Below are 144,179 nucleotides of genomic sequence, written 5' to 3'. Positions count from 1 at the left end.
TCTGGATAAGGTTGGATTATATTTGGTTTCTTTAACAATGTCAACAACTTTCACAGGAAGCTCACTTGTGATAGTCATCAACAAAATCTCCACAGTTCCTGTGTCTAAACTTTCCTTTTTCTTCTGAGGTAATCTTGAAAAGGCATGAGAATTGCCATGTTCTGCAGATTTTCAGTACTGAATATCTAGGATCCAGAATAGTTAACAAAGGTTTGAGATTTGCAAGCAGGAAGAACATTTGGCCATATAAATATTTGTGAATTTGTTCTTAAATCAAAGCTAATGTTTCAGTTTTGATTTGGCTATAGCTTTTCCCAAAAGAGCTTAATGTTTTCATTACAAAGGATATAGGCCTCTGTTCTCCATTTTCTATATGTGATATCACAGCTCCCTCTCTATACCGGTATCATCATGAGCCAGTTGTCACCATTTGCTGATATTGACTGAGGAATACTTTGCACTTTACAGAGTAGTCTTATCATTCTATAACTCCTGAAGTGGTTGTATGTGGATTGTCAAGGGGTTAGCCTGGGCAATCAGGTGGCCAAGGACAGATGGAATCTGCAAAGTTTAGAGTAAGGCTTTCTCTCATTTTTCCTTGTACAAACTGCTATTATGAGAGTATTCTTCTTTTATTTAACATTAAGCAACACTTTCAGGCAACAGACCAGAGCTGTTATGATAAATCAGTGACTTCTAGAAGTAACAATATAATGATGAATACAATCATCACATCTGGAAAGAGTCATTCCAAAGCTTGCCTTTCCAAGTGAAGAAACATAATGTCTGGTGTCTCGTTCATTTTTCTACCCTAGCGTGTAAAATTGGTACATTTTCAATAGATTTATTATTTAGACCAATAAATAGGCTTTGAGTCTTAGATCATATGGGTTATGGTAAAGAAAAAATTAGTATTGTGAAAATGATATACACAAATACTCAAATTGTTGTGTTAACTGGCAGTCTGTTTAGAAGGTGGATTTTAATGGCCAAGGATCTCAAATAGTGATGTCCACTTTCATCCCTGCTATTTGCAGTTTCCATTGCAGCACGAGGAATATACCAACCTAATAAGATTACTGTTCCTTCTGTATTGTACCCTTCAACTTGTAATGTGAGAAATACAACATAAACAAGGACTCCTTATGTTAGTATAAGGTGTAAGAACAAGAGGTCACAATAAGATGTTTTGGAGCAACCATGGCCAAACCCCATATAACTTCTTCTTCTTCTTCTTTTGGCTGCTCCCATTAGGGGTTGCCATAGCGGATCATCTTGTTCCATATCATCTTGTCTTCTGCATCTTGCTCTGTCACCTCCATCACCTGCATGTCCTCTCTCATCACATCCCTAAACCTTTTCTTAGGCTTTCCTCTTTTCCTCTTACCAGGTAGCTCTTTAACAACCTTTTCCCAATATACTTAGCATCTCTCCTCTGCACATGTCCAAACCGATACAATCTTGCATCTCTGACTTTGTCTCCCAACCGTCCAACTTGAGCTGACCCTCTAATGTACTCATTTCTAATCCTATCCATCCTCGTCACACCCAGTGCAAATCTTAGCATCTTTAACTCTGCCAACTCCAGCTCTGTCTCCTGCTTTCTGGTCAGTGCCACTGTCTCCAACCCATATAACATAGCTGATCTCACTACTGTCCTGTAGACCTTCCCTTTTGGCAAAACCCATATAACTGATTTCACAAAAATGAACAAAACCCAATTTCTAGCATTGAAGTAACATCGTATCAAATGGGAGTCCAAGATTAAGCTGACTCAAAGATGGCAGAGTTTAAGTCATCAATCTTCTAGAACGCCAAGGGAGAAAAACACAAGACATTATCACACAGCGCCAACCCCTGGAGTGGCAGAGAAACACCACCACCAGCGCCCTTAAATTGTCCCGTAGGTGCACACGCATGACAAAAGTTATAAAAAAGGTTCAGAGTGAGGCTAGAACCTAAACTCTAATTTCATCCTCAAATCCAAAACACAAAACAAACAACTGGCAACTGACAAACTGTCTTCCACAGATGCGGTGATTGCGCCTCAGGACACTCTTCAGCGTGTCATCCCGTTGGGGAGAGTCCAAAAAGAGTTTAGAAACCTTACAATATGCACAGTCCTGACAGTGACTATTCCATCAGCCTCATGACAACCAAATTAAAGATAACACAGGCTAAGAGTCGACAGGTTGCATGGTGAGTCACATATCAGTCTCCTTGTCTTACAGTCCAAAATCCTTAACCCAGATTAGGAATAGAAACCCCATCTTGCACTCTCTCTTGGTCTCTGAGCTTTAAAAGGTCTACATTTCCACTTAAATGAAGGGATCGCCACAGAGTGTGTTAGTAATGCCTGCACTGTTGCCACTCGTGATGCACATTCTTTCAACTTCAACATCTCAATTTAGCTCTCCTGTAATAAATAGGGGGTTTTCTAGGCTTTGGACACTAGCTCTTTCCTTGTTTCTGCTTATTTTTTAAACAGCTTTGGCATAGCTAACAAGATAACATCTGATCCCATGAACACAAGGACCCAGGCGGAAGTGCAACAAATCACAAAACAACAGTTGGAGCTGCATCATGCCAACCAGCAGGCTCACTTTTCAGAGTCTAGCCCAAGGAGAACAGCCAAAGGTGACTGCTGCCTTATATCACAATGCAACGTCAAGCCAACACAAGTCAACACCAAACTTGGCAAAAAGGGTGACACTGAAGGCCTCTATGTAATACTTGAGAGAACCACAGCCAGATACAGACAGCTTGCTGTTATTTTTTTGGTGAGTTTATTGTCTGGCTTAACTTTTTTTTTTCCTTTTTTTGATATTTTTGCTATTTTTTAATTGTTCTTTTTCATTATTATGTCATTTTTATTAATATTGTTATGTTTAAATACTATTTAATATTTATGTATTGTGTATCTAAGTTGTTTTCTTTTATTCCTTGTATTCTGTGGGTGGAACCCTGAGTGGCGAGTCCACCCTGACATCACTGTCATATGCCCTTATATTCAGGTGAAGGAGTTGGCCCCAGCAGAAGCCACAATGAAATTGTAGAGTATTGTTCATTGTGGGAGTACATTTTGGATTTATTTGGCTTTTGACTATTTTTTACTTTGTCTTTGAGTTTGATTATTGGATTTTGATTTTGACTCTTTAGCCTTGGGTTGACTTTTTAGGAGTAGTGACTGAACAGATCTTATGAAATTTACAAGTCTCTCCAACCAGGTTGGTTCATAGAGATAAGCTCTGTACCTCAACAGGGATGACCAAACAACAGAATGACAATGACAATCCAAAATGCTGGAACCTTCTACTGCTTCCTGTACAAGTGAGAACATCTTGTGCTATAAGTGGGTATAACTGGGACACACTGTGCCTCTTTATCTATAACTGTATAACCACTGGACTGAAGCCTTGGCAAACAACTGTGGTGCTGTGTATGTTCTCCTTTATTCTTCTTTATCTAACCTCTGATATGAGACTGTATGGGAAACTAGTTGCAGTGTTTTTCACACATAGGCATGCTGAAGGAGATCCTAACAGATTTCAGGACACCACTAATGTTACAGATTTTCAAAGAAACTGGCAAATTAATTAGAGAATTTAAAACCATCAGTCTATCATCCTCAGTGTGATAGAGTGGTTGTAAATATTACTCAAATCTTAACATAGATGTTAAGCAAATGAGTCGCTGCAGACTAAAAGGTCTGCAATCAACTTTTATCTTGTTTACTTATCGAGATATGCTATAAAGATGGACTGGCTCCTTGTCTTTTGAGCTGTTGAATGAGGAAAAACCCATGGAAATCATGGACTGGGAGGAGTAGATACATGCCAAGACCCAGACTTGGACTACATTGCTTAACTTGAAGACCTGTGGCTCCTAATGTATAAATACTTGGACAATGTGCATCAGATTCAGTTCTGGCTGTGTAGCTGTGGAACTCGATTTATGAGTTTATTCCTTGGGACCAGCTAATGGAATTAATTCCCACTTCTCGCTCCTTTTTGATAGTAACAATAGAAATATTTGGTGGAGCATGTGATCCTGCAACCTTATAAAGGCTCAAAAAGCAAAGAAAAACCCTTTGACTTGATTTTGAACCACAACTAACATCAATACAAAAGCAACATTTGCCAAGAGCAATACATCAAGGGATTAGGGTTAAGGGTAGGGTTAGGGTTGTGGATACTATCCCTGGACTAACAAACCTGGGGCCTCATGTATAAATGGTGCGTACGCACAAAATTGTTGTGTACACCCATTTTCATGCTCATGTTGAGATGTATAAAAACTAAACTTGGCATAACGGTACACACATTTTCATGGCAGCCTCAGACCAAGCATATGCATGTTTCTGCCTTGGTTTTATAAATGGGCTGCACCCAGCATCAAAGCAGTGTTACTGTTTTTGTGTGGTTTCCCTTTCCATTTTAGATTTGCATCCATGGCAAGTGCTTTATCAAATACACAGAAATTAACTGCATATTATTTACAAATTTAAGACACTTGATTGTAATCAATCTGTAACAATATAATGGTGCACGGAATGACCAAACTATTCCAACTACCATGTTGCTTTAGTGTTGTTAGAAGATATCGCAAATAGAAGAATTAGAAGAGATCATGCATTTAGAGATCATACTGATTTCTTGTCCCACAATGATGACTGGCTTCTAAGTCTGTGTAGATTTCCAAGAGCAATTCTATTGGAGGTCTGTGTTGAATGCGGCCAACTTTACAAAGGCAGACTTTGAGGAATTGAGCTCCACCTGTTCCTTTTTCAAATTCTGTCCACCTTTGGGTTTTTAGACACAGGAGCTTTTCAACGTGAACTGGCTGACTGGGTATTATCCGCTTGTCATCCAGATATATAAGATTTTCTTACACTGTGATTGAAAAGGCCAACATCAAAGCGCAATTTGCAGCAACGAGCAGTCGACTACATGCACCTTGAATCTTCAGAAAATTAAATTGCTTATGTAAATAGAAAGCATTTCTACTCTGTTAATTTGCAAGTTATGTGATGCAAAACTGGGTCTCATTAATGTTGTGGCGAGATGGCTTGGCTCAACTCATGATTCATTCATTCCGACAAAGAGTAGTGTTAGGAACAAACTTGTGTGTTGTGTGTGATGGCTGGCTTCTCGGTAAGATAAGATATTTAATATAAGGTCAAAATTGTAAGTGATCTGTATGATGTAACCATATAATATGGTTACTTAGGTGACAGCGGGTATGGCTTCTGTCCCTGTTCACCAACTCAGTGACTGAACAAGAGCAACTTTATAATGACCTCCACTATCAGGCTTGGGCAGTGGTAGAACACACTATGGGGTAGCTTAAGAGCAGTTGGGACTGTCTAGATAAGACCAGTCGAGTGCTGCCCTATAGTCCACAGAAAGTGTGTCGCATTGTGCAATGCATGTATCGTGCTGCATAATGTGGCACACAATCATGGCTTGCCCATACCTGAATAGATGCGGTGTGATGAACCTGACAGTGATCAATGATCAGCCAAATTAGAGTAATTCACAGAATGTAAAGCAGGTAATCAGATGCAGCATTTATTTTTTAACCATTTCATTTGATTTATGGTCAATATCAAGTAGTATAGTGTCAGAAGGGGACCTTGTTTTTCGATTTCCTGGATAATCCAGTTACTGATTGTGTCAAGGTTGTTTGTGTAGGTATTTGCTGTCTTGCAAAGGAGTCACTGCTTTGAAGTCTAGCCTTGGAGGATGTCTGTATTTACCTGAAATTAACATGTTTGACAATATTGATTTCTAATCAGCAGATCTGTACTCATTAATGGTTGGTAATAATACATTTTGTTAACTTGTGTTTTCATTAATTGTTAAACCCAGGAAATTTAGATGTGCCATTGATTAAACTGATTGTCCAGGACTGACAACAGCAGGGACTGGAAAAGATTTAAAACTCCTGGGCAGTAGAAGGCAGAGAGGACAGTCCACAGAAAACGCTGCCAAGACACTTGGACAGAGCACAGGGGCTTGCAGGCAGACAAGGGTACCTGGCTGGCATGACGTGAGGCACAAGGACGGCAACACTTCCAGGGAGGAAGAGACAGCTCCACAAAGAGACGCCGGATGTGGGTTCAGCGAGAGAGGGAATCCGCATGAAAGGACCAAGCGAAGCTGACAGACGAGAAATGAGGTGTGCCTAGGTCACAGCAACACAAGGAGCCCAGAGTGGAAGAAAAAGGAACAACAAAGAGACGCTGACAGGGATTCAACGATTTGACACAACTTCTGTAGGGGAACGAGTGTCCAGTGAACAGAGTGCATCCGTGGACAGTTGAACAATTAAGTGTTGGGGTAATACAGTGCACCAACTGGACTCTGCACCACTAAAGGTTGTATCCTCCAATTCTTGTTTTTAACGGACTTTTAGAGTGTGGACTGTGTATTTTCCTCTTAAAAAACAGGAAATTAATTCCTGATATGTTTAGGTTTTGTTAGGTTCGTTTATCTTTTTAATGTACCTTATATTGTCTTGTGTAATAGAACTTACTGTTGCTTTTTTCTGAAATTACTGTTGTGTCTTTCATTGTGTGTTTACTCACCGCCCAATTTAAAGAAACCTGTGTGCTATTATTGGTAAATTTCAGGAGTTCCCAGTCTCTTAATAAAACTGGGTGGCGTAGTCGGATATTTTAATGGTGACAAAGTTAGATTACCTGTAAGTGTGACCAGACACCTGTTACAATAGTGTCACACACATCAGCATGAGAAGCAGCTAAAGGGCCTGAATGAGAGTAATTTTATGGCAGAGTAGGGGGTAGAGGAGTGCACTAACTCATTCTCTCACTTCTCTGTACACCAGTTATGGGAAATTCTGCCTGGCTCCGAAGACGTCATTTCCAGTTTCTGGCTTCAATGACGTCACTTCCGGTTCCGGGCCCAATGATGATGTCACTTTCGACTCCCTGGCCCAATGACACCTCTTCCAGTTCCGGCCCAATCGATGACGTCACTTCCTCCGCTCTCCTTTAAAGCCGCCATCTTTGTGCCAGCAAATCAGTTCTGTCTTGGACTCAAACCATTTAAACTAATTTTGCAACCAGGAAACAATATATGGGTGGCTACCACAAACCTTTTTATGACACTATGAGTCTATTATTGTGAAAAAAGTATTTAAATTCTTTAATTAAATTCTCTACATCTTTTACAGCTTCAACTATTGCATTTTGTGACTCCAGAACAGCGTACATCAGCACATGGCCAGATGATGATTTCCAAGGCAGGGGTGTGTGCACAGCCAGCGCTCGCAGATGTGCTTGGTACAGCAGCACCATCACCGCCTGGAATCGCAAACCTGGCATGGGGGTCACCTTTTGTAATGCTGTCTGAAACAGAATAAACAGTAATTCCGCATCTGCTACCTGTTTGTTTATCTTATTAAATCTGCAAATTATTTACATGAGTATAGATGATGGTAAGCAAAAAAAAGAAAATCAAAACTCATCTTCACCTGTGGTGATGTCGGAAACCCCCTCACCCCCTGGTAAAATGCTGCTCAAATGGTGTGAACCCCAGAATTCTGCTACCTCCTCCAGTGGTGTTGACACTCAGACAGTGGGCTGCGACTTACCTTTTCACATTGACTTTGATATCTGGCAACTACTTTTTTACTTCGGGCACTGTGTGACCTTCTCAACTTGAACTTTTGAGATGCTTATATCACTGCTTAAGCCACTAAACAGTATGTTTTTCCTTGCTTCCACTTCACTGAGCAGGACCACCATTTCACATTCGTTGAAATTCTTTGTTTTTACAAGTGCTTTTGCGATTGTCACTGAACAGAAGGGGCTGCATATTCATTTGCATATTCAAATATATGAAATTTGGGGAGAAGTTGGGGTGAGGCAATAGGCATGTGCATGTGCGTTAAAAATCACATTGCTTGGGATTTATAAAGGGAAAGTGCACATAACTTTACTTACGCCCAGTTTTATGCATCTGAATTTTTTTATGTGTTCGCACATTTTTATTTTATTTTCTTTAGTGTGAATTCTATGCAAGGTGTTATACATGAGGCCCCTGATCTCTCAACATATCTGCACGAGATCTGAGGAGTAGTCTTGCACATATCCTAGATATCTTGGGGCAGACATACCCCACACTAAAATATACATACCAGGTCAGTTTACAGGTGCAGAGGAAACAGAGCACCACACAATTATAAAAATTCCACATGAGCAGTGCCTATGCCTGGATAGGAGCCATGAAGAAGCCGTAAAGAAGCAGTAATCAGTGTGCCACAACACAAAACTTTGTTTAGAGAAACAGTTCAAATATTGTCTGGAACAGTGACGTATTTGCAGTGATAAAAGCTACATTCAAAAATGTTATATTGGCTTCCAGAATCCCTGAGCACCAGCAACATTTTCATTTTGTTCTTGCAGCCTACCTAAAACCCTGGGGACATCACATATTTGATAATACCATGGGATTATCCAGCAGTAACAGCATTTTGCATGGGGGTCCCGTCATCACTTTCCTTATTACTGGGAAAAAACATTTATTGCACTCCCAAGTGTCTTTTACTTAATGATGATGATAAATCAGAAGTGAGCTTAGTTATCTGGCATCTCTGCAGCTAACAAGATGATTATCCTATGCAACCTGGAAGCAGTAGGTACTTCTGTTTATAGCTACTGCTCAGACAGAAATGTCCATTGCCTAGGTTCACGTTGCCTTGCAGAGAACTATCCATGGCTGATGTGAAATGGCAGAGACAGTTTGACTGCTCCTGGCTTCTTAAGGGAATTTGTTGCCACCTACAGGATTCTTTGAAGCCAATTTTGTTCAGAAATGGCTTTGTGGTCACAATAGGGAGGGGTGCTAGGGGAGAAGGACCTTTAATGTGAGGTTATCAGTAAGTGGAAGAGGAAACAGAATTGGTGGGTTGAAGAAACCTCTTTTATTTAAATTCTTTTTTGCATAGCTTATGTAGAACTAATTACAGGGGTCTGAGCTACCTTAAAAGCTTACATATTGTAACCTTTTTAGTTAGCCAATAAAAGCTGTCAATAAAAGTAGTCATTTTGTTTGACTTCTCATTGCATTCATAACTTATGTGCATTTAAAATAAATAAATGAAAATATAATCATAAAATATTACATATTTGAAGAGGTTATGATAAATGATAAATATAAGGTGAAAAATCTGATTTCTTTGAGGAGGATTTGAGAATTCCCATATCAAGTGAATGCAGCATTAGTTTGTCTTGCCATTAGTGACAATGGAGGAGTCTAATGAACATTTACCAGTTAAAGCTAGCAATAACAAATAATTCAATTAAAATTGAATCCAGGGTTGTACAACTGGCAAATTTAACACTGAGTTCAGGGGTCAACCAAAGCTGAAGATTATCACTCAAAAGGAAGTCACAGGCCACCTTTCAGCACTACATCACAAGTGAGCCACACCCTGTTAGCCATTACTTTAAAGTGAGGCAAACATAGTTAGCAGGTAATTGTTGTGGTGACATGTCAACTGATACACCTCCAAATGCCTGCAATGACATGGAAAGCTTCAGCATGACCGCACTCCTTGTTGTTCCTGTTACCAAGACTATCTCAAGTCTGAGAGTGATCTTAGCAATATATTGTAGGAACTTAAGTTGCCTCCCCAAGTCTACCATTGAATGCCTGTGTTGTGTCGAGCAGTTCTGATGATGTTTCTGCTCCTGTCTTCTCTAAAGGTCTGATGAAGCAAATGAATGTCTTAGGGGTATAGAACTTCTTCATGTGGTCACTACTGATGGTCTCCATAACTGTCTTAAGTATTTTGTCATGCTGTCAGAGATATTGGTCTTACCACAAAGCCTTTGGACAGCAGCTTGAAATGTACCTGAGAGTCTCCTTTCCATAGTAAAGGATGCAATCTGGTTTCTCTTTCATGCCCCAGCAGTGCAGGTTGGACAGGCTTGGGGGGACATCATATACTGTCTAGATCCACAACTTGATGCAGTGTGGTTCCATCTGCCAGAGGTCAGTTCACAAGGTCTGTCTCTCTGAAACTTGATCCCATGTGGTCTAGGTACTTTGCTGTCTCATTCCTCCTGCTTTACATGGAACTTTCCTCCTCAACCACAGTTCTCACATCCTCCTAGACCAGGTTCTGCCCCTCCTTTCCTTGTGCCTTGTCATATCAAGGAGTTTTAAAGTTTCCTAGTCCCGCACGTCCTTTGGCTGCTATTTCCACCAGGTCCCTACTCCACAGTGGTGACTCTGTCTGCTCCACTGTTGTCTCCACTCTAAACGTTCAGCAATCTACCCCTTCTCCCTTAACTTTAGGTCTCTTGACTCTTGATACTGTAGCACCTCCCTTACACATGCAATCTGAAAGTCCTCCTTGGCTGATTTCAAGGGGAGCCTCAGTTGTTCCAGAAGAAGGAAAACATAATCATCTCAAGTAGCAATTTACTCTCCTCTCAAGGTTTGTGATGGAGGAAATAGGGAACACATATAGGAGAAATGGCCTGACTTATCAACCTCTTTCAGCCTCCCCTTCAGCTCCTTGCAGGGGTTCTTAATCGATGCCATGTCTCTAAGGCTCCAATCAAAGAACTTTCTAAAGCTTTGCACAGGCTTCTCAGAGATGGTGGGGATTGGCGAGCTGGAACTGGGACAACAGAATTTGTCTATAACTCTGCCTTCCTCAGGACCAATAGATTTTTATTCTTCTGAACTTGGCAAACCACCTCACTGTTTAGTGAGGAAACATCTGCAGACAGTGTTCAGTGGGACAGATGCACTGTCTTTCTCTGTTCTTCATTTCCCCCATCTTTTCAGTTTAATTTCTCTAATTTTATTTTTTTTAACCTTCTTACAGTATATTTTATTCAGATCACTGTGTAATGCAAAGGGAAGGTGAGGTCATGGCACAATAAACCACCATAATACCCGTGTGTCATTTCTCCCAGTCACACACCAGCAGTTTAAATGGATTGGGGAGTATGGAAAGCATAATTGTGCAAGACGGGTAAAAAGCTGCAGATTGTTGTGAGGTTCAATGGCAGCAGAGTATGTGGATCATTCCAAAGGTGGATTAGGGCAGATAAGAACCTGATCCTCAAAAATAATTTATTTATTAACTATTCCTTGGTAAAGGGAGTTATTTAGTAATTTACTTACATGAAAAATTATCCATGTTTTGTTAAATTAGTGAATTTAGTTGCAAGTAATCTGAAGCATGTCTCTTAGTGCTTCGAATATCTCAGATTATACAGCAAAATAAACTCCTCATTCACCTAATTTACTCGATTGACACAAAATATTAGGACTGTGATGCTGTTAAAATATCTATGTGTCTATATTAAAGCAATTTTCACACCTGTTCTTTCTTCACCCATCCATTTTCTAGATTGCTTAATATGATGGGGGCTATGACCTTATACTTCATTTGTACCAAAATAGGAGGGTGGCATCTCCACACCCAGAGTAAACATCAAAAAAGTACAAAAAAGCAAGAGTTTATTATAGACTATCACGCACGCGCGCATGGGGAGCAGTTTAAGGACCCGACACGCACCGCGACAAGTTGTGCCAGGGGACATCAGCAGCGTACTAACCTCTCTCTCTTTATTTCCTCAGAAAGAATGAGGCTCTGCAGCCGTAATACCGCCTGGACGATCCAAAGAGCCGCAACACTTCCGGGTTCCTTTCTTCCCTCTGGTCCCCATGTGATGATGTCAACTACCCATCCTACATCACGATTTTCCCAGCATCCCACTGTTTCATTTCCGGTCCATCCCCGTAAATTGTCCATCTTCCCCTCCTTCTATGTCTTTGAGTTATTTTGGAACTATTGACCTAACGCTTTTGTTACAGTATATGGGGCTAAAAACCCCAAACCTCTATACGTCTGTGTTTATTTCTTACAAGACACACAAGGGGGTATGCACACAGGGGAGAATATAAAAGTACAATATAAAAACATAATGAAACCATAACATGGCTGTCTTACTTGGCCTGGCTGTCTGGGTGTCAACCACCTGTCTTTCTGGTGGGGAAGCTCAACCAGTTGCCCACCTATCAAAAGCCATGAAAAGACTCCTTTATCTCACCTTTTATCTCTCTCTCTTTTTAACCAGGCTTAAAACAATAGACCCAAATCACCTTATGACTCGAGGCTCTATGGGCCGTCACGTTTGAGGTGGCTTTAAAATACTGTCTGTGATCACTTCTGACCATCAATTCTTGAGTCAAGAGCCATCCTGCATTATCTACAGCAACACCAGACTCACAACGCCTCAGCACCTCTGAGCCATCAGTAGCCTTTTAAGAGGTGGAGGTCTCATTTAAAAAATATGAGTAGAATGATCCTAAACCTGAATATATAGTTATCATCTATAACGTCTGACAAATGGTTTAAAAATATTCATATGCCCAAATAAGTGTCCCTACATCCTTCTTAGTCATGGTTTATTTATAAATTACAAATCAGTGTAAATTTGTTTGCATTTGAACAAGAGAAAACCCATCAATGCTAAGAGAAAGCTCTCACATATAAATATTTGGTAGGATATGATGCCATATAAATGGAAAGAAGTCACCCTTGATTAATGAAACATGCATGTCAAGTTCAGAGCAATTTTCTCTCCAAATGACACAGACATTCGGATACAGAGGCACTCCGATTAATGGGAAATCAAAAGACATTGCTTAGCAGGCTATGACTGTGGTGGTCAATAAAGAAGGTGACTGGTTAGGTGGTATTTGGAATAAGAAGACACAAACAGTTGGTCTTCATTGTAGTCCACAGAAAAATCAATATAAGTTATTTTAGCATTGTATATGGTTTTATTTAAATGGAATTAAAGCATCGTTTGATTGCCTGCTCTCAAAATTCTTTCTCCATTGTCCTTCTCCATCAATATAATAATTTGGTTGTATGTGTTTCTTTAGATTTTAAAGCTTTTACACTGAACCTATTGTATTAGTGCTTTTATTTGTTTGTTTGTTTTTTTTCCTTTTGTATAAATTTTGCACCATCCTGTCTGCAATAAAAAAGTACGGACTGGTGCACACATATGAAGAATACCTTGTATGTATACTTTTAAATTTGCATAGATGTCAAAATGTCATGCTATGTCATTGTCTAACTCGCTTAATGAAGGCCTGGGTCATGGGTGGTGCTGAAACCTGTCCCATCTAGCATAGGGTGCAAGGCAAGAACAAACCCTGGACAGGGCATCCCAGGGTGAACATACAAACAAACACAAACTAGGGCCAATGTAACAAGGCCACTTCACCTAAACTGCAAGCCTTTGAACAGTGGGAGAAACCTGGAGTAGCCACAAGAAACCCAGGCAGACACGAGGAGAACATGCAAATTTCGCACAGGGAGGACAGAAGACGTGACCCCTGGTTGCCTTACTGCGAGCCAGCAGGCATCAGAATATTTTCATGTCAATATCAGCTTTTATAAATCTCAATTTGTATCTTGATTTTCATGTAAAATGAAATCCACAGAGTTCAAGATCATATCTCTCTATTATAATGAAAAAATCCTGGGACAAGACGTGACTTTTTCAGAGAGATACTTTCATATTCTGCGAGACAAGAAATTTAACCACGCCCAGGGCCAGAAATAAAAGACAAAGAGTAGATGACAAAGTAGAACGTCGTAAAGAATTCATTGGTGCGATACACATGCAGAGCAGGTTAGTAGACAAGGAAAGTACTAAAATTCGAAAGTCTCAAAAAAATGATAGTAAAGTTCGCAATAGCGCAAACAAATGGAATTTATTACTCTGTGAAATAACAGAACAGTGAAAAGAGATCGAATGTATTGATCGGATTTAAACTTTAAGCTGGAGACTTGTAGATGGTCTAATTCATGTTGCCATCAGAGAAAAGTAGTGTTTCTTTCCAATGAAGAGGCGTATCCGCGAGAATTAAAAGTTTTGTTGTTTGGTGAAAGTGAAATCCACATACGCGAGCGGCAGAGACGTGAAGTGGCTGGCATGTAGCGCAGGCCAGGGGGGTTGGCAAGTAAAGCGTGCAGGGGGCACCCTAGTCTTATCATATAATCATTTTATAAATGACCAATCCTTGAATGCCTCAATGCCCAATCCCCTAACTCTAGAAAGTACCAATTTCAGGCCAGTCCTCTCCTCTCTGAACTCTCCCTTGAATTGACAAATTGGCTCCAGTTTTCTTAGCTGGAGGTAACATACTACCACTTGTCAGCCTGAAGATCCTGCTGCCAGTCTTCTTTGGCCTCACTTACTACTTAAATAGATGGTTGGGTACCTCTGCTAGGTTGCCTGCCTACCACAGTACTGACATTTTATGTTTCGACCTACAGTAGGTTACAAATCTGTCTCCCATACTGGTGACCTACCTGCATCTGACCTTCCAGGGCATACAGTACATAAAATGTTAAATGCATGCTGGAAATTCCTTTGACCTTGTCCTGTGCCAAACTATCTAAACATACATTTGTTAAATTGATTTAAAATAGCTCCATATGCTAAAAGGGCTTGGCATATTAATATTGAAAATGATAAAATAGTACCATCTAATGGTTATATGGAAAATTGCTCTACACCTTCAGTCTAATACAATAATTTATTTTGTTACTATTGGAACTACACAGTCATTATTTTTCTGATTTGTCATTATCAGGTGGGCCTGTATAATTAAAATTGCCATCTAGACACACAAATTTTGCCTTTTCAAAAAATGTTGTCATTTTCCTATCATTATTAGATTAAGCATAACATAGTGGCCTGGTGGTTAGTGCTGCTGCCATAAGCCTTTTGAGTTCAGATCCCAGCTTGGCTGTTGTCTGTGTTCTGCATGCTTGTTCTCCTCATATCTGTCTGGATTTTCTGTCCCCAGGTAGTTTGTTTCCTTTCGCATCCAAAAGACAGAACATCTACAGTTGTCTGTCAGACCATTTAACACAGGTCTTTGGATTGCACCTCATTAAGTGCTAGGATTAGATGCACATCAGTAATATGCATGGTGAACTGTTGTCTATATCTGTAAATTCCATAAATATTATAACCATCCATGCACTATTGATCTAATTTCCAGTCTCAATTAATCCAATTATAGTCATGGTTGCCCAGTGCTACACTGGGCATGAGGAAGGAATCCACCCTGACTGAGAGCCAATTTTATTATTACCATTTTCATAAAATATCAACAGAGAACTTTAAAAGCAGAAAAATTAAATGATTTGCTGAGAGTCGGTCTAAGTTAGTGAAGAGGCCTAAATTTGAATAGTTCAGCTAGAAAGCTATTGCTTTTTATCTAATTGTTTACAATAGTGTCTTTTAAACATTTTGAATAACAGTGCTTCCCAGATCACTCTAATGTCAAAATCCACTAATACTTTCATGTATTACATTGCATTCTTTCACACAGTACTTAAGGTTTCTTATTGAGGCTTCTTGAAATGTTCACCTCCTGTCTGCCTGTATCTTTTGGACCACTTCCTCTGTTTATGACTTTACCCTTATGAAGTCCGTTAAACAGTATGAACAAAGTCCTGCAAGACTCAGGCCAGGCCACCATATGAGTAGAGAGAGACCGTGAAAGAGAGGGGGGGAGACGGACAGGTATGAAAGGCATTATGCGAAATAGGTAGATAGATAGATGTTAGACACAAAATGACGCTCATGAAGTGATTTGTAGTTTTTAATTGGAAATTATGATGATATTCATAGTTTTCTGATATTACAGCTAAGGCTTCACCACAAAGATAATAAAAATATTCAAAGTAGTAGTAGTAGTAGGGGGAGAAGAAGAAGAAGAAGAAGAAGAAGAAGAAGAAGAAGAAGAAGAAGGAAAATATAATAAGGTAGAATAATACACTAAGCTTCATGCAATTGTTGCCACTTTACAAAAGCATCAAGATCAATACAGTTTGCATTCATGACCACCTGTGTGTTGATACTGTGATATCACTTGTGATTCCTTGTGTGCCTTGAGCATGGGAAAGGCGCTATATAAATAAAATGTATTATTATTATTATTATTATGCAAGCTCATCCATACTTATGATCTCTATGAGCAATTTCATGAATGCAGCTTGCAGTACCTGTTGTGGAGTGGAGGGAAAATTAGACAGAGGAACTATATAAGAACAGACAGAGCAGGCTCTTTTTCCTTAGGAAACTGTGTTCCTTAATGTGGGAATCAACATCCTTCACATCGTCTATAACTCTGTGATGGCCAGTGTGATCTTCTATGCTGTGGTGTGCTTAGCTGGTAAAATCACTTCAACAGAGGCCCACTGAATCAAGAAACTAACTTAAAGGACAAGGTTAGTTATGAAACACACTCTGGACCCCCTGGGTGTAGTAAAGAAGGAGAGAATAAAAACAAAACTGAGAGCCATTATGAACAATGTTGCACATCCTCTCTCTGACACTCTAACACTGTGGACTTTCAGCCAGCGAATTATTCAACAGAAGTGTGTCAAGAAACGTTATGGGGTCTTTATACCAAGAGCAATATGTCTGTATAATGCCTTGCTGGGACTGTGATTGCCACTGCTTTCTTTCTAAATTGTCTTTATTTTTAATCTATCTATCTATCTATCTATCTATCTATCTATCTATCTATCTATCTATCTATCTATCTATCTATCTATCTATCTATCTATCTATCTATCTATCTATCTATCTATCTATCTATCTATCTATCTATCTATCTATCTATCTATCTATCTATCTATCTATCTATCTATCTAATGTCACACATACGCAATTAGGAAGCAGCCATCACGACCAAAGATGAGTGATACTTCGCGAGGTAGAGGGTTGGTTATGTGAGCTGATGTCTTTTTCTTTTTGCCGACAGAAATAAAGAAGAATAAGAATGAAGCTACCTTACTTCCGGGTTCACAAAATAGCCGCAACAACACCACACACAACTTCCGTGATGTCACTTCCAGTTCCTGTACAGAGACATCACTTCCGGCCAGCTCTGACGACATCACTTCCATCGCTGCCACAATGACGTCAAGTCCGGCCATTCCAGATGAGTTCATTTCCACCATGTAATTTCCTTCCACCATTTTATCTATAAAAACGCCTTAGACAGAATGTACGATGTCTTCTGTGATCTATTTTGATTCACTTGACCACATTTTTTTTCATCTTTGTCTGTCGGACAATATACAACTCTTTTTGAGTTTTCTTGCAAGTTATTTTATCACACTATCTATCTATCTATCTATCTATCTATCTATCTATCTATCTATCTATCTATCTATCTATCTATCTATCTATCTATCTATCTATCTATCTATCTATCTATCTATCTATCTATCTATCTATCTATATTCTCCATATTACCTCTTATGCTGTAAGGATGTTCAAAATTTGGTACAAAAATCTAGAAATGGTTGGTTGTGACATACACAGATGATCATTATGCAAAGATGCATGTTCCCCATGGCTTTCACTTTCATTTCAGCTGACTGCACATGGCCTTTCCGCTTAGATGAAGTGATTGTGTGACCATAAGATTTATTACTAATAATATTCTCTCTCTGCCAAATCAATATTTTTTATGAGCTTGTTGTTGAGTGTTTCCAGTGAATGCGTGTGCTGAACTCTGTTTGCACGCCATCTTCTGGCACCTTCTGGCGAGTTAGGACAGCTCCCCTAAATCAAGATGAAGTTAGGAGTAGTTTCCTAAATTATGAACATTGATAAAATACTATTAAGTGTAGGACCACATTTGTGTCACTGAGATTTTGGGCCAGTAAGGACCTTTATCCTACTTTGAGATGGTTGATATAAACAGGCCTTGAAGGTTCTTCTCACTGTGCCTAATTTAGAGCACACAGTATTGCTCATGCGCACAGTTCAGAGCTACAATTAGATACAACAGTCAGATCAAGCATTTTGGGAGACCTTCAGAATTTGTATTACATATATGTGTGGGTTCTCCCCTCCTTTCCTTTGTGTCTGCTACATTGGTAATCCATACTGAATTCTGAGGAAGATTTCTTATTAGGGCGGTGCAGTGGTAGCGCTGCTGCCTCACAGTAAGGAGACCTGGGTTCGCTTCCCGGGTCCTCCCTGCGTGGAGTTTGCATGTTCTCCCCATGTCTGCATGGGTTTCCTCCCACAGTCCAAAGACATGCAGGGTAGGTGCATTAGCGATCATAAATTGTGCTTTGTGTGAGTGTGCGCGCCCTGCGGTGGGCTGGCGCCCTGCCCGGGGTTTGTTTACTGCTTTGTGCCCTGTGTTGGCTGGGATTGGCTCCAGCAGACCCCTGTGACCCTGTAGTTAGGATATAGTGGGTTGGATAATGGATGGATTTCTTATTATTAAAGTCTCACACATATCTATATGAGACAATCTATGCAGTGCTATGAAAAGGTGCATGGAGGGATCAGACAGCAAACATGGAATTTGCAGAGAGTGACTTCACGGCAGCTGCATCAACATGCTTTAAAGTTAAAGTATAAACCTTCAGTTCCCCACTTCAGAAAAACACTTGTGGCTTGAAGTCCAATGTTGCAGGTTTAATTAGCAATTGTAAATAATGATGTAGAATACCCGTTAATCAAGCACTTTACTGTCACAATTCTAGATAGCAGTCAGCAATGAAAAATTCTGTCCGTTACTCCATCCATTTTCCTTTTCAGATATAGTGTGTAAGAGCCGATCCTTGAAGTACTGGGTACAAAGCAGGAACCAATCAATGATGTGGCACGAGTCCATCCTAGGGCACACTTACCTTATCAGGTCAATTTGCAGTCACTAATGAATCTAAACAGACATCTTTGGAATAGAAGAAGGACTTGTGGACCCATTTAGACACTGGGTGTTGAAAAGGTAATATAGTAGTCTAATTCTCACAACATGCAAATTCTAGAAAGGCAGCTATCTGACTGGAACTTGAACCCAGGTTCAGCCTTTAGGAAAGTGAAAAGCATTAGACATGGTGTCAAAGAGGGGCATTTGAGCAACAAAACAGTTCTCATCAACAGAGCTTCATTTGCAGCAGGGTTAGCTTGGGACCTGTTTGAATGTAAATTGGGCAGCTACCTGCTTCTGTAAGTCCTTCTGATCTGAGATGTCAGAGAAAGTCCAGCAAAAGACGTTCTGAGCCAATGCAGCAGCTGGCTGAGTGTGCCACACAGGAGGTTAAGCCCGAGTGATGTTTGTGCTCGGCACTCTGCCCTGCCACCCGAGCTGTTTGACCAGCAGGCCCACTGTTGGTGTGAGCCTTTGATCTCCCACAGCTGGACCACACACATCTTTGAGTGGACAGAGTTCATTTTCAAGCTCTGATCAATCCAGGATCAAATGTATTACTAAAGGCCAGGACTTAAGTGGCTTACCCTCACCACTTTTCACTTCACTTGTCCAAACCACCTAAATAAAGTTGACATTGGACACAAGGAGCTAAGGAGAACATTTCATGCGTAAGTATAACTTCACACTCTGAACATTTGGCTCCTTCTTTAGTCTTTGCTACTCCATTTTGGTTTCCATTGTTTTCCATGTTTTGGATGGGACCCTGCTGCGTGGAAACTTCTCCTGAACTATAATAAACATAGGCTTGTTTCTGATGAAAAAAATCAGAAAGACACAAAAACTTCTCTATTTCACCACTCCATGCCACTTTAAAATTGCTGGGGTCTGACACAAGAGTGTTAAGCCATGTGCATGCAGAAGTCTCCATGACAGTGCTTCTGTTTACTGGCCGCACTCTATTTTTAAGTTCACATGGTATGTGGCACTCCAGTGACAGCTGCAAGAGTGCAGTCAGACCCTGGTGCTCAGGCGCAGACGCTGTGTCAGAAGGCACAGGGGCAAAATAATGAGCAGGAAGACATTGAAACGCTCAAGAGACTGACTGGCATCCAGTGAAGAAAACAACAATGGATAAGCAATAGAAAGACAAGAAGTTATCAAAAGCAGGTAACTCCAGGAAGCAGGGCACTTAAATGCTAATACTGTAGTACTCGCAGAAATAATGAGGTTAACATGGCTCTGCTGACATTTAGGAGCGGAGAATTCCCTCTTCTTCAGCCTCCTCTGCCTTCCACCGATGCGCATTTCAGCTCAATGTGAATTTTAACTAGGGAACTGGGCCTTGAGTTCCAGATCTGATCGATATTTATTTTTCATATTTTTCTCCAGTCACTTACACTTTCATGTGTTATTCCCTAACATTTTCAGAGGTGTCATTCACACGCATGTTCATATGGCTATACCTGTATCAAATTCTTTTTCTGTGCTATTTGGCCTGTCCTCACAAAAGCAACGTTTAATTTATGCTTTGCATGTTCAATAAAAAAGCTGAAGAAAGAATGGTTTTGAATGGCACACCTGGCTCCTACATAGCCCCCTACATGTTTATGTATTGGTGGCAAAATCAAACTTTAAGTTGAATCTGTTGTAAAAAAGACATCAAATAATTGATTAATTGGAAGCAAATCCGATGAACAACATTGTTAAAAAATTGAACCACTCTTTACTACTAGCATCACTATTCATGCTGCACTCCAGCTGAGCCCATCCCAGACCTTTACTATGCACTGTGGCGGATGGCTGGAGCCCATGCCCGGCCGGGATGCCCCTTCTGTACATATTCCGGGGAAACAACCATGGGCAACACAACATCTTCCCCTGAATGCTTGGTGGCGGCTCCCCTGGGTTGCATCGGGGCCACAGGCATGGGATTTTGGGACTCAGCCCTGTTGGGCTTCGTGGCCACCACCAGGGGGAGCTGCACGACTTCCTGAGTCCATATGGGTGTATCTTCTGCCACACCCTGAAGTGCAGCCAGATGCAGGTCATCAAACACCTGGCGCGCTTCCAGGTGGGCTATAAAGGGAGCCAACAACCACCACTCGGACAGCCAGAGTTGGGAGGAGGGAGACAAGGCTGCCGGGAGGAGTGGAGGAAAGGAGAAGAATAGATTTGTGTTTGCTTTTATGTTGTGCTTGTGGGTACGGGGAAGACGTAGCCTACAGATGAAGAAAATAAAAGTTTATTTATTTTACGTGTGCCTTCGGTGTCAGTCTGTGTTGGGTCGATGCTCATATTGCACCTTTTTATCATTGCAGTCTAAGGTAAACTGATCTCTTTCTTGCATACCAAACAAAGTACCTACTATAGTATCATTATAGTTTTCTGGACCAAATCAGGGATGGAGGTTGAAGATCCATCCACCCCTGAATCCAACAATCCATCCATCATCTGTTCATTTCATCCATTACATTGTCTAAAGGTCATACAACAGGACATATCTTGGCAACACTGAATAGGTCAGGAGTAACTGTGTGCAGAATTCCAGTTCATCATTGGGCATGTATGCACTGACGACAGGCCGATATAGAATCACAAATTAGCCACACATGAATATGGAGAGAGTGCACACTCTACAGAGCCATGGCTGTCAGGTCCTGATGCAATTAATGCCACCACTCTAGAACTGTTCTTATTATTACAGGTATGAATGTCATATTTTACGATAGACTGGCACCATGTCCAGGGCTGTTTCCCTCCTTATGACCACTGCTACCAGGATAGGCTCCAGCTTTAGCAAAACAGAACATGCAGGCTCGTGGTGCAACGGGTAGTAACACTGTCACCTCATGTATTTAGTTTCCTGGGTTGTTGCTTATGTGGAATTTATATGTTCATCCTGTGTCCATGTGAGCTTACCTTCACATACGCTGGATTTCCTTGCACATTCCCAACAACATGGTGGTTAGCTTGACTGGTGACTTCATATTGAGTGTGTGAGGGGTCCCTGTGATGACCTGTTTTCTGCTTTGGTTAAATGGTTTGACTATGATATGCTACTACAACAAAATGGAATTACTCCATTACTGTGCCCAGAAAAAATATCAAATTTTACAGTTTGTGTAAGACAACCTAAATCTGGACTTGTTTTATGTTAAACCCACTAACTAAAAGTGTTTGGATCTTTTTTCATGACTAGGGGGCTCTGCCCGCTGCTCTCTTCGTTCGCCCACCCCAGGGTTTTAATCCGGATATACAATTTAAAGAGATTGTTATTTTCATGGGAATTGTTACATACTCTTTCGATTCTATGTTGCATCGCTTCTCCGTGATCATAAATATACACCTGACCGAATTGTGGTTTCTTCGAAATTAAACTTGTTGTAGCTTTAATTGTTGCGGGACCACAGATTCTCATAGCGTATGGTCCATTTTTGTGTAAATCTACGTTTTGAGCATTGAATGATGCAAACGCAAAAAGATTATTGTAGACTCGGATATTTTGCCTGTAGTGTTTGTGGATTTCACTTTCACCAAACAATAAATCTTTTAATTCTCTTGGATACGTCTCTTCATTGAGAGGCAACACTACTTTTCCCTGATGGCAACACGAATTTGATGATCTACAAGTCTCTGACTTAAACGTTAAAGCCTTACAATATCTACATACTTCTGACATACTGTATCACTTACTGTATATCCATATATTCAATCTCTTTTTGTTGTTCCGTTATTTCACCGTGTAATAATTTCCATTTGTTTTTGCTAATGTGATCTTTACTTTTTTTTTTGATACTTTCGAATTCTACTGCTTTCATAATCTCTAACCTGCTCTGCATGTGTATCATACCCACATTTTTGAACGTCTTTATTAAGTCTTTTATTTCTGACCCCAATTGGATCTACGAGGTTTTCAATTCCTCTTGGTCCGGGCTGATTATTACTTTCCTTATTTTCAGAATTTGCACATAGCTGCTCTTTCTTCTTCGCTTAGTCGTTGACGTGCCATCTAGAACGTATTAAATTTTTAAGAGCTGGGAGCACATGAAGTGTGTCTGCCAAAAGCATTCCAACAACTGAGAGGTTAGATGTCCATGAACTTGTTTTAAATTGTTTGTAAGTAGGGCATGACATGCAAAAGTCACCTCTCACGGGTCTTGCTTCCAAAGGTTGTAAAGTCTAGTCTCGCGGGACGTCAAAGTGTCTTTCCGAGAAGATCACATCTCGACCCAACATTTTTTTATTATAATAGAGAGATGTAAACATTTTCAATTCTTTTTGAACTATTTAACACAAAAGCCTTATGGATGACACTCCATGACATTGTGAGAGGCTCAGACGATTTAGGAGAGCCTCAGTGTAGAGTTGCTGTTCCTTATGATTGAGAGGAGCCAGTTGGGGTGGTCTGCACATGTCATAAGGATGTACCCTGCACGGCTTCCCCTACAGCTGCTCCGGGCACATCCCTCTGAATGGAGACCCTGCAGCAGACCCAAGACGCACTGGAGGAGTTATATCTCTTGGCTGAATTCCCCAGGAAGAGCTGGAATCTATAGCTGGAAACAGGGAAGTCTGGACTGACCTGCTTGGCCTGCTATCATCGTGACCAGAGAAGTCGCCAGCTTCAGCACTTATTAGCGGCTTAGCACTCCCTTCTCTGATAATTTCATTACTTTAGCAATACGTAAGCGTAAGATGGAAAAACGGTGGTGGATCTTCCATAGAGTTTTCATGCTCTCATCCATGCATTTCAGAACACATAATGGGAAGAAGAAGAAGAGCTGGGATCTTGAAGAAGCTGGAAGCTTGAGATCAGGAGCTAAAGCCCTGGAAACCACCCACTAGCAACACCACTGGCTACAACACTCTTGAGGAAAAGGTATTGAGAAGTTGAGATAAGATGAGAGTATTTGCTCATAGTAACCACTGGCATTTTTCATTTTAACCAACTGTAGTTGGTTTGTGTTTGTTTATCAACAGTGCAGAAAAAGCTTTGTCTATGTTATGCATAACGCTTGCAATAATTGTATGCCAAACACAATGCTATTGCTACTGTATGGTGTAAGGCAATATGATCAGAATTATGTTTATACTTAAAAATGTGTACAGAAGGTCAACAGTGCATGGCCACAGATTGAGTTAAGTGCAAGGAAAAAAGCAAGATGGGGTCATAAAAGCAAATGAATGTAGTAAGGAGGCTTTGGGGGGTTAGGCGCTTGCACTGATACTGCATGTTGCCACACCCACCACACAACAAACCATCTCAGGATCCCAAATTAGGACCCAAGTGCAGCCGGTGACATCTCAGAACCGCAGTAGTTTGAATGGAAAAGAACAGTGTGAGGTGTTTTACAGTGGGTGGAGTGCCAATCATTAACACCAGACTCGAAATTTTCCTTTACAAGTTGGAGGACCCGCATGCAGGGCTGGATGCAGGTTAATGTCATACCCAGGATGGAGTGATTGCAGGCTAAAGGCCTTGCTCAAAGGCCAACAGAGTGGAACCAACAAGGAAACTTTGTGTTATTTCTTTTTCTCTGGTAGATAGTATCAGACATTCCTCAGTCTCTGGTGGGAGACAAGCCACTTCAAGCCTGGTGGGCGAGAGACAAAGGAATAAATTCAGCACGCAGAAAACATTGGCAGCATGTTGTTGCTATAGAGGTCAATGGTTATAGCTTAACCAAAACAACCACCTCCTTCCTTGGCCACCCTTCTCAGCTGCTGCCCCAGACGTCCATGGATTTTTCCATTTGATTCCAGCTGCCTACACATTCACAGCCATGACTGTGACTAACACAGCTCACTTGAGGTCAGAGGTAACAACATTTGCACTCAAGTTCCTCAACTCCAAGAGCAATTTTCAGACATAATCTTTCTTCAAGCTCACCAGTAGCCATGCACCTGGGCTATTGACTTTAAGCAAAGGAGAAGGTCTCATAAGTGCTGCTGTAGAAGTACCTGATCCTCCAGCTCCCAAGCCATGCTACCCAGGCCAGAGTTATAGCCAACTCTCCCACATAACTCTGCACCTCTGGACAGCCCACAGACACCTGAGTAGTGTATGTTTGGTTGATGCAACTTCTACTATTTCTTCTTGAACTTGTTTGCACTTAAGTGCCTCTGTCCAGCCATATTGCTAGCTGTATGGTGGTGGAAACGTCTTTTATTAAGTGTTCAGACTCACAATACTGAACTATGTATTAACAGATACTTCAAGCAATTAGAAACAGAATCGCATGGCTCAGTTGGAATGTCATAAATTTTAGCACTGACTCAACAGCCAGCAATCAGGACACCCGGACTATTATAAGCTTTTTTACAACACAAAAGACGCTGACAGAGAGGTGCGAAGGAATTTAAGGTGGGCCAGGATTACGAGTTTTTTCGTAGGCTTTCTGGAATTCTAGTGTTAAGGTAGAATGTAAACCAAAGCAGAAGACTAAAAAAGAGGGTCTGCATTTCTAAAACAGTTTCAACATGCTTTAAGTAAGGTTACTAATCTACTAAAATTCTTTCTTTTGTAATAGGTGGATGTTTAGTACAAACTTTACAATACTTTTACATGAAGGAAATGTATTTGTCTATAAAATCTTTATCTAAAGTACTGTACATTACATATGCTGATCACCACTGATGGAATATTTACTTTTAGTCATGGGCCTAATTACAGTCTAAATATGTTGGCTATAATCTTTATTTGGAGTTAATTCTGAGTCAGTAACAAACTGTAAGTAAGAAATGCCCCTGTTAAGAGTTTATGGATGAAAATCAGAATAGTAGTAGAAGAATTAAGCCAACATTTGAAGATCACAATACCATGGCCTGGTTAGTGTGCTAAAAGTCAACTGTGCAATTTTATTTCTGTATGCTGGCGTATAAAAAAGAAAATGCCGGCCAATTAAGGTAGGGAAAGTGTTTTTAAAAGTTCAGGCCGCTCTCCAAAAATTGTACAAACTATTCAAAAAAGTCTTGACTTTAGAGGTAGAAGTCCAGCTCTTTAGGCAGAACCTTAAAGTACGCAGCCCATTTTAGATTACAAGCTCCTTTTGCTAAACAGCCAGACACAATTCAATTGTGATATTTTTATTTGATAAATTATTTCAATCTCCTCTACCAGAAAAGGAACTTCTCTTGCATTTTTTTCTACAGTATTTGACATGGAGAATTTCAGAGCATGCCAAACAATCACAAGAAGCTTGCTGACATGTTCCTGTCATTTTGTATTTGGGGTGAACAGCGGTGTCAGAAAAGGTTTAAGGTTAAGGAGGCCGTGATATGTGACAGTTTATGCTTTTGACAGTGCCGGAGGCTGGCAGCGCTGATACAGATGGGGACAGTTCTGCTTCACCGCATTTATTAATGACTGTTAGTGACACTGGTGGAAGACTAAACGAGCCTGGGAGCTGCTTTCACGACCTCAGCACCGTCATTTTGTCCACTTGAATCACTATTATATGCTTTATATCCTAGCATGAAATCTGAAAATAATTCCAATGACTAAATTTCAACCAAACCACTGAGAGGTGGATCATTTCAAATTTTCCTGCCCTGCATTTTTTCCTATTGTCTGTTAAGGAACATTTTAATTTAGTACATTTAGCTCCTAAGACATTTGCTTGAAAATGCACATGCACAGAGAAAAACATTACTTTTTACTTTAGTGACAGATAAATTTAGCAAAATCTTAATTTTTTTTTTTTTTTACTTTACATGCAAACATTCTCAAATTCATAAAAAAACACTTTTAAATTTACTAAATTCAATTTGGGGTGGTGGAAGCCGGAGCTGATCCTGGCATTACTGGGCACAAAGGAGAAAACTAACACACAGTCGCCCTGCCTCTGAAACTTCTGTCTGTTGGTCATGCAGCCCACAACAGTTTGTTCTAACTCTTGTATGAACTGAAGGCCATGCTTATAGAGGTGAAAATACTCAGCCTACAGTGCCATTATGCTGCTGGGTGCAAACTTCTCCAAATAATATGGATGAAGCGTAATTACTGAAACATGGGGCTGAAGTCTTCAAGAACTGGTGAGAAGGATTTGCTGCTGTTTTGATATTTGTGATGAAAGCAGTCTAATAGTTTCCTCCCACAGTTCAAAGACATGCAGGTTGGGTGCAGTGGTGATCCTAAATTGTCCCTAGTGTGTGCTTGGTGTGTGGGTGTGTGTGTCCTGCGGTGGGCTGGCGCCCTGCCCGGGGTTTGTTCCTGTCTTGCACCCTGTGCTGGCTGGGACTGGCTCCAGCAGACCCCTCGTGACACTGTAGTTAAGATCTAGCGGGTTGGACAATGACTGACAGACTGACTGGCAATCTAATAAAGCTCTAAGTAAGTGATAAACTCTACTTCTCCACATTAAGGGTAGGTTGTTTCTGGAAAAGAGTTGTGAAAGCATGTGAGGAGTTCATTATGGAATATGGCATCTTGATTGTGTAGCACAGCACCACAGAGTAAAACAGCCACTCCAACGATGTTCATGAAAATGCCTGAAATCAGTTTCTGACAAACACTTGGTGCCTAGCTAAGACCAAAGGGCGAGTTTATGCACTTGGATATATAAAAATGTGTTCCAAATGCAGTGGAAAGGAACCTACACTTATACTTGGGTCAAGACGGTTGAACTGTGAAAATTAGTGGTAACCTCCTTTTCTCTACAGGATGATCACTTATGTTGTGTCAACTGATTGCTTGACTGCCTACAAACAGCTTTCATGACAGGGTTCCAAATCCATGGTGAGACATTAACTGGGTTGATGAACAATTGTGTAAGAGGAGTAGCATGACTAAAGCACATAGGACCAAAACATGTCAACAAAAATGCTCAAGGAAAAGAGTGCAGTGACAATTTCATGCAAAACAAGCCAGCTCACATTCAAGGTGTCCCCTTTTCTTTTCTGCCAGGTATTCACATTTCATGATTAACAGAAAGCATCCAAAAATGTATTCTCAGAAGCAGTGCTAGTGGGCTGTCATTTTCCACTGTGGACAGCAGAGACAGAGTAAAGTGCAGGAATTGAATTTACTGGGCACTTACAAAACGTACGAAAAGATCTGCCAGCACAATAAAATGTTATTAGCTTTATGTTGTGTGCTTTGTGATTACTGCTTTGGGAGAGTTTGTAGATACATCCACTCCAGAGCTAGAAGTGTCCATATCAAGATATGTCCATCTTAATTGCTACCGGCAACATTTAATTAACAGTATACTGACTTTTAGAAAGAGATTGTGCATATTGTGCTGCCTTAAAGTGCACATTAACCCTTTATTTCCCTAGTTTTGTGTTTTGTCTGCATTTGTGAAACTTGTTTCTCCTCACATTATAAGCTTTGTTTAGCAACATGTTCTTTTTCATGTTTATTATTTATCATTCCAGTAAGTAAAACTATGCTTTCAGTAAAATCACAATTTACAACAGGCTTATATTGTAGATCATAATAGAAAGGGAGGAATCGAAGCATTACGCACATCTGAATCTGTTCCTCGGAGAGTCGTAGTCAGGGCGGCTGATGGAACAGTCCTTACGGATGACACTGCAGTTGTGACCCGCTGGGCTGACTACTTTGAGCAGTTGTTTAAAGCTGATTCTCCAGCTGGGACGTTGGATATCTCTGGGTCCACGGTTCTTGAGGCTGATCCTCCAATTGGCTGTGAACCACCCAATCTCACGGAGATTGCACAGGTGGTGAACCAGCTGAGGGGAGGAAAGGCTGCAGGGATCTGTGGTATCCGGGGTGACCTTCTCCAGGCTGGTGGTAAGGTTGCCCCCCTGGCATTGCAAGCAATCTTTGTTTCCATTTGGGAGACTGGCATCATCCCAACTGACTGGAAAACGGGACTTGTTGTCCCTATCTGGAAAGGGAAGGGTGATCGACTGAATTGCAACAACTACAGGGGGATAACACTGCTCTCGGTGCCGGGTAAGGTCCTTGTTAGGGTTGTCCTCAATAGGATCCATGATCACTTGCTCACCTACCAGCGACCGGAGCAGTCTGGTTTTACGCCTAAGAAGTCTACCATCGACCGCATCCTGTCACTGAGGGTTCTCATGGAGCGCAAACACGAATATCGGCAGAGTTTCTTTGCACCCTTTGTTGATTTTCATAAAGCGTTCGACTCAGTTGATCGAGCTGCCCTGTGGGATATCCTGAGGGTTCGCGGGATCCCCTCGAGGTTGCTGGATATCATGGCCGGCCTGTACACTGGTACTGTGAGTGCTGTACAGAGTGGAGGCAGAACCTCTGCATTTTTCCCAGTTGATTCTGGGGTTCGTCAGGGGTGTGTTCTTGCTCCTACTCTGTTCAATGTTTGTATGGACTGGATGTTGGGCAAGGTCGTGGGGTCCAGCGGCTGTGGGGCATCTGTTGGTGAATAAAGATTCACGGATCTTGACTTTGCTGACGATGCTGTAACCTTCCCGGAGTCAATGGCGGATCTGATGAGGACTCTCAAGAGACTAAGTGAGGAGTCTGAGTGGCTGGGCTTGCGAGTGTCCTGGATAAAAACCAAGACCCAGGCCTTTAATGACCTCTTGGGCACAGCCATCAGCAGTGTGTCTGTCTGCAGAGAGAGTGTCGACCTTGTCAAGACGTTTACTTACCTTGGCAGTGACATTCGTGTCTCTGGTGACTCTTCCTATGAAGTCAGTAGATGGATTGGGAGAGCATGGGGGGGGGTCATGAGGTCACTGGAAAGGTGTGTGTGGTGCTCCCGATATCTATGCAAAAGGAATAAGGTCCAAGTCTTTAGAGTCCAGGGGCCTCATGTATAACGCCGTGCGTAGAACTCACACTATAACATGGCGTAAGCACAAAAGCGGGATTGTGCGTACACACAGAAAAATCCAGATGCAGGAATTTGTGCGCACGCAAAATTTCACATTCTTCCACTACATAAATTCCGATCAGCGTGAAAAGTAACGCACGTGCAGGCGCCTTCTGTCCCGCCCCAACTCCTCCCAGAATTACGCCTCTTTGAATATGCAAATCAATATGAATAGCCTTCTGTGAAAAGACACTGGGAAAAGCACGGGGGGAAATATAAGAATTTCAGCGAATACCAAGTGGAGGCAAAGGAAAACGTACTATTTGTTGGTTTAAACAGTGGTATAATCAACAAAAGAAAGTTGATCGAGTGACAGAGTGTCGGAGAAACTTGAAGGCTCAAATTCACAAAGTCGCACAGTGCCCAAAATAAAAAAGAAATCACTTATCAAAGTCGCCGTGAAAAGGCGACTCGCAGTGGACCGTCTGAGTGTCATATGAAAGCTTATTAGGGTACAGACAAAAAAAATAGGCACACAGTGGGAAAAAAGCACAAAATGTCAACTTTAATCTCGAAATTTCCACTTTAATCACGTAGTTTATTTTGCCATTAAAGTAGAACATCATAAACTTCATCTTAAAATCGTTTATTTTACTAGTTTCTCAAGTAGCACGTTAAATGCTTTGTTCTGTATTTGATCTTCTTGATGTGCTCTATGTGTGTGAATCACTACGTGCTTCCGTTCTTTCTCTTTCTCCGACAGGACACAGAATCCTTTACATTCGTGATATTACAGCTCTCTGAATAATTAAAATACTGAGATGTATATGTGATATCTTTTTCATGATGATAGGAATGAAAGCATGTTATTAAACATGGAAACACGGTGGCGCAGTGATTGTTCATATCTCACGCAAGAGGCTTGCTGCGCCATGCGCGACCTTCGATTAAATAATTTATCACACCAGTACTGTCTCTTTCAAACGTACTAACCTCCAATTCCTGTCCTAACTTTTCTTTCTCCAAATGCCCAATCGCCACACAATCAGCTCTGTAATAGACGTTAAGCCATTTGTAAGCTTAGAACGCCGATTCTTCAAAACTTTTAAGGAACATTGAAATAACTTCGTAGTACATGTTTAATTATTCTATCCATCTATCTTTCCAGTGTCGCGTCAGTGCAAGAATACAACGCAATGCAGGAACAATCCCTGAACTAGCTAGCGCTGCGGCACCGTGTCCTCACATGTTTAATTATTAACAATACAGATTATATCAACATATTTTGCTGCATTTCATCTTAAAAATGATATCATCATATGTAAATACACGCTTCATAAAGTGGCGTAGGTTGTGCAATATTATAACTGTAGTGCAAGTTTACAGTGAGGTAATTGTACTTATAAGTACAAACAGTTCTACAAGGAGCACTTGATGGACTGATTGAGTGCGTTTATAGTTCTTGGGATGAAACTTTTTCTAAACCGCGAAGTCCGTACTGAGAAGTCTCTAAAGCGTTTTGCTGTGGCTCAGGCAGCGTCTGCTTCATGCTGTATACCGATAATTCTCTTTCCAATCAGCTGCTGCTGTGAGTCCCCACTCAGATACAGTGATATAAATACTCCGAGTGGTGCAGTGAGAGTAATATGGAAAAAGATGATCTGCTGTGGCAACCCTTAACGGGAGCAGCTGAAAGAAGAAGATGCAGTGAGAGTAACAACGCTAAAGCAGTTATGGTATTTGGAATACTATGGCTATTTCCTGGACCATTATATTGCTGCAGGTTAATTACAATCAGAAGCATTACACTAATAAACAATATGCAGTTAGTTTCAGTGTATTTATTCTTTAAGTAAGAAAGGGTGATCACACAGGAACAGTAGCACTGCTTTGACGCTGGGTGCCGCCAGTCTGCAAAACCGAGCGGAGAAATTGCGTACGCCAAGGTATGAGTTACCGTGGAAATATGCGTGGCTTTACGCCAAGTTTAGGTTTTATACATCGCAATTTGAGCGTGGAAAGGTTCGTACGCAACATTTCTGTGCATACGCACCGTTTATACATGAGGCCCCTGGTGCTTCCTGCCTTGCTATATGGTTACGAGACATGGACGCTAACCAGTGACCTGAGACAAAGACTGGACTCCTTTGGTACTGTGTCTCTCCGGAAAATCCTTGGGTACTGTTGGTTTGACTTTGTGTCGAATGAGTGGTTGCTCATGGAGTCCCGAATGAGGCACATTACCAGCATTGTGAGGAAGCGTCAGTTACAGCCCTACGGCCATGTGGCGCGTTTCCCACGAGGGTGATCCAGCTGGTAAGATCCTCATTGTTGGGGACCCGAGTGGCGGGACCAGGCCAAGGGGCCGCCCATGTAACACCTGGCTGTGGCAGATAGAGGGTCATTTTCGGAGGGTGGGACTAGACCGCGTGTCTGCCTGGGGGTTCCCAACAGGGATCCCGAGTTGTTTAGTCATTTAGTGGGTGCGGCAACGCACTGTACCAGTGCATGCTCCCCAACTTGACTTGAACTTGACTTGCATATGTAATGGACAAATTCTAAGTGAGGAGTTATAGCTTACCTTACATGTTTAAACATTATTGAGTATATTTGCTGCTCTGTGTTTCTGTTGATGTGCTACAGGACAGACTCTTACTGTAACGCTAAAGAAATCTGGCACAGTATTTATATGACTGTTGTCATTGTGTGACTCAATAAAAGCTGATGCACAACAGTGGTGAGGCCATTTAGGGCACTGAAAACAACTAGCCACTCTGTGCCATGAAAGACACATAGATAGATACTTTATTAATCCCAAGGGGAAATTCACAAGAAGATGAGAAGGATGTTCAGACTAAAAATCATTGAATATGCCAGCACCTTTAATAGACCAAAGTCTGGGAGATTTTATTGCAGTAACAATCCCAGCACCTCTGTCCTGACCTTGCTGTACTCTTGGCACACTCGAGAAACATGTTTTCCAGTTCCACAGCAAAAGCTTAACAACAGCTTCAGTTAAAAGAAACAAACATTTATGTTTCATGTAAACCCGGTCAAATTTAAAGTGTGACTTGCCCAAGCTTACAATGTAGATATAATGACAAGCAGAGGAGTGTGCAACAAAAGCAACAGCCCTTTTGGACCTAATATGGTAGCTTTGCAGTGGGCTCTTGTGGAGCTGGACGGGTACACATACACCTCGTTTGCCTGTCTGATTGTGTATTCTTTCCATTGGGACGTACATCTCTCTTCATCCAACTTTAAAGTGCAGTTTGATAACATTTGACTGGAGAATTAGCTCCTGGCTGAAGAGTCTCGTCTTAATCCTGCTACTTAGATGTTTTGATCTGTTGTTTGGATGACTCATGTATGGCTTTTTCACTGTAAGAAACACTCCAGGTCAATAATACCAGTATGTGCTGGTGTGAACAGATTGAAGATGACAGGATATTAGGCAATTGTATGTCAAGTCATAAAAATGAATTATGTTATCTGACAACATCTGCAGCTAGTGTGTGCATGCCAGAAGTGAAGGGAAGTCTGGTAGACAGACGGGTGTATCCCAGCAAAAAATTAGGAAGGGTATTTCTTTCTTGAAGACTGTTGAATGTGAATAATGACATCCTTTACATCTTTCACTACTCTGATGGCCAATGTGATTTTCTAAGCTGCAGTGTGCTGGGCTGGTAACACCAAATTAGTAAAGTAATTAAAAAGGCAAGCTCAGTTATGGGGCACCCTCTGGACCACCTGGAGGTCATAGTGAAGGAGAGAATGAAAACAAAACTAAGCGACATTAACAGCAATGCTGCACATCCTCTCTAACACTGAGGACCTTCAGCCAACGAATCATTCAGCCAAAGTGTGTCAAGCAACGCCATGGAGGCTCCTTTATACCAACAGCAGTATGTCTGCATAAGGCCTTACTGTGACTCTGGCACCCGAAAGTCAGAAGTTTTCGTTCTTTCTTTTTTCTGCTCAGACCACAGTGTGCGCGTGTTTATTTTTTATTTATTTATTTAATGAGCTTCTGTAAAAAGACACATTCCTCTCTGGGGACAAATTGAGCTCCACTTACCAATCTATGATCATGTGACACTTTCAAATCACAGGTTTTATATACTTCTGCTGCCTGTAGGTGGATGCTCATTAGAAATAGAATTTGAGTTCTTCAGTACACACTGCTCAACAAAGCAACCCACAGACATCACAAACCATCTGCAAGAATCCACCAGTGGCATAGAATCAGAAAGCTGGCAGTAGCTGCACAGTGGGACACGAGGGAATGATTCTGGTGCATTTTCCTCCTTCCAAGTCATTCTCCACCAGACCGAGGAGTGTTTTTGTTTCATCTCTTCACATCCTGTGATTCTCTATTAATTGCAAGTTACCGGGATAGCTCAAAGGGTTCATGGCTGCCTGGAGAACAGCATTTAGAACTGCAATTGGCTTCTTCTGCGGCGAAGTTTCCTACAGCATCTGTAGTTGAGTCCTCCCTGCGTGGAGTGTGCATGATCTCCCAGTGTCTGCGTGGGTTTCCTCCCACAGTCCAAAGACATGCAGGTTAGGTGCTTTGGCGATTCTAAATTGTCCCTAGTGTGTGCTTGGTGTTTGTGCCCTGCGGTGGGCTGGCGCCCTGCCCGGGGTTTGTTTCCTGTCTTGCACCCTGTGCTGGCTGGGATTGGCTCCAGCAGACCCCTGTGACCCTCTAGTTAGGATACAGCAGGTTGGATAATGGATGGATGGATCTGTGGTTGAGCTGCACACTTCTTTGAACAGTAGCCATGGTCATTGCTGGTACTAAGGGTCGATCCACTTTCCAACTTTAAAAGAATGTGACAGATTACATGCCAAGTTTGATTAGTTAACTCAGCAAAACTACGAGACCACTTTGCACTACTTTATAACCTACATTATAATCTTGTATTACAGCAGTAAATTATTATGTTGTCGAAATAAGAGTGTACTCTTTGGGATCTACTTAGAGCAACCTCCATCTATCTGTAGTAGAATTGTAGGCAAACATCAAAATAAATACACAACAACATGTAACATTATAAGCGGTTCACACATTAATTTTAGAACATGATCACAAGTTAGGAAGGTTTCAGGAAACAATCGCTAATTAACCAATGATCTTAAGTATGAGATAATGAAGTTCTTTGCGTTACAAAGCTTTTCGGAAAACAAATCCACTCCTGTTCTCATTATGAGAATATCAACATCAGTTTGCTTCTGTTGTAAAACTCATACACCCAAACCAGTTGTTTTTACACCAGTTCTTCAACAAGCAAGCATTTTCCTTTCTGTTGTGCTTCAGAATCATGCAAGTTTCTACAGATAAACTCACCCAAATGATCCTGTTTATCAGATTGTCCTCTTGCTCTCCTAATTTGTATGTTGAACAACAACCACTGTCGAACCTCTCTGACAACAACTGGAGTATAATCTCAAACAAATAGTTTTCCTAAATGCATCCCAAAGAAAGTAGAAACAAATTAATGCAGAAATAAACTTGACAATTAACTACAATGTAATGCTAACTCAGCATGTACTCCTCTGTCCATTACCTGCTAAATCGCAGCTGTAGGAAGTCTTTCTTAGCAGCATAAAGATAACAGAGGAACAACCCATGATATGCCGTCATTTTCAATATGATTTTCTCATTTCTGTTTCCAACTGTGCAGTCCATACCAGTCTACACGTACCACATGTACACAGTACGCAAAATGTTGCCGTAAACCTTCTTTAATATGCTAATAAAATACATTGAGGAGAATTTACAGTGTATGCCAGAGAGACGGGTGGCAGACACAAAAACAGGTGGAGTACAAGAAAATGTGTAGAACTGAATCAATGAAGCAAATGCGGAATCTGGAACACCTGTATTATATCAAGAATGACCAAGTAAAGAATTTTCAGCTGAAATGTTAAGTGTGTACTATCAGTATAGCTGTGAAACATTAGAAGTCAAACTATTTAGAATCTGCAGGTGTTTATTAATCAAGCTCTACAAAGAATACTGAATATAAGATAGGCAGAGACAACAATGAGCAGCTTCTCGTGTAGGCAAATGTAGAAAGTAGAGAAGTACAAACTAGGAGAAGGAACTGGAGGTGGATGGGGCACAAGTAGCCAAAGAACGCTCAAGCAGTCAAAAAGAAAGTTTGATGGGAGTCTGCATGGATTACGCTGCAGAGAGGAGAACAAAAATGAGTGGGAGGACAGCAGAAAAAGAGGCAGCAAAACTAGGAGAGATGTGGAGTGAATTCAAGGCACTGGACAAGATGTGTGTTCTTTCTTAGAGACACTGTGCCTCACCTTGGAGCAAAAACGACAAACATGATTGCTGGAGATAGCATTCAGCACTTCATACACCAACATTCAACAGTTAAAATGTTTCTGCAGACGTACAAAGCTTAACTTCTGAATGAAGGAGACAAATACTTTGTGCCAGTCACATTTCTCACAAGGTCTAATGACACAAATTAACTCAAGATATTACTAGTTTATAAAGCAGCAACATATTGTTGAGTAAATGTTAACTCTTATGCACTTATGTTTGGGTTTAGTTAGCAAGATTGTTACTAAGATGTTATTATTATTATATTTATTTATATATAAATACTAGCGGGGCAAAGCCCCAGTTGTGGCCAGTTTGCTGCACAAGTTGTGAAGAGGGGGGCTGAACGCACCCCAAGGAGACGCGGTCGCTCCTCCGAAACCCCCTCTTAAACTGTGATACAATGGGAAACAAATAGCTTTTTTTTTTGTTACCTCCTCTTTGCTCGATCAGCTGCTCGTTTGCTGCTGCTGTTGTCGTGCTGTGTGATCTGCATCTCGTGCGGCGCTTCAAACATTTAAAAGCCTGTACAGAAGTTGTCCTATTCTTTGTCTTTTATTTCTGGCCGAGGGCGTGGTTAAATGTCTTGGCACAAATTCTCGTTTCGCAGGACGTGAGTTTTTGATATTTTTTAGTTTATAATTTAAAAAATGGAATAAGAATCTGAAAATCTAACAACATCACATTAAAGTTTGATAAATTCCGAAAAGAATGATACCAAACATATATATGTAGGTTTAAAAATAAGCCGGATTTAAAGTGGAACAAAAAACGTGATACAAAAATGTCACATAAAAACATTGCCAAAATCACTGCATTTTTAGGCTTAGGATTTTTTTTATATATATATTATATATTATTATATTATATATTATTATTGCTATTTTTGTTATTATTACTAAGGTGTTATTACTGCCGAGAAGTGTAGGACCCTTAAAACCTTAAAGGGTCTTACCAAAGCTCATCAAGCAATCCACTCCTCATCTTCAGTAGCTGGCGTTTGTATAACAATCCTATATACGGTTTGAATCATCTCCTGTTAACTTATTTTATGGATAACCTCACCCTGCCACATGGAATCATTAGGACAGAACACATATAAAAAATGAGACTCATGAGCATGACAGAACATAAAACAAATGCTGGGGAACTGATATTTTTAGACACGATTTTATACAGGAAATTTTGTTGACACTTTGATAATATTAAGAATATAAACACAGCTATGTTTTCTTCAGATTGGGAAAAAATAGTAAAATCTGAAACATTATTGGCCGATTTTTGCAAAAATTAAATAGCTGCAGAATTTGCTTTTCAGGCTTATAAAATTTGATCTGTCAAATAATAAACAGTACCTGAGCCACAAACTTAAGAGTCTGGAACTGCATGGTGTCCTCTAACAGCTGAAAGACTGAACAGCATACTGCTAAAACCCCAAGAGTAGCTTAAAATGGAACCCAATATCAACATTTATATATAAATAAAATACACAGAAGGGACTTAATACACATAATGGGTTATTTAAATTTGTATAAAAAGCACAAGAGGTAACAGACATAAATTCAGACAATTAAAGAACAGACTTCTTTTTTTGCGGGCATGTTTTTCTGAAATCCTTCTCATTTGATTCAGCAACATAAATGAACCTCAAAGTTAAAAACATAAAATACAAATAAAAACAAAATCTGAAATGTTAATTCAATTGAATGTGGTACAATTACAGTATAAAGACAGGATTCAAAAGAAACTGGTTATTTAATTTTGACCGTAATATGCAAAGGTGAAAACAAATGAATTGCAGGATATTCAGGAAATGTTCTTTAAGAAAAAGAACATAATTAAAATAAAATACTCAGATGTCTCTTTCTTAAACAGAAAAAAAAAATTCAAAATTAAAATTATCCTAAAGCAGCACATTTCATAATCCTAAATGATCTTTCATAATCCTTTATACATAATTAGTAGTAACATTGTTGGGGAGCTGTATTTCATATTGTTAATCCTACACTCTTCATGTGTTCAAATGCTTCTGATTCTATCACAAAAATACTAAAACCGACAAGCACTTAGCATCCATGTTATCTTGCTACTGTGAAGTATAAATCTGATGGCATGTGTGTTAACATAAAAACCTGGCAAAACATCAAATAAGATGAATGAGAAACTTACAAGCCACCTACAGTTATCGCTTCATACTGTAACTGAGTAATTTAAATTAATCCAAATGTGTAAAACCATGACCATTGAAGATGACAAAATTGTTTTAATTATAATAAAAAAAAATCTGGGGCGGGTCCTGCATACGACTGCACTTTGCACTGGCCCTTTTGGTCACAAGTAACAAGCTTTTGAGGAAACAAACTTTACTGATTGCCACAGACTCCTCTTATCTCCTGCTAATATGTTGGCCACATGTGTAGGTAGATACCAGGCTGAGGATAACAGACTTAGTTCTTCTTTGTGCCTGGGTACTTGTTAAAAAGGTTGATGCTACTTTTGGATCCGGTTAAGGAAGATTCTTGTCTAACTTTGTTCAGGGTCGTCTTTTTGATAGCTGCTGGAGAGATTTTCTCTTGGTCAGCCAAGAACTGAAGTTCCCTAAGGAAAAAAATTGAAATGGAAATTCTGTAATGAAATACTGACGCTATACAAAAAGCTACCACATTACAACTAGAGATCCTGCAGGTTCAACAGCTTCAACAGGAATTCATCCCACAAAAATAAATGTTTGTAATGAAATGATGCATCTTCTGAATACCAGCAACAAGTAAAACAATTCACTCTTCCCTGTGAGCTAGAGACCATGGGCTAGCACTCGGAGTTGGATTGGCTTCACATACATTTCATTATACTATGTACCTTCAGGTATGTCAGACTGTAATTTGTTTAAAGCCTCCATGAAGAACGGATGGCTTGCAATGCAGCTTAAAAAAAAATACAAGCAATTATATATTATCATGTGCATCCCATTTACAAACCACTACAACAGATTCAAAATGTATTTTTGCATTTGTACAGAACATTTTCTACAATGATAAACCAACCCTTACAGGGAAATTACGTAGAACAAGATGTCAACCATGATTAGTAGCAGAACAACCATTGAGATGGTCTTGGGCGGAAAGATGTGATCTTAAACTGTAACCATAAATATTCAACTGACTGACATATTCTCTCCTCTGGTCAAGAGTTGCTTTCCTCTTTGCCTTTACCCAAAAGTTACATTTTGCCCCTAGGTTTCCTTCAAGTAAATTAATATCTGGCAGAATTCTATTTGAAAATAATCCCTAAAAGTTATAATGTCCATGTCTCTTCTCTACTTTTTATGGTTCATTGGTATGGCTCACTTCTACTCTGTGCTGACCAAACAATCCAATCCAAATGCTATCAGAGCTGTTTTGTTAGCACAATATTAGGCAGATGGCTTTAATGTTGTGGGTGACTGGTGCAGTGTACATACATGATACTGTTAGTCTAATATATTAATCCTGCAACTTGAGTTTGGTAGGAAACAATTCTAAGATTCCACTTTTGGTTGAGGCGGTCTGTAAGGCAATAGTTGTTGTTACAGAATTATAACATACACGGCCTACTGGTGGGTTTAAAGGCTACACAATTCAAAAAAGACACAATGTGCAGCAAATTTAGGACTTGAAGTGAATGCTAATTCAAATCTATTCCTAGTCAAGACCCCTGTTTGAGTTAATGTGTAAGTGCACCTACACCATGTCTTGCCTTTTGGGCTGCATGGGGTGCAAGCGACACTCCATCATCTGGTGGACAAGCTGCTATGGCCCCATACTGCCTACAGTGGCACCTATCTGGATGACGTGGTCATCTATTCCAACATCTGGGAAGAACATGTGAGCCATGTTTTGGTCGTATCGTAATCAATTCACAAATACAGCCTCCGTATTAATCAAAACAAAAAAAATGCTATTTCAGACTTACTGAGGCTAAGCTTTAAGGCTGTGCGGTGGGTCATGCTATGGGTCAAACTGCAGTCCTCTAAAGCTGCTGCCATTTTTTTGCACAAATAAAACAAAGGCAAGTCCAACGTTTTTGGAAATAGCAGAATATCACTCATGCTTCATGGTTTGGTTCTCAGAAGGAGCTATGCCTTTAATTTAACTTGGAAATGGGCCCCAAATGCAGTGGTGTGGACTCCAAATGTTGAGGCACTGTTCTCTGAGCTAAAGAAGGCTCTTACATCAGAACCGGTATGAATTGCTCCGGACCTTTATTTACCTTTTTCCTCCAGGCCGACATCTCCAACGAAGACCTGAAAGCAGTGTTTAGTTAGGTGGCTGATGGAGTGACGCATCTCAGCTGGAAACCATTGGACCAGGAGAGGGGGTATTCAGCTATTGATTGGAAAACCCTTGCCATTAAGTGGGCAGTCACACAGCTTAAGTATTATGTCCTGGGTCAGGAATTTACCTTGGTGACTGACCACACTCCTTTACAGTGGCTTGCCACCCACAAAAAAAAACAAATGTAGGGTCACACGGTGATTCCTCAACCTTCAGCCTTACTGTTTCAAGGTCTCTGACTGCCAAGGTGTACTCGATGCCAATGTCCTTTCTTGGGTCCACAAATTCTTGGTTAGATCTGCTCACCCCCACCTTAGCTGAGCTAGAGGAAGCCATGTAAGGCATAAGCGCTTTGGAGTTATCTTAAAACACCTGCAGTGACAAAAGGGGTTGTCCCCAACATTCCTTTGTTGTACCCATGATCTCTTTTCACAGTGTGCTTCCATATATACTAATATACCATCCATCCATTTTATAAACCCATTTGTCCAAAACAGGGTCAAGAAGCTGCAGTCTATCCCAACAAGCACTGCACACAAGGCAGGAAAAATTAACTGACAGGGAGACAGTGCATTTCAAGGTGAAAACACACAAACAACCAGTTATTCAAAATTCAAGGATGACTAAAGACCTCCCAGACATAATCTCCTATAGTGGCTCTCTCAGTCTGCTTAAGAAGTAAAAAAATGAACACTCTGAGCAGCATGGAAGTCAACTGTTAAGTACTGTTGCCTAAAAACATGGCCGATTGTAGTTTTGGTGGAGTTTGTACATGTTGCCTGTGCTGCTTTGACAGCCTCTGAAAGTTTACGCAGTTTATGTGACAGGGATTTACATTTTCAGCTTTTATTTTTCGGTTTATATGGTTGTACTCCTAGAAACTGACCGCTGGCACTACACTAAACTACCCCTTAAACCATCTGCCACATACCCACTCCAGCCCTTCAAGAAAAAAATAAAACCAAATTAATTTTAATAAATTAACGAATGGACCGACATGCATCCTATTACAAATTCCCTTTCCAGAGACAAATGTGAACAACCTCTCCAGACATACTATCATATTAAAATAACAAGTCAGTTTACTCCCGCTGTCATCATCCATTCTTCATTAAATTCTTGATCAACTCAATCCAGCCTCAGTTTTTTAAGGGGGTGGGAAGGCTTCAGTATACCCTGGCATTTTATAGCAAAAGGAAGAAACCTGCCCTGAACAGGGAACTTGTCCATTTTAGTGAAAACTTGTGCTCAGGCCAATAAAGATTAGCAATGAACCAAACCTGCATGACTGAGATGAGGGATAAAAAGTGAAACAACAAAAGAATGTGTAAACTAGACACAGACAATGACCAGTACCTGGAGCTTTGAGGTGCCATAGCTAACCACTGTGCTGAACCCCTCAGAAACAAAGGTGAATTTAAAAAGACATAACATTTAGAGCGTCATAAAGATTGAGACCACAAATTCAAGCGATCCTCTGGACTTGTGTTACCTGTGTACCTTCACTAGCTGTAACCTTGATCTTGGACATACAAATTCAATAATCCATCTCCTATTACTCTGCTCTAAGCAATTTCTAAATTGTGTGATTTAGGCTTTTGTACTACATCAGACTAAAGCTTTACCTTAAACTGCATTTAATCTGAAAATGTAAAAGCACTTCAATGATTTTTTAACTTATACCGGGTATATGAAACACCATTTGAACTGCAGAAGGCTGCCCCTTTGAAATGTTTACATGTTTACAGGATTAGACATGAAGACTTAGAACTATGCAGAAAGTCTGGTTTCAGGAACAAAAAGCAGGACGATGGAGCATATGGAATTGTTTACTGGGGAAATGGTGTAAATATTTCAAATAGGATGATTGAAGTAGGAGGTATACCACTCTGCTACTCCTAGAAATAGAACGCTGGCACTACACCGGGCTACCCCTTAAACCATCTGCCACATACACAGTCCAGCCCTTTAAAACATTTAAAAAAATCATTTTAGTGCGTAATTAATCTACTAAAGTCTCCATACCTTCAAATTTGAGTTTTGTCTTGCTGGATGTTATCATGCAAAGCCTTTTGACCCTCTCTCTGAATCCAGCCACCTGGACTAATCTATATAGATAAAACTTCAGCCTCAGACAAGAAAAATGGACAAGTTCCTATTGTACCAGGAACTCTTCTTTGATGATGTTGATGTACTGCACTCACTGTTGTCTCTTTTAAAAGTTTGAAAAAAAAAAAGTTGAAAAGTTGCTTTAAAAGTCAAGCTAAGTGTATTCTTTCGCTAATATTCATATTTGAAGTGTATGTGGGTGTTATACTGTTTAATACTGGTTATTGTGCGCACATTTCATTTTTATTCTCTTTGAGGAAATGATGCTTAAACAAGTCAGCAGCACTACAGTATCAGCTGGCTGAGTACAGTGCAAGAAAATGCTAACTTCGAAGCAATTTGTTCATGAAGTTGTAAGACTGGCCCAGAATGAGACTGATGGCCTGGCTCACAGCATTACATTAAACTGTGAGTGATGGATATTTGGACATCGACCCACATGTAAGATAACAAAAAGACTTTATGCAGTGATACCTGTTTTTTCACAATTATATCCATGGATATTCATTTTTAGCATAGTTCAAAAACTGTGTTTAAGCATTATGTTCACTTTGTCATTTAATCCTTTACATAAAAAAAACAGAACAGAAAACAAATTATCCAGCCACAGGGGATGCACAAACCAGTCTGTTTCTTCGTACCAGTCCAAAGCCCGGATAAATGGGGAAGGTTACGTCAGGAAGGGCATCCGGTGTAAAATTTTCCCAGATCAACATGTGGACAACGGAAAGAGGAGAGGAGGAAGGTAAAGAGAGTGGAACTGTGGGTAGGAACTTTGAATGTTGGCAGTATGACTGGTAAGGGGAGACACTTAGCCGATATGATGGAGAGAAGGAAGGTTGATATATTGTGCACTCAAGAGACTAAATGGAAGGGCAGTAAGGCCAGGTGAATCGGAGGTGGATTCAAATTGTTCTACCATGGTGTGGATGGGAAGAGAAATGGGGTAAGGGTTATTCTGAAGGAACAGTATTTCAAGAGTGTTTTGGAGGTGAAAAGAGTATCAGGCAGAGTAATGATTATGAAGGTGGAAAGTGGAGGTGTGACGATGAATATTGTTTGTGCATATGCCCCGCAAGATGGGTGTACGATGGATGAGAATGAAGATTTCTGGAATGAGTTGGATGAAGTGATGGACAGTGTTCCCAAAGGACAGATAGTGGTGAGTAGGTATGGTGTCAAGGAGAGGAATGAAGAAGGTCAGATGACAGTGGATTTTTCCAAAAGGATGGACATGGCTGTGGTGAATATGTATTTTAAGAAGAGGGAGGAACATAGGTTTATGTACAAGAGTGGAGGATGATGCACACAGGTAGATTATATCCTATGCAGAAGAGTCAATCTGAAGGAGATTAAAGACTGCAAAGTGGTGGCAAGGGAAAGTGTAGGATGGTGGTCTGTAGGATGACTTTGGAGATCAAGAACAGGAGGAGAGTGAGGGCAGAGCCAAGGATCAAATAGTGGAAGTTGAAAAAGGAAGACTGCAAGGTTGAGTTTAGGGAGGAGGTAAGACAGCACTGGATGGCAGTGAAGAATTACCAGACAGCTGGGCAACTACAGCAGAAGTAGTAAGGGTGACAGCAAGAAGGGTGCTTGGCGTGACATCTAGAAAGAGGAAGGAGGAAAAGGAAACCTGGTGGTGGAATGGGGAAATACAGGAGAGTATACAGAGGAAGAGGATGGCAAGGACAAAGTGGGATAGTCAGAGAGATGCAAAAAGTAGACAAGAGATAAGGCACAAGGTAAAGAGAGGGGTGACAAAGGCTAAAGAAAAGGTGTATGATGAGTTGTATGAGAGGTTGGACACTAAGGAGGGAGAAAAGGACCTGTACCGATTGGCTAGACAGAGGGACCGAGCTGGGAAAGATGTGCAGCAGGTTAGGGTAATAAAGGATAAAGATGGAAACATACTCACAAGCGAGGAGAGTGTGTTGAGCAGATGGAAAGAGTACTTTGAAAGGCTGATGAATGAAGAACATTAGAACACTCTAGACGAGAACAGGCCATTCAGCCCAACAAAGCTCGCCAGTCCTATCCACTTATTTCTTTCAAAAAAACATCAAGTCGAGTTTTGAAAGTCCTCAACGTCTTAGTGTCTACCACATTACTTGGTAGCTTATTCCAAGTGCCTATTGTTCTTTGTGTAAAGAAAAACTTCCTAATGTTTGTGCGAAATTTACCCTTAACAAGTTTCCAACTGTGTCCCCATGATGTTGATGAACTCATTTTAAAATAACAGTCTCGATCCACTGTACTAATTCCCTTCATAATTTTAAACACTTCAATCATGTCACCTCTTAATCTTCTTTTGCTTAAACTGTATAGGCTCAGCTGTTTTAATCTTTCCTCATAATTCAACCCCTGTAGCCCTGGAATTGGCCTAGTCACTCTTCTCTGGACCTTTTCTAGTGCTGCTATGTCCTTTTTGTAGCCTGGAGACCAAAACTGCACACAGTACTCCAGATGAGGCCTCACTAGTGCATTATAAAGGTTGAACAGAACCTCCTTGGACTTGTACTCCACACATCGTGCTATATAACCTAACATTCTGTTAGCCTTCTTAGTGGCTTCTGAACACTGTCGGGAAGACGATAGCTTAGAGTCCACTATGACTCCTAAATCCTTCTCATAAGGTGTACTCTCGATTTTCCAACCACCCATTGTGTATTCAAATCTAAAATTTTTACTTCCCATGTGTAATACTTTACATTTACTGACATTAAAATTTTATCTGCCACAAATTTACCCAAGCCTGTATGCTATCCAAGTCCTTCTGTAATGATATAACGGATTCCAAATTATCTACTAATCCACCTATCTTGGTATCATCTGCAAACTTAACCAGCTTGTTACTTATATTTCTATCTAAATCATTTATATACATATTAAAAATAGCAGCGGCCTAACACTGACCCCTGTGGAACACCACTCTTAACACTGGCCAGTTCTGATGAGGTTCCTCGCATCATCACCCTCTACTTCCTGTGTCTGAGCCAATCCTGCACCCATCTAAAAACCTCACCCTGAACTCCCACTTCTTTTAATTTGATGCCCAACCTCTCATGTGGCACCTTATCAAATGCTTTCTGAAAGTCAAGATAAATAATATCATATGTTCCACTTTGATCGTATCCTTTTGTTGCCTCCTCATAGAATTCCAGCATGTTAGTAAAACATGACCTCCCTTTCTGAACCCATGGTGACTGTTCACAATAACTCCTGTCCTTGCCAGGCGTTGCTCAATCTTATCCTTAATAATTCCTTCCATTAATTTTCCTGTGATGCATGTTAAGTTTACTGGCCTATAGTTGCTTGGATCTGCCCTGTCACCCTTTTTATATAATGGGATGATATTTGCCATTTTCCAGTCCTTCGGAATCTCTCCAGTGCGCAGTGACTTCCTAAAAATATGTGTCAAGGATTTATATATGTACTCACTAGCCTCCTTAAGAACACGAGGATAAATATTATCTGGTCCTGGTTATTTGTTTGATTTCATCTTATTTAATCTGAGCAGCACTTCTCCCTCTACAATTTCCAAATCCCTCAGTACCTCCTTAGTAGTCGCGTTTACCTCAGGGAGGTTATCCACTTGGTCACTTGTGAACACCTCAGAAAAATGTTTAGGGCATTTGCTATTTCACTGTCTGTATCATTTAACTGTCTGTATCATTTCTGATTCACTTGATCTCATCCTTGAGAAAGAGAGAAGGTTGAATTATATGGCAATAGTGAATCAGGAAGTGCAACAGATTAGAAAGGAGGAAGTAAGGACAACTATGAAGAGGATGAAGAATGGAAAGGCTGTTGGTCCAGATGACATACCTGTGGAAGCATGGAGATGTTTAGGAGAGATGATAGTGGAGTTTTTAACCAAATTATTTAATGGAATCTTTGAAAGTGAGAGCATGCCTGAGGAGTAGAGAAGAAGTGTACTGGTGCCGAATTTTATGAATAAGGGGAATGTGCAGAGCTGTAGTAACTATAAGGGGATAAAATTGATGAGCCACAGCATGAAGTTATGGGAAAGAGTAGTGGAAGCTAGGTTAAGAATGGGGCGATGATTAGTGAGCAGCAGTATGGTTTCATGCCAAGAAAGAGCACCACAGACTCAATGTTTGCTCTGAGGGTGTTGATGGAGAAGTATAGGGAAGGCCAGAAGGAGCTGCATTGCATCTTTGTGGACCTGGAGAAAGCATATGACAGGGTGCCTCGAGAGGAGTTGTGGTATTGTATGAGGAAGTCGGGAGTTGCAGAGAAGTACGTAAGAGTTGTACAGGATATGTACGAGGGAAGGGTGACAGTGGTGAGGTGTAACGGATGCATTCAAGTTGGAGGTGGGATTACATCAGGGATCGGTTCTGAGCCCTTTCTTATTTGCAATGGTGATGGACAGGTTGACAGACGAGATTAGACAGGAGTCCCCATGGACTATGATGTTTGCCGATGACATTGTGATCTGTAGTGAGAGTAGGGAGCAGGTTGAGAAGACCTTGGAGAAGTGGTGATATGCTCTAGAGAGGAGAGGAATGAAGGTCAGTAGGAACAAGACAGAATACATGTGTGTAAATGACAGGAAGATCAGTGGAATGGTGAGGATGCAGGGAGTAGAATTGGCAAAGGTGGATGAGTTTAAATACTTGGGATCAATAATACAGAGTACCAGGGATTGTGGAAGTGAGGTGAAAAAGAGAGTGCAGGCAGGGTGGAATGGGTGGAGAAGAGTATCAGGAGTAATTTGTGACAGACGGGTATCAGCAAGAGTAAAAGGGAAGGTCTACAGGATGGCAGTGAGACCAGGTAAGTTATATGGGTTGGAGACGGTGGCACTGACCAGAAAGCAGGAGACAGAGCTGGAGGTAGCAGAGTTAGAGATGCTAAGATTTACACTGGGTGTGATGAGAATGGACAGGATTAAAAATTAGTGCATTAGAGGGTCAGCTCAAGTTGGATGGTTGGGAGACAAAGTCAGAGAGGCGGTATTGCGTTGGTTTGGACATGTGCAGAGGAGAGATGCTGAGTATATTGGGAGAAGGATGCTAAGAATAGAGCTGCCAGGTAAGAGGAAAAGAGGAAGGCCTAAGAGAAGGTTTATGGATGTGGTGAGAGAAGACATACAGGTGATGGGTATGACAGAGCAAGATGTAGAGGACAGGAAGATATGGAACAAGATGATCCGCTGTGGCAACCCCTAACGGGAGCAGTAGAAAGAAGAAGAAAAAGAAGAAGACACACAGTAGATCTGTGAAACAGTTAAGTGCAGCAGGGCAATTGGAAATTTGAGGTCAGCTCAGCAATTAATAAGCTATGAAATGAATTGCTTTTGCTCTTCTCATATATCCAGGACAGGAAATAACCCCAATTGAATACAAAATATATTTAAATTCTTTGCATTAAAAAGTGCTTCTCTGACACTGGCACTCTAGTTTGAGTAAAAACTCTCATCACTCACTCCTAATGGCAACTGGTTCCTTTACATGTTGTGTTTGGCCGACTGTGTTGAAGGAACTGGCATAACTTTATTTTTATTCCTCCACAGTTTTTACTCTCTTAGTCGCCTATATGATGGGAGCACATGAATAAGTATTTAGTTTCTTTCTACGTCATTTATCTCAGCTATAGTGATCCACTATTGCAACAGCTCATTCTACACAAAGATGTTCAATAACTTCCCCCTGTCCCCAACAATGCCCAAATAATGTTCTGATGCTTAATGAATTTCATATCCTTGTATATACTGTATATTAACAGTACTTCTTACCATACTTTTTAAAGATGTCCTAATTTCCCAAGAGACTCCATTCTTCCTCATACACTTCCAATCTCAAACCATATTATTCATGTTTGACATACACGTGACAACATCCATCCATCCATCCATCCATTTTCCAACCTGCTGAATCCAAACACAGGGTCACGGGGGTCTGCTGGAGCCAATCCCAGCCAACACAGGGCACAAGGCAGGAACCAATCCCAGGCAGGGTGCCAACCCACCGCAGGACACACACACAAACACACCCACACACCAAGCACACACTAGGGCCAATTTAGAATCACCAATCCACCTAACCTGCATGTCTTTGGACTGTGGGAGGAAACCGGAGCGCCCGGAGGAAACCCACGCAGACACGGGGAGAACATGCAAACTCCACGCAGGGAGGACCCGGGAGGTGAACCCAGGTCCCCAGGTCTCCCAACTGCGAGGCAGCAGTGCTACCCACTGCGCCACCGTGCCGCCCCACGTGACAACAATTGTAACAAAATAAAAATATTTCAAGAATTAGTGGCCACTAAATAATCTTGTAGCTGCTACTGAGTTGGCAAGGTAGGATTCAGCATGATTCAAATACATAGCAAAAGAAATTTCTCAAACTTTATTAGACTGTTTTAAAAGTTTAGTGAAAATTTAAAAAGGAACAAGGGACAAAAATTCAGAAAAAGTTATAACACACGGAGAATAAAAGGCAAGAAAAAGGAAAAAAAGGGGTTCTTTTCTGTTTCACTACAATCTTAGCTTTCTCATGTTAAAGTACAGTTACTTTCTAACTTACAGGCTGTGTTATTTCTCAATAGCAAACTTACATTGGCTTCACTTAGCACATTCTGTACGTACATCACATACGATCTGAAATCATCTGCCCACCATGCCTTACCAAATGCAAGGCAGATCATACACTGGAACTAGTCTATAGTCAGAATGACAACAAAGTATTAAAGTATTCCATTTTCAATTTAGCTTGTGGGGGTTATAATAGAGCCTCCTGTAGACAATGCACTAATATATAGGCAAACATTTTAACATAACCTAACTAACTAACAAATGGCTGTTACAAATATAATTAAAAGGATATATCAAATCTGAACTGTAAGGCAGAACTATTTCACATGAAGGTCAAGCATAAGACATTTCACATAAGCAAGAACCTGATAGAATATCATGGTTACAGAGGGACACAGGGAGAAGGGCATTTAGGGAACTATCATTCACTGAACTCATTTTTTATACAGTTGAATGAGATAATAAAAAAGACCTGCTAACAGACCCTGGTCATGTCTTTCTGTCTATCACAATTGTTTAACATCTTACTGCTGTCTTGCTGGATTTAATTCAGTGCTTTACAACTTTGGTGCTTATTATGAAGGAATGAAGTAACAGATGTCAGGTATATTTATATTAAAACAAATATTAAGGACAGGCAAGAAAACAAATAGATCTGTTGAAGACCACAAATTCTTTCTGATAATTTATTTTAAACTGAAATAAAATGGTCATTTGAACATCAAGGTTAATGAAATGCAGGAATCTAACATGTCAGATACAACCAAAATATTTGATACATTACACACCTGGTCCTGATGCAGGAGGCCTCCACAGCATTGATAAGAAGACTGCGAAAACCCCCACTTTCCATGACATGCAGGGCATGGATGGTAGCACCACCTGGAGAACACACATTGTCCTTCAACTGGCCAGGATGTTGCTCAGAATCCAGCAACATCTTTGCTGCTCCCTGCATTACAAAGACAGCAAATAAGAAAGTGTGGTCAGATGAGATAATGTCCTATACTGAAGCCAGTTTCATCACATTTCTCTATCCAATGATTTCTGATATTTATGCATTGAAAAGGCAAAACTAGGAAACATCACTACCCACACTGATGAATCTTTACATTTGTCTCCACCTATCTTAATTTACTAGTTATTTTCCACTACTGTACTCGACAGCTTGCAATAAAGGTTTCCAAGCAATCAATCTACAGTACCTTGATATTACATAACACCTTCAGGGTACTCACTAAGCACGGTTTACAAAGCAAAGCAGACTATAATTATTCTAGAAGTAAAACATTAAATCTTAAAATGCAACTAAACCCCAGTGGGTGATTACTCTTTTCTAGAAAATGCCAGCAAATGCTCAGTGCAATAGTGACCATTATGAGTAACAGTTTGTCAAGACTAATTATATTCTTTGTTTAAACCCATTTTAGCTAGCTTAGTCCAAAACAGATTTGCAGAATTTCAAAATTACAGAGATATACATAATTTTAAAAACTTAAAAAAAAAAAAATAACATAAAATAAACACTTCAACAGAATGATTATAGTGACAAGTTCAAGGTACACTGGGTGGGGGCTGGAGTTGCATGCAGATGTTGTAGGTAAATTTGCATGGAAAGTAGCATGGAAGAGCAACATAGTCAGGTATTTAAATCAGAAAGTATACTTTATGTTCTTGATTGTAACCTGAAGGAAATTATTGGGCATCTGCTGAATAGGCTTTTAACCATACTAACATACATTTGCCAAGTGAGTAAATATAACTGGGGTGAGATTGACAGTATTTGTGTGCTACCTATTCTGACTACCAGAATTTACTAACAGTCTAAGTGTGAAAATTTGACAGTACTAGCAACACTGATGGTAGGAATGCTTTTACAAAAGAGGAAACCGATCAGGGAGGCACATGGTAAAATGAACACAGGAGTACTGGTGAACTGAGTGGCAGTGGGTCACAACACCAATGTCAAGACTCCATGTCCTACAAATTTTGCTGCCCTCAATGAATGACCTAGTAACACCTCAGATAGATGCTAGTTCTACATGTGGGTTTTCACCTGGACTACTTGTGTCACAATAAATATTTTAAATAATCTTTCTTTCTTTCTTTCTTTTAGTACACGAAGCGGAAGTGAAAGCAGACAATGGCCAACAGTGAGATACAGCACATTGTTGAAAAACTCCAGGCCCTCGACAATCAGATCCAGAAACTCCTGTCCAGACGGAGGCAGCTGAGGGAACTGAAGGCTCATCTACTGAATGAGTCCTTCCAGACTTCTGAGATCAATGCAGAAAATCACAATTCAGCCACCTTGACTCCACACTGTGCCGCTAACTTTCAGGGCCAAGTGAGTTTTATCCCCATGCCTCGTTTAAGACTAGATCACCTCCATCTTCCCAGGCAAGCATCTCCACCCAGAACCGGGTTTGACCCTCTTTGCTCCCCCACTGTGCTGGCAACACCAGGTGATGTATTTGTGATTGTGCAAGGCCTAAACATTTCTTGCCCTAATCAGAAATCTTTTGTTTCTTGTTTTCCCGGTGCTCGTGTTCGAGATGTTATGAGAAGAGCGCTGACAGTCTTTGAGAGGAACAAGAACAGTGCAGTGGGACCCATCATAATACATGCCAGGGTAAACAATGTTAGATACCAACAGTCAGAGATTCTTAAGGTGGACTTTGCAGCACTTAAGCCACAAAGGAGAGGACCCCAGCTGCGAGAATCTTCATCTTGGGTCCCTGACCTCTGGTTAGAAGATCAAATGAGTACTATAGTCGTCTGCTGTCATTAAACATCTGGGTGAAAGGCTTCTGCAAGAGACAAAACGTCAGGTTCATCGACAACTGGGATCTCTTCTGGGAGAGGCCGCGTTTCTTCAGGCAGTATGATCTGCATCCTAATGGATTTGGTGCCCATGTCCTCTCCGAAAACATCTCTAAGGTATTTTGTCTCTCTTGACTACAGTGTATCCGGAAAGTATTCACAGTGCGTCACTTTTTCCACATTTTGTTATGTTACAACCTTATTCCAAAATGGATTAAATTCATTTTTATCCTCAAAATTCTACACACAACACCCCATAATGACAACGTGAAAAAAGTTTACTTGAGGTTTTTGCAAATTTATTAAAAATAAAAAACTGAGAAATCACATGTACATAAGTATTCACAGCCTTTGCTCAATACTTTGTCGATGCACCTTTGGCAGCAATTACAGCCTCAAGTCTTTCTGAATATGATGCCACAAGCTTGGCACACCTATCCTTGGCCAGTTTCGCCCATTCCTCTTTGCAGCACCTCTCAAGCTCCATCAGGTTGGATGGGAAGCGTCAGTGCAGAGCCATTTTAAGATCTCTCCAGAGATGTTCAATCGGATTCAAGTCTGGGCTCTGGCTGGGCCACTCAAGGACATTCACAGAGTTGTCCTGAAGCCACTCCTTTGATATCTTGGCTGTGTGCTTAGGGTCGTTGTCCTGCTGAAAGATGAACCGCCGCCCCAGTCTGAGGTCAAGAGTCCTCTGGAGCAGGTTTTCATCCAGGATGTCTCTGTACATTGCTGCAGTCATCTTTCCCTTTATCCTGACTAGTCTCCCAGTCCCTGCCGCTGAAAAACATCCCCACAGCATGATGCTGCCACCACCATGCTTCACTGTAGGGATGGTATTGGCCTGGTGATCACTCAGTTTAGATGGTCGGCCAGCTCTAGGAAGAGTCCTGGTGGTTTCAAATTTCTTCCACTTACGGATGATGAAGGCCACTGTGCTCATTGGGACCTTCAAAGCAGCAGAAATATTTCTGTAACCTTCCCCACATTTTTTTTTGTTCTTTATTTCGCCTTATACAATTTCTTGTATTAGGAATTTGTTAGTTTTCGCATACCCCTTGGGGTCAGAGCTAGGGATGGGAATTGATAAGATTTTCACGATTCCGATTCCATTTTCGATTCTGTTTAACAATTCGATTCTTTATCGATTCTCCTATCGATTCTTATTTTTAAAAAAGGTGAACACACAGGTCGATTAGCTTAGAACTTTGTTTTATATCTTATCTTTGAACAAGATAGAAATTTAGGAGTAGCATGACCTTACAAACCCAACAGTGAGATCTTAAGAGATCCACAGCCTACGGCTCCTCGATGGGGTGCCACGGGGTCCCCAGAAAAAAATTTGTAAAAGTAAAATAATAATAAAATAAATATTCTTCTGTAGCAATAACAAAGTATAACATGAATTATTCTGTGGCAATTACACAAGAATGTCCAGTAACATTTACAATCTCCTTTTTTAAAAGTATATATGAGCTGAGCACTCAAAAATAAAACTACATCAGCCAGCAACACATACAATCAACTCAAGTCCAATGGAACTGTGCACTGTGCAATTCTGCAACTATCAACTATTTTGACAGCTACATCCATGTTGGTCGCATTATCAACAGTGGCTGCCACAACCTTGCCTTTGATACCATACTCCTCCAAGATCTCATCAATCTCCTCTGCTACAGCTGTCCCTATCTGTGCCTGGTACACTGGTTTGGTTTTGAGGACTTTTTCTTGAGCCTGGCCATTCCTGACCTAATGCAGCGTTACTGTGAGGTAATGATCTTGACTAAAACTTGTCCATCCATCTGCAGTGATGGCTGCCTTCAACACGTTTCAGCTCAGAAATCAGATTTGCCTTTTTAACCACATACCAAACAGGGATCAAGTGGTTGGTTAAACTGTCTCTGTTTGGGGCTTTGTACTTAGGGTTCAGAGTCTTTGTCTTTTCTCTAAAAGATATATACAGTAATCCCTCCTCCATCGCGGGGGTTGCGTTCCAGAGCCACCCGCGAAATAAGAAAATCCGCGAAGTAGAAACCATATGTTTATATGGTTATTTTTATATTGTCATGCTTGTGTCACAGATTTGCGCAGAAACACAGGAGGTTGTAGAGAGACAGGAACGTTATTCAAACACTGCAAACAAACATTTGTTTCTTTTTCAAAAGTTTAAACTGTGCTCCATGACAAGACAGAGATGACAGTTCTGTCTCACAATTAAAAGAATGCAAACATATCTTCCTCTTCAAAGGAAACAGAGAGGAATGCAAACAAATCAATAGGGCTGTTTGTTTTTAAGTATGCGAAGCACCTCCGGTACAAAGCTGTTGAAGGCGGCAGCTCACACCCCCTCCGTCAGGAGCAGAGAGAGAGAGAGAGACAGAGAAAAACAAAGTCAAAAATCAATACGTGCCCTTTGAGCTTTTAAGTATGTGAAGCACCGTGCAGCATACTTAAAAGCTGCACACAGAAGGTAGCAACGTGAAGATAATCTTTTAGCATTTTTAGACGAGCGTCCGTATCGTCTAGGTGTACGAACAGCCCCCCTGCTCACACCCCCTACGTCAGGATCACAGATAGTCAGCGCAAGAGAGAGAGAAAGAAAAGTAAGTTGGGTAGCTTCTCAGCCATCTGCCAATAGCGTCCCTTGTATGAAATCAACTGGGCAAACCAACTGAGGAAGCATGTACCAGAAATTAAAAGACCCATTGTCCTCAGAAATCCGCGAACCAGCAAATATCCGCGATATATATTTAAATATGCTTACATATAAAATCCGCGATAGAGTGAAGCCGCGAAAGGCGAAGCGCGATATAGCAAGAGATCACTGTAAATGGAAACTGATGAAACATCTGGTAAGAGGAGAACATGCAACTTTGACATTCCCTGACTTAGCCTACAATTAAACACATTCACTTACCGAAAATTGGGGCCATCTACTGTGGCAAATGGGTGCAAGCCTTTTACCACAAACTTAGTCACTGCTCGGTGACATTCGTCTATCCTGGCCTGTGTCATTTTATTTTTTCCCACCTCTGTGAAAGGAGAAGCTACCGGTAGACTGCAGCGAGAACTGCCAGCATCTGAGACAGCCAGACTCTGTCTGTCTCTCTCGTCATGGTCATCTAAATGCAATGCACAGTAATAACAGGTTTTGCAATAAGGCAAATCGCGCTAACATAATATGCAATGTTAGTTGATTAGTTACCTGCCGTATTAACAGGAGAGGACGTGCAAACGTTACTGCTGATGCTGGGTTGAATTTTAAAGTTCGGAGCGGATCAAAAACACGACATTCATTTAAGGTTATCGCGTGTTTTGTGAGCAAATGCTTTTGCATATTCGTAGTGTTTCCTCCCTTTGATGAAATATCTACTTTGCAAGTATTGCAAGTTGCCCTGTTGTCATCCTTTCTCGTAAAGTATAACCAAACTTTTGAGCATTTGTGCCGCTTAGGCGCCATGTTTCCTGCTGGGTAAATGACGCTACGCAACGTGGTGACGTCATTCAAGGCGACTGGAATCGATAGGGGAATCATTTGCAAAAATGGCAAACAATTCCAAGGAATTGAAACAGTGGGAACCGGTTCTCAACAAGAACCGGTTTTCGATTCCCATCCCTAGTCAGAGCGCAGGGTCAGCCATTGTACAGCGCCCCTGGAACAATTACAGGTTAAGGGTCTTGCTCAAGGGCCCAGCAGAGTAGGATCTCTTTTGGCAGTGACGGGGATTCGAACAGGCAACCTTCGAGATACCAGCACAGATCCTTAGCCTCAGAGCCACCACTCCGCCCTAATTTGTGCCTCGAGACAATCCTGTCTCTGAGGTCTACAGACAATTCCTTTGACTTCATGCTTGGTTTGTGCTCTGGCATGAACTGACAACTGTGGGACCTTATATAGACAGGTGTGTGCCTTTCCAAATCATGTCCAGTCAACTGAATTTACTACAGGTGGACTCCAATTAAGCTGCAGAAACATCTCAAGGATGATCAGGAGAAACAGGATGCACCTGAGCTCAATTTTGAGCTTCATGGCAAAGGCTGTGAATACTTTTGTACATGTGCTTTCTCAAATTTTTTTATTTTTAATAAATTTGCAAAAACCTCAAGTAAACTTTTTTCACATTGTCATTATGGGGTGTTTGTAGAATTCTGAGGAAAAAAATGAATTTAATCCATTTTGGAATAAGGCTGTAACATAACAAAATGTGGAAAAAGTGATGCGCTGTGAATACTTTCCGGATGCATTGTATGTACTCTTAATTCTAATTCTTTCCATAATGCCTTGCTAGGACATGATCACTCTATAGTGAACTCTTCTTCAAAAGTCCTCTAGATGTGCACTTTATTAAAACTATAAATTAAATAAGAAATCCACAAAAAGCGGCACTAATACGAATAACTTATTTACCATTTTGAACAGCCGTAATGCTCCAACAATTCAGTTCTGCACTTCAGAGACCTTAAATATGGCGTTATTAAAATGTCAGACCATTAACCAAGATGTTTTCCATCAACGATCTTATTAATGACAGGAAAATCAATTTTATTGCATTAAGTGAAACTTTGCTTAGATCTGATGTTGCACTTGTTTTAATCAAATCTGCACCTCCAAATTACAGCTTTACTCATGCGGATCGCCAAGGTAAGAAAGGTGGCGGTTTAGCAAATATTTACTCGAGCTTGTTAAAGTGTAAAGATGTCAGCTTTGGTACACTCAAGTCTTTTGAGCATCTTACCATTGTTATTCATCGATTTTTTCAGTCTCTAGTATTGTCCTTGTATAGACCTCCTAAATATAATGCATCTTTCTTTGAGGAATTCTCAGATTTAGTGTCAATTATAATTACCAGCTATTACAGGTTCCTAATAGATGGTGCCTTTAATTTTCATATCAATAATCAGTGTGACCCAAAAGCAAAATAATTCATGAACCTCCTGCACTCCTTTCATCTGAGCCAGAACATTAGTCAGCCAACACACAAAGGAGGGCACATGCTGGATTTAGTGATTCCTAAAGAATTAAAAGTTGATGTGAGAAAGATCATGGATATCAGTTTATCAGACCATTTTCTCTTACTATTTAATATAGAAATACTGATAGATAAAATTAATGAGAAGCATACAGTTAAAAACGCTTCTTTGATTCATCTGCAGCTTCAAAGTTTACAAACATTTAAAGCAACCAGTCCATTTGTAATGCTTACTACAATAGTAAGGTGGAAAATGTTAAAGTGAGAGCTGCCGTTGACATAGTCGCTTCTGAAAATACAGTTAAAAAATCCTCCAGCACTGTTACACCATGGAAGACCCAAAGAGTGTGATTTAAAGAAAGCATGCCGGAGAGCTAAGTGTAAATGAAGAAAAACTACATTGATTATCCACTATGAGATATTTAAGGCTAAAATAACAGAATACAACAACATAGCCTGTCTTGAGAGGTGGTCCTATTTCTCTAAAATTATAAATAATAATGCTAGTAATCCGAGAGTTTTATTCTCTACTATTGATTGTTTGCTAAACTCAGGTCACTCAATGGAATGCCTCTGAAAAACTTCCAGTGAAACTTGTGAGGCTTTTTCTAGATTTTTTAATCACAAAATTAATGATATCAGAAATAATATAGTACATCCCCCTAATAGTGATCCTCTTAAACCCCGGTATTCCATTTTAAGAAAACTAAATTCTTTCACCAGGATAGATTTACTCGATTTATATAAAATAATTGCTTAACTGAGAGACCCTCCACCTGTATCCTTGACCCAATACCAACAAGTTTTTTTTTTTTTTCAAAGAAGTATCTGATGTACTAACTAACTGACAATGTTCTTGACATAGTAAATTCATCATTAGATACAAGGGGTCTTCCCAGACTGTCTCAAGACTGCTGTTGTTAAACCCCTGCTCAAGAAAAATAATCTCGACTTCTCTGTTTTTGAAAATTTCAGACCTATTTCTAACCTGCCTTTCTTAAGTAAAATCTTAGAAAAGGCACACATTATGCAACTAAATGATCACTTGAATAAACATGCTGTTCTGGACAAGTTTCAGTCAGGTTTTTGAACAAATCACAGTACAGAAACTGCACTCGTTAAAATAGTAAATGACTTGCAGGTTAATGCAGACAGAGGCTGTGTTTATCTGTTTTCATCCTCTTAGATCTGAGTGCCGCATTTGATACCATTGATCACAATATTGTTATAAATCGCCATAGTCAGTGGCTGGGCCTCTCTGGTAATGACTTAAATTGGTTTGAGTCTTACTTGACAGGTAGAAAATTCTTTGTTAGTTGTGGTAATTATACTTCAAAGACACATGATATTCTATATGGTGTCTCACAAGGATCTATCCTGGGTCCACTGCTCTTTTCGATCTACATGCTTCCATTAGGTCAGATTATCTCAAGGCATAATGTGAGCTACCACAGCTATGCTGACGACACACAACTGTATTTATCAATAGAGCCAGATGACCCCGACTCTACATTGGTTACCCGTGTCATTTAGAATTGACTTTAAAATACTGTTTACGGTTTACAAAGCCTTAAATAATCTCACTCCATCCTATATCTCGGAATGCCTTTCACCTTACACTCCAAATCGTAACCTTAGATCTTCAAATGTGTGTCTGCTTAGAATTCCAAGAACGAAACTTAAAAGATGTGATGAGGCAGCCTTCTGTTGTTATGCACCTAAAATCTGGAATAGTTTACCGACAGAAATTCGTCAAGCTAATACGGTGGAGCACTGCTAAAAACTATTAATTTAACATGGCTGTCTCATAGCTTCATTTTAGTGTAACTCTGATATTCTATTAATGCATTTTATTATCTTTTTTTTTTTCATGGCTCCAAAATCCGTACTAACCCCTACTTTCTCTGCTGTTCTCTTTCGGTTTTCTTTGGTGGCAATCTGCGCCACCACTACCTGATCAAAACAGGATGCAGTCCCTACATTGATGGATTGAAGGCCAGAGGTCCACATGTCCATCATTGTCAAATTCTTCCATGTGAAGCCTGAAATCCATGAGGACTGATTGAGATCATTGATGTTAGGTAGAATGCCTAGAGGGGGCTGAGCAGTCTCATGGCCTTGGAACCCCTGCAGATTTTTTTTTTTTTTCTGTCCTCCCTGGCCATCGGACCTTATTTTATTCTTTGTTAATTAGTATTGCCTAATTTTATATATACAGTATATATTTTTTCTTTTTTTCTTTCTTCATCTTGTAAAGCACTTTGAGCTACATCATTTGTAGGAAAACGTGCTATACAAATAAATGTTGTTGCTGTTGTACCTAACAGCAAGACGGTTTGCACTCATATGAAAAGAGAAGCAAGCATTACATCAGGCAAGTGGAAATGATGAGTTTTATACATTCTTGTTCATCATGGAGTCACAGAATGGCAACATGTTGTATGTTTGTGGGAAAGGCAAAAGAATTTCCCTGCACTTTGTACATATGGCACCACTACTACTTAGAAGCACTAAATCATATGGTCTATGGCTCTCTCTCTATCCTCAAAAAACGTACAGGTTAGGTTAATTAATGACTCTAAACTGTCTCTGTGTGAACATGAGCATGGGTTTGCATGTGAGTGGGCCCTGTGATGAACTGGTGCCCTGTGCAGGGCTGCCCCCTGCCTTGAAACAACTACTGTTAGGACAGACTCAACACCCCCATAACCCTACTGTGGTCAGCTGGGACTAAGAACATTATTTTTCAGAATAAGTAAGTCAATAAATTGTATAAAGATATTAAAAATGTATAAATTTAAAATGTAATTGTTTTGATAGAATACACATAAATCTGAATTTGATATTTGCTTTGCTTAAAAATAGTGCAGAAAACATGACCTAAACATAAAGTAACATTCACAAACTTACTTAATGAAACTCAGGGTCATTTGGAGAATGAAATCATGACTTAAATAGATCAAAAATAAAACACAACTTAGCCTAATGGCCAAGACTAAAGCAAGAGCAGCAGGAAGAACTGGTGTAAACATCTCCAAAGAAACACTAAATCAGGATCTGCGCTGGACGGCTTCTGGAAGTCAGTTGAAAGTGGATAAATACTTGTCGTATCCGCTATATTAAGTGTTAATAAATAAGTTAGATAAAACATTCAGCTTTTTACCTTTTGCAGCAATAAAAGACGCTGCCATTAGTACAATATTCCTTAACAGAAAAAAATATTAATTTCTTTACAAAGACTAGATTTCTCAATAAAATGAAAAATGCTACACTCTCTCAGTCTTGCATTACTAACCAGTAGGGCTTGGGCTCCCAATCTGACTGCTAGTCGCCTTGGTAATCCCATTTTCACTCCACCATCTGCCAAAGCATCCAGTGCTGTAAATGCCTAAGAGGAAAAAAAGGGATCATGAAAGCACGATAAAAACAGAATATTTAATATTTTAAATTATACACAAAATATACATACAAAAATACATACACACATCAATACATCATACTTCAGCTTATGTCTACTTTGTGAAGTTTGTGTAAGAGAGGATAAAATGCTCTAGAAAACACCTTAATAGACCCAGGATGAATCCTAATGGAGGAAAACAGTAAGTAAAATCTAATATACTTGAAAAAGTGAACCATATACCTTCAGGTTGCTGGTACAAAAAACCCAATTAAGGCAGGAAACCAAAGTTAAAGGCCATTGAGAAATTACAGTGGTGTGAAAAACTATTTGCCCCCTTCCTGATTTCTTATTCTTTTGCATGTTTGTCACACAAAATGTTTCTGATCATCAAACACATTTAACCATTAGTCAAATATAACACAAGTAAACACAAAATGCAGTTTTTAAATGATGGTGTTTATTATTTAGGGAGAAAAAAAATCCAAACCTACATGGCCCTGTGTAAAAAAGTAATTGCCCCCTTGTTAAAAAATAACCTAACTGTGGTGTATCACACCTGAGTTCAATTTCCGTAGCCACCCCCAGGCCTGATTACTGCCACACCTGTTTCAATCAAGAAATCACTTAAATAGGAGCTGCCTGACACAGAGAAGTAGACCAAAAGCATCTCAAAAGCTAGACATCATGCCAAGATCCAAAGAAATTCAGGAACAAATGAGAACAGAAGTAATTGAGATCTATCAGTCTGGTAAAGGTTATAAAGCCATTTCTAAAGCTTTGGGACTCCAGCGAACCACAGTGAGAGCCATTATCCACAAAAGGCAAAAACATGGAACAGTGGTGAACCTTCCCAGGAGTGGCCGGCCGACCAAAATTACCCCAAGAGCGCAGAGACGACTCATTCGAGAGGTCACAAAAGACCCCAGGACAACGTCTAAAGAACTGCAGGCCTCACTTGCCTCAATTAAGGTCAGTGTTCACGACTCCACCATAAGAAAGAGACTGGGCAAAAACGGCCTGCATGGCAGATTTCCAAGACGCAAACCACTGTTAAGCAAAAAGAACATTAGCGCTCGTCTCAATTTTGCTAAGAAACATCTCAATGATTGCCAAGACTTTTGGGAAAATACCTTGTGGACTGATGAGACAAAAGTTGAACTTTTTGGAAGGCAAATGTCCCGTTACATCTGGCGTAAAAGGAACACAGCATTTCAGAAAAAGAACATCATACCAACAGTAAAATATGGTGGTGGTAGTGTGATGGTCTGGGGTTGGTTTGCTGCTTCAGGACCTGGAAGGCTTGCTGTGATAGATGGAACCATGAATTCTACTGTCTACCAAAAAATCCTGAAGGAGAATGTCCGGCCATCTGTTCGTCAACTCAAGCTGAAGCGATCTTGGGTGCTGCAACAGGACAATGACCCAAAACACACCAGCAAATCCACCTCTGAATGGCTGAAGAAAAACAAAATGAAGACTTTGGAGTGGCCTAGTCAAAGTCCTGACCTGAATCCAATTGAGATGCTATGGCATGACCTTAAAAAGGCAGTTCATGCTAGAAAACCCTCAAATAAAGCTGAATTACAACAATTTTGCAAAGATGAGTGGGCCAAAATTCCTCCAGAGCGCTGTAAAAGACTCATTGCAAGTTATCGCAAACGCTTGATTGCAGTTATTGCTGCTAAGGGTGGCCCAACCAGTTATTAGGTTCAGGGGGCAATTACTTTTTCACACAGGGCCATGTAGGTTTGGATTTTTTTTTCTCCCTAAATAATAAAAACCACCATTTAAAAACTGCATTTTGTGTTTACTTGTGTTATATTTGACTAATGGTTAAATGTGTTTGATGATCAGAAACATTTTGTGCGACAAACATGCAAAAGAATAAGAAATCAGGAAGGGGGCAAATAGTTTTTCACACCACTGTATCTGCTACAGTTGAAAAAGTCCAAAGTAGGAGTAGGGAAACAACAATAAGGTGAAATTAAAGTTACTGCCACTGCGGGTAGAAAAGGGATAACTAATAATGTGTGGAAATGTTGAAAGCAGCAATAAACAAAGAAGAAAAGACAAAGCTGAAACAGTAAAACTGACTGTCTTTGATTAGAGAAACCTCTGGAACTCTGATGAAAGCTCATGTTAAAAATAAATAAATAAATAATTCATTTTTAAACTTGTTACCAAAATTCACAGACACAATACATTTTTGAAACAAATATACTGTTTGTTAGCATGTGAAAAAATCAATTATAGTTTTAAACCAACCAGCATCTTGATAAACTTTTTTCCTTACACTGCAACATTTTGACTGTTGTATCTGCTTCCTGTCACTTATAGTAATGAATCAGCTTACACAAAAAGAGTGAAAATACACATTGTAGCATAAAGAACATTTTATCTTTGTATTTTTAATTCTCTTCAAAATGTTATCATGTTTTTTCAACACGTTTGAGTGATGCTTATCAAACATGAACCTGCCAGGGGACAATTGGCTTCAGTTCTGGCAAGATTGACATTCTTAACAAAACAAAATAATAATTTTAAAGGCTGTCTTTAAAATTACCTCCATTTTTTAAATAAACGGAACTCAAAATGTTAAAGTCGTTCTATATTAGAGTAGTTATAAACTGTATGGTACATGTGTTGCTCTGCCTCTCCATCTCATTCAGTCCAACAACATTAGTGATTTTAGTTTTGGTAAACTTGTTGGGTGTACCATTATTTTTAGAACATATTTACAAATTGCCATATTACTGCACAATAATATTTACAAGATAAATGTTAATTATTCATAAATTTATCCATATCTAATTCTTTTTAGTGTTCATTAATTAAAGTGGAAAGCCTTTGCTTTAAGTTTTCTAAAGTTATTATCAAACCACACAATAAAAATGTATTGTTATACACTTAAAAATTTAAGACTGAAAAAATGGTAGTATTTCAAAACATTTCAATACCTAGAGGTGGTAAATCACAAAAAAAAAAAAAAGACGACACAGGTCATGTGATGTTTGATCATGCACTAGTCAACAGTTGCTTTGATTAACACGTTTACTATTACCCAGATTACGATGTGTGTCTGCTGTTAGCATAGACCTACGGTCACGCACTGGCATTGGGCTTGTACTAGTGGAGAGACACAGACTAGATGGTACAACATTTTGTGGGACCTTGGCTTAAGAAAAGTTTAGGAACTTCTGATTTAGAATAAACAATGTCTTATGTCTGTTTTTACCTGCATAACTATCAATCTTTAATTTAATATTGTTTTTTGTATCAGTAAGGTGCTGCTGGAGTATGTGAATTTCCCCTTGGGATTAATAAAGTATCTATCTATCTATCTATCTATCAATTTTAAAACAAAAATAGTCTTTGCAGACTACTGTATGCTCCTGCACATTTTGCAGGTGCTACATAATCTCACAGAGAAATGAATGTATAAATACAACACTAAACTAAAAATGTGTCTAAATCTGTATTTGATGAAAAGCTTGGTATGGCAACTTGCTGCTGAATTTTCAATAGTTTAATATATTAATACTCAAAAACACTTCAACAGCAGATGGCTCAACAGCAAATTGGCGGACTCTTGGTCAGCCAGATGTAAATTAAAATAATTCAGAAATATCAGGCAATTATGTTACCATTCAAATAGTACGGACCAAATTAATAAATCTATTGCTCAGTTAATTCTGCCTATCTTTTGTTTCAGTTTTACTTAAATACCTTTTAAACGTATATAAACACATCACTGACATACTGCAGCATTACTTTCTAGGACTTAATTCAATTCAGAGTCAAAGGGAGCTGGCAACATAGACTATAAGGAAAGGATCAATCGGAAATGCAGCGCCAGTATATGAACATCATTACACACAAACAATTTTTTAAGCAATAGTAATAAAAATTGTGCTGCTATGCCGTCTTACTTTGTAGTAACCACCACCCCATGTATTAAAGACAATATCAGTAAACAGTATGTAAGCAAAACCTACACTGTAACTACTGTACACAACACTTACATATGCAGGTCCACTGCCACTCAGCCCAGTGACAGCATCAATCAAATCTTCCTCTACCTCTGTGCAAAAGCCAACACTGGCCATTAGCTGCTCTAGAAGCTTCCCATCTTCCACTTCTGCATGAGTTCCTGTGGCATATACTGTAGCACCTTCTCGAACCACCACTGGTGTGTTAGTCATACAGCGCATCACCTTTGGTTCAGGGTGGCAAGCTGACAATTTCTGTGAAAAAGACAGAATTAGGAAATTCAAAATAATCTCGTTACATGTGGAGTTTAAAATAAAATATCCTACTTTAATTTACATAACAGAGTTCCAAAGACATGTACATAATGATGTTGTAAACTTAAACTAAAAAGAGAAATATACTATTTAAATTGTGATTAAATCACACAAACTCAAAATTCAATTTATATAAAATGAAATAATTATGTTTTTTAAACCTGTTTATCTACTTATATTTGCACTTGGCTCAATTAATGTACTACCTTTTGTCATTTTTTTATTTTAATATATTTCATGTTTTCTCATTTAACTAGGAAATATGCCAAAAACTGAAAAGAACATGAAGAACTTATTTAAACCTAAAACATACCAACTACATTGCTTTGTAAATGCAAAGTCACTCAGTCATTTTCCAACCCGCTACATCCTAACGCAGGGTCACAGGGGTCTGCTGGAGCCAATCTCAGCCAGCACAGGGCGCAAGGCAGGAACAAATCCCGGTCAGGGCACCAGCCCACCGCAGGGTACACACACACACACCAAGTACAAACTAGGGACAATTTAGGATCACCAATGCACCTAACCTGCATGTCTTTGGACTGTGGGAGGAAACTGGAGCACCCGGAGGAAACCCACACAGACACGGGGAGAACATGCAAACTCCACGCAGGGCGTAAATGCAAAGTATAGGACTTAAAAGCAGCATTTGCACTGATAGATAGATAGATACAACACAACAAATTAAGAATGGACTTCTACATCTATCTATTATATAGTTTTACTGTCAAATAATGCAAAGAGTATGCGACACGTGTTTCGCCCTTATTTGGGCTCATCCGGCATACACGCTCCACTGCACCCCTCGTGGGGATTGAACCTCGGACGTCAGCGTCAGAGGAGAAGCCCCTTTATGCTGCACCACGTCCGAGGTTCAATCCCCGTGCAGTGGAGTATGTATGCCTGATGAGCCCAAATAAGGGCGAAACATGTGTCGCATACTCTTTGCATTATTTGACAGTAAAACTATATAACATTCTACGATCTGCTTCTCACAACTGAGAGGGCGTGGCGGACGTTTGCCGACTTGCAGACCAACCACATGCATTACCTGGTAGGTAACCACCCATACAATCAGATCGTGTTTCAGACTATGAATGCTATGAATTATATTATATATATATATATATATATATATATATATATATATATATATATATATATACATATATATATATATATATAGTGGCACCCGGACGGGGCCCATGCCCGGCCGGGATGCCCAGGAGGACCGGAGGAGGGCTTGTGCCTCCTCCAGACCACGAGGGGGTGACCACCCTGGTTGCTTTGGGGGCCACGGGTACAGGGCTTAGAAGCTCACTGCCAGGGGGCATCCCCGTGCCTGATGGACCCCAGCACTTCTGCCAGTGCTGGGGGGAAGAAGAGAGAGAACACCCAGAGTGCTTCCGGGGAGACAGCCGGCACTTCCGCCACACTGGGGCGTGTCGGGTGGAAGATTGCCGGTGCACACCTGGAGCACATCCGGGTAGGGATAAAAGGGGCCGCCTCCCTTCATTCAAGGCTGGAATCAGGTTGTAGAGGAAGAGGTCCGGAAGGAGAGATAAGGCGGCGGTCTGAAGGAAAGGCATTGTGGTATTGGCCTGGACTTTGGGGGATTCTGTGGGTTGTGTGGCACAATAACTTTGTAAATAGTGTAAATAAACGTGTGTTGGGTGACAAAACGATGTCTGTCTGTCTGTCTGTGTCCGGGCTGTTCCCCACATTATATATATATATATATATATATATATATATATATATATATATAAAATCCAATGTCTGTCTGTCTGTCTGTCCACTTTTCACGAGAGAATTACTTAACAGATTTAGATTGTTTTTTTTCTATAATTTGCTTGAACATTCTGGTTGATTTTGTGACTTGTCTCATTGCGTTAAGTATCATTGTACGCTTGTGGTAACAAATTATTTGCGCAAATCTGAAAGAGCGGCTGCAGGCCGAGGAGAGGGGAAGTGGGGCCCTCCTCAACAATGCGCCAGTCTCCATTCGAGTCGGTCTACCTGCCACCACAAGTTGGAGTGTACCTTGCCTCCATTTAGCTAGTGATACCTGTTTGTTCAACAGACATTATCATCTACAGATTGTTAAGGAGTAAATTTTGACGTTTTTGACAGAGAGATCAGAGCTGCATGTGTTTTAGAGGGTAGGTGCTGATTGCCAGAGATATCATGGCCACGTGCTTTTCTCCTCAAGTGGGGGACACTCTCCCGTCAGAGCCGAACACAATCAGATACAGTTCCAACGTTTGACGTTGGAGTGTACTTACCTTCTGCTTCGCCAGAATTACATTTTATAAATTTCTTTATTGATTTTTTTTTTTTTTTTTTTTTTTTTAAAGTTTGACCTATTTCACTACTACATGGGCAGAGCCGTGGGGGACAGCTAGTATTGTGTATTTAGAGTGTCAATTAACCCAGAAGTTTTTTGATGTTTTCTTCAACTGACGTCTAATGTATGTTTATTGAAAAACTATGAAATCAAGCGTTCAGGTATAATTTTTAAACGGATTTAATAAAAAAAGAAAACAAGAGAGGTAATTTAAATACAGTGCCCTAAATCCATCTGAAAACATGACAGAAAACTCTTCTGAGGAAGACATTTTTCTCTATTCATTAAAATTCTTAGTACATCATTTTGATCCTTTTCAAACAGATACAGCAAAATTTCAAAATATATCGGTAGTACAAAACTTAGATATAAAAAAGAAACTTCTGTAGCTGGAAATCTGAATGCAAGTTTGATAGAATTAATTTTTACTTTACTGAGAGTTCATGTAAATGTTCCCTTTCTGACACTAGCTGAACATTTTTAACCTCACCTTCTCAATAGAACTGATAGTAACACCAGCAGCACATGAAACAACCAGGTGTCGATCCTCAATGTCAGGACCAATCTCATCAAGGACAAAGGGAATGATATGAGGCTTGACAGCAAGAAACAAGACATCACTGTTTTTCACGGTTTCCTTGTTGCTTGTGGTGAAATTCACACCAAGTTTCTGTAAAAAAAAAATAAAAAAAAATTAAACCATAAGTTAAAAAAAAGAAGAAAAAAAAACTAAAAAAAGCTGTCAGTTATTAGCTAAATTAAAAAATGTTAAAGATTGGAATATCAACACAGAGAAGGAGAAACACCATTCCTTAATACAGTACATATAGCAGTAACAAATCTAATAATTTAGTCAAAGCCAATAACATAAAGCCATTTAAGGAGAGATTTTGAATTTCTGTGTAACAATTGAAGCTGCTTGTTTTGCTTCTTCTGAATGTCTTTATGTTTTGCGGTGACTGTTTTGGTTTACCATAATGCCAGAAAGGTCTGAGTGGGAGTTTTGTTTGGCAATTAACATAAAACAGTTCTTGGTGGATGACCTTTGGACTATATAGCAGTCTTTTTAAAACCTGCAGCAAAGTGTGTGTGGCAGTGGGGATCTTCAACAGCTGCCTGGATCATATCTGCATAAATTCTTGTGTGGAGGGTCCTATCAACAATTTGTGCCAAAAGTGCATTTCCATCACTTCTGAGTAAAGGGAACATTGTAGAAATGGTGTTTGCCAAAAATCATATGGTTTAGAACCCCAAAGCATTGATGAAAGAGCACTAATCTACTCCTATTTCAGAAAGGCTTTGGACACAGTTGTGCTGGGTTTTTTTTTGAATTTGTGAACTTTATTTTGGAGGGGGTTATTAAGTTGCTTTATGCAAATATTCTGTATTTCTTTAAGGCCGTAACACTAATATTTTACAGTACATTTATTGAAACAGTCAATACATTTTTGCTTCTGTTATAACTTTAAATGGTACATTATTTCCTCGTCTGGAAAAACAAGTAGGAAATAGTGCTGGAACCTTATAAATGCTACAGTAATTAAAGTAAGAATGCAATGTCCATAGGCACAAGTCACATTATTATCTCTTCTTTTCTGCCAAAGACAACATCCTTTTCCTCTCAACTCCACCAGCACTGGCAAGTGGCAAGCATTTCAAACTGCATTTAGGGTTCATTCAGGACTTTTCCCCAAATTTGGTTCTGGTATCAAAGGACAAAGATGAAGGTGGCCTCTGGTTTTCCTACAACCCTGGATATCCCCTCTTAAAAGTCCAGGCACTCTGCTTTGGTTTTCCTGCCACCAACTGCTCTTGAAAACATGTTGGGCTTCACTAAAAGCTCCCAACTTAATCTCTACCACCCCCAGCCATTAGCCCTTCCCCTAGGCAACAACTAGGACCCATGTTTAATCACTTGTGACAATACGTATTGGTTTACATGCATTTCAGATTAGTATCATGCTTAAATGGGCTGTGTTTCCACGGAGAGAAACAAAAACTACCAGAAGCACATTCAAACAAAAGTGGCATATATCTACTGGTCAATCTAAATACATGACAGGTCATTATAATGAGAGGCACACCAAACAGAGTATTTCATACCTAACTCCAATGACTGATTTTAACTATTTAATACAGCTGATCTAAATTTACTTGTGAACTTCAGGTCGCATCCCATTAACCAATCCTACCTGGAAAACTCAAAACTGAGCCTTTAGGCCATTCAAACAAAGACAGTAAGCTTCAATATTTTAAGTACTGAAACAGCATTGTGTGGTTTTGGGTTATGCCACATCCGAAAACACAGTTTTTCTAGGAAAATAATCCTCAGATCCACATGATTATCGTTGTCATGCAACCCTTCAATTTCAGCATTTAAAAAGGCAGACTATTCACTATATCTACGTAATATTAGGGCAACTGTCTAAAGATCAAAACATCCTGTTAAAATGCCTTAGATTTGAAATTTCTTCAAGTAAGCTGCTGTAATAATTTTATTTACTACTAGCAGACGGAAAGAGGAACTTTATTGTACTCAATTTTTAACCTAACACTTCAGTTCAAGGTTGGCTAATCCACAAGAAACCACAAGCCTACTTTTCTCCAAAGCCCAAGCTACCCAGCTCAGAAAGCCAATCTGGACACTAACAATGGGCTATGACTTGCTCACTTCCTTCACCTACAGTGTTCTAATATGCTAAAGGTGGGTTCTGTTAAAGGCCAACTGTGATTGTGGGAATGCTGTGCTCAGATACTTAAGCAACCCCCTGCATTAGTGGTGGAATCATGTCAGAGTATCACAATGGAGTGCAAACTCAGGAGACAGTATATAGCAGTCTGTCTAGATGGAAAGAGGAATTTAGTGGTGGTGCCTTGGCTGTTTAAAAGTTTACAGTGCAAAAGAAATTATGCACTAAAATGAGAGAAGTAAAAAGTGCAAATGAAGAGAGCAAGTCAAGTTAAAGAATTGTTTTATTGTTTCATTTACCACAATACAGCAAGGAAAGGATATTAGCTGATCTTGTTTTCATATGATAAAGGCATTTACAGTATATCATTGTCCATTAGACTGTTTTTAGAATAAAATACTACAGAAAAAAAAATGCTAGATATAAATAGTGATGAGTGAACCTTGTTGATTTCACATTGCCTCAAGTTTCGCAAAATGACAGAAATGTTTGTGAACTTTGCCGAACTTGGTGACATGTATTGAAATCAATAGGGAAGGAGAAACTACTGAAGAGTGGAAATTTAATGGTGCAATGGTCTTTTCAGTGTCCCTGAAACCTAGGGAAATATCAGCTACCTAGGCTGAACCGATCATTGTGGCAAAAAATATGACCTGCACTATGAGGCAGCATGTTAAACACTGTACCATGATGCCTCCCGTTTTAAAATTAATAGAATTAAATATCAGAACAGTAAATTTTCTTGCAGACAGGAATTATGGATTTGCTAGCTTTCTCCACACAGATTCAACAGGTAAGCACCTCTCTTGATTCAAAAAGTACAGTTTGGTTCTCTTTTCCCCATGTTCACTGACATTGTTACCAAATAAGCATAGCAAATGGATTCTTCACTCTTTCCTGTTCATTACAGTTGCATAGCACTCTGGGTAATACTATTAAAGGGATAGGCTGCATTACATATAGGTCGTACACAAATCTACATTAAAAAAAAAAAAACACATTATCTTAGACACAAATACCCCCAACACATTTCCAGATTCCTTCTACGTGCGTGTTTTGTGTTTAAATGTATTTGTAACTTTGCAGCTAATTTTTAGGGCACTACCTGATTTTATATACTTGGGGGCAGGGGAAAGTGACGGCAAGGGGCCTTTTCACCACTACTGATCAAGGGGAACAGTCCCCGCCGTGCTTAATGAAACGTTCCGAGTATCCATGAAACGAAATGATTAAGGGAAAACTACCCTACACAAAGGTACTGAAGCAATCAAATCTCACGCTGAAATCAAAAATAAGAAATACTGCGCTGCATTAAATGACCAAGTATCATTGTGCTGCATTATTAAAAGTATTGTCAAGCTTTGTTAAGAAGCTAAGTCACCCAGAGGTCTATGTGTGTCTTAATCTGGCCTTGTCTGGGGGGCCATCCCTTCCAACATTGGTTGCTACAGCTCTTACGTCACACTGGCCTCACAAACTATCATGGGGCACGGGAAAAAGGAAAAAAAAAAGTTTGTCTAAGCTAGAAAATATTCAGGAAAATATTGGTAAAAAAATATCCCTTCCAAAGACTGAACGCAGCATTTTTGCTATGAAAAACGCTTTTGCCAATTAACACTAAGGATGTCAAAAGTACTGATACTTTCAGTACCAGCTGATACTAATGTTCAAAAAACATAACAGTTCTATCTTTTTTCAGTATTGGTAGTCACAAATGAGATCCAGTACGGGACTCATGCTTGACTGCAAGAAGACAAATTACTCCAGAAGGCAAAGTAACACGTAAGAAAAACGTAATAAGAACTACATATAAAAAATGGCTCACGGTGATGAGGATACACCACTGCGTCACCACGGGTCAAAAAGAAAAACAGAAGTCATGTCTTGAAATATTTGGTCTTCAAGGCTGGAGATCTTCAGAGCGTAACTGCAGTAATCATGCTTATTATTACAAAAAAAAAAAAAAAAAAAAAAAAGCCAACACACAAACACAGACCTTTATTACCACTTTTGTCCCATCAGTTCCCAGCAGGTCCAGATGGAGTATCGCCACGACTGCTGAAGGCCTGTGCGCTGGAGCTGGGGAGTCCTCTACAGCGCATCTTCAACCTGAGCCTGAAACAGGGGAGAGTCCCGAGGCTTTGGAAAACATCTTGTATCACCCCAGTCCCAAACGTATCACGTCCTAGTGAGCTGAATGACTTCAGGCCTGTCGCTCTGACGTCACATGTGATGAAGACCATGGAGCAGCTGCTGCTTCACCACCCGAGGCCACAAGTCCACCACGCCCTCAACCCTCTGCAGTTCGCATACCAGGAGAAGGTGGGAGCGGAGGATGCCATCATCTACATGCTACACCGATCCCTCTCCCACATGGACAGAGGCAGTGGTGCTGTAAGAATTATGTTTCTAGACTTCTCTAGCACCTTCAACACCATCCAACCTCTGCTCCTTAGGGACAAGCTGACAGAGATGGGAGTAGATTCATACCTGGTGGCATGGGTCGTGGACTATCTTACAAACAGACCTCAGTATGTGCGTCTCGGGAACTGAAGGTCTGACATTGTGGTCAGCAACACATGAGCGCCGCAGGGGACTGTACTTTCTCTGGTCCTGTTCAGACTATATACATCGGACTTCCAATACAACTCGGAGTCCTGCCATGTGCAAAAGTTCACTGACAACACTGCTATCGTGGGCTGCATCAGGAGTGGGCAGGAGGAGGAGTATAGGGACCTAATCAATGACTTTGTTAAATGGTGCGACTCAAACCACCTACACCTGAACACCAGCAAAACCAAGGAACTGGTAGTGGATTTTAGGAGACCCAGGCCCCTCCTGGACCCCGTGATTATCAGAGGAAACTGTGTGCAGAGGGTGCAGACCTATAAATACCTGGGAGTGCAGCTGGATGATAAATTGGACTGGACTGCCAATACTGATTCTCTGTGCAAGAGAGGACAGAGCCGGCTGTACTTCCTTAAAAGACTGGCATCCTTCAACTTCTGCAATAAGATGCTGCAGATGTTCTATCAGACGGTTGCGGCGAGTGCCCTCTTCTACGCGGTGGTGTGCTGGGGAGGCAGCATTAAGAAGAAGGACACCTCACGCCTGGACAGACTGGTGAGGAAGGCAGGCTCTATAGTAGGCATGGAGCTGGACAGTTTAACATCTGTGGCAGAGCGAAGGGCGCTCAGCAGGCTCCTATCAATTATGGAGAATCCACTGCATCCACTAAACAGTATCATCTCTAGACAGAGGAGCAGCTTCAGCGACAGACTGCTGTCACTGTCCTGCTCCACTGACAGATTGAGGAGATCGTTCCTCCCCCAAACTATGCGACTCTTCAATTCCACCCGGGGGGGTAAACGTTAACATTATTCAAAGTTATTGTCTGTTTTTACTGCATTTTTATTACTCTTTAATTTAATATTGTTTTTTTGTATCAGTATGCTGCTGCTGGAGTATGTAAATTTCCCCTTGGGATTAATAAAGTATCTATCCATCAATTTTCCAACCCGCTGAATCCGAACACAGGGTCACGGGGGTCTGCTGGAGTCAATCCCAGCCAACACAGGGCACAAGGCAGAAACCAATCCTGGGCAGGGCGCCAACCCACCGCAGATCTATCTCTCTATCTATCTAAAAGGCTCCATTCATGCTTTACGAGTGCAATGACGTGACTGATCAGAAGTAAGTTTTACCTGTTCAGCTTTTACAATATTGTGGCACTACAAGAGACAAAATGATGACATAATGAAATTGCTTTTTAAATAACATCCTATACAGACACTAGAAATAAACAGAAGCTAAACATTCATTCTCTGCATGTCCACAGATGTGCATTTAAGCATTAATTCATTTTCTAAATAGTCTGTACTGTTTGTCGTTGCAAGGGAAACTTTGCATGCACCATGCATTGTGCATACAGGACTGGCTGAGGCAAGTTTAAGTGGTTATTTGTGTTGCCTACACTGGTGATAAATTGAGCTGCTCCATTTGTTATACCAAAATTAAATTTATTTAGTACTTTGAAGACAAAGCAGTACATGCTACTTTGTTTTTTCCCAGTAGGCCTCACCAGGTGTAAGCACAGAGCGGCATGACAACTCTTAAACAAAATGCAAAAACAGATTACAGTATACCACTAAGTCAATATAGAATTATCACACACAAGGATACAGAAATGTTAACATACATCAAAACAAAGTAGAAACTAATTAACATACATGAAAAACAACAATATCTGTCCATTTGCAAATTGCAGAACCACATCCAGATTGAAGAAAAGGAGTCAGACAAGTCAGACCCAGTAGTTTACTGCGATAATAGTTTGGTAACAGTTATTGTTGCTGCTGTGGCAGTGTGGCATAGTTTTTGGCAGGCAGTGCGGTGTAAAGGTTAACACTTTGGACATCTGTCCTTAAGGTTGTGGGATCAAATCCTGCTGCTGACACTGTGTGACCACGAGCAGTTCATTTAACCTGTATTTGCTCCAATTGCAAAAACAAAAGAAATGGAAGCATTTGCCATTGAATGGGATTTCCCTTTTTGCCTTGGTATAGAAAGGTATAGAGCAGGGGTCTCCAACTCCAGTCCTGGAGAGCTACTGTGGCTGCAAGTTTTCATTCTAACTCTTTTCTTAATTAGTGACCAGGACTGGAGTTGGAGACCCCTGGTATAGAGTATTGTGAAATTTCTCTGGTATTGAATGCTAAAATCAAAGTATCATGACATCCCTCCCTCCAGGTAATACTAGGGGGCTCCGCCCCCTGCTCGCTTCGCTTGCCAACCCCTGGTCTTGGGTAACCCGAAATAGATTTGAAAGATTATTGTCTGTCTTGGTAATTGTTACATATGTATCATGTTCACCGTCACGACATCTGTAGGTCTATGTAATATATGTAAATGACAATAGCAGTGTAATTGTTATGTTATGTAAGTATAGAATGTCTTTGAGTTTGCGCAGATCTATGTATGAGATATATTGGAGTGTAAAGGTGCAGATGACGTACAAAGGATATCTTCATACACCACATTTGTAGTAAAGATGGCGTGTTGTCCTTGAATGAGTTTTCCTTGGTATGGAGTTATTATAATCTTGACGTTAATGTCACATGCATGCCGAACTCTTGAGAAGGCCACATAAAGTTGTCCATGTCTAAATACAGGCTCAGAGAGGTAAAGGCCGACTCTGTGCATGGTCTGTCCTTGGGATTTGTTGATTAGGTATACGTTGTTTACTGTTAGTAATATGGATAATTGCACTTACTGTTAAAATGACCTATTTCCATTAGTTGAACTCTTTCGTTTCTGAGCCGTGGCTCCTTCGCTTGCGATGCATAGGCGCATGCACCTTCCGTACTATCTCATGTTCGACTATACTGTGTTTTGTGGACGTTTGGGGACTCCGTACTTTCTCTGGTTTGACTGTGGGGCGGGACGCGTGGCTCCTTCGCTTGCGGTGTATAGGCGCATGCACCCTCCGTACTATCTTGGGTTTGACTATGCTGTGTTTTGTGGACGTTTGGGGACTCCGTACTTTCTCTGGTTTGACTGTGGGGCGGGACACCAAGGCCTGTTCTGTTTGTGTTTTCTGTGAGTACTTATAGTATTGTATTACTGTAATGTGATTCACAAATGCTGTGGAGTCCGGAACGTTGGGGCTTCTGTACTATCTCGGGTTTTTGCTTGCGGTGCTTTCGAAGCGTGTTGTAGGCGCCTGCACCTTCCATACTATGTCGGGTTTGACTATGGTGTGTAGTGTGGACGTGTAGGGTTCTGTACTCTCTTGAGAGGGCTACATACAGTTGTCCATGTGTAAACTCTGTGTTATTTGAGAACCGCGTTGTAGGCGCCTGCGTTCATTGTTTTCATCCAGGCGGGCTCGTGTTTGTATCTCCGTCAGTCGAGCTCTTTCTTTCTGGAGCCATGCCTGTTTTGCTTGCGGCATTTCAGACGCGTTGTAGGCACCTGCGTTCATTGATTCTATCCAGGCGGGCTCGTGGTTTACCATTCTCGGTTAGCCTGTGTTTTCTGTGGTTGTACTGTTAATATTGTATTACTGTAATGTGCTTAATATTGTATTACTGTAATGTGATTCACATATGTTGTGGTGTCCGGATCTGTGGGGTTTCTGTACTATCTCGTGTTTATGCTTGTGGTGTGTTAGAAGCGTTGTTGCTTCATTTCTTATTTACGTTAGTTGAGCTCTTTCGTTTTTGAGCCGTGACTCCTTCGTTTGCGGTGGATCAGACTTCGCTTGCAGTTTATGAGACGCGTGCTGTAGGCGCCTGCGCACTGTGTCTCCTGGGTCCATCGGCGTGTACCTGCGTCTGTGCCTTCCGGTTTACCATTCTCGGTTAGTAATATGGATACAAAAAGCAACACACTTTAATAACATGAGTTGTTTAGACCTTGTTTTAAACATCTGATAGTCCATTAGAAAGTCTCCCCAAAATGAAGGGCAGTGTATCAAAGGTGTGATAAAAGTTCTATCACTCGCACTCACCAAAAACTGAAAATAATTTCTTTCAATGGGCATGATAAAACAAGGTGCATGCTGCATGTCTTTCTAATAAACTGAGTAAGCAATACTTTACACTGCATGGAAAAAAAACAAGGTAAAGCCACAACTATTAATAATTCAAATTAAGATAAATTCTCCATTTAAAAGTGACTTAATCGCTAATAATGAATCAAATACTAAAATCTAACAACAATCCAATCCCAATATTTCAACAATTTCTACAGACGTTTAGAAAAACCACAGTAATACAAATATATTATATTATGATATGGGGCAGACATCATATATGGAACGTGACTACTTTCCATTACATGTAATTGAATGCACAGTACTTTGGGTTCTTTTTTCATCTCATTTAACTCCATTCTAAATGGTTATAAAGAGGGAATATAACCTTACAGTCACCTTTAACATATAGCCAGTGTTTACATATGTTTATATAAATGTCAAATTTAGCATTTATTATATCTTCTCTAGTTTATATAACAAGATATCTCAAAAAATGTATATCCTATAGTAAAATTTGTTTACTAGTTCAAATAAACACAGTAATGTAAACATTTAACTTGCAATAACAATAGATGGAGATTAATAAATGTCAATAGATTTTACAAAAAGAAAAAACTGTAAAAAAAAAAAACTGCAAAACTGTAACACTACCATTTTAGCTTATTTCCCTATAAAAGATAAAGAAAAGGTCTATTTTCTGATTTTTCAGTGTGATGTAAAACTGGATTTGAGTGCACATTTCAGGAGAAGAGAAGTTAATGGTTGTTAGTGTGCTTTGCAACTAAAGGGGTGTTTTAAGGTTAAGACAACCTAGACACATAGTTTATAATGTGCTGCTACTTAATGACAAATTCATATCACCTTTATTATTTTTCTGCTTGCAACCAGGAACTGGGAAGAACAAGGCTAAGGCAGATTCCACTTTGTTTTCAATATGTTCTTTTTTTTTTTACAAAGTATCCCGGAACCGTGAAATTTTTTATTAAAACCCACAACCCACCACACATCCCAGTAACACTTTTGCATATGTCAGTACAAGACCAGTAAATCTTACGCATCTCCAAGTAATTTTACCAGCATATCAAAAGCTCTTAATATGCCACACTGCATGGAAATGAATAAGCACTTTACTAATGCTTCGATAGAGCAAAAGAAACTTTTGTTAAGGTCTTGTTACATTAAAGTATATGAATAAGCACTTTACTAATGCTTCGATAGAGCAAAAGAAACTTTCGTTAAGGTCTTGTTACATTAAAGTATATGAGTAACTGATGCGTTTTTGCAATACCCAAACTAAAGTGTTACCAAAAAAGCAGCTAGTAGTTGACAATTGTCTCACTCTGCAGCTATTATTACAAATTGTAACCACCTGGTAAGTCTTTAGATCTTTTGTGAAAGTTTACACATGACCTGTGCTTTCTTAACAAGGTCTGACAACTGCAGAGTATTAACATTTACATTTCTACCCTCTCACTTGCTGTTTTACAGTTGTCACTTCCAGGAGGACAGATGTGCACTTATGCTGCACTGATTTAATGCAAAGGTTTAAGTAAAAGTGTACAAAAATCCTTTTGTCTAAAACTGAGGGGACGTCATTCCCCTTTGCACCTTGTGGCTCTGGGCCTGGTATGAACAAGAGACGAGTAAACTGATGACACCGAATATTCAGTGTCAGTATCATAACAGAATTCCTATAAAACTAAAATACAAATATAATACACAAACTTTAAATAAAATAATGGTTATGAACAAAAAAATCCTATATGTTTACAGGGACTAAAAGAACATAAAAACCCCTGAAATGCTGGACTGGGGTTATTACAAAATCTAAAATTAAACAACATGAAAATGAAATTGCTTAAAACCTCTATATTATATAATGTAAATAGTGTACACATTTCAAGTGTTTCCTTTTGCTCTGACAAATATATACTTAACCAGTGCAATTGCTGAAATAAAAAAGAAAACTGTGACATTGTTAAATTTGTAAACAATGAACAACTTTAAAGATCCATCCATCCATCCATTTTCCAACCCGCTGAATCCAAACACAGGGTCACGGGGGTCTGCTGGAGCCAATCCCAGCCAACACAGGGCACAAGGCAGGAAACAATCCTGGGCAGGGTGCCAACCCACCGCAGGGCACACACAAACACATCCACACACCAAGCACACACTAGGGCCAATTTAGAATCGCCAATCCACCTAACCTGCATGTCTTTGGACTGTGGGAGGAAACCGGAGTGCCCGGAGGAAACCCACGCAGACACGGGGAGAACAGGCAAACTCCACACAGGGAGGACCCGGGAAGCGAACCCGGGTCCCCAGATCACCCAACTGCGAGGCAGCAGCGCTACCCACTGCGCCACCGTGCCGCCCACTTTAAAGATCTTCTCCTTTAAAAGCAATGAAAATAAACAAACAAGACTAAAACATAAATGAAGAAAAGGATTACAAAACAGACTACTGACAGATCACAAGCACCACCACCACATCAAGGACCGTCACCTACATGTGGTGGTGCAGCTTGTGCGCCTTAGTGATGCTCAGAGCTTGGGTTGTCTCCCACAGCAAACAGGTTTGGACTGAAAGGTCAGACAAAGAACGGTTCACACTGACCCTCATAAAAATACAAATTAAAAACCAGTGTACCCTGTCCAGAATGGGGTTACTATGACCCACTTCTGGAGCCAGGCCTGGAGGTAGGGTTTGCTGGTGTGCACCTGGTGGTTGGACAACTCACACAACCCAGCCAGGCTTAACCCAAGCAAGTGATGTGGAGGCATCTTGTGGGCACAACACTTTTAAGATGAAGGTCGGATGAGTGGCAGGCAAAAGCGGGAAGAACCTAGATGGACTGGACCTTGGCAATGGAGACTGGCTTTGGGAACTTGGAACGTTACCTCTCTGGAAAGGAAGGAGCCTGAGCTAGTGAGGGAGATGGAAAAGTGCAAGCTATACAGTAATCCCTCGCTATATCGTGCTTCGCCTTTCGCGGCTTCACTCCATCGCGGATTTTATATGTAAGCATATTTAAATATATATCGCGGATTTTTTCGCTGCTTCACGGGTTTCTGCGGACAATGGGTCTTTTAATTTCTGGTACATGCTTCCTCAGTTGGTTTGCCCAGTTGATTTCATACAAGGGACGCTATTGGCAGATGGCTGAGAAGCTACCCAGCTTACTTTTCTCTTTCTCTTGCGCTGACTTTCTCTGATCCTGACGTAGGGGGATTGAGCAGGGGGGCTGTTCGCACACCTAGACGATACGGACGCTCGTCTAAAAATGCTGAAAGATTATCTTCACGTTGCTATCTTTTGTGCAGCTGCTTCCTGAAACGACATGCTGCACGGTGCTTCGCATACTTAAAAGCTCGAAGGGCACGTATTGATTTTGGATTGAAAAACAAACTGTCTCTCTCTATCTCTCTCTCTCTTTGTCTGCTCCTGACGGAGGGGGTGTGAGCTGCCGCCTTCAACAGCTTTGTGCCGCGGTGCTTCGTATACTTAAAAGCCAAACAGCCCTATTGATTTGTTTGCATTTTTTCTCTATCTCTGTGACAGTCACTGCTCCTGACACGCACTCCTTTGAAGAGGAAGATATGTTTGCATTCTTTTAATTGTGAGACGGAACTGTCATCTCTGTCTTGTCATGGAGCACAGTTTAAACTTTTGAAAAAGAGACAAATGTTTGTTTGCAGTGTTTGAATAACGTTCCTGTCTCTCTACAACCTCCTGTGTTTCTGCGCAAATCTGTGACCCAAGCATGACAATATAAAAATAACCATATAAACATATGGTTTCTACTTCGCGGATTTTCTTATTTCGCGGGTGGCTCTGGAACGCAACCCCCGCGATGGAGGAGGGATTACTGTATTTATTTGGTATCATCTTCACAAATAGCATTGGTTCTGCAACCAAACCTCTTGATTGGGAGTGATCTCTCTCTCCTACTTGTGTGTTGCCATGTATGAAAGACCTCAGGCAGGTGTGGGAATACTTACAATCCCCAAGCTGAGGGCTGTGCATTTGAAGTTTTCTTCCGTCAACAAGAGGGTTGCCTCAATGCAACTTTCAGTATGTACCAAACAGCTGTTCAAAGTATTCAGCCTTCTTAGAGAGGGTGGGTGATGTGCTTGAAAGGTCTGCTGCAACAGTTGATGTGGACGCAAAAGGTTGAGTATGGGAGGAGAAAGACTACTGGATGGCCTTGAGATTGTTCTGGCAAATTGTTCCCCTCCTCAGCCGTTGAAGGCATGACCTTGCAAAGCCTGTGCTAAGCAAGGATGAAGAGGTGTGCACTTCTTCTGAGGAAATTGTAATGCAGTGGAAGGGACACTTTGAGGAACTCCTTGACACAGTGGACATGTCCTCCTACCAGGAGATGGTGTTGAATATGTCCTAAGTGTGTGTAAGAGTGTGTGTAAGTGTGTGTGTGTGTGAGAGAGAGAGAGAGTTAGTTGAGGAAGGTGCTTAAGTCTGTACGGTGGTCCGAAGACCCTGTGATGGCAAGGCTGATGGATTTGGATGAAATCCAACTAGATTGAAAGTGCTGGATATTGTTGGGATAGCATGGCTAATAAGTCTATTCAATGTTGCATTGAAGGCAGGTAACACACCCTTGGAAAGGCAGACTGGCATGGTGGTCCCTATATTTAAAAAAGGGGACAAGAAGGTGTGTTCCAAATATGGAAGGAATCACACTCCTCTGTCTCCCAGGCTAGGAAAGGCCGCCGGAGTGAAGAATCTGTCCACTGGTGGAGTCAAAGATACAGGAGGAACAATGTAGATTTATTCCAGTTTGTTATACTGGAACATGTGAAAGAAAAAAATAAGACTCAGGGGTCACATAGTCATTTAGGATAAAGTGTTTTGATATGCGTTCCATATTAACATATAGCACTCATCTTAAAGAAATAGCATACAGAGTTATAGCATACACTGTCTGGCACAGACACAGTGGTATCTGTTAATTAGCAACCTGCTTGCATACCATTGGTAATTTTAAGAATACTATTTCACAATTGGTTGAAACCTATCCAAAACAATCATACACCTATTAGTCTCACAGCTGCTTTGTTCCCCATAACCATATGCATGCACGCCTCGCTGCTACTGTGCACAACTGTGTGTGAATAAGAGGAGTCTCTTATCCAGCAAGTTTACATTGATATATTTTTCAAAAGGGTGGTTCGGAATTGGGTCCCTCATAGAGTTCTGATCGCACTAATAAAACAGAGAATGAGGTGCTTGAAAACTACCATTTACCTTTTTTTTTTTGTAATTCCCTCAGTCCATGCACATCCCTGCTCTGCCACACTCCGAGGCATCAGGCGCTTTGATGACTGGGGCCTCACATTCAGCCCTTCGTTCATCATTCTGACACCCACGTAACCAGTCTACCCTCGAAAGTCACCACTTTGGACACACTACAACTGCATTTTCATACATATATACATATATTTTTGTTCGAAGAGATGTATATGGCCCTTGGTGGTCCGAGCTACATCTAACATGTCTATTAAAAATCAAATCAACCCCTTTGGAGTTCTTATCATGCTTACTGAGACCGAGGTGTTTGAAAACTACAATTTACTTCCACTACCGAAATTAACAAAATGCTAGTACAGTTTAAAAAATTGGGGTTTTGGATCCTTTTTCAGTGCTGGTGTAATATCCAATTTTAGTACACAGGTGATAATTTGTAGCACATTCATTTATATCTATATTAACATCTGCAACAAACAGTTCGCACTTGACTACATTTAAAAACCACACAAAACACAACACAAGGGTGTAAAGAATGCATAATGCAGACCACATTTGGAGTTGGTCAGAAACAGCCATTGAATTTAACATGAGTGGAAATGCAATTATACTTAAAAAAAAAAAAAAAAAAAAAAGTGCTAGCAGCACACCCTACACATCCCAATTACAGCAAAATAAGCATTTTTTAAATAAGTGTACATCCTTTTTCTAGGAATGATATTGTGAAAAGTGAAGAGAAATTAATACAAGCAGCTGAAAGTTCAAAAAGAATTAAGTTATAATTTCCTCCAGGAAATTATTAGGCACTGGTCTTGCATTTTCCAGCAAGAGGCCAGGAGATCTTAGCAGCTGAAGAATTCACTAAAATCAGTTCTTATTAGAGGATGAAAAGGAAAAGGAGTATGATGAAATAAAATTAAGAAGTAAAAAACAAAGAAAAAAGAATAAGGAATAAAGACTTCCAAAATGAGCAAAAGAGATGTGGAAATAGAGGTCCACAAAGATGTGGCACGAAGGCAAGACCAAAAAATATGAAAAATGGCGTCAGGCACTTAGTGCATATTACGAACTGGGTCAGGGGATAATCCCATTAAACATCGTTTTAAAAGAGTTGTATAAATACTATGCACGATTTAACATTGAATAAACTAGTGATGGGAATTTTTGAAGCGGTTTTTTCACTTCTTTAAAGACTGTATCCCAGTTTGAGGCAGAAGAGGAGTGCTGATCCGAATCCGACTTAACTGACATAGCAACATGCCAGAGATGTGTGTATACAGCACTAAGACAGTCTTTAATTGAAAATTGGTTGTAACAAAATTTTAAAAATAAATCAGATAAGTTGAAGGATGATAGACAAATTTTGCATTCTTTTAGGACTGACCTTAAGTGAAAGTAAATGAAAAAAGTGCAGGAATGTAGTGACAATTTAGAGGAAAAATGGAAGAATGAAAGAAGCCAGCGCTCATGATACTATCACATACTGTCGTCAAGCTATAATACTAAAGTTTATTATGGAAAGCAGTATGGCATGTCACATTTTTCTTGTGGGGTCAGTTTCCATTCTAATTATATTTTAGTACCCATGGTGTGCTGTGCTGTGTAGATAAACACGAACGGACAATGATGACACATTTTAATGGCAAATATAGAACACCGTGTATACTCGCGGATAAGTCAGAGCTTGATTTTACCATATAATTTCCGGTATTTTATAATGCCGGTCATATAAGTCAAATGGGGAAAACTCACACTATTGATCCATGAAATTATGATATGCTAACACCCACCTGAGAGAGTAACCACAGAGCACGCTGCCTTTTTTTTTGTATGTATTGTGCCTACGTGACCACACAGTAATACCCGAACTATTCTGAAGCGACGTTTGCACTGTTTTGTGTATCTCACACCCTCGTACACCTTTATCATAAGAAGAAAATATGAAGCTGGTTTCAAATTAAAAGTCGTTGAAGTGGTGAAATAAATTGGTAACTGCGCAGCTGCACCAAAATTCAATGCATCTGAGAAACTGATGTAAGATTGGAGGAGGAAAGAAGATGTTAAAAAAAAAAAGTAAATGTCGCATTTTTAAACGGCGTATAAGTCGGGTCTGATTTTATGATAGATTTTTTGGTTTTCAAGACCCGACTACATGAGTATATACGGTATATCCCTATATAATTTACATATGAAGCATACGTTAAAGTGGGGTCGTTGAGAAAATTAACAGTCATCATGGAACACATGTAACCAGTTTTGAATACTGATAAGCGGGCTGCAATAAAATGGTCCAAGGACTGGATTGGGTATGCGAGCCTTGAGTTTGACACCCCGGACTTAAGTACTTAGTAAAAATTGATGACCCAATTCCTATTGGCTTTGTTTCCGGATGTATTTATCAATCTGAAAAAAATGTGAAAACAGAACTATTATTGAGGTGAATTTAAGAAATGTGTTTTAATATAAAATGCTAACATTAATAGTCAAATATACTGTATAAATGTTGTAGGAGTCAACCTATTCAGCAAAAGTGTATATACATCATAGCACTCTTTTAAGAACTAAAGAAATTCGTGGGCTCCATCCTAAAAGCTATGAGAGTGCGAGTCTTGCCACGGGTACATAAGTACACATACAGGAAAGATAGAGTGATTCAGGCCATGGAGTATGACAACTTTCCTGAGTGAAGAGCTTACAGTGGTGTGAAGGAGCCCTGGTGTTGGACAAACATTTCAGAAAAGGATTTCTCTGGAAAGTGGGCCAGAACCTATATTGGGAGACAGCCAGAGAAAAAGCACTGTTGTGACTTACACCCAGCTCCTAAATTTTTAAAAAAAAAATCATCTTACAATACAACAAATTACACTGTCTCTCATGTGCCTGTGCCTACTCAAATTCTACAGTCACACTGGAATCATCCAATCAAAGCTCTAGAAAAGAATGCACAAATGACTAGAAGTTGTGGTAATTATAATTCAAAGACACATGATATCCTATATGGTGTTCCACAAGGCTCTATCCTGGCTCCGCTGCTCTTCTCAATCTACATGCTTCCATTAGGTCAGATTATCTCAGGGCACAATGTGAGCTACCACAGCTATGCTGATGACACACAGCTGTATTTATCAATTGCACCTGATGACCCCGAATCTCTTGATTCACTAACACAATGTCTAACTTGTATCTCAGAATGGATGAATAGTAACTTTCTCAAATTAAATAAAGAGAAAACCGAAATCTTAGTGATTGGCAATAATGGATACAATTAAGCTATTAGAAATAAACTGGATGCATTAGGATTAAAAGTCAAAACGGAGGCAAAAAGCTTAGGGGTAACTGTTGACTGTAATCTAAATTTTAGATCGCATATTTAGATCACTAGGACAGCATTTTTTCACTTAAAAAACATAGCAAAAGTTAGACCTCTTATATCATTGAAAGATGTGGAGAAAGTAGTTCACGCGTTTGTTTTCAGTCGACTAGATTATTGTAACGTACTCCTCTCAGGACTACCCAAAATAGACATAAATCGTTTGCAACTAGTGCAGAATGCAGCTGCTAGAATCCTTACCAGGAAAAGAAAATCCGAGCACATCTCTCCAGTTTTGATGTCACTACCGTGGTTACGTGTGTCATTCAGGATTGACTTTAAAATTCTGCTTATGGTTTATAAAGCCTTAAATAATCTCGCTCCATCTTATATATCGGAATGTCTGACACCTTATATTCCAAATCGCAACCTCAGATCCTCAACTGAGTGTCTCCTTAGAATTCCAAGAGCTAAACTTAAAAGAAGTGGTGAGGCGGCCTTCTGCTGTTATGCACCTAAAATCTGGAATAGCCTGCCAGTAGGAATTCGCCAGGCTAATACAGTGGAGCACTTTAAAAAACTACTGAAAACACATTACTTTAACATGGCCTTCTCATAACTTCACTGTAATTTAAATCCTGATACTCTGTATATCCAATTCATTATAATAACTATTCATGGTGGCTCTAAAATTTGTACTAACCCCTACTCTCTCTTCTGTTTCCTTTTCCGGTGTCCTTTTCTACCCAAAGCACCATGATGTTCCAACAAAGATGGATGGATTAAAAACTAGAAGTCTGTATGACCATCAGCATCAAGTGACTCCGTGAGAACCCTAACTACAAAGGGGACTATTTCATTTATGTTAGGTAGAATGCCCAGAGGGGACTGGGCGGTCTCGTGGCCTGTAACCCCTACAGATTTTATTTTTTTCTTCAGCTTTCTGGAGTTTTTTGTTGTTTTTTCTGTCCACTCTGGCCATCAGACCTTATTCCTTTTCTATGTTAACTAAAGTTGTCTTAATTTTCTTATTTTGTCTTTTATTTTTCTTTTCTTCATTATGTAAAGCACTTTCAGCTACTTTTTGTATGAAAATGTGCTATATAAATAAATGTTGTTGTTGTTGTTGTAGAATAAAATCAGCACAGGATCGTTTTTATTACATTCCAACAAATACAATATTCTGTTTTTATGTCTAGCATGGTTATTGTTCAAGGAAATTGAAACATCAGTGTGAAAAAAGTAGACTTACTCTGAGCCCAGTCACTGTAGGGAGATCAGTATCAGGGGAACTTGCAGTAATCTTGTGAGCAGCCAGCACCCCTTTAAAAATAAAAAATAACAAAAGAAATACCAATAAATAAATCTTTTTCTTTCCCCAAGCCAAAAACATCACATGTATTTCAATAAGAATGTACTGTGAGGCTGTCTTTTCAGTTACTTACTTACGTTATCAAATGCTACTATTATCAATTGTTTAATTTGATGCACAAATTGTCCATTTGGTCTGGTATAACAATGCACACCCGATCTCCTCTTTAGATAGAGTCACCCGTTTTCGCTGCTTCTTTTTGGTGTCCCTCGTCAAACTCACCACTCTTAGAGTTGAAGTGTTTTCCTGGGATAAAGTAGCTGTGGTCACTACAACAATGGCTTGGTTTACCGACTCTAGCCAATCTTTTCAGGGCTTTGTTTTCTTGAGGTGCATTGATTTAACATTATTTCTACTCATCCATAGCCCACCACACAAAGTTATAAACCTCATTCACATGGTCCGAGCGGGTACAAGAATTTAAGGGCAGAGTGGTGGCTCTGAGGCTAAGGATCTGCGCTGGTATCCCGAAGGTTGCCGGTTCGAATCCCCATCACTGCCAAAAGAGATCCTACTCTGCTGGACCCTTGAGCAAGGCCCTTAACCTTCAGTTGCTCCAGGGGCGCTGTACAATGGCTGACCCTGTGCTCTGACCCCAAGGGGTATGCGAAAACTAACAAATTCCTAATACAAGAAATTGTATAAGGCAAAATAAAGAACAAAAAAAAAAAAGTCACTACCAAGCTGCTGTTGCAAGACAACTCAATAGGCTGATAAGACCAATTTTCTTTTGACCTTTATTTTGCTATTTTTATCATCGTTTGTTTTTTTTGACCATTGATTTACATGTTTGATCTACTTTTAAATTTTTCTACCTAAAGCTAGCAACCAGTCAAACAGGACAAGTGTCTGTGCATCTTTTATTAAGATGGATAAACTAAATATACTTAACTAGTACTTTTTAATATCCTTTTGGGCATAAATAAAATATAATCTCAGCCTGATTTTTCTCAGTCAAGCAGTTACTAAATGTATTCTAAATGTATTCAGCATTAACATTTCCAGAGCATCATCATTTGGCATGTATTTGTAAAAATAAAATGCACTGCATTTTTCATTCCAACAACTGGTGCATCACAAACATTAGCACTGCTGTTACAAATCCCATACCAAATGGCATATAACAAAGACATGGTAACTGGACAGACACACTGGTAGACACTTGCCCTTTTATTAAGGTGGATTGCTAGGGGGAAAAGAAAACCTGGAAAAATTATGAAATTTGCCAGTTCTTTGTTGTCTATTGCTGCAATTTTTTCTAGAAGACAACACACACATTAATTCCTTATTTGGCAAGACAACCTATCCCGAGTCAGGAGTATCAAAACATTCTGAATGGTATGATGGAGTAGTGCTTGGCTCTCAGTTGCAAAACTGCGCAGGACTGTTCCAAAGATCCCTTTTGCTTTACCTTCAAGCACTACATGGTTCTCCAACAGTCCATAAATACGCAGCAAGAATGAAAATAAATACAGCAACAGTGCTCATTGTGAGGAATCTCTGTGGAGGAGGATCTGGGTTTCAACAAGCTTGACAATAAATACATTTAAAACAACCAAGGGAAAAAATAGCATATATTTAACATTTCCTACAAAATGTACCATAAATAATATGAGCATTTTATATCCACGAGTGGATCATTCTTCTTACAATTTCACTTGCCAATTTCTTCATCAATGTTTAATCACTTTGCTAAAATGGTGGCATGGTGGATAGTCTTGTTCACTTATGTATGCCATGTTCTAGGTTCCAATTCCACACCCCAGTTGCTGTCCAATTGGAGTTTACACCAGGAGAGTTCAGTTAACTAGTTATTCCAAATGTGCCCTTTGTGAGCATACAGCGTATGTGCCTCTTCACATAAATGGGTCCTGTGATAGAATGGAACTCTGCACAGGGTTGTTTCCCTGTCCAGCACCCACTGCTGCTGTCGTAAACTGAGACCCTGTAATTTCAGATTATTTAATCATTTACTTAATATTGGTTGTTAAACTCTAATGTTTGAAAGTGTATGAAAAACTGTTAATTGGCTGGTGGCTACTTACAAATACTACCCTTAAAAATGAAAGTAGACAACACTTAATATTCATTAAAATGAGTATAGACAAAGCATAAACTGTAACATACTTAAATTTATTAGAGGTGAGTCCTCTAAATAAACAAGCAGATAAGCCAATGGCAGAAACTGGCCTCCAATTAAGAAACTGTTTATATTTAAAACAATTTCTCTTGCTGAAGCTTTTTATGAAAGGCTGACATCACATAACTTCTAGTAAGAGAGAATGTCAAATTTAATGACTGCAGTTGCTATCTCTCATTGCAGGGAGTGACCGATTATACTATTTCATCAAGACTTTTCATCATGGCTCCAAATTTTGTATTGCACCACATAAGTGGAAGAAGCTTGTATTACAGTTAGCTCTCTTTTTAAAATTATGAAGTGATGCACAGACTGGGAATCCTACTTCCTCTTAATTGGCAAGCTATTGATAACATTTATTTTACATCTCCCCTTTCACTTCCAAAAATTGATTTTGAAATGATAAAAAAGTAGTGTTGAAAAGCACTACACAATAAAAGCATCCAAAGTGGACAAACACTATACATTTTTTGTGGTGTTTTTCTGTTGTAATTACCAATGCAAGTTAACCTGTCCTAGCATGGGGACAGTTTCAGCTAACCTGTTGTTTTCTATATTTAGCATTAGAGCACTCTGTACCTACAGATGTCTGTATATTTTAATATGGAGTAAACTCAGTAAATTGGCTGTAATCTTAAGTTTACTTAGCTCAGACAACGTATGCAATGACCTTTATATGGTTGACCTGAAGACATGACCTGCCGTGCACTCCTGGTGCATTATGGGAATGATTGCCATGGAAACAACCATACGATTCTCCCCAAAATGGTGGCAAAAATGGTAGTAAACTCTAAACTTTTCAGGGAAATTACTGATCACAAAATATGTAGCACTACAGAATTCCTTTTGTCTGTAAACCTATATTAGGAAATCAAACTGAATTTTACCTCCAGTAGGAGATGCCAAAAAAAAAAAAGAATAAAATGTGCCATCATAACTGTTTCGACCTGTTCTTTTCCCTTTTTGCAACATTTCCGCTTATTCATTCGTCCATCCACACAACTGGTGAATGGTGCCATTGTGCTGATGGCTTTCACGTGGCAGCCACACTTGTCTGCACTGAGCAAGAAAAATTCTGGGTGCCTCAACATAGCAAAGTTGCTCCACCATTAGAATTAACAGACAACAAAAGGTTGATTTTTCTATATCATCATCAAATTTTAATCCATCCATCCATCCATCATCCAACCTGCTATATCCTAACTACAGGGTCACGGGGGTCTGCTGGAGCCAATCCCAGCCAACACAGGGTGCAAGGCAGGAAACAAAACCCGGGCAGGGCGCCAGCCCACTGCAGCAAATTTTAATCACACCCATCAAAACATTTTGAGATTTTGGGTTATTTAGCTTTTCTATTGCAGGGTTTTTTTTTTATACTCCTAAATACTGATGTATCAAAGTGTCCTTTCTTAGATACCTACTGCTCGAGATTTACAATTATGTCAGATTTCTGGAAAGAACAGGAAAGTGTTTTTTTGTTAAGTACGTAATGGAGTCTGTTAACTTACATTTTATATATAATTAGAGAGACAGAGATATTAAGTTACTGAAATGAAATGCAAAACAGAATTTAATGTGGTTTTAACTTAAAGTTCAAATTGTTAGTCAGGAAAAAAAAAAAACGCACACTAATTTAGTCTCATAGTCGTGGCATCTATGGTGTGCTGTCGTATTCCTTTGACACATCGTGCAGTTTTCCATTAATGCAAATCTCAAGGCTGCACCTAAACCGGATATACTCCTCGGATCTGAAGCGCCAGCTACAAGCAAACATTGTGCCATATCGTATAACCACATTTTTTCCCTTTTTTTTGATGGCTTGGATTAATTTTCTTTTCTGTATTTCACTAGTCAGAGAACTATGAAATCAGGTAAGGTTGCTTCTGGTACAAATTTCAGCAGAGTGGGAAAACTACAGAAGTTTGCGTTGCCATTTTGTTATTGTTTTGGTAAATGGAAGACAGTTTACCCATAGACTATTCCTTCTTGGTAGAAAAAAAACGGAAGGGTGAAAAGGGCTATTTGTACTTGCTTTGTTGTGTATTTTATATATGTTTTTATGTTATAATAATTAACAGACATTTGGGCCCTGCAACATCTCAAATAACTGAACATGTAGAAAAAGTCTCTTGTTTACCATATATGCTCGTGGATAAGTTCTCCCACATATAAGTCGGACTTGATTTTACTGTATAATTTCTGGTATTTTATAATGTCGGTCGTATAAGTCAAATGCAGTAAACTCACGCTAATGCCCACCTGAGAGAGTAACCACGGAGCACACGGCCTTTTTTTTCTATGTGGGTGCAGCAGTGTGCTGTATCAACGTGTGCTCCTAACCTCTCTCTCTCTCTCTCTCTCTCTCTCTCTCTCTATTGTACCTACGTAACAACACTGTAATACCTGAACTATTCCGAAGCAACGTTTGCACCGTTTATAGTGTTTTTTGTATCTCACACCCTCAAACACCTTTATCGTAAGAGCATCCCTTATCTACGATGGAGCGTTCGATCAGAAGAAAATATGAAGCTGGTTTTAAATTAAATGTCATTACAGTAATGAAAGAAATAAGTAACTGCGCTGCTGCAACAAAATCCAATGCGTTTGAGAAACTGGTGCGAGATAGGAGGAGGCAAGAAGATGTAAAAATGTGTTGCATTTTTGAACGGGCGTATAAGTCGGGGTCTGATTTTATGACCGATTTTTTTGGGTTTCAAGACCTGACTTATACGTGAGTATACACGGTATATTAAAAAAGTTGTGTCTGCATTATTCAGCCTTGACTATTCACCTCCACACCACTCGGCCAATCATTACTCTTACTGCGCACATTTTCTCTCCATACCACCATGTGACACTCAGTGCTGACTTGCCCTTCAACACAGTTGGTTAGAATGCCAAGGCAGAAAAGCAAATTATCTATTCGAGAATGTTGAATTTTAGATTGCGATAGAAAAACTGTGGCAAGAGCTGATAATGAATGACAAAAAAAAGAAAATGAACAAAAAATTGCTGCATATAATAAAAATCAGGAACAAAGAGAATTGTGCAATAAACAAAAAAAGAGAAAAATATCCTGCACAATATCCATATTACTAACCGAGAATGCTAAACCGGATGGACGCAGGGACATCCGGCCATGGGCCGTAGCCGCAAAAAGACGTACTGCGCAGGCGCAAAAAGAGTCCGCGAGAGGCGGATGAGGAGCCGCGAGAGGGGGACAAAAGAGGCCGCGAGAGGCGGATGAGGGGCCACGAGAGGCGGACAAGACCACAGAAAAAAGGAGTGAGCACAGAAAAAAGACAAAAAAGGAGAAATGAGGCGCAACGAGCACCGAAAAAAGGAAAAGGCACATAAAAAAGTAGTCAAACGCAGGCAAAGCACGAAACACATTGCACACGAAACTAGACACAAAAAAAAAAAAAAAAAAAAAGAGGCTCGTGCTCAACAGCAAGGCACCCCCTCCACAGGCCCCTTGACGGGACACACACCAAGAGGGGGATTCAACAAGCCCATGGAACACAAAAAAAAGAACACAAAACCACCCCACAGACCCTACAAGCAAGTGACGGGACACACAGAAAGAGGGGGATTCAACAAGACACAGGAACACAAAAAGAAAGAAAGACGCTCGCGCAACAACAATCCTCAACCCCCCCCCCCACACACACACACACATCCATAAGAAGTGACACCCAAAGCCACATATTCTAAAGTAAACGTCAACACCTTCACACTAGACAGCATAGGTGTCAGCATAGGTGGATCTCCTTACAATAAAGCACTATTAACCGTTCAACTGCAGAAAAGGAAACATATTAACAGTGACTGCGATCCTCCTTATTACTTATCCATATTTCGCATGCTGAGAAAGAAACAAGTCATGAATACACGGTCACGGGTACAAAACGAAAAGGAAAGGATAACAGGAACAAACACACGAAAACGAAAGAAACAACAAAATAGACGGCTATGCAGCATAGGTGGATCTCATTACAATAAGGCACTATTAACCGTTCAACCGCAGAAAAGGCTCCATATTAACAGTGAGTGCAATACTCCTTATTACTTATCCATATTTCTAAAAGAAAAAATGTCTCGACTCCAAAAACGCAAAGCTCAACTAAAGCTTCTAACTAACGATGTACTTAAAAGTAAAAACTTTATGAACTGCATTAGATCCTACAATAGTTCATTTGCTTTTGCATCTACCGGAGTAAATATCAGGCCACCAAAAGGCAATGGCCCATACTGCTTTCCCATATGTGCACAAATACTGCATCGCATTGGAACAGTGCACCCTGAAACAAATCAACAACGCAAATATGCACAAATCTACATCCTAGATCCATATGACGCAATCTATCAATCAAAGTGCTGCATCACAACAGGCACGGATTCAAAACGAAACACCTACCATCTCAGACATACGTTAACGGCAAGGAAGGCTACAACGGGCTTCTCACACAGCACAGGCAAATCGATTACAGCTCCAAAACAACACGTCCCAAATACTACACATACAACAACGCGCCTCTCAAACGGCACAAGCAAAACATACACCAGGAAAATTCATTGGGATTAATGAATGTCATTTGCAATCATTGTCATTCACTTAACTTCCCTGAAGAAACAACTGGCAATACAAGTTATACATTTACACGTTGTTGTCAAAAGGGTCAAATTAGACTGCCTCCTTTACATTCATATACTGAATATCTACAGAAGCTTATAACTGACGATGTACCTGAAAGTGAAATCTTTAGCAACTACATTAGATCCTACAAATCGGTATCCACTATGAACATTAACGGTGGCACTGCACGTGACATCCGTCTTGAAAAAATGTTAATTATTGATGAATGTACAATGGCATGAAGTCACTTACTCAATACCATTCATAAACTTCTACAAACGTTTATGAATAATAATATTCGATTTGGAGGAAAGGTACTTTTATGAGGAGGAGATTTTAGACAGTGCTTAGCTATTCTTCCAGATGCCATGCACTCACCTATTGTTCAGTGCACCTTAAAATACGCAGACAATTGGCATTGCTTTCAAAAGATACAGTTAGTAAAAAAGATACGATGTCCAGAACCAGATCATAACAATTGCTTATTACAACTGAGAGATGGTACACTCACCAATATAGATGGACTTCAGCCACATATTATTACAATTCCTCAAGCCTTTATCTGCGACGACTTAGTTACAGAGAGATTTGGAACAGCAATCTCATTAGACCAAATGCCCCTTTTAACACAACGCACTATATTATGTCCAAAAAATATTAATGGAAAACATAAATACCCAAGTCATTCCATTACTTCCTGGAGAGACACAACTCTTTCTAAGCTCTGACAAACTTGACTCTGATCACAACAATAACCATCTTCATTGACATTACAAGTTCGGACCTGAAATTACCTTTTACACTTAAACGGCGTGTGCAAAGAAATTTTCAAATAACCCTTTACACTGTGCCACACACTTTATTGTTTGCTTTCTATTTGCATCATCTACACCTTCACACTATTCTATATCTCATTCATACATCACGCTCTTTGTCATTCCCAACACCAGGGGTTGGCGAGCGAAGCGAGCAGGGGGCGGAGCCCCCTAGTATGAACAGAAATGCAAAAAAGCAACGTTTATAGAATGCAAGTTAGAGGATAAATTAGTTCATAATATTGTTTTTGACGAGGTGTTAATGTAATTTTTTATTTACTTCTTATTATGTTTTACTTTTTTACTATATTTATTATTCATTGGTATTTAAAATAGACAGTTGTAGTAAAATACTCGAGTAACTGATTTTCTATCTACAATTTAACTAAGGACCAAACGGTCTTCCTCCCATGCCCCACAGACTCTTCTGTTTACCACCTCTTTAAATACAATTGCTTTCTCTACGCTCTTTGTCTCAACGCCCTTAGAGCAGCTCAGCAGGAAGATAGCAGGTGCCCAGCACCCGCCCCGGGGGTTGGCAAGTGAAGCAAGCAGGGGGCAGAGCTATTATTGTTATTGTTTTAACTATTTTTAGGATACTGTAGATTTCCCATGTTCACACAGGCAGAAATGAACATAAATATTACTTGAAATATTTCCAGCTGAAAGCAGTATAACCAACTTTTAAAATCTGTGTTTGACGTACTGTAGCAGGAGAAAATCAATCAGTTTAAATTGCCATTATAACTATACACTCAGATTTCAAGTTCATCTCGCACCATATTTTTGGGAGACTGCAAAACAGAAATGATCCACTTACTGCTTTCATACAAAATAAAAGGAAGTTCATAAACATATTAAAACCATAAAACAAATATGAAGGCTTTCAAGGTATGCAATACAAGAGTTAGACCAAACGTTCCAACAGAAATTATAGTGAGTTTTACCATACTGTTAACAGAAAGTTAGAGTTTTTAAGAGTGCAAGAGGTTTAACTACCTGTTGAAAATGGCTTCTGTGCTCAAGCACTGGCTCTGCTGTTATTGTATACATTCCTCCTCGGGCAGACGTGGAGTCAGCGAGTGACATCATCCATTCTGCTGTTGCTAAGTTACAAACGCAGCACCCTGAGGCGCTTGTGCTAATCGCTGGAGACTTTAACCATGTGACGCTGGACAAAACATTACCTGCATTCTCCCAGTATGTGCACTGTAACACCCGGGGAAATAAGACTATTGATTTACTTTATGCAAACGTTAAAGACGCATACAGCGCCACCCCGCTGCCTGCGCTTGGGAAAGCAGATCATAACCTGGTTCTGCTTCAGCCTCACTACAAACCAAAAGTTAGAGTCCTACCTGTAACCACACGATCATTCAGGAAGTGGACTCCGGAGGCTGAGAATACTCTGAGAGAATGTTTTGGAACTACAGACTGGGATATCCTGCAGGGATCTCATAGTGAGAACATTGAGGAAGTTGTTGACTGCACTACTGACTACATCAACTTCTGTATGGACATTGTAGTTCCAGTAAGAACTGTACGCTGCTATGCTAACAACAAGCCATGGATTACAAGTGACATCAAGGGCCTTTTGAATCAGAAGAAAAGGGCTTTTAAAGACGGTGATCAGCATGAGCTCAAGCGCGTGCAGAAGGAACTCCGAGTCCAACTCAGGGCGGCGAAGGAGCAGTACAGGAGAAAGCTGGAGCAGAACTTGCAGAATAACAGCATGAAGGAAGTGTGGGATGGAATGAAGATCATCACTGGCTGCAGCTCGAAGCGGGGTACCACCATTGAGAGAGACGTGAAGAGAGCAAACCAAATGAACAACTTTTTTAACAGGTTTGACCACCCTAACCCACTCTCACTCTCACCTCGGAGTACTGCACCCTCCACACATCCTTCTGCTGATACCAGCATAGGAAAGACATCCCCACCCATAATTACAACAGCGCAAGTGAGCAGAGAGCTGAGGAGACTTCGTGCCAGCAAAGCAGCGGGTCCAGATGGAGTATCGCCACGACTGCTGAAGGTCTGTGCATCGGAGCTGGGGGGTCCTCTAGAGCGCATCTTCAACCTGAGCCTGGAACAGGGGAGAGTCCCGAGGCTTTGGAAAACATCTTGTATCACCCCAGTCCCAAAGGTATCACGTCCTAGTGAGCTGAATGACTTTCGGCCTGTTGCTCTGACATCACATGTGATGAAGACCATGGAGAGGCTGCTGCTTCACCACCTTAGGCCACAGGTTCAACACGCCCTTGACCCTCTGCAGTTTGCATATCAGGAGAAGGTGGGAGCGGAAGATGCCATCATCTATATGCTACACCGATCCCTCTCTCACTTGGACAGAGGCAGTGGTGCTGTAAGAATTATGTTTCTAGACTTCTCTAGCGCCTTCAACACAATCCAACCTCTGCTCCTTAGGGACAAGCTGACAGAGATGGGATTAGATTCATACCTAGTGGCATGGATCGTGGACTATCTTAAAGACAGACCTCAGTATGTGCGTCTTGGGAACTGCACGTCTCACATTGTGGTCAGCAACACAGGAGCGCCACAAGGGACTGTACTTTCTCCGGTCCTGTTCAGCCTATATACATCGGACTTCCAATACAACTCGGAGTCCTGCCATGTGCAAAAGTTCGCTGATGACACTGCTATCGTGGGCTGCATCAGGAATGGGCTGGAGGAGGAGTATAGGGACCTAATCAATGACTTTGTTAAATGGTGCGACTCAAACCACCTACACCTGAACACCAGCAAAACCAAGGAGCTGGTGGTGGATTTTAGGAGGCCCAGACCCCTCATAGATCCAGTGATCATCAAAGGTGACTGTGTGCAGAGGGTGCAGACCTATAAATATCTGGGAGTGCAGCTGGATGATAAATTAGACTGGACTGCCAATACTGATGCGCTGTGCAAGAAAGGACAAAGCCGGTTATACTTCCTTAGAAGGCTGGTGTCCTTCAACATCTGCAATAAGATGCTGCAGATGTTCTATCAAACAGTTGTGGCGAGCGCCCTCTTCTACGCAGTGGTGTGCTGGGGAGGCAGCATTAAGAGGAAAGATGCCTCACGCCTGGACAAACTGGTGAGGAAGGCAGGCTCTATTGTTGGCATGGAGCTGGACAGTTTAACATCTGTGGCAGAGCGAAGGGCGCTCAGCAGGCTCCTATCAATTATGGAGAATCCACTGCATCCACTAAATAGTATCATCTCCAGACAGAAGAGCAGCTTCAGCGACAGACTGCTGTCACTGTCCTGCTCCACAGACAGATTGAGGAGATCGTTCCTCCCCCAAACTATGCGACTCTTTAATTCCACCCGGGGGGGTAAACGTTAATATTTAACATTATACATAGTTATTGTCTGTTTTTTCACCTGTATTATTATCATTCTTTAATTTAATATTATTTATTGTATCAGTATGCTGCTGCTGAAGAATGTGAATTTCCCATTGGGATTAATAAAGTATCTATCTATCTATCTATGACATACAGATTAGGTTCAGTATTTTCTAGCATGCTAGAAAGTTTTGGAATCAAACAAACTGAGAAACATGACACTTCATTAAAAAGAATTACCAGATGCCAATTTGAATCATATCAGGACCCAACTTGTGCCAAGTGGGAAAAAACAAGAAGTACAGTGCCCATGACCTGAAAATGGATCATGAAAAGGCAATTTAACAACACAACCTAGGAACACTGTTGTCTGTCACGACCTGCATATTTTTGTTAGTGCCAGCATATATGGACTTTGTTTTGCATCTTTTTGCCCTTTTCTTTAATGACTGTTTATATATTTATTATAATTTTGACACTGTCAAACTGGCATTTTTTGGTCAGTTTTCCTTATCACCGCCATTTAGTGTTGATCTTTACACAACTGCGGCCATGGCATTTGCTGTTGCTATACTTTGACAGTCATATTACTGTCATTAGAGGTGGCAGCACTCATTACTTAAAGACTACCAGTTTAAAACATCACCTGTAGGAGATCTTATATATTATTATAGTGAATATTAAACAAGGTATATTGGCATTTTGCAGACAGTAAAGTTCATCCAGAGAGATGGTTTGAAAATCATTGTGGAGTCTTGAATATTATTCCGAGACACTCCAGCATGATGAATTATTTTTTTAGTCCAATGTGGCTTGGTGTGAACAAGTATGTATGTATGAGGAGGTGCACACAGTGATAAAACAGCAGTATATATATATGGTTTCTGTCCTGCCCTGCACCTGATGCAGTGTTGAATGGCTTCAGCTTCCTAAGATCATGTAATAGTAAAAAATCTGTAGAAATATACATTCATTCTGTAACTTTGTACTTTTTAATTTTCTACTTTTTCATCTTTGTAATAAAAGCTTGATCACAAAAAATAATAGATCATTAAATTGTTGATTCTTCATAATTATACACATAAGCTAAACAGCTGAAAGCTTTAATAGCTTGTTTTATGTCAATGTGTACTAATAGGGCCTCCATGCCTAATAATGAAGAATTTTTATATAGAATAGCAACAAATTTTGAAGTAATAAAGTAATGAAAGAAACATCTTCCAAACACTAACCTACAACTGCTTATCGAGACATTTTTAATATAAATTTAAAATTTCTAAATAGCACTTTTCCAGACATATAAGAGTATGTGACTAGACAACACTAAACATTAATACAATGCTTACTTTGATACACACATTATAACTAAAGGGTCCAAAAAGAACACTTAGCTGGGGAATATGATAATAAATGTTTAAAGATTTTAAACATAGTGACTGCAAGTCACTGCAATGTTGCCTACCTACTATGTAAATTGGCAACCAAAGGGACCAAACCATCAGGACATCTTGAGGGTGAACACTGAGGACAACCCAATTAATCTCCCAGTTTAACTTCATCCATCCTAAACAGTCCATCTTTTCAGGCTCTCATTCTGTCTACTATCACTAAAAAAAGAGACGTACACTATATGGACAAAAGTATTGGGACACACCTCTTAATTCTTGAATTCAGTTGTTTCAATCAGACCCATTGGCACAGGTGTATAAAATCAAACACCTAGCCATGCAGTCTCCATTTAGATAGATAGATAGATAGATAGATAGATAGATAGATAGATAGATAGATAGATAGATAGATAGATAGATAGATAGATAGATAGACGTTATTAATTCACATTCTTCAGCAGCAGCATACTGATACAATAAATATTAAATTAAAGAATGATAATAATGCAGGTGAAAAAACAGACAATAACTATGTATAATGTTAAATATTAACGTTTACCCCCCCCCCCACCCCCGGCTGGAATTAAAGAGTCGCATAGTTTGGGGGAGGAACGATCTCCTCAATCTGTCAGTTAAACAGGACAGTGACAGCAGTCTGTTGCTGAAGCTGCTCTTCTGTCTGGAGATGATACTATTAAGTGGATGCAGTGGATTCTCCATAATTGATAGGAGCCTGCTGAGCGCCCTTCGCTCTGCCACAGATGTTAAACTGTCCAGCTCCATGCCAACAATAGAGCCTGCCTTCCTCACCAGTTTGTCCAGGCGTGAGGCATCTTTCCTCTTAATGCTGCCTCCCCAGCACACCACTGCGTAGAAGAGGGCGCTCGCCACAACTGTTTGATAGAACATCTGCAGCATCTTATTGCAGATGTTGAAGGACACCAGCCTTCTAAGGAAGTATAACCGGCTCTGTCCTTTCTTGCACAGCGCATCAGTATTGGCAGTCCAGTCTAATTTATCATCCAGCTGCACTCCCAGATATTTATAGGTCTGCACCATCTGCACACAGTCACCTTTGATGATCACTGGGTCTATGAGGGGTCTGTGCCTCCTAAAATCCACCACCAGCTCCTTGGTTTTGCTGGTGTTCAGGTGTAGGTGGTTTGAGTTGCACCATTTAACAAAGTCATTGATTAGGTCCCTATACTCCTCCTCCAGCCCATTCCTGATGCAGCCCACGATAGCAGTGTCATCAGCGAACTTTTGCACATGGCAGGACTCCGAGTTGTATTGGAAGTCCGATGTATATAGGCTGAACAGGACCGGAGAAAGTACAGTCCCCTGTGGCGCTCCTGTGTTGCTGACCACAATGTGAGACGTGCAGTTCCCAAGACGCACATACTGAGGTCTGTCTTTAAGATAGTCCACGATCCATGCCACTAGGTATGAATCTAATCCCATCTCTGTCAGCTTGTCCCTAAGGAGCAGAGGTTGGATTGTGTTGAAGGCGCTAGAGAAGTCTAGAAACATAATTCTTACAGCACCACTGACTCTGTCCAAGTGAGAGAGGGATCGGTGTAGCATATAGATGATGGCATCTTCCGCTCCCACCTTCTCCTGATATGCAAACTGCATATACAAACACTTGTGAAATAAAATGGGTCATTATGAAGAGCTCAGTAACTTAAGGCAAGGTACTGTAATAGGATGCCACCTTTGCAATAACATGGTTTGTGTATTCCACGGTCAACTGTAATTGGTATTATTGGAAAGTGGAAGAGTTTAAGAACAACAGCAACTCAGCCACGAAGCAGAAGACCACATAAAGTCACTGAGTAGGGTCAACAACTGCTAAGGTGCATGGTATGTAAAAGTTGGCAAGGAACTGTTGATTCCATAGCTGAAGAGTTCCAAATTTCCACTGGCATTAATATAAGCTCAAAAACTTTATGCAATGGCTTTCCATGGCCAAACAGCTGCATCCAAGCCTCACATCACCAAGTCCAATGCTAAGTGTCGGATGGAGAGGTAGAAATGGGTTCTATGGAGTAACAAATCATGCTTCTCTGTTTGGCAGTCAGATGGGTGAGTCTGGGTTTGGTGCATACGGGGAGAATGTTACCTGCCTGACTGCAATGTGCCAACTGTAACGTTTGGTGGAGGAGAGATAATGGTGTGGGGCTGTTTTTTCAGGGTTTGGGCTAGGCCCCTTACTTCTAGTGAAGGACAATCTTAATGCTTCAACATACCAAGACATTTTGGACAACGCTATGTTTCCAACTTTGTGGAAACAGTTGGGGGAAGGCCCTTTTCTATTCCAGCATGACTGTGCCCCAGTGCACAAAGAAAGGTCCATAAAGACATGGTTGGATGAGTTTGGGGACTGTCCCACACAGAGCCCTGACCCTCAACCCATTATACACCTTTGGGATGAACTGGAATGGAGATTGTGAGCCAGGATTTCTCATCCAAGCTCAGTGCCTGACCTCGTAACTGCTCTACAGAATGAATGGGCACAAATTCCCACAGAAACACTCCAAAGTCTTGTGGAAAATCTTCCAAGAAGATTGGAAACCATTATAGCTGCAAGTTGGTCAATTCCGCATTAACGTCTAATGACACTTCATTCAAATACATAAAGTCTCTGTTGGTGTAATGGTCAGGCGTCCCAATACCTTTGTCCATATAGTTTATCGCAGTATGTTTCTCCTCGCCTCACAACTTCTCTCACTTCAACAATCCATTCTCTCCACTTGATGAATGCCACCACTTTTGTTCATGTTCTACTTCTACTGGCAATCTTTAATTCCCATGTATAATAGAACTTCTGACATACCGCACACGCATTTCCCCTTCAGTAACTGAAAGACTCATTTAAATGGTCTCAAGAGCTTCCAAAATTTTGTCCATAAACCTTACTATGACTGCCAAGTACATTACTTTTGCCTCATTCAGCATATCACCTAGAAATAACTTCATTATTTTCACTATCCAAGTTTACACTTAATACACCTAACACTCTTGGGAAATGTTATACTCAAAAAACTTGTTCAACTACAAGTTCAACTTATTGTTTCACCTCTGTGCCAGCTTCCTATGCACTGAATGGAGCTCCCTATATGCTGTGCAGTATCAATATCTTCTTCTAAGCTCTTGTCTCTTCCTGCTCAACCAGCACTTCTTTGCTAAATTCACCATCAGGTCATTCACTTCACTTTCAATCTTTACATTTCAATTACTCCTACCTCTGTTATTCTTTCAATTTCATCATAAGTACAAGGTCATTCAATACAAATAACTTGCTTAATCATTTAACTGTCTGTGCGAAAAGCTTGCGTACGCCAGAACATCCACAATCCATTAAGTGCGTCAATTTTCACTTTTATAATGATTAATCTTCTACTTTACACAATAATGCACTATGACATCTGGAATATCCACAAAGTTAAAGCTGCAACACACAGAAGGGTAGTGTATATTTTTTGTTTCCATCATTTCATATATTCTATATTTTTTGTTTCCATCATTTCATATATTCTAACTAAGGCTTACATGGTGAAACTTTTAAGGGAGACTTTACTCTTTACTTTACTAGAGTACACTGTATTCTAAAACCAGGTACCCTTCAACAATTCCTGTCCGTGCCCGCTCGCAGATGCCCATCTTAGCCTTCACACGGCCCTTCTAATTGCCGCTTACTGGCACACTTAAGCGTCCATTGCTCACTGGTGCGTAGAATGATCTCCTGCATGCTACCGTTTACACGTGCCCCTAAAAAATCCCTGCCGATCCTCGGTCGACCCCACATTCTGTATCCAATAGCTGCCATTTCAAGTGATTCATACCTGCCGCAGTAAAGCCCCTTGCCAGGGCATGGGCAAGCTGACCCGCTCCTATAAAGCCGACGCTCATCCTGTTATAAACAAAAGACCTCCTTCTTGATCTTGAAAACCGACCTAAAGGCAAACATAAATAAATAAATACATAAATACATGCATACATACACACATTTTAGAAGCTACAGACAGAAGTAAAACGCAGCCAAGTCGCCAACACTCTGAAAGATACAATTTATAGCGGGACTCCCATCCGCACCAAAGCACGTGTTTAATAACTTTGGAACAATACGATTATTGAATCCTATTGAATGTTGTGATTTTTTTAGAACGAAACACGCACCTCGTAAAGAGCGACCTTCTGCTCAGTCTTGTAATCTCTATATTCGCAGAATACCGGATCAATTTCACGCTGTCAACGTGGCTTCCTCCGGCTCTAAACAGCAGAGTTTCCGGAGTAATGACGAAAATGTTGATTGTCACCCAAATGAACCAATGAACTCATAGCGACGGTTATACTCGCCAATCACAAATGTCGAAGATTTTTTTTCCTTTTTCATTTGAGATGTGGGTTGGGAGGAATTGTAAGCCTAGAGAGTGTTGCATCATGCTTGAGCAATTCGTGGCAAAAGAAAACTAAGTAGCATTATGAACGTTGTGATCGGTCATCCTAAATGAGCTATCTTAGTATCACAACTAACACCAAAGACATCGTCTTTATCGCAGACTGAAGTAAATGTTTAGTGAGTGAAGCACACGTGCATGCCGATTGTTTCCTCTTGTACAGCTCTGCTCTTCGTATCTGCAAATTATCATGCCAGCCTTTAATTATATAGAGCCGGAGCGTCTGGAAGGTAAACAAGGATTTTAATTAAACCCAGGTAACTGGGCTAACTGGCGCCGTAGGCAAAACTAGTTTGCGTGTCGTTCTTTTTTAAACTATGATTAAACACTTGCTCGAAGATGTCAGTCGCAGGTGGAGTGAAAAACACACACAGGATGTCCGAATCCCCGGGTTGTAGTAACTTTGGAGGTTTTATGTGCAACAAAGGCATTGGACCAGTTTATCCACTCATCCAAGGCGCCGGAATCCTCGGATGATGATCATTGAAAACTGCTTAACGCATCACCGCTAGGACCAAGCCACACACATGAACGTGGAGATGTACGTTTTCGCCTTCTTCAACCACTTTAAATGACAGTTAATTATGGGTTTAGAGGAGGGATGGCTAAAGCACGTCTTGGCAGCTTCAGGCACTGGGCACAAATTCTAGAACGCCAGTCGTTAACAGAATAGACCAACACCACCGTCCCTGCAAAATAAACATTCAGACAGGTATTCTGTTGTAAAGTTTCGAGTGGAATTGTCTCCTCCACATTTTTTTTCTGCCTTTATTTGGTAGGGTGTTATCTCAGCAAGAATTTCTTATTCGAAGTACAGTGTAAACTAAATCTTGAAAATTTCAGAGAAGTCGACCCCTAATAAAAGATGCATAGGTTAGGTCTGTTTGGAGGTAAATAGAGTTTGTTTTAGTAAGAGGTTGCAATAGATACATAATTGAAGTATCCATTAGTATGTTAGATAGTAGTATGCTAGCAACTTTAAAATATAAAGTTTGGCAATATTTTGAAAAACTATGAAAAGGGTAATCCGCAAACTAAGATCATAACAAAAACATCACTTTGTAGCTGAGATGGATCTACTTGCTTAATGATGAGAAGAAAATTATGGACATAAATGCCCCCTCAGAGTGTCAAATTCCAAGAACAAAGATAATATGCAGGTGTCAATGCAGCATTTATGGTTATAAAGATTATAAAATTCGCGGATGACACGACGGTGGTCGGACTCATCTCGGGCAAGGAAGATGAGGTGGCATACAGAGACGAAGTGAAGCGGCTGTCAGAGTGGTGCACAGTCAAAAACCTGGTCCTCAACACCACAAAAATGAAGGAGCTTGTTATTGACTTTAGTAAAAACAAAACTGACATCCAGCCACTCATCATTGGCGGGGCCTGTGTGGAGAGGGTCCTGGTGTTCAGGTTTCTGGGTATTGAGCTGGAGGATGACCTGACCTGGAGCGCCAACACCAAGGAGCTGCTGAAGAAGGCGCAGCAGAGACTGTATTTTCTGAGAATTCTCAGAAAGAACCATCTCCCTAAAAATCTTGTCTCTTCACTGTTCCATCGAGAGTGTGCTCATGTACGGACTGTGTGTGTGGTACGGCAGCTGCACTTCCTCAGAAAAGAACATTCCACAGGGTCGTCAGGACAGCGGAGAGAACAATTGGTTGTATCCTCCCCACTCTGGAACAAATCTACACCTCCTGATGCCACAAAAAAGCAATAGACATTTCACAGGATTCATCACATCCCGGTCTTTGCCTCTTCCAGCTTTTGCCATCGGGCAAGAGATACAGAGCAATGAAAACCAGGACCAACCGTCTTAAAAACAGTTTTTTTCCAAAAGCAGTCATGGCCCTGAACTCGGAATAAAACTGCTCCATGTCATTCTACCAATGTGCAGTATATGTGAATTGTGAATTTCCCCCTGGGATTAATAAAGTATCTATCTATCTATCTATCTATCTATCTATCTATCTATCTATCTATCTATCTATAGACCTTAAGTCAACAAGTGCAATTTGTATATTTTGTCAAGTACTTTTATTACTATTCAAGTACTATTTCCTCTCTTCTTGTCTTTTTAACTCTTATGCCTCACACTGAGTCGACTGCACCTTCAATTTCGTTGCTCCTTTGTAAAAGTGACAATAACTAAAGATCTATCTATCTATCTTATGTATGTTCTGTGTTTTGCACAGGTGTTAAAGCTCCAAGCTCATACGGTTCCTAAAGTGATCTGTTTAATCTGGGTATTAGCCAGAGGATTGCAATGACCTCAGTGGTTTTATGTTCAACAAAGGCATCTCCTTACATATCCAGCATGTCTGAATCCTCTGATGCTGCCCAGTGAAAGATGTTAAATGCTTCCCTGCCAGGACCAATCCAGACATTTGAAGGTGGACATGTTGGTTTAATGATGACCTTTTTCCTCCATCCATCGATCCATTTTAAATTATAATTAAATTAAGTAAGGGTTCAGAGAATGTATGAAGCATATCTTCAAGCATTGGGCAGAAATCAACTCTGGAGTACCATTGCTTTGGAAAGTACACAAATGCCCAATGTTACTCAGTATAATGCCTCAACTTTCCCTAACCTTCATGTCTTTGTGCCATGTGAGAAAAAGCTACCATAACACAGATGGAGCATGAAAGTTCAAAGCAGATAATGACCAGGCCAATATTATAAGCCACTCTCCTGAGCCATGGTAGAGCACTGCTAACCACCAGGTGCAGATGTAGTGCTTTGGGAACCCCACAACTTCCATATCTCTGTTAAACTGTTCTTCACACTTCTCCTCTCTGTTCTTAATTTGTACAATTTACCTGAAAGGGTATGGGCATAAACTGGGTTCAACACAGGGCTGAATGTTAAAATGGATGAAGTTGCTTGGCTTACTGTTTGAACATCTTTTCTGACAGTGAGAAAAAAGATATATTCTTGTTTTCCTGCTCTATAAATACTATTTGGAAGTTTTATTTCTATAGCTATCCCATGACACACCATTCATAATTGCGGCTAAAATGAAATGCATACACTGAAGTAAAATTTGTGAATTTCCCCTTGGGATTAATAAAGTATCTATCTATCTATCTATCTATCTATCTATCTATCTATCTATCTATCTATCTATCTATCTATCTATCTATCTATCTATCTATCTAAAAGTCTTCTAAGATGTATTGCTGGTGCTCTGGTCCTAAAATAAAAGTCTGATTGTTACGCTCGAGTTAAAATGTTCCACCTGTCATGCGACTTGAAGATTCTCCTATGAATGAATCGAGATGGCAAAGGAGATTGAAAGGCTGAGATTTGGGGCTAAATCCAAAGAGAAAGCAAGCAGAAGTAGACAAAATAAGCACGAGGTGATGGCAAACCTGTTCTTGTAGCAAAACTTGAAGTAGCAAACTCATTATTGGTCAAAACCTAAAACAATTCAGTAAAGAATTTACTGTGAATGCTTTTGAAAGTGATTTCTTCAAGCAGCAAATTTCCTTTATTATAAACAATGTTCAGATGTCTTTTAAAGACCTTAGCTGGCCATTATGAATCCACATGCTGTGCAGTTTATGTCACATATGTCTAGAAGTATGTATCCATCATAACAACCAGCATACAAAATGTTGAGATCTGCGCTGTCACTGCTATAAACGGTAAAAATAAGCAAAAATGAACCCAGCACAGTGTGACACAAAGAGCATGTGGTCGAAATTTAACATCTTATTAAAGAATGAAACGTCCTCTAACAGGACAAATCAGTAATTGGGCAGGAGAAAAGCTATTCATTGTATCTTTTAATTACTCCTCAGCAAAATGCCTTGCCAAGTCTTTAGAGTCCTGGTGCTCCCTGTCTTGCTATATGGTTGCGAGACATGGACGCTATCCAGTGATCTGAGTCGAAGACTGGACTCCTTTGGTACTGTGTCTCTCCGGAAAATCCTTGGGTACCGCTGGTTTGACTTTGTGTCGAATGAATGGTTGCTCATGGTGTCCAGAATGAGACATATTACCTGCATTGTGAGGGAGCGTCAGTTACAGCAATACGGCCATGTGACGCGTTTCCCTGAGGGTGATCCAGCTTGTAAGATCCTCATTGTAGGGGACCCAAGTGGACGGACCAGGCCAAGGGGTCACCCATGTAACACCTGGCTGCGGCAGATAGAGGGTAATTTCCGGAGGGTGGGACTGGACCGTGTGTCTGCCTGGGGGGTTGCCAACCGGGATCCCAAGCTGTTTCATCGTGTGGTGGGTGCAGCTACGCACTGTACCAGGGCACGCTCCCCAACTTGACTTGACTTGACTTGAAAATGCGTTGGAGGGAGCATTCTTCAAAAGCAGTCTGTTACAGAATGGTCAGAGAAACAAAGAATAAAGGTTCATTTTATAAACTGTTGAATTTACATACTGTGTCAATCAATGCATACATTTTACTCTGGTTGGTTCATTGGTTTACACCCAAAATGATTTATATAAAATAAAAGTGTATTATAATATATTCTGGTTCTTCTTATACCGTTTGAGATGAGCTACCACCCATTGCATATAACAACTGTCCACTCTCGTTGTTTACAGGACATCTGCTGATTTCTTAGTCATCCTTTAGTATATTTTGTATATTACATCAGCCTTTCTTTTGGTACATTCTTTATTTACTTGACCATCTCGGTATTTTTCCAAAACCAATTCTTGTATTTCAGTGTACATTTTGTTGTTCACTTGACCTTTTCCTGGTGTGCCCACATTTATTAAGCCTTTATGCTATTTCTTTAAGATGAATACTATGTTACTCTACAATTCTTCTTCCACAAGCAACAATTAGCAGTACTAGTTCAGGGGTCTAGCATCCTGGGATTGAATCCCATGCTCTATTATTGTTATTGTGGAATCTGGATGTTCTCTCCATGTCTGTGTGGCTTTTTCTCTGGGTACTTTGTTTTTTCTTCTACATCCTCCCAAAGATGTGCTGGTTAGGTTGTCAATTTAAAATTGGCCCTGTGTGTGTGCATGAGCTGACCATGCTACTAACTGGCACCTTTTTTCAAGAAAATAAGAAGTTTTACAAACAAGGGGAGATCATTAAGTCCTTCATGTTTTCTGTCTAGTGCCTAGTGCTCCCAGGATAGTCTCCAGCCCCAGTGATCCTGAATGTTACGTTAAACATATCATATAATACTACATTGTGTCTTCTTAAATCTTGAAACCACCTGATTTAAGCACAATCAAGAATAAAGCCTGACTAAGTACAATTTCCCTGCAGACAAACCAAAAGCTGCATCAATAGGAAAAAAGCTTGTTGGAACTTTGGGCTGAATTTGATTAGGTGGCTTGGAGAATGTGGTATCACATTTCATTTTGGGGTGAAGCAGTAGGTTGTGCTATTGCTTCACAGCTCCAGTGCACAACTTTCAAATCCCAGCTAAGCTTCTCTTTTGTTTAGTTTGGAGTGGAATTTTCACCTCTCTCTTAGTTTTTTTTGCCTATGCTTTTATACTTAATAGAGGTCTCTCAACAAGAAGATCCCACTCAAATCATTGTGTAAGCTATGGCTGCAAAATCTCCGACAAGTCAACTACTAGTAAAAGATGTATAATCAGGGTCTATTTGGAGCTGAATACGATGTATTTTATTCAAAGGCTGCAATAGATTTATAAATTACATTTTCTTCGATATAGTAGTACGTTAGGGACCTTCAACTCTCAATTTGACAATATTATGACTTGGATATCACAAGCTAAGAGGACATTCTGTACCTGAGATGGACCTCAGGGAAGGACTTACCTTAATGATGTGAAGAAAACTATGGCAAGAAATGCACCCCCATCAGAATGTCATCATCCAAGAGCAAAGATAAGGTACAAGTGTTACTGCAACATTTATGGTGATTTTTGTGCCTTGTTTTCCTTAAGTGCTAAAGCTTCAAGCTGATATGGCTCCCCAAGTGATTTGGGATGAGTTTCCCAAAAACATTCATACTTAGCAAGTAACTAACAACATTGGCATCAAATGAGCAACTTTTATGTCGGTTGTCCAAAAGGCTTCTTAAGACAGGAATCCTACAAGTCAATTGAAAATAATCGTTTGAGCACATTTTCAATGCAAAGTGCTGTCTTTAGTCCTATAATAATAGTATAAAATAACAGTGCCAAAAGAAAAGCAAATTGAAAACGCCATCACATTAAAGTACTAATTAGGAAAAACCCTGTATATAAGCACTTAAGCAGACACCTTTGGTGTATTCCACCAAGAGTGATTCAATGTAACTATTCATTACTGTATTCTGTTTACAGATAGACAATCATCACCCACTCAGGAAGGAGACAATCCTTGACAACATATAGTTTGAATGTCATCTTTTAGTTTTACTGGTTTTTTTCCTCCAAATGTAAATAAATATGCATAATTTAAAAGTAACAGAAGCAGAAAAAATTACCCACTGCTTCAACATATTCATTTTCACATAAACAATATGAATAATCATACATCTATCTCTTATGAAATCAAAGATGAACCAAGCAAAATATTCATCCGAACAACCTTTTTTACACTTTTACACCAGTCTATTGGGCATTCTGTCATATATGATGTGGCATTTGGTTGTTGTCAGCCTCTACAGCCACCACCAACACCTCCTCCTACTCATATTCCTCACAATGAGCAGTGGAACACTTGCTTTTTTAAAAATATTGTGTAACATGGCACAGCACCGCTCTGGGGATGCTGCCTAAAGATTTGTAGAGAAAGCTGAAGCGCATTTTCCACATTCCTATGGTGCATTCAACCACACTGTGTATACGCTGATGTGCAGTATTCTACTGCTTTTCAGCCACGGTCTGTGGAGTAATTACAGGTGTCAGTACATATGGGCAAAGAGGATAGATGCTGTCACCCAACAGGCAGCTTTCCCCAAATTCACTGCCCATTGCCTTGCAACAGATCACTGTATTGGCCCAGAAAAATGCATCATGGGTACTTCCAGGCCAATTTGTCACAATGTCAGAACAATCTAGACGGGAACAGGCCATTCATCCTAACAAATCTCGCCAATCCTATCCACTTATTTCTTCCAAAAAAAATCAAGTTTAGTTTTGATAGTCCCTAAAGTTTTCCTTTCTACCTCACTACTTCGTAGCTTATTCCAAGTGTCTGTCGTTCTTTGTGTAAAGAAAAACTTCCTAATGTTTGTGTGAAATTTACCCGTAACAAGTTTCCAACTGTGTCCCCGTGTTCTTGATGAACTCATTTTAAAATAACAGTCTCGATCCACTGTACTAATTCCCTTCATAATCTTAAACACTTCAATCATGTCACCTCTTAATCTTCTTTTGCTTAAACTGTAAAGGCTCAGCTCTTTTAATCTTTCCTCATAATTCAACCCCTGTAGCCCTGGAATCAGCCTAGTCGCTCTTCTCTGGACCTTTTCTAGTGCTGTTATGTCCTTTTTGTAGCCTGGAGACCAAAACTGCACACAGTACTACAGATGAGGCCTCACCAGTGCATTATAAAGGTTGAACAGAACCTCCTTGGACTTGTACTCCACACATCGTGCTATATAACCTAACATTCTGTTAGCCTTCTTAATGACTTCTGAACACTGTCAGGAAGTTGATAGCTTAGAGTCCACTATGACTCCTAAATCCTTCTCATTAGGTGTTACTATCAATTTTCTGACTTCCCATTTTGTATTCAAACCTAACATTTTTACTTCCTATGTAAAACAAGGGGGCTCCGCCCCCTGCTCGCTTCGCTCGCCTACCCCCGGCGTTTTGAACCCGTGCCCGCTGGGCAGCCACGTGTGAGGATGACGCACGTTTAATACGGAGCATTCGCCCGTGTCACTGTGGGGCCCCCCACTGTTAATACGGAGCTCCGTCCGCACTATTATGCGGTGCATTGTGGACTACTGCGGACCCCGTATTGTTTCTCGTTTTAGTTTGTATCTTGGTCAGTCGAGCTTTTGTTTTTGAAGCTTTTGAATTCCGGTCTTCATTATCTGTAACCTGCTGTCCATGTGTTTGGCCCCCTCGTTTAACCTGTTTATGACGTTTTACTTTGCTTTCTACTCTGTCTTTCATTTCTGATCTCGCTTTATTCTGCTTTTGTTTCAATGACACCTGGTCCGTGATGAATATATTTTCCCTTTTTCGAGTAATAATTTTTATTTGTTTGCGATACTGTGATGTTTATCGTACTGTTAATAATGCATCACTATAATGTGATTCACCTATGCTGTATAGTTTGGACGTGTGAGGATGACGTATGTTTAATACGAAGCGTTCGCCCGTGTCACTCTGGGTCTCCCTACTGTTACTACGAAGCTGTTTCCTAACTGTTATGCGGTGCATTGTGGAGCACTGCGGACTCTGTAGTGTTTCCCGTTTCACTTCGTATCTCGTTTAGTCAAGCTCTTTCTTTTTGGAGCAGTGCCTGCCTGGTCTGCGGCATTTCTGACGCACGTTGTAGGCGCCTGCATTCATTAATTATATCCAGGCAGGCGCGTGTTTGTATTTCGGTAACTCGAGCTGTGTCGTGTTGAATCCGTGCCTGCTTTGCCTAGGCAGTTTGAGACGTGTGTTGTAGGCGTCCACGTTCATTAGATCTGTCCACGTGGGCTCGGTGTCGAAGCTGTGCTAGTTGTTGAGCTGTTTGGTTTTGGAGCCGAGACAGTTTTGCTTCCGCGGTTTCAGATGCGTGTCCATACCATCTCGGGTTTGATGTATGAACCTTTGTGGACTCCGTAGTGTGTCCCGTTTCACTCTGGGGCGGGGCGTTGACTCTTCTTGTTTTACTATGTCTCCTCCTGCGCTTTCACTACGCATTAGTGCTACTCACAATATGGCGGCGCTTCCACCACACATTAGTGCCACTCACAATATGGCGGCGACGTCAGCACCTTCCATATTTTGTCGGTTTTTACCATGCTGTGTAGGCGCCTTTGCCTTTTGTACTTTACCGCCCCTTCCGACGCACGATGTAGGCGCCTGCACCTTCCGGGTCTGCCTCCGCTGTGTGGTGTGGACGTTTAACTGTCGTTGTTTCTGCCTTTATATTCTGTATCTCGGTGTGCATGTGTTTCATGCCTAGGTTTTTTTGAAGCTGTTGCATTCCAGTTTTCATCATTTGTAACCCGCTCTCCATGTGTTCGTTCCCGTTCTTTAATCCCTTTATAAAGTTTGACTTTGTTTCCTACTCTGTGTTTTATTTCTGACCTCGCTTTATCCTGCTTGCGGCATGTCAGACGGTTCGTAGTCTTTCTCGTTTTACTCTGGGCAGGGGGGCTTTGTTCTGTAACCTGCTCTACATGTGTTTGTCCATGTTCTTTAAATTCTTTATGATGTTTTACTTTGTTTCCTACTCTGACGGTTCGTAGTCTCTCCCGTTTTGCTCTGGTGCGGGGGGGGGGGGGGGGGGGGGCGTGGGTTGGGGCTTTGTGTGGCGCCTGCGCACGTGCGTAGTCTCTCCCGTTTCACTTTGGGGGGGGGGGGGGGGGGCTTAGTGTGGCACTTGCGCACTATGTCTTTTGCGTCCACGGGCAGGTCCCTGCGTCCATATCCGGTTTACCATTCTCGTTTAGTAATATGAATACTTTACATTTACTGACATTAAATTTCATCTGCCACAAATCTGCCCAAGCCTGTATGCTATCCAAGTCCTTCTGTATGACGGATTCCAAATTATCTGCTAATCTACCTATCTTGGTACCATCAGCAAACTTAACCAGCTTGTTACTTATATTCCTATCTAAATATATATAATACAAATAGCAGCGGCCCTAGCACTGACCCCTGTGGAACACCACTCTTAACACTGGCAAATTCTGATGAGGTTCCTCGCACCATCACCCTCTGCTTCCTGTGTCTGAGCCAATTCTGCACCCATCTACAAACATCACCCTGAACTCCCACTTATTTTAGTTTGATGCCCAACCTCTCATGTGGCACCTTATCAAATGCTTTCTGAAAGTCCAGATAAATAATATCATATCCTCCACTTTGATCATATCCTTTTGTTGCCTCCTCATAGAATTTCAGCATGTTAATAAAACACGACCTCCCTCTTCTGAACCCATGCTCACTGTTCCTAATAACTCCTGTCCTTGCCAGGCGTTGCTCAATCTTATCCTTAATAATTCCTACCATTAATTTTCCTGTGATGCATGTTAAGCTTACTGGCCTATAGTTGCTTGGATCTGCCCCATCACCCTTTTTATATAATGGAATGATATTTGCCATTTTCCAGTCCTTTGGAATCTCTCCAGTGCTCAGTGACTTCCTAAAAATATGAGTCAAGGGTTTATATATGTACTCACTAGCCTTCTCAAGAACTTGAGGGTAAAGATTATCTGGTCCTGGTGATTTGTTTGATTTCAGCCTGCTTAATCTGAGCAGTACTTCTCCCTCTACAATTTCCAAATCCCTCAGTACCTCCTTAGTAGTCCCTGTTACCTCTGGGAGGTTATCCACTTGCTCACTTGTAAACATCTCAGAAAAATGTAAGTTTAGGGCATCCACTATTTCATTGTCTGTATCCTTTACTATTTCTGATGCACTTGACCTCCTCCTTGACTGTTCTTTTGCTACTAAAATACTGAAAGAATCTCTTAGGGTCGTCTTTCGCCTTATCTGCTATATTCCTCTCCAACTGTCTTTTAGCCTCCCTGATATCCTTCTTAATGGTTGCTCTCTTGTTCTCATACGCTCTACGATTCACTTTGCAGTCATTAGTTTTATATGCCATATAAAGCAGTTTTTTCCTTTGCAGCTTCTTTTTTAAATCTTTATTAATCCACTGTGGAGTTTTTTTCTAAATTTCCTATTAATTCCAAATTTAGGTATGTATCTGTCCTGCATTACATGTAAAACATTGTTAAACCTGTTCCACTGCTCCTCGACTGTCTGCACACTTAAAAGCTTATCCCATTCTATCCTCCTTAGACTTTGTCGCATCTGCTCAAAATGTGCCTTTCCAAAGTTAAACTTAACAATTTTAGTCTTTGCATCTACACTCTTACAAAATACTGAGAATTGTATTACATTATGGTCACTTGACCATAGTGGTTCAATCTCCTCTACTCCCTCAATTCTATCTTAATTATTACAAAATACTAAATCCAGACAAGTTTCACCCTGTGTCAGTACTTTAACACACTGTATTAAATATAGTCACTGATTACTTCTAAAAACTCCTGCTCTTGTGCTCCTCCATCTGCAAGGTTATCCCAGTTAATATTTGGATAATTAAAGTCCCCCATGACTATAATATCTCCCTGTAAACTTGCCTTTTTGATATTACTATAAAGATGTTTGTTGAAATTACTGTCTGAATTGGGTGGTCTATAACACACTCCTAAAATAAGACCTCTTTCCCTAATATTTTCCAGGTGAAGCCACATGTCCTCACTAAGATGGGGCTCATCATCCAACTTAAGAGGACTTACATTTAAATTCTGTTTGACATAAACAACTACCCCACCTCCTTTTCTGTTCTGTCTATCCTTCCTAAAAAATGTGTATCCCTCTATGTTACACTCATCCCCATCTTTGTTATTTAACCAGGTTTCCGTTATTGCTATAATATCATAATTATGCTCTGCTACATACAACTCCAACTCACTTACCTTATTTTTGATACTTCTAGCATTAAGACAAGCTACTTTTAATGTGTTACTCCTTCTACATTTAAATGTTGGCTTAGAATTTACATTACTATGCATTTTTATTTCTACACCGTTGTATGTTCCTCCATGCAGAGATCTAAACCTGGCCTGTCCTAAACTCCCTGCCACCCCCCCCATTCCCTAGTTTAAGCAATTCTCGACTAGCCTACTCATATACCTCCCCAATATATTGGTGCCCCTAAAGCTCAGATGTAGCCCGTCATGGCAGAACAGGTCGCATCTGTTCCAAAAGGAGTCCTGATGCCCCATAACCTTCTACCCTGCACCAAGATTTGAGCCACGCGTTAAGCCTTGTAATCTTCTCAATGTTACCTGGACTGGCATGTGGCACAGGCAGAACTTCAGAGAAGGCTACCTTGTCAGTTCTTCTTCTCAGCCTGGCACCTAACTCTTTCAATTTGGACCGCAGAACTGAAATACTACCCTTATGTATGTCATTTGTTGCAATGCTTGAGTCCCCAACTATCACTACCTCTCTGTTTCTAGGAACTTGTTCTGAGGTGGCCCGTTGGGGCTCCTCATTCCTGCCTACCACCTCAGAATCATCAGAGACACCGTCCAGCTCCGCAAGGACGTGATAACATTTTGACACTTCTAATTCTGGGGTTGTTGCCCCAGACAGTGTGCACCCTTTGCCTTATGCCTTGTAACCGTGACCCACCTATTTCTACCTGTCTGGTCTGGAATCTCCTCTCACTCCACCTTGGGGGTGCACACTATCTCTCTAAAGGACATCTGGGCCAGGTCTGCTAATTCTCTATTACAACGCAGACACTGTGCTCAAGGTACTGGATCAGCTGGCATCTCCTGCAGATGTAGCCCTCAAAGACAACTGGCTCCTCCAAGCCATCATCTAAAGAGTCCAACATCCAACAGGACTTGCATTCCACTGGCCTCATTACTAAAATTTGATTTAGGATTAGTAAAACTGCCTTAACTTTTTTTTCCTTAAAATTAAATTATTTAACTTAAATGGTAACACTATGAACTGCTACAGCTATTTTACACCTTGTCCCCTTAAGCTCCTGTACTGTTCTCCCTCTCAGCTACCTGCTGTTTGTCCTTCTATGAGGTTAACTTTACTTTTATCTGTCTGTTCTCCTAACTTTGCGCTCCTCTTATTCCTTACTTAAAAGCTCTCCACTCGCACTGATTGTACAGTATTCCCCCGTATTAATGAACCCTCACACTGTCTCTGGACCACTAAGAACTGTTCAATCTATTATGTGAATTTCCCCTTGGGATTAATAAAGTATCTATCTATCTATCTATCTATCTATCTATCTATCTATCTATCTATCTATCTATCTATCTATCTATCTATCTATCTATCTATCTATCTATCTATCTATCTATCTAAAATAAACAAATAAATAAAACTTTACTACCTTTTCTACTCCTTCAACCCTTTTTGCATGATCGGCGTCTTAACGCTGGCCGCTTACCTGTGCACCGCTGAGCCTTTCCCTTTGCTGCTTTAAAGTCAGCCGTGGCTTTTTTTTCCTTTTAAACTAAGGAATCACTGTTATGATGCTTACAAATGCCGATATCAGTTACTGCTGCTTTCTACCCTGCCTCCTCAATGCTAGTTCAAATACAGGTAACAAGAACAAGTACAAGTAACTTTTCCAAGCGCACCTCCAAACACTAAGCTACTTTTGCTCTTGTGCAGGCGAAAAAAAAGCAAAAAAACACTTCTAAAGGGAAAAAAGCTTTAAAAATTTCCAAACAGTTTCTTGGCTGCAACCAAAACCCAAGTTTTTAAGAGTAAAATGTATTTTTTTATTTAACTCTCACACCACAGAAAACATCAAAAACTCTCAGCAGCCTCTAGCATTTGCAAAGTTCATGTCAGCACCCATGTCTGTCAAGAGTCCTTGGTGACTGTATATTACTTGCATATTATCATCCAAAAACCCAATACAGCAGGTGTGCATAGGCTGCAAAAGGCTAGGCGTGTGAATTGGCATTTGTCCTATCCATCACTCCAACAATTTGTGGGATGTTGGCGATTGCATGGAATGACCTGACTTTCATGCAGTTCTTCAGGGTTGAATAGAAACAGTATGTGGCTAGAAAAGAAGAAGCCTGGTGTCTTTATGTATTGCTTTGCACACAGCTGCCTTGTACATCTCCAACAGTTTACTGGAATCCTTTTAGTGGTGTAATATATTTGTGTTGCTAGTAGCTGCCAAACAGATGCCAGGGCATAGTTGTGATGATTGGGTCTTGACAGTTGTTTCTTTACAGCTGCAGCAGTGCTAATAGTTCGGTTCTTGGCAACCTGTATATCTCCAATATTGAATTATCACTTAGATGACCAAGTGGGTTTAATTGTGCTTGTACCACTACATTACCAATATTACCCATTACCCATGCCTCCATTGTACTCCTAGCAACTTCTTTTGTTTGCAACACAAACTCAAATCAGCCAATTACGTCTTCTTCAGTTTCATTGCATGTTCATAATCTACTGGTCTCTCCTTCCCCTTCACATATTGGACCATGCCACCAAAGGACACATCACCAAAGAAAACCACAGAGCTGCAAAGTACTGTAGTCTGTGAACAGTGATGCAAAGAAAGCTTAGTCCATCTTAGGCAGAACATCTATAGTTCTTCTAAAGCAGGGGTCGCCAACTCCAGTCCTGGAGGACCACCATGGCTGCAGGTTTTCATTCTAACTCTTTTTTTTAATGAATGCCCTGTTTGTGCTACTAATTAACTTATTGTGAATTCATTTTAATTTAATTGCTTGTTTTTTAAGATTTGATCCCCTGAATTTCTTCATCGTTCCTCTGAATTGCTTCATTTCTTTCCTTAAATGGCACCTAAACAGAAATGAAATATGAAGTGAGGGAGCCAACAGAAGACCAACTAAGTCAGGACCTCCAACTCCAACCAATTTCACTCCAACCAGCTGCTTAATTGATTCTTGTTGTTAATTAAACCCGTTCTTTAGTTCTGTGGCTTGTCTGCTGTCATGGTACATTAGCAGACATTTCCAAAATTGTTGAATTTCTCTTTCTAAGAGCACTGTTAAAATGTTTTGGGGACCAGAGCAGATTGACATTCCTGAGACCCTGTATGATGGACACCAGTTGTTTTGGCTTATTTTGTATCTCATTATTGTTTGGCTGCTAATTATGGAAAAGAAACAATTCAGGGGTCAAATAAAGTTAGTTCAAAATAAGTTATTTAGCAGCAAAAACAGGTCACTCATTAAGAAAAGAGTTAGAATGAAAAACTGCAGCCACGGTGGTCTTCCAGGACTGGAGTTGGCGACCCCTGATGTAAATAATCTGCCATGCAGTCACAAAGCAAAAACAAAGTACTAAATATATTTCTGGTGTGATTGACAGTATAGGTTGATATACAGATTGGTAAAGTCAGCTGTGCTACAGGGAAGAATCAGCTTCAAAGAGTTAAATGCAAAGAAAACTAAATGCAAGACAGACATGGTGGTCTTTGAGCACTGCATTTAACAGTTGTAAAGGATATTCATAAAGATTTATGTTATGTTATGGCCAAGATTTTTCCCTGGGTAGTATTTATTTACTGATTTATTGTTAATATTGAACTACTATTATCTGATTTTTTGTGTCTTTCCTGTTATTCTTGTTTATAGTTCATTTATTGTTTTTTTATATTTTTAAATGATGTACAGTACATAAGAAATGCACTATTATTGACCTTGCTAAACCTTACACTGTTACTCCAGCAGAATCAGAAGCAAACACCACCATAGGGCACATTCATAAACACACCCATGATCATTATACTTTTGTTTTTTATATTAGTTTTTATTTTTATATTATTTTCTGATCTTGCTGAGAAATTCAGTTTAATTCTAGTCAGTGTTAATGCTGCATTGTTAGTTTAGTTTTTATTTCATAAAAACATTTCTATTTATTTTATATATGTTAGTTTTTGTTTCAGTTTTAGTAATTACTAGCTGTGGTACCCAGCTAAGATGGTTTGATATCCAAATAATCAACATAGACCTCAGTGTTACTGTTTGCAGTGGACTGTGCAATGCATTTGTGTCCATTATATGCCATATTGAATTCATAAAAGCAGTGTTAGTGTTCATGATGGCCCAATACAGCATTTTATTACACAAACGTTTGTGATGCACCATCTTTTGGATTGACTGAGACATACTGTAACAGCCAAATGGATACACTGACTCTTACCCTTTTATTAAAGTGGATTGTATAGTTAAATACATATTAACGACATTAGTTTTATATCATAAACAGACAGAACTACAGAATAAATGGGCTTGTATATAATATTTGCTTAATGTTAGTAGAGGTCTTTAAGTACACACCACTAGAAACAAGTGAAAAGCAAACCAAATACTGAATATGAACATTTTTATAAAATACTAATATTTTTTTAGTACTTGTGCTGAACAAGTTGCACATTCCATGTAGATTATCCATCCAAATGTAACTGGAATACAACAGATTAGATTAGATTAGATTAGATTAGATTAGATTAGATTAGATTAGATTAGATTAGATTAGATTAGATTAGATCAGATCAGGTCAGGTCAGGTCAGATCAGATTAGATAGATTAGATTCAACTTTATTGTCATTGTACGGGTACAACGGAATGTAGTTTAGCATCTAACCAGAAAGTGCAAATAGTAGAGTAAGGTGCAATAGACAGTGGGTGCAAATAGCAAATTAAAGTGCAATAAGGCAGCATACACAAGGAAGAGTATATAGATATGAATATTGATCAGTAAGTACAGATACATGATATGAATAAATACAGATATATGAAATATTTTTGTGTACAGAATAGATATAAGTAAACAGGTGAAAATATACATAGAGTACAGTTAATAGTTATTGAAATTTAAAAAGATCAGCTATTTGAGTGGTAAGGGTTGAGAGTTCAGAATGGTGATTGTGTTATAAAAGAAATTGTTCCTGAGTCTCCTGGTGCAGGACCAAAGGCTCCTGTAGCACCTTTGTGATGGGAGGAGTGTAAACGGTTCATGGTTGTGGTGAAAGGCGTCCTTGATGATATTGTGAGCCCACTGCAGACACCATGTATACTGCAGGTCAGCAATAGTCAGCAGCAGGATGCCGATGATGTGCTGGGCAGTTTTCATCACCTGTTGCAGGGCCTCCCTGTCAGCTATGGAGCAATTGCCATACTACACCGTAATACAGTTAGTCAATATGCTCTTGAGAGTGCAGCAGTAAAAGTTCAATGGAATCTGAGGGGACAGGTAGGTTTTCTTTAGCCTCCCCAAAGAGTATTGTCACTGTTGTGCTTCTTTAGGCACACTAGAAATGTTTATTGTCCAAGAAAGGTCCTCAGAGATGTGGACACCCAGGAATTTGAAGCTAGAAACATTCCACGTCAGCCCCATTTATATTGTTGAAAGCATATCTGCTGCCTTTACTTTTTTGGTAATTCACAATGAAATCCTTAGACTTCTTGGTGTTGACGGAGAGGTTATTGTCAGCACACCATGTTGCTAGATGCTAAACCTCCTCTCTGTAAGCTGACTTGTTGTTATCACTGATCAGTCCTATTACCTATTATCTGCAAACTTTAAGATGGATTTGGAGCCATATAGTGGGATGCAGTCATGGGTGAAGAGGGAGTAGAGGAGTGGGCTGAGCACACAGCCATGTGGAACACCAGTATTCAGAATCAGTGTAGAGGATGTGTGGTTGTTTAACCTGACTAATTGGGGTCTGTTTGTTAGAAACTCCAGTGTCCAATTACAAAGAGAGGTGCTAGTATTGCGGTTGCTGAGTTTATTTACCAGATTGGAGGGGATGATGGTGTTAAATGTGGAGGTAAAATCAATAAATAGCATTCTGATGTAGGAATTGTTGTTATTCAGGTGTGTCAGGGCAGAGTGAAGAGTTGAGGAAATGGCATCCTCTGTTGACCTATTGAAGCGATAGGCAAACTGGTAGGGATCTAGTGTAGGAGGAAGACTGGATTTGAGGTGGCTGAAGTATCCTAATAGCACTCTTTTGCTACCCTTTTACTGCATTCTGCCTTCTATATTTACAATATTAACCTTGCACACACCCATACTCGCTCACACCATCTAAATTTAGAATTTACATTTAATCCAATCGACTCACCTTTGGAATGTGGGTAACTTAAGAACCCTCCACCCTCCAAAGAAAACATGCAGACTCCACACAGACATTGTCTGGATCAGGACTTGTGGCCCTGTGAGGCAACAACATTAACTTCTGCCCAACCTAGTGAGATAAGTGATGGCTACTTACCAAATATCTGAAAGCAGCAAAACTATGACAAAATACAACTTCCCTGTGCCACCACAGCAACTGTTAGCCATGTTAAGGTAGCTTGCTGTAGCTGAAGAGCACTATCAGTCATTCATTTCTGGGATCAGATGAAGCTTTGATTACTTTCAAAGGTTCTAAGCCTGCATTTAGTTCTTGTTGTGAGAACTCATATTCGTATTAGTGAGCAACAGTTGTAACCTGCATCCCATGAGGAATCTAAAGACACAGAGCTGAGAAATTCTTAACTGGCCAGGAGTGCAATGTGTTTTATTTATTTATGTAAGTATTTTGGTCTCAAAAAAGCAGAAGATGATTTAGTGGTTTGATATGCAGAATGGGCATTTCTTAAATTATATGGAACTGCCTCTCAATGACTTACTTACTTATCCTCATTTGTACCATTTGGGAAAGTTGCTAATGATAACTGTTTATTTAACACATGTATAGGCTTTGGAATCACTAAAACATCTCTTCGTTTCCTGAGCTTACTTATTTCATTATGGGGTGTTAAGGCAATAGACCCTGTACCACTAATATTGTAGAAGTAGTATCCAAGTCCCAGTCAGTCTAGCATGGACCTCCAAACACTTGATAGAAAATGGAGTATATGGAAAAATGTAAAAACAGAGTGAGAACATAAACAGTACATAAATGTAATTATCAGATGTCACAAACTCGACAAAGAGCCATAGCAAGGTTTGGGGCAGCCACCCGTATATTGTTTCCTGGTTGCAAAATTGAATAAATTGATGTACAGAAGTGTACAGATCAGAGTCCCAAACAGAACTGAGGGGATAGAGAAATGGTTAGCGGCTTTTAAAGGCCAGTATAGGAAGTGACCTCAAAAGGGTTCGGAACCGGAAGGGTCTTCGTCCATAGGCTCGGACCCAGAAGTGACGTCAAAGGGGTCGGAACCAGAATTGATGTCATCAGGGCCAGGCGGAATTTCCCGTGAATGGTCTGCAGAAAGGCGAGAAAAAGAGTCGGTGCACTCTGCTACCTCCCGGTCTGGTTCGGAATTAGTCTCATTCAGGCCCTTTAGCTGCCTCCCATGTTCACGTCTGTGACACAGAGTATAGTTACCTAGAGCTGTGAGGCAAAACTGCTAAGCACTGTGTCCTCAAAAAGCACAAGGGTGATATCTAAAGAATTTACTGGAGAAAATTCCTCTGAGTGATGGTTAATTACCTAAAACATTCCACTGTGGACAGGAAGAAAACTATTGGGAGTAAGCCATACTGTTCAGTTGTCTTCAGTGAGGTCAGATTTCTCAGCAGCTGAGGAGTGTCTTAATATTAAGGTGCTGGCCACATTCCAGACATAACTGCAAGTGGAGCAGATGGTGATCAGTCTTGTCTGAAATAAATTTACTACTAAAAAACTTTCTCACCACAGGGATTATAGTGATATTTTGGTGATCTCTCATTCTTGCTATACCTGTTATTCTGTTCACACTTTATTTTAAGGTTTGCCACCTAGCGATCATATTTAAGTACTGACAAGTTGTTCAATTCACCTTTCTTAAGAAGTTAGTTTAGTGAAGTTCTGAATGCTGTTCATGACACCGGTTCTTTCACTTTAAGCCTTGGCAAAGATATGCCTGTCAGTTTGTCTTTTAAATAATTATTTTGTAAATGTTTGTTAAGATGTGTATCTGCTACAGTTAATTGATTTTTTTATACTGCATTTCTTTATTGATTAATTGTTTGGCGTGAGCATTGTACTGAAAGCACCCTTTGTATTGTGTTTTGTAGTTTTACAATCAAGAATGAAACATTTATCAGTAAAAGCCTCACTCTGAACAAGAATCGAGTTGAGAATACCTCTCATAGCTGAAATGGTTCTCATTATCTACTTAAGGTGTTTAGGCTGACTTTGCAGTCCTGATGGTAAGAGAATCCCTTTGGAATCTATACATACTCATCAAGGGATTAATGACGTCTTGATTTTTTTTTTATCATCATGTTATTTGTAAATTAGTTTTCATAGCATTAAACTTTAAGCCTTTGTTTGAAAATTAACAGTTATCATGTCACCTAGGCTCCGTCTCTGACCTGTGTGACCATATGAATTACAACATCCCATAATCCCTCAAGCAGTTATTCCATTTTACTGATAGCCTCCCTAACGTACTTGTCTTTCTTTCAAAATGAACAACAACATATACATTAAACTTTAAAGTCCAAACTTCCCTTGTAAATCTTAAATAAATTATTATTACACTAGTCATTTAGCCCGTTACAATAACGGGCGCTAGAACAGTAGTGCATAAACATTAGTAGGAACAGTCTATATTAAATAAGGGACTTTGACCTTATTCTTTTTGTTGGTCGTATTTTTCTTTCTTTCAGCCTTTCTTTTGTTGATGTTTACTTGCTGAGCTGACCATTCTTCGTGGGCTGCCGCCGTGTATTGTGTGTCTTTAATTTTCTGTGACAATAATACTGTCTTGTACATCCACTGGCTTGTAAGTCCGTAATATACCTTTAATTTTCTCTGGCGGTAACACAGGCGTGCGTGTTGGTAATATGCCTTTAATCTCCTCTAACAGTAATACTGGTTTGTATTTCCATAAAACGCCTGTAACTTTCTCTGACAGTAATACCGCGCAAAGCACCGTGACCCGCCCAAAGCACTTCACTAGAAGACACACACACACGGACACCTGGACGCACACAGGGATTTTATTAAAGAGGATGATAACTTAATGATTCATGGTTAGCAGGATCTTCTGTTCTTTTCTACTAACTTTATCTGCAACTGATGCTATACAATATTAGGGAAAGAAAGGACCCAGAAAATACATTAGCAAAATTTCACATAAAAACTAAAGTACTCCCACATGTTTTTAGGGTTTGAGATTGCAGTGGAAGAAGACACAGGTTACTAGAATCAGCCAGTGGCGTAGCTCAAGTTCGCGCCCCTCGGGGCGGGGCGGGGCGGGGCTTCAATTTGTCGCCCTCTAACATATCTGAATATGTTAATCTATTTAAATAGAAAATTAAAATGACATATAGAGAAAAATTAAGATACATTTTGCATAAATTTATTTATATATAGAGAAACAGCAATATTTTTTTCACATGTAATTATTTATAAACATCAACTAGACAAGAATATAATATAGACACACTGATAAGCCATGTTCTGATTATTAGTTTAATATAATTATGCTGCGAAAACCAGAACCGATGTGGTGTACAAGTGATAGGTGGGGATGAGCAAGAACGCATTCGGATTGTTAACGAAACAAAATGATACATTGTGAGTTAGTTGTTTATCTTCCTAGAAATTATTATCGGTGTAATGAATTTGTGAATTTCCCCTTGGGATTAATAAAGTATCTATCTATCTAATGTTTCTGTTTATTTTTGTTATTGCCTCATAAATTTCAACTGCCGTGTCTGATGCCGTCACAGAAGGACCGTCTGAAAATGATTTTTGAAGCATTTGTGGATGAAAATCAGAGAATTCATTCATGAGTGATATTTTTCCGAACCCTGCTGGTTACACGTGAAGTGTTCTGAGCCTTTTGGCCAATAATGCCGCCCCCAAAAATGTGCCGCTCCCAAAAATGTACCGCCCCCTCCACCCGCCCCTAGGTACGCCACTGGAATCAGCTTAGCGGTCAGAGCAAAGGAAAAGGAATGAGCAGGGCTGGATTTATATGAAAAGAGGCCCTAGGCTATTCCACTTATGAGGCCCTTTCACCTTCCATTTTTAAGTTTGTAAATTACATGAGAGATAATAAAATACATCATTACTGTGATTTATCAATACATTTTTATGTTTGTTTATTAGTCATATGCGTAGAATTTCTCCTTATTTTCGGTTCAGTGTTTTAGTGTTCACTGTTTTTAGAACAGTGTAATTTTAATTTTGCTAACAATTTGAATGTAGGCCCCTCTTGATCTTGAGGCCCTAGGCTGAAGCCTAGATAGCCTATAGGAAAATCCGGCCCTGGGAATGAGTGTAGTGAGTTTGCAGTTTTCCTTGATGGTGATACCTTTAATAACAGAAGCTACTACAGTGACCATAAGCATAGGAGACTATATCCATAGAATAAAAACATACTGGTGAGAATATCACTTCATTTTCTGGGGACCTTGCTAAATACACTTTTCCATTTTTCTTCTTACAAAGAGGTTATCAAAAATGTATTGGTACTGCATATTTTGCTTTCATATTTGCATTCTCTGTGTAATTATTTATTTTCTTAATTGTGTTTTCATTGCGTTTATAATTACTGTGCATTATATATATTTAATTTTTCAAGTGTGACAGTGGCGAGGTCTGCAGTAGGAGTGACAGATGCATTCAAGTTGGAGGTGGGATTACATCAGGGATCGGTTCTGAGCCCTTTGTTATTTGCAATGGTGATGGACAGGTTGACAGACGAGATTAGACAGGAGACCCCGTGGACTATGATGTTTGCTGATGACATTGTGATCTGTAGCGATAGTAGGAAGCAGGTTGACGAGACCCTGAGAGGTTGAGATATGCTCTGGAGAGGAGAGGAATGAATGTCAGTAGGAACAAGACAGAATACATGTGTGTGAATGAGAGGGAGGTCAGTGGAATGGTGAGGATGCAAGGAGTAGAGTTGGTGAAGGTGGAGGAGTTTAAATACTTGGGATCAACAGTACAAAGTAATGGGGATTGTGGAAGAGAGCTGAAAAAGCAGAGTGCAGGCAGGGTGGAATGGGTGGAGAAGAATGTCAGGAATGATTTGTGACAGACGGATATCAGCCAGAGTGAAAGGGAAGGTCTACAGGACGGTAGTGAGACCAGCTATGTTATATGGGTTGGAGACGGTGGCACTGACCAGAAAGCAGGAGACAGAACTGGAGGTAGCAGAGTTAAAGATGCTAAGATTTGCACTGGGTGTGATGAAGATGGATAGGATTAGAAATGAGTACATTAGAGGGTCAGCTCAAGTTGGGCAGTTGGGAGACAATGTCAGAGAGGCGAGGTTGCTTTGGTTTGGACACATGCAGAGGAGAGATGCTGAGTATATTGGGAGAAGGATGCTAAGGATAGAGCTGCCAGGCATGAGAAAAAGAGGAAGGCCTAAGAGAAGGTTTATGGATGTGGTGTGAGAGGACATGTAGGTGATGGGTGTAACAGAACAAGAGTAAAGGAGAGAAAGATATGAAAGATGATCCACTGTGGCAACCCCTAACGGGAGCAGCCAAAAGAATATATATTTAATTTTTAAATTTTTGCTTCTTTTGGCTTCTTACTATTGTTACGGGAAATCTGAAGTGAAACTAAACAGTAGCATGTCCAAATACAAATATTAAACCTATAATTCAAAGTAGCTAGCTGGATCATTTGGAAATCACGAACAGCTACATCCTGAATTAGAATATGTTGGTTTGAGAATGTGCATATGTGTTTGTGTATGTATGTTGTGGAACGAACCCCGGACACAGACAGGCAGACATGTTTTGTCACCCAACACACGTTTATTTACAACTATTTACAAGTAGAACACGCACAAACCCCAGTGCCGCAGCACCAATCACCCCAGTCCAGGCCCTCAATACAATGCCTTCTCTCTCTGTGGACCACCTCCACTCCTTTCCTTCATCTTCCGTCCTCTTCCACCCGACTCCAGCCATCAAATGGAGGGAGACGGCCCCTTTTATAGTCACTTGGATATGCTCCAGGTGCCTCTCGACAATCTGTGGCGGAAGTGCCGGCTGCGCACCCAGAAACACTCGGTGTGGCAGAAGTGCTGAGGTCAGGGCTCCGAAGGCATCGGGGTGCCCCCCTGGCGGTGACCACAGGCCCCTACAGGGCTGAGCTTCAAAGCTCTGCACCCGTGGTTCCCAAAGCATCTAGGTCGGTCGCCCCAATGTGGTCTGGAGGAGGAGCAAGCCCTCTTCCAGTCCTCCTGGGCATCCCGGCTGGATACCACCACCAGCCGCATGCCACAATGTACACTCAATGATCAAATTGGGTCCTTTAATACCAATCAACCATTATTTGAATGCCATGTACTATTTGACTATTGTTGCTGACCACGTACATCTCTTCATGTCCACAGTTGGCTCATCTACTAATGGTTTCCTCCAGCATATTAATGCACCAAGTCAGTGAAATCATTTCAAACTGGTTTAATGAACATGATAATTAGTTTGGTGTTCTTCAGTGGCCTTTGCAGTCACCAGATCTGAATGCAACAGAACGACTTGGGGGTATGGTTGAATAAGTGAACGTGCAGAAGTTGTGTGAAGCAATCATATTAACATAGATCAGAATCTCAAAGGAAAGTTTCCAACATCATGTGGAATCCATGCCACGAAGAATGAAAGTGGTTTTGAGAGTAAATGGAGGCTCTACTCTGTATTAGTACAGGGCTCCTAATAATTTGCACAGTGAGTGTATATACTGTACAATAGAATGTTTCTTACTGCCTTTAATGCCCTCTTCATCTCTTTCATTTGCTAATTGTGAGTTACACTATGCTTTGAATAATGATTTCCTGTTGAGTTCTCTGAGCAAAACCCATTCTGCAGAATACTATACAAATATTAACAGAATTGATTTATAGGGGGCAGCATGAAGGCATAGTGTGTAGCAGTTTTGCCTCAATGCTATGTGGACTAGGGTTCAAGTCTCAGCATAGTCACAGTCTATGTAAGTGAGTGTGGTTGTGTGCATGATTGTGTCTGCAATGAAATGTTATCCGCACTGAAAGAAAAGCTTGCAGCTCACTTAGATCCTGTAATGGCAAAAATGACATCAGAAAATACATAAATAGACTGCTGACTTATAACAGGAATGGTGACAAAGTGGTCTCACAACTCAGAAACTTGCTTTCAGTTTTGTGTCTATGTACTCTGGTTTCCTCTCACATCTCAGAAATGCTGAGTGCATGGCTATGTCTGGTAACAGAGTGGCATCTTATCCAGTGTTAGTTCATGTCTTTGTCCTGACCTCTTGGGATGTGCCATGACCAAATCACATGGTTAGATGATTCCAGCTAGAAGTATCTTAGTGGTGTGTTTAGTAGGACCCGGGTTCTGTCTGAGTTTATCTTTTGATACTTCACACATCCTGTTTAGTTAATTAATGAAGGAATGTGGGCGTGTACGTGTATTTGTAGGACAAAATAGTCATTGCCCATTCAGCTTTAGTGGCACACTAGGCTTGTTAAGAAAACAGATTTAACAGGGATACAGCAGTATTTTCCCCCACTTAAAGTAAATCAGAGTTGCTCTGTCATTTCACTAGAGACCCCTCTGAAGGCTTCTTGAGCTAGAAGGCATGAAATAGACCAGAGCAATAACAAAGAGCTTCAAGTCAATGAATGACTACTCTGATGGAAAGGAGACACCGATTTTGTAACTAGATGTGACTTTAATCCAATCAGGAAAAGTTATACATTTTCTTAAAACTTGCTGCACCATCCGGAAGATTCTCTGGGAACTGTAGGGCTCTCTTTGTCTCTTTTAGATGGCTTGCTCAAGGAAATTCACTCTCCAAAATGACTGAAAACCTCTGAAACCTGCTCTCTGAACCTGAAACCTGTGAGCTGCTTTTCCTTGGGGTGCTGAATGTGACAAACTCTTCTCTTTGTGAATGTGAGAGATGAGATCCAGTTTGCCAAGCTAAACACCAAGCCAGTCTGAAGGCTGAGAAGTAGCCATCACTTCAAGAAGGTAACTTCAGGATCTAAACTGTTGTACCAGAAAGAGTAATGCTCCCTCCTTTGAAGTGGCAGACAATTCAGCAAACAGCCTAACTAAGGAAAGCACTACAAAGAGAAAGAGTACGCTCCAACACAAGAAGAATCCTCCACTTGAACCCAAAGCAGCAACAACTCCACGCATTAGTGGACATCACCTTTAAAGACTTGGCATCATCCAACTATTTATCTTTGTCAAGATAAATTAGAACTCTAAATAGCAAGTAAACTTCCAGCCCCACTGTGTTATATGTTTGTGTGAGTCCTGTCTTATATGTCAACCTTGCCGAATTATTTGATTTATTACCGGTATTGCGGAAGGCAAAACTGATAATCAATTAACAAAGTTAAAATTCACTTTTATATTCCTAACATTTATTGACATCCTCCTGGGTGGTTGTCTTATTGATTACACTGCACAACAAAGTTTTGCCTCTTGAACACTGTTGGGTGTTTCTTATAGATTTTTGGGTGCTGATCACGAATATCACATCCAAATTTACCCATCACGTACCATTTCAGAGAAATCTTCAGTTTTGTCATGATTTTTTCTTATATTTGTATCCAAACATTTTCGCTCCCGTAAATGACTTATCAACAACGGTTTGTGCAGCCTGGGCATGTCCAGGCCAGGTTGGAAGCTGTTCTGTGGAAGGTGACATTCTGGGCATGCCTGGGTAGGTCTGAACAAGCTTGACACTGTCTCAGCATGCTATAACGATCTTATTAATGATAGGAAAATTGATTTTATTGCATTAAGTGAAACGTGGCTTAGCTCTGATGGCGAGGCTGTTTTAATCGAATCTGCGCCTCCGAATTACAGCTTTGCTCATGTGAATTGCCAAGGTAAGAAAGACGGAAGTTTAGCAAACATTTACTCGAACCGGTTAAAGTGTAAAGATGTCAGTATTGGTATTGATAAATTCAAGTCCTTTGAGTATCTTGCTGTTGTTATTCATGAAGTTTCTCCGTTTCTAGTATTATCCGTGTATAGACCTCCTAAATACAATGCGTCTTTCTTTGAGGAATTCTCAGACTTGGTGTCAATTATAATTATGAACTATGACACGTTCCTAATAGTTGGTGACTTTAACTTTCATATCGATAATCAGTGTGACCCGAAAGTAAAAGAATTTATGAACCTCCTGGACTCTTTTGATTTGAGCCAGCACATTAGTCAGCCTACACATAAAGCAGGACATACGTTAGACTTAGTAATTACTAAAGGACAAAAAGCTGATGTGAAGCAGATAATTGATATTGGTCTATCAGACCATTTTCTTTTACTATTTAATATAGAAATAATGATAGAAAATATTAATGAGAAGCATAATTTTAAAAAATGCTTCTTTGATTCATCAGCAGCTTCAAAATTTACAAACATTCTAAGCAACCAGTCCATATGTAGTGTTAACTACAAAAGCGAGGATAATGTAAATAGTAAGGTGGAAAATTTTAATATTAAGGTGAAAGCTGCTGCTGATATAGTCGCACCTGAAAAGACATTTAAAAAATCTTCTAGCATTGTTATACCATGGAAGACCCAAAGAGCGTCTGATTTAAAGAAAGCATGCCGGAGAGGTGAGCGTAAATGAAGAAAAAGTAAATTGATTATCCACTATGAGATATTGAAGGTTAAAATAACAGAATACAATAACACAGTCCATCATGAAAGGCCCTGCTATTTCTCTAGAATTATAAATAACAATGCTAGTAATCCCAGAGTCTTATTCTCTACGATTGATCGTCTGCTAAACCCAGCTAACTCAATGGAATGCCTCCAAAATACAATATTTTGTCATCATTTAACTCAGTTGGAATCCCAATTAATTTTACTGAATCAGCCCACAATCTAGGAGTTATCTTTGACTCTTGCATGTCATTTAAAGCGCATATTACAAAGTTGTCCAAAACATGTTTCTTCCATCTTAAAAATATTAGGAAATTAAGGCGCTTTTTAAATAAACAGGATTCTGAGAAATTAATTCATGCATTTATTTCTAGTAGAATTGACTACTGCAATGCGGTGTTCACTGGATGTTCAAACTGTTCTCTGTACAGCCTCCAGTTAATCCAAACTGCGGCTGCAAGAATTATTACAAGAACAAGAAAATACGAACACATAACTCCAGTTCTTAAATCCTTACACTGGCTCCCGGTTAAGTTTAGGGCAGATTTCAAAATCCTCCTTTTAACATATAAAGCATTAAATGGCCAAGGTCCAGCTTACTTGTCTGAACTTATCATGACTTACAAACCAGAGCGCACATTAAAATCTCAAGATGCCGGTCTGCTTATGATTCCAAGGATTAATAAAATAACTGTGGGAGTTTGAGCTTTTAGTTAAAGGGCCCCTAAAACTATGGAATGTTCTGCCTGCTACTATAAGAGATGCCCTTTCGGTCTCAGCTTTTAAATTCCGGCTGAAGACTTAGTACTTCAGTTTAGCATATCCTGACTAGAGCTGCTGATTAACTGTACAGACTGCATCTCTGTTTTTAGTCATTAGCACTAAAACATATGTAACATGATAGTTCTAATTGGATACTAACCCTCACCTATTCTGTTTCTCTTCTCGGTACTCAAATGTGGCACTTGGTGCCATGGCCCACCTGCCAGGTTGTTTTGCCTGCCTAAGGTGAAGTCATCCCTGATGGAGGATCACAGGAATCGTGGGAAAGAGGGGTCCTTTCATTGGATTGGCTGGCCCAGCGCTGTTTCAGCTATGGAATGGCCAAATGGGGGAAGCAGCTTGATGGCTGAGGTCTCCAGGACTCTAAACATATCCAAATCTTATTATGTGATATCATCTACTATTAAATTCTGCTCCGTACTTCTAAAATTTTTATTTTTATACTGTATTGAGGATTTGTTCTGTTCTGTGTATTGTATTGTATTGTATTGACCCCCTTATTTTGACACCCACTGCACGCCCAACCTACCTGGAAAGGGGTCTCTCTTTGAGCTGCCTTTCCCAAGGTTTCTCCCATTTTTCCCTACAAGGTCTTTTTTGGGAGTTTTTCTTTGTTTTCTAAGAGAGTCAAGGCTGAGGGGCTGTCAAGAGGCAGGGCCTGTTAAAGCCCATTGCGGCACTTCTTGCGTGATTTTGTGCTATACAAAAATAAACTGTATTGTATTGGAGCTTAGACAAACCAGATGAAGAAACTGCAATGCAGGGTACTGACAGTGACATTGACCCGGATTTTGAACAGTGCTCATCAGGCGATCCACATCTGATAACACAGTCTGAATTGAACGATTTGGTCAGAGATTTGGGTCTGTCAAAAGCAAAAGCCAAGCTGCTGGGTTCGAGACTGCAGGAATTATGCTTGCTGTCACCAGGTACAAAAATTTCTTTGTTTTGATGCCGACATCATGATATAACCAAATTTTTTGCACAAGTCGACAGTTTCTGTTTCTGCTGTGACATTGAAGGATTGTTCTTGGCCTTGGGTTGTGATCACAACCCGGAAGAGTGGCGTCTCTTCATTGATTCGTCAATGTTAAGCCTGAAAGTTGTTCTGCTACACAATGGCAACGTTTATCCTTCAGTACCTGTTGGCTATGCAGCACACATGAAAGAAACATATGAGAAAATGGAACTGTTGCTGAAGCACGTCCAGTATAGCAGGTACAACTGGAATATCTTTGGAGATCTTAAAGTCGTTGATCTGTTGCTAGGACTGCTGCTCGGCTATACAAATTACTGTTGTTTCATCTGTGAATGGGGCAGCCATGCCAAAGAGTCACACTATTCTTAACAGGACCGGCCACTCTGTAAAAAGTTAGTTCCAGGATAGAAAAATTTGGCACATGAATCGCTTGTCAACCCGGCAAAGATATTTTTGCCTCCTCTTCACATAAAACTGGGACTCATCCAGAGGCGTGACCACGGGAGGGCTGTGGTGGGCACTGCCACCCCAGAGACAAGCCATGCCCACCCTGAAAAATGCTCTGTCTGTCCAATGAAAACCATGGAGAAGAATAACATTTGATTTTCAAAACTGAGTTGCTTTCCAATCGGCCTGTTTGAATTTGGGGCATATCCTTCAGTGTCTCCTCCACTAGACAGGCACTGTACTGCTCACAGTTCACTTCGCCTAACATTTTACAGCACGTTTTGAACTTGTTGACCGCATTCTTTAATTAAAACAGCGTATACGTTCCATTCTTCTTTTATTTTCTGGTTGGTAACACCAAAGGCTATGCATAGGTGGCTTATTCAACCTCTGTCCCTCCGCAAGCTGCTGGCTCCACAGTTGAGCCCAGCACCGCTGCTACCAACACGGAGCATAGCACACCCACGTCGGGAACTGAAACTCCAAAAGATGTAGATAAGCCTACACAATCCTCCAGCTCTGCGCAGGTGTCAGGTACTCCAAACCTCTGCCTTCAACAAAATATACAGTCCGGTCTGCCTGACTTAAATATGGATAACCCATCACAGCCCATTTTAATTAATTATCCCAAGCGCGCATTCGGAAAGACACTCAGATGTTTTAGTGCAAGCTGGTATCAGTCTCGACCATGGCTTGAATATTCTGTTGTCCTTGATGGCAGCTTTTGCTTTGCCTGCTGCAAATTTAGTGTTTCCAATTCGGACCGCGAGGACATATTCACCAAACACGGCTACACTAATTGGAAAAAAGCTCTAGAAAAAGACAGTGGCGTCTTCCACAAACACGTGTCTAGTGTCCCGCACGTCAGAGCCATGTCTGCATCACAGCACTCATCATTGGTGTGTCTTCTGCTGTATGTGAAAGCTCTTTCTCTACTTTGAACCGCATTCTCACTCCACTCCACCGAACAATGCTGCATTCAAGAAAGAGAAGTTTAGTTATTCTGGCACATGAGAAAAACATCACAGAAAATCTAGACATGAATGAATTTATTTCAGAATTTGCCAAGAGTAACTGCAGACTGGTCCTGTAGATAATATCCAGGTTAAACGCTGGAAACTGATGTCCTATAGCCTCCCATGACTACAATAAGCCACGTTTCTGTTCTTGCTCTCATATGTTGTACACATTTGACTTTATTGATATTTACCTTGTAGATGTAGTTCTATATTTGTTCACAAAAAATAATAATACAAGTCCATTGCCTCTGTTAATTTTATTGAACAATAGGTTATGATTTATGCCACAATTTTTGCTTTTATATGTTATATAAAACTATGTTGTTATTATTATTTGACCCCCCCTACAAAAATGGGGATGGATAGATGGATATTTTTTGCCCCCCCAGACAAGCCAAATGCCCACCCACACATAATGTTCTGGTCACACCTTTGGACTCATGAAAAATTTTGTGAAAGCACTGAACAAGGAAGGTGAAGGTTTTCGTTATTTAAGACAGATGTTCCCAAGAATAACTGACGACAAGATCAAAGAGGGCATTTTGTTGATTAGACATTTTATGAGTGACAAGCGGTTTGAAGATCTGTTAGTCGGGCTGGAAAAAATTGCTTGGAAAGCCTTCAAAGATGTTGTTGACAATTTTCTGGGCAATTACAGAGCCCCAAACCACATTCAGCTGGTAGACAAACCTCTCAAAGCATACAAGACAATGAAGTGCAACATATCACTCAAGATTCATTTCCTCCAGTCACACTTCCCTGCAAATCTCGGTGCTGTCAGTGACGAACACGGTGAAAGGTTTTATCAGAACATTAATACGATGGGGAAACAATACCAGGGCACCTGGAATCTGTCAATGCTTGCTGACTACTGTTGGACACTGCAATGTGATGCATCCATTATCCATCCATCCATTATCCAACCCGCTGAATCCGAACACAGGGTCACGGGGTCTGCTGGAGCCAATCCCAGCCAACACAGGGCACAAGGCAGGAACCAATCCTGGGCAGGGTGCCAACCCATTGCAGGGCACACACAAACACACCCACACACCAAGCACACACTAGGGCCAATTTAGAATCACCAATCCACCTAACCAGCATGTCTTTGGACTGTGGGAGGAAACCGGAGCGCCCGGAGGAAACCCACGCAGACACGGGGAGAACATGCAAACTCCACGCAGGGAGGACCCGGGAAGCAAACCCAGGTCCCCAGGTCTCCCAACTGCGAGGCAGCAGCGCTACCCACTGCGCCACCGTGCCGCCCAATGTGATGCACCAGACATTAAATACAAAAGAAAATCAGGAGCAAAACACTTTTAATTCTGTTGAATTTAATAGATTATGCGAAACATAAACATGAATAAATACATTATTGTCAGTAAACATATATGTAAATGTCTATTTCTCAGAGTTCCTACGTGATGCAGTAAAACCAAAACTATATTTGTGCAAACCCAGTAGGTACCTGTCACAATCACTTTTCAGGAAGCAAGACTTCTCAAAAAATTGTTGTGCAGTGTTATTATCATTTCCTACACCATTATGCTTTTAAGCTAAGACATCGCATGCTGGTGTGACGGATGGCCGCGTCCCATGCCCATCTGGGACACCCCTTTGACACTGGATCTGGGGGAGCAGCCATGGGATGCACACTACGTCCTCCGGAATGCGTGGTGGCAGCCCTCCTGGGTTACATCAGGGCCACAGGCGTGGGACTTCAGGGCTCAGACCTGTTGGGCTCCGTGGCCACCACCGGGAGGAGCTGCATGGCATAACAAGACCATGTGGGCTGGAATGCAGCCACACCCGGAAGTGCAGCCTGAATTAGGTTAATTATCACCTGAAGCACTTCTGGGTGGGCTATAAGAAGAGCCTGCAGCCACTACTCAAGGTGCCAGAGTTGGGAGGAGGAGGAGGAGGACGAAGCTGCCTGTGAGGAGTGGAGGAAGAAAAAAGTTGTTTTTGCTTTTGTGACTGTGTTGTGGCTGTGGGCACGAGGAAGGCATAGCCCATAGATGAAGAAAATAAATCGTTTTGTTTTATTTTTACCTGTGCCTCCATTGTCAGTATGTGTCGGGTTGGGTGCCTATATACCGTAGCACCTTTCACACTGGATAAAGCAGGTTCCAAAATGGATAAATGGATATTTTGAAATTAAATTACAGAATGGTAAAGCTCATATATGAGAATATTTCCTACTTGAAAATAATGAAAAGTAATGAACAAATTAAATGAAAGAAATAGTCAATTCATTGACAAACATTTCACCCCAAACTCTATGAAGTAGCAACTGCAAGATCAGAACTTAAGAGCGTTTGTGTTCTTGCCCTTTGGAACTTTGACATTTAATGAAGGTAAACAAATTGATTATTAGTTTGCCTACCCTAATAGCCTTTTTTGGCTCACTTGGCCCCTGTGATGAGATGCTGAGTGCTGCAGGCAGGGACAGTACACTAAGGAACAAAGAGAGATTTACAAGTCATTGAATTGAATTATATAAACTTTAATAAACCAATGGGAAAAAAATGAGATGCTATAGCATCTATAGCAGCAGAAGCATAAAAAACAAAAATACAGCTGCTCAAAACAAATAATACAATATAATAATCACAAATAATATAATAATAATAAATGTATATTTGTGCAAATGTTTGTGCAGAAATACAAATTAAAGAGTACTAAGGGGCTCTGTCCCCTGCTTACTTCGCTCAGCCACTCAAAGGGTGTCGGGGGTCCCCTGTATTAGAGAAAGTGATTGCATTTAAAGAAATGGTATACAGAAGAGTATGTGGGGCTCGGATTTGGTCCTTAGTTATTATAGATAGAAAATCAGTTATTTGAGTATTTCACTACAACTGTCTATTTTAAATACCAATAAATAATAAAACGTAGTAAAAAGTAAAAGTAAAAAAGAGGAAGAAAAAAAGTAAAATGTTATAAAAAGTAAATTCAAAAATTTAGTTACATTAATGCCTCGTCAAACACAATATTATGAATTACTTTATCTTCTAACCTACATTCTATAAACGTTGCTATTTTGCATTTCTGTTTGCACATTGTTTGGGATATTTTTCTCTTTTTCATTTATTGCACGATTCATTTTTTTCTTAATTTTTATTGTATGCGGCTGTTTTTTGTTCATTTTCTTTTTTTCGACATTCATTATCAGCTCTTTCCGCTCTTTTTCCATCGATCTAAAATTCAACATTCTTGAATTGATAAATTTGCTTTTCTGCCTTGCCATTATAACTGACTGCGTTGAAGGGTGAGTTAGCACTGAGAATGTCTCAGGGTGGTATGTGGAGAGAGGATGTGCGCAGTAGGAGTAATGATTGGGTGAGCGGTGTGGAGGGGAGTGGTCAAGGCTGAATAACGCTGACACGACAGATAACTTTTTTAATATAATAGAGAAATAAGTATTTAGTCTAGGATGTCAGAAGGAAGCACTGAATTGCCTGATAGCTGCTGGCAGAGAAGATTCCCAGAAGCGCTTCTTAGCACACTGTGGTAGAATGAGCCCATGACGAAAAGTGCTCGAAGAAGACATGTTCTGGAGGGGATGGAGGGAATTTTTCACGACTGTATTCAGTTTTACCACCATACTCATTTCCACAACAGCTTCCAGTGTGTTCTTCCCTGATATGTTCGCTCTGACGTTATGTATCTTTTGAACTCAATTTGCTTCATCAAGAGACCACAGTATAGAACAATAACATTGTGTGGGTGAATGGAGGTGATCAGAAGGCTATTAGGAGAAGTGTCATGTGAAATTTGTTAAAAGAAAGCTTTAGTCCTCCACAATGGTAGATTGTAGCTTGGAAAAGGACACATCCTATAAGAGACTGCAGACAGGTCAAAATTGTAATGAGAAGGAAAAAAGAAAGCCACAAGGGCTGAAAAGGAGTAAATTGAACAAGAAAAAAGGTTTTCAAATAAACAGATGGAGTCTGAAACAAAAGAAATTAATGTGAAAAAATGGGGGCTGTTCCAAACAAGAGCTAACAATTGAGCCCAGAAATCAAAACAAAATCCTGAACCAACTTTGCAGAAAAATCATTAGATAACTATGTATTTTTCATTGCTCTTTACAGAAAATCCAGAGATTTAGACATGTGGTAGTGTCATCTCAAATAGGGATGATGTGATGACATCACATGATATGCAAATATACTTCCATGTGTCACTAGCAATGGGTGTCATTACCAAAATGAGAGGGGTACTAGCTATGCCCAAATACTGTAAAGTGGTGTCACCCATGCACACAAAATACTAGTGCAAAAATCCTATAAAATAAAATTATAACAATAATCTAGAAAGACACACACGTGTTCTTGGCAAACATGTAATTTTCCTGTCAAATAAAAAGGTGCTGCAAGATGGCATAAACCCAGGGGTTACTAAGAAGAGACTGTGGCCTGTACCCCTGGATATGTGAGTAGCACTCCAGTGTTTCCAAGGATCTGGGATAACAGAAGTAACTCAAATGAGGAGTGTAAATTCTTGTTTCCTAAGAGCAAACCTTGAGGTGGGTTGGAGGAAGGATAACTGGAAGGAGGGAAAGATGGCACTAATACAAGAAAATACAAGGTGACATAAAATGGTAGGGTGTATGCTTTTGGGTGGTCAAGTGGACAAGACATTCAATTGGAGAAATATAGAAAGAAGTGTTTTTAGTATGGCTCAGTGGAGCAGTAGAATTTTAGTTTCACATTTTATTGGTTGCTATCTACCCAGTAGAGAGCACTCCATTATAACATGTGTGTAGCGGGGCCTGGAAATCTATTGGGGTTCCCCGCGCAGGTTCGGATCCTGCCGACTACGCCAGGAATGTAGCGGGGCCACATAGTGTTTAAATGTCAGTACTGCGTGCGTCTCGTTTCATTGTCCCGTTTACTGTTTATGTGCATCAGTTAATGCCGTCCCCGAAAAAAGGGGGACGGATGATGGAAGGAGACCACAGCCGCCAACCTGGAAAACACCTGTTTACAATCATTCAATCCCAGCCGTCACAGGACTATATAAGCCATCAGGAGGAGAAGGAAAAGGAGGAGAGAGGAGAGGAGATTTTTCAATTCACGACCACGAACCAACGGTACCAGTTATTGTCCACATCGCGCTTGCCAATCCAGTTTGTTTTTCCATCTGCCGGATTTATTCCACGGACCTCACCACGAAAGACCCCGGGGTAGGACTTAATCATCCACCATTCACACGAGGATTCACGGTGAGGCTGTTCCATTTTTTCCGGGGAGATTCAAACCACTCAATATCACTAATTCAGTCATCCGCTTTCAGGACAGTTTCATTATTGCCGGACTCACATTCTCATTCATTTTCAGTTTATCATTCATTGTTGTTTTCGTGTTGTGTGCTTATTTGTTACAGGGACAAGGGAGGGTTTTTTGTTGTATATATTTATATATATTTGGTGGTGTTTTGTTATTGCTGGGGTGGAGGGATATTTGTATTTATTTATATATGTTTCTATTTTTTGCATGTCGTCTTGTTTTACTTAATACATATAATCTGTTTAATTTTACATCCTGTTTGTGTGCTTATATTTTTCACCGTCGATTGTGGGGAAAAGTTCAAATGGTAAGAAGTACGGCTTGATAGTAGATTATTTCTCAGTAAATTATCCAGGCCACTGGTCTTGGAGGTGTAGCTGCCGGCTGGGTAAAAGGGGTCGGCCATTACATGTGTATATTTATTTCTGTCTCTTTTGGCCAGTGGTAAGACTGGGGTTGTGAGCAGTGCCTTTCTGCATTAAGGGCCAGTGGGGTATAGCCCCCCCAGATGATGTGCTAAATAAGTAATAAACTTCCCTCAACGATTTAGCATATTATTAAAATATTTGTAGCCACCCTCAGCTTGACTTCATAAACATTTTTTCATCATATGCTCAGGTAATTACTTATCTGAAAAAAACTTTACTTCTTGTAGAATGAGAAATTCCCCATGCCGTGTGCTTCAAGACTGTTTCCGGCTGAAGGGCCAGACCATCTGGCCCTGCAGTGATCTTTATGTCCTTAGATGTAAATGAATGTCCAATCTGTACTTTGGAGTTTAGTAATGGTGATTGAAGGTCATTACCCACATTAAAATGACAACTGTCATATGTTTACATGCCCAATTTGAACTTTTCCCATTCATGGCCATGTACCATGTGCCAGTGAAGAGGTACAGAACATCCAGTACTATTTTCTCCCTTGAAACATATCAAACATAGTAATTATAAAAAAGAAAGGAGATCAATATCAGGAATTCATTGTTCATTAGACATTATGCTGCATCTTGATTTTCAGCCGCCATTGAGGAGGACAGTGCTAAATTTGGTAAAGCCACCAAGTGCTGCTTTCACTTTGAGGAAAAGAAGCGAGAGTGTGATGCTCCCGTTTCAAAGAACTGCAAAATCCTGCTGCAGAAAAAAAGGGTTGTATATGGAAAATCATTTTTTCAATTGTTTGTTGGATGTGCAGTGTGCCTAGTCTGTGCATGTTTTTCCATGTTATTCTGACTTGTCCTTTTTCATCTAAAATCTGTTTGATTCTAAACTGGAGATGTTACTGTTTCAATTCAGACAGCTCATAGCAAATATGTTTTCATGGGCAGGGGTTAGTTGTGAGGCTCTCACATTTTTATGGTATTTAAAACTATATGAATGAATTTATCAAATGGTAACAATGTCAGAGGGTATTTACAAAGATGTGATGCCAATTGAGACAGGCCAGGCACCAGCATCCCATTGTTGGACTGATTTTTTTGTGATGTGAAAAGTATATGAACATAAATGTGTTGCAAGTCATTAGCAAAAGAGGAATAGATATTATTAGTTAAGTAGGTTCATGTTTACGTTACAGACGCCAAATGTAGGAAACATTAGGTGTAGCATCACCAAAATTTTCATGACAAAAATGACACCAGTTTTGTGACTAACAGGAATGAAGTCTCCTTGAAAGCTCCATGCAATGCTGTAGGACACGTTCAAGCTCACTTATTCCTTTATAAGGCCACAGTTTACAACCATGACTGTGGAATTACTAGCATTAATTGCTATTTCAGAGAAGTGACACATTTTTGAAACTGGAAACATGTCTTTTCAATCATTCATAAGGTTCTTCACTATTGCTGTCTCCTCATCTCCTCCCCTCACAGATGCACACTTCAAAAACTTAAAAGCAACAATAAAAGATCAAATTCAATAACCTGAAATGTTGCAATCCTGTGGCCTGCATAAAAAATTTTGGTAGGAAGACCCACACTCCCCCAGTCCCAAACATATCTTCATAAAGTGTTCATTTGATCCCGCTCCACAGCAAACATAATGAACTGCTGTATAACTGTCATCTAGTTTTATTCGTGCACACTTTAGATACTGCTGGTGTTCTGGTGTGAAACAATACCAGTGGCCATCCAGGACACTACAGTCACATGATAATGAGGAGCCACACCATCCATTATGAACTCTAGAGGCCTCCAATGTGTATTAAGGGGACTCTAAGTTATTGCTCTTTTTAGTTGTAATGTGGATAATGTGTTATTTGCTCATCTACCAAAGTACAGATCTGGCACGTGCAAGGAGCATTTGAATGAAGCTACTGTAAGTATAGACAATAATGGAGCTGCACATAGGGACATGACTAGTGTGGCAGACCTGGCCGGGGAGTCCCTTTGACACTGGAACCGGGGGAGCAGCCATGGGATTGCACACTACGTCCCCCAAAATGCGTGGTGACAGGCCTCCTGGGTTACATCAGGGCCACAGGCTTGGGACTTCAGGGCTCAGCCCTGTTGGGCTCTGTGGCCACCACCCAGAGGAGCTGCACGACTTAACAAGCCCATGTGGGACTGGAATGCAGCCACACCCGGAAGTGCAGCCTGAATTCGGTTAATTATCACCTGAAGCCCTTCTGGCAGGGTATAAAAACAGCCTGCAGCCACTACTTGGGGCACCAGAGTCGGGAAAAGGAGGACAAAGCTACCTGGGAGGAGTGGAGGAAGAAGAGTGTGTTGGTGTTTTTGTTTGGTGTGTTTTTGGGGACTGTGTAGGGCCTGTGGGACACGGGGAAGATGTGCCCCACAGCTGAAGACAAAATAAATCTTTTATTTTCATTTTCACGTGCCTCTGGTGCAAGTCTGTGTCGGGTCAGTGCCAACCAAGTGCTTCTGCATACACTAGGTTTATTATTTTCACTGTCTATTAATGTCAATGCTGAGGAAATTCCTCCTCTGAAGAAGCTCCCCAATTGAAACGTGTTTCACTTTCATGTAAATAAGACCCATGTTAAAATGTAGCTTATATACCAGTAGATTTAAGATCAAGAAGATAAACTGTGGTACTTCACAATTATATAGACAGTTTACATTAGTAATCTGTTATGAACTGGCACCCCGTGGTGATGATTCAGCCTTGTGTCTAAAACTGACAAATTGGCTTTGGTCCCCCATTACCCAGAACTGGAATAAGTAATTTAAATTTTAAGTTATGTCTAATCTGTAATAAGAATTGTAGGAGTATAACATACGGTTGTTAACTAAACAAATGACTACAGCTGAACATTCATCTATCTCTTCATCCACTGAAACCATTCTAAAAATAACAGCATGTTAGAGAAGCAGAGTTTATCCAGACAGCAGTGGGTGCAAGGCAGGACAATATTGACCTATACACCCACAATTTAGAGACCAAGTATGCATCTTTATATCCATATATCTGTCCATCTTCATGTTCACTCATATTAAATCTAATTTAGGTTAGCTGGGAGCCCAAAATAAAGCAGGGCACAATCTTGGACGTACTGCCAATTCCTAACAAAGGACAGGTACACATGACCCCACTGCCACTCACACTTGACCAGTTTAGATTTGCCAAAAAAAATAACTTTTATGTCTGTGTGTAACAGAAGGAACCCGGAGTGCAATGAGACTTGAGGGAACATGTCATCTCCTTTCATCACAGTAGACTGCCATGAATGGTGCAATGAAGTATCCCTCTATCGTGACATGTGGAGCACATGACATTATCTGTATCAGGTAAGCAATTTCAAAATACTCTGTGTGGCTTCAACAAGGTAAGCTGTGGACTTTCACGCTATATCATGTGGTCAGTTTTTAATTTGGCCGTTTTACAATCAAATACCATGAGGGGAGTTGTATAGTGTAAAAGTAAGCATCAGTTTTCTTCACAGTGGTTTTACATTTGATTTAGTTTCATGTTAATATAGCCATAAAAATACAAAAGTAATGAACTGCACAGAAATTTTGATATTTAAAATTGATTTATTAATGTAACGAAGTGAGAAAATGTATAGAAATCTCAAATATGGAAAGCAGATAATGAGTCCAGCAAGGACTCATCGCTTCTGAGAGGCACATATAGTATATTGACAATGTCAAAGGATTTTTTTTTTTGCAGCTGAGACCTTTTCTCTGACAAACCTTTCATTCACCCTATCAATCCAGAGTAAAAAGCCACTCTTCACTCATTGCTTGATATTTTAGCCATAATAGCCGCCCGTTACTTTGGGTCTGCTTTTTGCTTTGCTGTAAAATGAATGAAGCAGGAATCAGCAAGTATGGGCTCCAGCAGATTTTAGTATCCTTACTACAATGTCTCTACGGTGATGTCCATCCAGCATAATCATTTTATTTATGCCCTTTTATAAAACCCTTCAATCCATTTGAAATGTTTACTTTGTGAGTGGGTAACACCTTCCTTGTACAAGTGCTGTCACACCTCTCAGCTCTTTGGTAAATCATCAAGCTCTTTTTCTAGAGTGAGCAGAATCAGGGTACTTGTCTCTGTTTTTACAAGATGGCACAATGTTATCGAACCCACAGCTCTTCAGAGATGTAGAAGGTTATAATTTTGTAGGTTATGCATTAGTCTGCTGTCAAATCCATAGGACCCTGGCCAACTACCGATGTTACCCATGCTCCATCAATACCAAAATTCTTTTTCTTCAATCCAAAGACACCATTCTGAGGCAAACATGGTCCACTACGAATATGCACTTCCCCTTTATTTAGGGCTGGCTAATAAATCGAATCCTCTGAGAGTAAACCAGATCAGCTATATAGAGGAGAAGGTTGATGTAGGTAAAGATGGCCACCACCAGTTCGCTATCCCATGGACATTTTCCTCTTTGGCAGCCATAGGGCCGACTTGGACTGCCATATTTCTTATCAAAGCAAAACACAGGCCAGATGACTGCTGTGCTTGTGTACAACAAGACAGCTAAGAAGGTATAGATCACCACAAGACGGTCGAAGGGGCACTTTAGTGAGGCAGTTTTACCGGAGACAGTCATGCAGACCACAATAACCGTGAGAGCAAAGCAAAGACTGTATACTACTACACAGTACTGCGTGGCTATATGGCGGTTGTACTGGCTTCCATTGACAAGTGCTCCAAAGATGATGCAAGCCACAAAGGCCTCAACAATCTTCAGAAGACCCGACGCTGTGGCCATGTAGCCCACCATTTGGCCAGGCTTTGCTCTGGTGAGGAAAACTTCAGCTGCATATGCAAAGAAGGCCAAGCAAGAGGAAATGGTCACTGCTATGCGATAATTTCGCACCTCACAGTTATTATATGGACAGTCATTCTGCAGCAAATAGACTGGGTAAACCACTGAGGCCGTCACATACATTAGCGATGCCAACATTGCGAAAGAGATGGTGAAATTGTCCCAGGAGATTCTGAGATAGGTGTGTAGCCGAGTGAACTCCAGGGTGAATATACAAATTGTCATAGCAAAACAAAAGCACCACACAAACATGCAGAATGTCCCATATGCTGCACTGAAGCCTGCTTGATGGGCCACCAAGCTTACTGTGACACAGCCAAAAATGATTTGCCACAAACGAGCCACACCAACTGGGGACGCTATAGCATTCACATTTAAGTACGGCCCACTGTGTGAATCCATGTTGACAGCAGAGAAGACAGGTTGTGTTCCAGAGAACAAAGGTACAGGGC

General features: G+C 40.3%; 2 protein-coding genes across 2 annotated transcripts in view; both read right to left on the bottom strand.

The window, feature by feature from the left end:
- Positions 1–37,383: 37,383 nt before the first annotated feature.
- On the bottom strand, positions 37,384–102,536 carry pycr1a (pyrroline-5-carboxylate reductase 1a). Its single transcript, XM_028819234.2, has 8 exons — positions 102,388–102,536; positions 102,054–102,164; positions 85,763–85,833; positions 67,195–67,374; positions 64,076–64,297; positions 59,949–60,041; positions 49,649–49,812; positions 37,384–38,477 (listed from the first exon to the last, which is right to left on the bottom strand). Exons 2-8 carry the CDS (start codon positions 102,118–102,120, stop codon positions 38,327–38,329), a joined length of 948 nt encoding a protein of 315 aa, XP_028675067.1. The 5' UTR covers positions 102,121–102,164; positions 102,388–102,536; the 3' UTR covers positions 37,384–38,326.
- A 39,921-nt stretch (positions 102,537–142,457) lies between these two features.
- The window catches only part of LOC114665217 (myeloid-associated differentiation marker-like protein 2), a 7,350-nt gene continuing 5,628 nt past the window's right edge, over positions 142,458–144,179 (bottom strand). The window contains exon 2 of the mRNA XM_028819651.2: positions 142,458–144,179. This exon is cut by the window's right edge and continues 25 nt beyond it. Coding sequence (XP_028675484.1) covers positions 143,224–144,129 — 906 coding nt within the window. The 5' untranslated portion in view covers positions 144,130–144,179 and the 3' untranslated portion in view covers positions 142,458–143,223.

The sequence above is a fragment of the Erpetoichthys calabaricus genome, chromosome 14 (genome assembly GCF_900747795.2).
Source record: "Erpetoichthys calabaricus chromosome 14, fErpCal1.3, whole genome shotgun sequence".
Taxonomy (NCBI): Eukaryota; Metazoa; Chordata; class Cladistia; order Polypteriformes; family Polypteridae; genus Erpetoichthys; species Erpetoichthys calabaricus.
Note: the sequence above shows the minus strand (reverse complement) of the source record. Positions and strands in the feature narration are given on the sequence as shown.

Coding starts and splice junctions, on each gene's coding strand:
- pycr1a (XM_028819234.2), bottom strand. CDS start 102,120: ATGAGCGTCGGCTTTATAGGAGCGGGTCAGCTTGCCCATGCCCTGGCA. Junction 49,813..59,948: donor TGGGAGCCCAAGCCCTACTG/GTTAGTAATGCA, acceptor TTTGTAATGCAG/GGAGCAGCAAAGATGTTGCT. Junction 38,478..49,648: donor GCCTCCTGCATCAGGACCAG/GTGTGTAATGTA, acceptor TTTTTTCCTTAG/GGAACTTCAGTTCTTGGCTG.